Raw genomic sequence first — 144,179 nt, forward strand, 5'->3', positions numbered from 1 at the left:
GTTGAAGTCAGGGCTCTGCGCAGGCCAGTCAATTTCTTCCACACCGATCTCGACAAACCATTTCTGTATGGACCTCACTTTGTGCACGGGGACATTGTCATGCTGAAACAGGAAAGGGCTTCCCCAAACTGTTGCCACAAAGTTGGAAACAGAATTGTCTAGAATGTCATTGTATGCTGTAGCGTTAAGGTTTCCCTTCACTGTAACTAAGGGGCCTAACCCGAACCATTAAAAACAGCCCCAGATCATCATTCCTCCTCCACCAAACTTTACAGTTGGCACTATGCATTTGGGCAGTTAGCGTTCTCCTGGCATCCGCCAAACCCAGATTAGTCCGTCAGAATGCCAGATGGTGAAGCGTGATTCATCATTCCAGAGAATGCGTTTCCACTGCTCCAGAGTCCGATGGCGGAGAGTTTTACGCCACCCCAGCCTACGCTTGGCATTGCGCATGGTGATCTTAGGCTTGTGTGCGATAAGTAAGATGGCACCAACAGATATGGCAGCTCTGCTTCTAGCTCCTAAGCAACTTTGCAGTATTTCATTTTTTTGTGTGTTATAGCCAGAAATGACTTTTGGATATTAGAGCGGCGGTAACTCACCAGCATTACGACTAGGAATATGACTTTCCCGATTTGGATCCTTTGTTCATACCACCCAGGGCAATTTAACTTATTCCAGAAGCTGCTCCAAAACTCCGCCGGCGGAGAAGAGGTATTCGGAGTGGATTTCTAGGATTTCGCGCACACCATCCACCGCTTCCGAGTATATTACTCGCCAATGTTCAGTCTCTGGATAATAAAGTAGACAAGCTCAGGGCGACGATTTGCTTCCAGAGAGACATAAGGGATTGTAACATAGACTGTTTCACGTAGACATGGCTCTCTCGATATGCTGTCCCCGTCCATAAAGCCAGCTAGGTTCTCAGTGCATCGCGCAGAAAGGAATAAGGAACTCTCTGGGAAGAAGAAAGGCGGGTGTGTATGTTTCATGATTACCTACTCATGATCTACTCATGGTGTGATTGTGATAACATACAGAAACTCAAGTCCTTTTGTTCACCCAACCTAGAATACCTCACAAACAAATGCCGACCATATTACCTCCTGAGAGAATTTTCTTCGGTTATAGTCACAGCCGTGTATAAATCAAATCAAATAAAATTTTATTTGTCACATACACATGGTTAGCAGATGTTAATGTGAGTGTAGCGAAATGCTTATGCTTCTAGTTCCGACAATGCAGTAATATCCAGCGAGTAATCTAACCTAACAATTTCACAACAATTACCTTATACACACAAGTGTAAAGGAATGAATAAGAATATGTACATGAAAAAATATATGAATGAGTGATGGTATAGAATGGCATAGGCAAGATGCAGTAGATGGTATGGAGTACAGTATATACAGTGGGGCAAAAACGTATTTAGTCAACCACCAATTGTGCAAGTTTACCTTTATTTAACTAGGCAAGTCAGTTAAGAACAAATTCTTATTTTCAATGACAGCCTAGGAACAGCGGGTTAACTGCCTGTTCAGGGGCAGAACGACAGATTTGTACCTTGTCAGCTTGGGGGTTTGAACTTGCAACCTTTCGGTTATTAGTCCAACGCTCTAACCACTAGGCTACCCTGCCACCCCAACAACGATGAGACGGCCTACAGGGAGGAGGTGAGGGCCCTCGGATTGTGGTGTCAGGAAAATAACATCACACTCAACGTCAACAAAACAAAGGAGATGATCGTGGACTTCAGGAAACAGCAGAGGGAGCACCACCCTATGCACATCGACAGGACAGTTGTGGAGAGGGTAGTAAGTTAAGTTCCTCGGCGTACACATCCTGGACAAACTGAAATTGTCCAACCACACAGACAGCGTTGTGAAGAAGGCACAGCAGCGCCTCTTCAACCTCAGGAGGCTGAAGAAATTTGGCTTGTCACCTAAAACCCTCACAAACTTTTACAGATGCACAATTGAGGGCATCCTGTCGGGCTGTATCACTGCCTGGTACAGCAACTGCACCGCCCACAACCTCAGGGCTCTCCAGATGGTGGTGCGGTCTGCACAATGCATCACCGGGGGCAAACTACCTGCCCTCCAGGACACCTACAGCACCCGATGTCACAGGAAGGCCAAAAAGATAATCAAGGACAACAACCACCTGAGCCACTGCCTGTTCACCCCGCTACCACCCAGAAGGCAAAGTCAGTACAGGTGCATCAAAACAGGGACCGAGAGACTGAAAAAAAGCTTCTATCTCAAGGCCATCAGACTGTTAAACATACATACAGACTTGAAATCGTTGGCCAATCTAACAAATGGTTCACTCTCACTTTATTAATGCCACTTTAATAAGGATGTTTACATATCTTGCATTACTCATCTCGTAAGTATATATTGTATTTTGTACCATCTATTGCATCTTGCCTATGCTGGTCGGTCGTTGCTCATCCATATATTTATATGTACATATTCTTAATCCATCCCTTTACTTAAGTGTGTGTATTAGGTAGTTGTTGTGGAATTGTTAGATTACTAGTTAGATTTTACTGCACTGTTAGAAACTAGAAGCCAAGCATTTCGCTACACTGCAATAACATCTGCTAACCATGTGTATGTGACCAATAAAATTTTATTTGATTTGTGTGCCTTTCCAAATCATGTCCAATCAACTGAATTTACCACAGGTGGACTCCAATCAAGTTGTTGAACATCTCAATGATGATCAATGGAAAAAGGATGCACCTGAGGTATATTTAGAGTCTCATAGCAAAGGGCCTGAATAAGGTATTTCTGTTTTTTACATTTAATACATTTGCAACCATTCTAAAAACCTGTTTTCACTTTGTCATTATGGGGTATTATGTGTAGATTGATGAGCATTTTGTATTTATTTAATACATTTAGAATAAGGCTGTAAAGTAACAAAATATGGAAAAAGTCAAGGGGTCTGAATACTTTCCGAATACACTGTATTTGCAGTTGACATTTGGATATAGAATCAATGACTAAAAAATACATATTTTTACTGATATAAAATCCGAAAAATACATATTGACATGCGGAAAAGACCAAAAATACATATTTTCACCTTTCTTTACAGCACTTGATTTCAACGTCTATAAAATACTTTTTCTTAAGAACTGTAAAATACATATTCTCGACGTCCGGAAAAACATATTTTCACCTTTCATTCAGCACCTAAAATGCACCTGACTTCAACGTCTGGAAAATACGTTTTTTTTTTTTTTACTGAGGGTCTTCTCCCGCGCTCTGACAAACCGTAGAAGAGGATACTCATCTCACTCGCAGAACCGGGGGAGCGGGTGACTATCCTTACTCTGCAGTAGCCTTCTCCGGAGAGCAGATGAAGGAAGAGGATTGGAACAAACAGGCAGCAGACGTAGGAGCTAAAACTGCTGTGCACTCTTTCTCACCAAAAGAGAAACCCGACGGCGGGGACGCACGCGCACAGGTCTATCCTAACCTGACGAACCGACTAGTATATTTAAATAATGTTTCGTCTATCCACCAGCAGCAGGACGTGCATGTGCAGCGTCACCTTTCTGTCCGCGGTCATGATTTCCTACTGCCACTTGCTCCGCAGCTGTGGAGAGGTCCAGTGCGTCGAGGGCCAGCAGTGCTGCCCCTCTACTGTTACGGGCAACAGTAGCACGAGCTCCGCGGTGCGCTGCTGCAAGATCCCGCTGCATATATTCTTTGACAACGTGGGCTGGGTGACGCGCAAGCTATCGGGCATCCTGATCCTGCTGCTCCTCTTCGCTATGGGCTACTTCATTCAGCGCATCATCTGCCCGCGGCCGCGCGGTCACCTCCACCCCGAGGAGCCCTCCCTCTTCCACGGACACGCAACCGCGTCACAGGACACCCTACTGGACCGGTACCCCGAATACAGTTTTGGGGACTTCACCTCGCCAGTGCTGCTCCCTGCATATGACGAGGTGAAGTACCTGCCGACCTATGAGGAGACCATGCAGCAGGTGCACAGAGACCGGTCGGATGATCATTTACTGGTCAGATCGGAGGAGCCTGCTGCGGACGGAGGGGCGAGGGGAGGACCGATACCCAGAGAAGAGCAACAGGGCACTTCAGGACACAACACAAGCGCCTCACAGAATTCTGTCTGACAATGTGATGGACTATAAAATGAAATCATTTTTATTTTAGTATGAACTAAAGGAGAGACTTACATGCTATATAATAACTTAAGTGTAATTCCAATTTGTAGCAATTAATGCTGAAAATAATAGGAACTGGCAATTTGGTCAATGACGAGAGTTTTATACGATTGGGCAGATGATTCCCCTTTCGTATGCAAATTAAGACGTGTTATGAGAAAATTAGATAATAAAAAGGAGATGGCTGGTGAAATTTGCGCTCTTTTGTGTATTGACAGGCTGCACATTTGGCCGGTACAATCACTTGAAGTTTCGCTTCAAAGGTTCAATTTCCAAAGGCACCGTGAGACAGTTGGCTTTCTCCATCTTATTCTTTATTTAATTTTTTTTTTTAAATGAGATGAACAGGCAGAGAATGAGTTTTTGATTCTGCTGGGCCTGAAAGACTTCTATTCATTGTTATATCTACAGCCTAGAAATGTGCATAATGTCATAACAATAATAACTTGGTGGGTGCTTATACTTGTCCCATTTCACACATATACAACTGTGTATTATTAATATTCATGTGTGAATTTTCCCTTCATATCCTAATTCTCCCTGCGACACCCTAAGAGAGTGGGGTCATGGGCAGGGTCTAGGAGAATCACCTAGTGCCGTTTTCAGTGGCCTAGTGGGGATTCAAAAGTATTAGTCACACCATGGTATGAAAACAAACACTCTCTCCAACACACCTACACAGGCTATGCCTCACATTTTGTTACATCAGCAAGTTCTTTTATCCAATGTATCAGAGAGCTCAGCTCACACATACTGCAGCATGAACACATCTCACCCCTCCCTCCTCTCTGAGAGATGATGTCCCTAAACACTGGTCCAAGGTTGAGTTACCATGTAGTGATCAGTGAGCAGAGACCAGCTCTGATAGTTTGTCTTTGACGTAGCGGCCATTGATGAATGACAAAACTTCCGACATCATCATGTAAACAGGCAGGAAGATGACTGATAGACAATACAGAAGTATTGAATAGACAGCAGTAAATAAAGAGGCTGGCAGCTGGAGCTGCAGACTGAGATAGCCGATCCAGAGTAGGATGGGCGAGAATAAAGAGGCTGGCAGCTGGAGCTGCAGACTGAGATAGCCGATCCAGAGTAGGATGGGCGAGAATAAAGAGGCTGGCAGCTGGAGCTGCAGACTGAGATAGCCGATCCAGAGTAGGATGGGCGAGAATAAAGAGGCTGGCAGCTGGAGCTGCAGACTGAGATAGCCGATCCAGAGTAGGATGGGCGAGAACATTTATCATTAGTCTTTCTGTGGAACAGTGGGCCGTTGAGATGCACCAACCCTCCAAGAGCCCAATCACTTGAGCTAACTGGTTTATCTGAAGTGCATAAGAGTGGACAAGCAATGAGAAACTAAAGGATACTCGTTAGGAGTTTGGGTTACAGGAGCGATGTCAGCACACTTGTACTGTATGTTAAATACTGTATGCGCTTCAGCCAGACTTCCTTGTCTCAATAATTCCATCATTTTCAACAGGGATTCCTGGCCATGACCGTTATGGATCACCATAATGGGAAAGCTAGTTTGTCTGACTGTAGCGTAATCCTATACCGTCCAGACAGGGTCGGCCTATTGTGTTTTGGACACTGATGGATTTCCTTCAGAGGAAATTGGTGGATACACACAACAAAAAGCATTAAATCCACTGATGGATGGATGGAGGGAATGACACAAGATGCAGACACATTACACATCGCAGTACGTTTTAGTGACACAATACAGATATGGCATTACTGGAATTTGTGATTTAACAGTAGAGATCACATTTTTGGCTCTGAGGCACTCGCTCTCTCTCTGCAGTGGAGGCAGACTCTACAAGTCCTCTGCACTCAGGCTGTGGGTTCAGGGGCCAAGGGCACGCTCCAATCCTCTAGAAATTCCAGCATTAATGTTTAATCAGATGGAGTAAAACTCTAAAATCCTGCACTTTGAGGAGTCCCTCAATGGGGATCTGAATACAATAACGAGACAGGTTGCAGAGATGACTTGCTGCCACCATATTTAACTTAGTGGCACCAGAGCCCATGGGGTACTGGTTAGAGTACATTGCTCTGGCTTGAGGTAAAAGTATTGTGTAGTTGTGTCCACAATCATGACAAGACACCTCATAAGTATTGAAATGTTTGGGATGTTTTGGAAACCCAGACCATTGTTATGGGGTGTTTATAACAGCCCAACCTGAAAGTGAGAAAAGTAGACAATATACGGTAATTCTGGGTATCTAACAACAGATTATGCCAATGGAGCAGTTAATCAATGCCTTAGTGGGTAAAAAAAAAGCAGAGAAACCAAGGCCAGATCAATGTGCATTAAGCTCCTGATAAATCCTACATTATGCTCCGTCAGTGTCTGAGCTTTAGTAGTAGCAGCTTGGTTTGGACATGTCCGTGTGTATGACTGGGTGTGTGTTTTGGGTCTGTATGTATTTGTTGAAGTGTCTGTGTGTTTTACCTGTGTGCTGTGTGTCTGATCATACCTGTGTGCTGTGTGTCTGATCATACCTGTGTGCTGTGTGTCTGATCATACCTGTGTGCTGTGTGTCTGATCATACCTGTGTGCTGTGTGTCTGATCATACCTGTGTGCTGTGTGTCTGATCATACCTGTGTGCTGTGTGTCTGATCATACCTGTGTGCTGTGTGTCTGATCATACCTGTGTAAGAGTTCAGGGAACACGTGCGTTGAGGTGTGTGTTCTGGTGGTAACATGTGAAACCTGACTCCTGGCTGATACAGAGTGCTGCTCCTCTTGGGTCAGAGATGACTGGAGAGCTTCCACACTACCACTGGCATCATAGCTACCCGTCCCCCTCTAACTTTACTCTAGACAAGAACGGCCAGTTAACTGGGGAAGGATGGAGGGAGGTCATTCTAGCCTGTACTTCTGATAATACCTGAGTGACCAGGAGTTTATAGCATGGAAAAACATAGAGCAAGAGAGAACAAGAGGACATGAAGAGAAGGGGGTGTCAGATAGTCTGAACTTAATGATTCAGTCTTGCTCTGTAATCAAGAATCCATCCTGATGCTCCTGGCTTCCCTGCTGGGGCGGTGTTTGAGTGCGCGCGCGCTGGGGTAGAGTGTGTGTTGGGGTAGAGTGCGTGCGCTGGGGTAGAGTGTGTGCGCGCGCTGGGGTAGAGTGCGGGCGCTGGGGTAGAGTGCGGGCGCTGGGGTAGAGTGCGGGCGCTGGGGTAGAGAGCGTGCGCTGGGGCGCTGGGGTAGAGTGCGTGCGCTGGGGTAGAGTGCGTGCGCTGGGGTAGAGTGCGTGCGCTGGGGTAGAGTGCGTGTTGGGAGTGGAGTGGGTGTTGGGGGTAGAGTGCGTGTTGGGGTAGAGTGTGCGTTGGGGTAGAGTGCGCGCTGGGGTAGAGTGCGCGCTGGGGTAGAGTGCGCGCTGGGGTAGAGTGCGCGCTGGGGTAGAGTGCGCGCTGGGGTAGAGTGCACGCTGGGGTAGAGTGCGCGCTGGGGTAGCTGGGGTGCGCTGGGGTAGAGTGCGCGCTGGGGTAGAGTGCGCGCTGGGGTAGAGTGCGCGCTGGGGTAGAGTGCGCTGGGGTAGAGTGCGCTGGGGTAGAGTGCGCGCTGGGGTAGAGTGCGCGCTGGGGTAGAGTGCGCGCTGGGGTAGAGTGCGCGCTGGGGTAGAGTGTGCGCTGGGGTAGAGTGCGCGCTGGGGTAGAGCGCGCGCTGGGGTAGAGCGCGCGCTGGGAGTGGAGATTGATACGGTCTAATGATGGGCTGGACCTCTGTCAGGGGAGGAAGCTGCTTGACAAGCAGTTTCACACCGCCAGAGAATATTTGTTAAAGCTGTAATACTTAACACAAACACACACTAAACATCTATGATTACTGGTTAAAAATGGACTGGCCTGGGGCTGACTGCATTGAATTGAAATAGCAGTTGAGGAGATAGAAATATGTCAGGAGAGTTGACCGATCTGCTAAATATGTATTTATTAAACATCTACATATGTACATTCTCAGAGAATAAGGCATGTAAGTTAATTGAAGAAAAGAAATATCAATATAAAAAAACACAAACACAAAAATAACACTAACCATGTTTGATAAATGAACATTTGAAAATATTATGTACAATTGGTCCCTGGATGAAGTCAGAGGTGTAGGGTTGAGGCTCAGCGTCGGGAGGCCAGGCTGCTCCTGACAGAGGTGGTGGCAGCCTTCTCTCTCTCCTTAACCAGCTCCATCTCTACCTTTGCCTGGATCTTCTCCCAGTCCACCTCCACCTGATGGAGAGAGAGATTAGAGAAGTGGGTCAGTCTAATGAGGCATAGTATGACAGAAAGGGCACATTGCCTCTTGTAACAAAATACTGTCTGGGTTCGAAGAGAAGAAGTCTTTTCAACTACTGCTGCTCAGTGGTCACTATATCAAAAGCAATGACATATCCTACCCCGTCAGCATACTGCATGAACCTCTTGTTGGTCTCTTTCTTGCTAAAGTCCTGCAGGAACTTGAGTCTGTAGGCCAGCACTGTGTCCACATGGGTCTTATGTTTTACTGCCAGCTCCAACGCCCTGAGGGCAGATGACGCATATGTAACGCATATGTAAGTATACATAGACAGACGGGCAGAAAGACAAGTCAGACAGACAGACATTCAGAGACAAACAGACCTGTCCCAGTTGTAGAGGTTGATGTGGACCTGTATGGTTTGGTAGACCAGGCCAGCCTGTAGCAGAGTGGCCTCAGCCTCCTGGACATGACCACTGAACAGTAACATGTGGGCCACTGAAGATTCCTTAGATGGCATATCCTTTATAGAGTTAATATACTGCACCTTATCCACCTGGAGAGAGCGACAGAGGGGAGAGAAATATGGAAAAACAGAATTACATTTACTTCCATTCCTGTATACATGTGGAGGAGAAAAGGAAAGAGTGAGATTTGAGTGATTGATGGATTACCTCTCCAATGGCAGCGTAGGCCACCTCTGCTGTCGTCAACTCCCTATTGGCCATTGCCATGCCAGCGAGACACGCCCACAGTGACTGGTCCTATAGGAACGGAGACAGACATTAAGAAAATAGGAAATTACATTTGCCATACACACATTGTGTTAGCATAAATAAACACGAGCACACACACTAGCCTGGTAAAATAAGGGTTAAATATATTTTAAAAAGTGCCATAGAGCAAGGGTATATGGGGTGGTGGGGTGGAACTGCTGTTCAGCCTGACAGTCTGGTGGTGGCGCCGGGGCGTAGCGTGTGGCCCAGCCCTGACCACAGGCCCTGCATAGCGGGGCTAGTCTAGCCCTGCTCCCCTAGGTCATTAAAGGGACAGGGCACTGAGAGAGAAGAGGGCTGTGTGTTATTAGAGAGACGGGAGGGACATTGCACTGGCGTCTCTACAGGGACACTCTTCCCATTACCAGTCTGCTCATCCTCACAACACAGGCCTCGTTAGTGTCACAGAACACACTCACACACACCCTGTGATCTGACTTCCGTGTGTGATTCTGATATCATACTCATTCAGGCCACGCAGATGTACTTAGACGCACACAGACATAATGTTACTCCCATTCACTCTTACAGTCACACTCAACAGTATCGCTGAAAGCAAAGCCCAGAACAACATCCTCATGCATCCTGTCATCTCATCTGAATCCTTCATTAAGACAAACATTGGTCATAAAACCGTGAAGACAACAACAACGAAATCATCCTTTGCTAAAGCCACTAAATGCTGGTCAGAGAGAGATGGGACAGTTTCCTCCAATCAGAGGAGCGATGTGGTCCATTGTGGTGTTGGCTCACTGTTAGAGCCTGCCTTGGGATTTAGTCACACTGCTGGGCTGCCCATGTTTGTGTGACTGTGTACAGCATGGTTGTTTGTGTACAGGCCTATCAGCATGTGTGTATCTGTGTGTGTGTTTAAGCATGTGTGCATGCTTGTGTCAATCTTTACGCAAGTGTGTGTGTGTATACGCGTGTCTGTTAACAACAATTCAGTGCCATGAAAGTATCCACAACGGGCTAATCCTCCATACCTGGCTAACAGGATTTCCCCACAAAACTCCTCCCACTCCGGGAAAAACCACACGGCCACGAAAGACCAAACCCTTACCAGAAATGGGGGGAGGAAGGAGGAGGGGTGGCTATTAAAAGGGGTGACGCTCCTTCTTCCATACAGTGCCTTCAGGAAGTTTTCACACCCCTTGACTTTTTCCACATTTTGTTGTGTTACAACCTGAATTTAAAATGGATTACATTTGGATTTTGTGTCCCTGGCCTTCACACAATATCCCATAATGTCAAAGTGGAATTATGTTATTAGACATGTTTACAAATGTATAAAAAATGTCAAGTTGAAATGTCTTGAGTCAATAAGTATTCAACACTTTGTTAGGGCAACCCTAAATAAGTTCATGAGTAAAAATGTGCTGAACAAGTCACATAATAAGTTTCATGGACTCTGTGTGCAATAACAGTGTTTAACATGATTTCTGAATGACTACCTCATCTCCGTACCTCACACATACAGATAATTGTAAGGTCCCTCAGTCAAGCAGTGAATTTCAAACAGAGATTCAACCACAAAGACCAAGGACATTTTCCAATGCCTCGCAAAGGGCACCTATTGGTAGATGGGTAAAAATAAACAAAAAGCAGACATTAAATATCCCTTTGATCATGGTGAAGTTATTCATTACACTTTGGATGTTGTGTCAATACACCCAGTCACTACAAAGGTACAGGTGTCCTTCCTAACTCAGTTGCCAGAGAGGAAGGAAAACCCCTCAGGGATTTCACCATGAGGCCAATGGTGACTTTAAAACAGTTACAGAGTATAATAATGGCTGTGATAGGAGAGAACTGAGGATGGATCAACAATATTGTAGTTACTCCACAATACTAACCTAATTGACAGAGTGAAAATAAGGAAGCCTGTACAGAATAAAATATTTCAAAACATGCATCCCGTTTGCAACAAGGTAATAAATTAAAACTGCAAAAAATGTGACAAAGAAATGAACTTTAAGTTCTGAATACAAAGCGTTATTTGGGGCAAATTCAATACAACTCATCACTGAGTACCACTCTTCACATTTTAAGCATAGTGATGTTATGGGTTACGGCAAGGACTAGAGGTTTTTTTTTTAGGATAAAAGGAAACATAATAGAGCTAATCATAGACAAAATCCTAGAGGAAAACCTGGTTCTGTCTGCTTTCCATCAGATACTGGGAGACAAATTCACCTTTCAGCAGGACAATAACCTACAACACAAGGACAAATATACACTGGAGCTGCATACCAAGACAAAACAATGTTCCTGAGTGGGTTAGTTACAGTTGTCTTAAATCAGCATGAAAAGCTCAGGCAAGACTTGAAAATGGGTGACCAGCAACGATCAACAACCAACTTGACAGAATTGAAGAATTATTATTATTTTTTTTAAAATATTGTACAATCCAGAAGTGCAAAGCTCTAAGAGACTTACCCAGAGAGACTTTTCTTACCCAGAAAGACAAAGTTGATTGCAACATGTACTGGCTCAGTGGCGTGAATACTTATGTAAATGAGATATTTATGCTTTTCATTTTCAATACATTTGCACACAACAAAAAAACACTGCCATTCTGGGATATTGTGTGTAGATTGGTGAGAAAAACAAAACAATTACATACATTTTTAATACAGGATGTAACAACAAAATGTGGAATAAGTTAAGGGGTATGAATACTTTCTGAAGGTATTGCATTTACCCACTTCACCCCCCTCTCCCTTCCCCTGTCCCCTCAAGCCATCCTTCTCCAGGGTTGTGGTTATTGCATCATAACCCATGCAGCGCACACTGTGAAGGCTCTCACTGGGGTTGGGGTTCAGGGATTGGCTGCGTGTGTGTGTGTGTGTTGGGGAGGTTAAATACGGTAAATGGTGTCACCCAAGCTAATTAGAAACTAATTAAAAGCTGCTGGCCGTGTCTCGTTAAAAGCTCCACTCCAGTGGCTCCGTCATGGACCCTTCACCATGCCAAGGCCCAGGACACGTCATTTACATACACCATCTTACAGACAAACACACACCAACTAAAAAGTAAACACACATGGGCAGTGGGCACACACACTCATTCATGGCACGCACACAGACATCAACCCCAACCAACAAACACACACTGAAGGACTACGTTCTCTTGAAGTATCCAGTCAATATCTTCATGTGTGTATATGGTCCATACTGTATACGGTGGAGGAGTTAACAGATGAGGAGAGAAACCAGAACTAAAGTAAGGGATAGGAGGAAGAAGACAAGAGGAGATTGACAAAGACGAGAACAGGGGTAAAAGAGAGACGTGGAAAGATTTAAATGAACGAGAGAGAGACTCACCTCTTCCTCAGAGGTCTAGTACACAGAGACTCAGTGAGGGGGTGCGAGACACCAACAGAGGAACATCACGGACAAAGACATGAAACAATCAGACAGACATGAGTACAGAAATTTGACACACCGACACTGAGACAAGACATTGAGACAAATACACACACACACCTCACTGTCAAAGAGTGGCAGTGAGTCCCCATGCTGACTGTTGTTCCCACGCTATAGTGGGGGGAAGCCATAAGGTCTATCAGAACACAAGAACCCTGGAGGAATCCCATTCAATATTCCCTCAGGCCCCTAACCCCCCTATCACCAACCCCCCCAGGGCCCAGACCTGTGGCCCCTCTCGGGGTTGAGTGTTTCCCCTGGGACCCGGGCTCTGGTTCTCTGGTCCCTCTTGCCCTGCACTGCTCTGCTGCAGCCCACAATGTGCTAGCAATTACAGGCCGCTAATTACACCATTTATTCTAAATAACTGGCTTTAAGAGAAGGGCTCAGGGCACAGATCAGCCCCCTCTCCTGGGTAGGGTAGGAGCAGGGCCAGGGAGACAGCAGGCCTGGTGTTACACATTGCTTGACACTGGCATATTCCAGACAATTATTACATTGTCAGCATAATGTAAAGAGTTTTTTAAGATGTGTTTTGTACAAAATTTGGAGTTGAATATGATGTGTGCTCTGTGCTACATAGGACCAGGGAGTCACCAGGGAACATCCCCTATCAGTTGCCACTCCTGTCAGGTGTGTGTTACCTTGGCAAAGCGGCAGAGGCGCAGTGCGTCCTCCCAGCGAGAGGAGGCGCTGTACTCGTGCAGCAGGGCAGGGTAGGGAGACACGCTGCTGTACACCAACGAGCCGTCACAGCGACGCACTGTCACCTGGGTCCCCACGTAGTTCAGGATGTGGGGCGCACGGCTGAACTCACTGTGGAGGGGGACAGATAGACACATAAATACATTCTGTACAGACAGCCACTGAGCCTAAGGGCAGCCACTCAGGAATCTCTTCAGTGATTCATCAACGGCTTTTACACAACATGAACACATCTGACATGAAGACGATCCATGACCTTTTATTGCCGATAATGGGGAAGTGTTTTGTGTGTGCGTGTTTGCGTGCACGTTACCTGGCGTCCTTCATGTAGAGTGTTTTAGGCAGCAGGTCCTTGTCAGTGAAGACAGCACTGGGATAGTGCCACACGGTGAACTGTGTGTCCTGAATACCACACAGGATGTTAGCAGAGTCGTTCCAGGCCATAGTATGGACCATAGTGCCTATAGGACAGAATAGAGACAGACAACACCGTCTTTTTGACAACACTCAGAATAACTAACTATAACCTCTAACACATGGTGTGTAGACCATAGTGCATGTGGGTTATGGTAAGAAGGATGACGTTATCTATCTGGTAGGCTTTAGGTGCTTAACAACACTCAGAATAACTAACCATAACCTCTAACACATGGTGTGTAGACCATAGTGCATGTGGGTTATGGTAAGAAGGATGACGTTATCTATCTGGTAGGCTTTAGGTGCTTAACAACACTCAGAATAACTAACCATAACCTCTAACACATGGTGTGTAGACCATAGTGCATGTGGGTTATGGTAAGAAGGATGACGTTATCTATCTGGTAGGCTTTAGGTGCTTAACAACACTCAGAATAACTAACCATAACCTCTAACACATGGTGTGTAGACCATAGTGCATGTGGGTTATGGTAAGAAGGATGACGTTATCTATCTGGTAGGCTTTAGGTGCTTACAACACAAAGCAGCTTGAAATCTATCCCCCCCCCCTACCTATCTTGCAGATGTTGTGTTCTCTGTAGAGGCGATGGACAGCGGTCAGATACAGGTCACGGTTCTTGTCTATGACCGCAATCTTCCTATCGCTGGACGGGCCACACTGGTCCAGAGCTATCTCCACCACCTCCATCTGGAACACACACACACACACACAGTGAAATGGGAGGCAGAACGTTGTGTGGGAGAGACCTGGTTCACATTAACAGGGCTAACTGAACCACCAGTGTCAAACCCCACCAGTCCCCATAACACATACATTTACAATAGTGTCTTTTGATACACATCTCTTCTCAACACATGATCACCCAAATCACAGGCCCCCTCCTCTCCTCCTCCACACTCTCTAGTCCCCAGTACAGCCCTGAGTACACAGGAGGTCTAGGAGGGAACAATTGAGCCAAGATCAGAGGGAAGAGACTCGACTCAGAGGGAAGATGTGGAGGAAAGAGGTAAGAGGGAGAGAGGAGCCAGGAGGGAGAAATGGGGGAGGCAAGTGGGGGGGTGCCAGCAGTCTGACCCCACAGCTCCTGGCCCATACTCCCCAACAGGAGTGTGTGTGTGACTGTATGTGCGACTGTGTGTGTGTGTGTGTGTGTGTGTGTCAGAGCCAGCTGGCTTCAGTGCAGTGCTCCTCTGTCTTGGAGCTGTGGAGTGCTGGCAGAGACAGCCATGCTGACAAACAGTAACTACTGATCCTGGCTACTTCTCCTCCTTTTCTCCCTCTCTAATTCACTCCCTCTCTCTCTATCCCTTTCAATCCTATTCTCACTCCATAACCCTCCCCCTTTCTCTCCATCCTCCATCTCTTTCTCACACACATGCACTCACTCCAGTTTCCTCACAATCTGTACGTGTCCCTCTTAACTATCAAGTTTCTTGTTTTTTCCTCAACACCATTAATTCTTCTCTCTGCCTTCTCCCCTTGGCTCCCTGACCTTTTCACCCTGGCCTGTTGGTGTCGCTGGAACCCACCACACGTACTCTCACACTGTCCCACAGCTACCCTGAGGCACAGATCAAGGATCAGCTTACCCTCCCCCAATCCTAACAGGTTGCTCAATGTAACAGTGGGGATTAAGACGTAGACACGTCTCAGGTCGGTGTGTGCACACTAACAGGAGAGTGTAGTGTGTGCGGTGACTGACTGTTGGTGTGTGTTGGTTGGTGAATCACCCACCTTGTGAGTCAGGGGCTTCCCGTCACCCAGGGCTTTCCCCGTCAGGGCATCAAACAGAAAGATGACTGGAGGAAAAGAAAAGAGGCAGGGGAGGAAGGAGAGAGAGAGTCTGATTACAAACGGTCATTGTTCCAGTCATGCTCGAGTTATTTCTCCAGCGTTTTATCTCCTGGTGAAGTGTAATCCTCTTGTTGACAAAGTGCTCCTGATGTTTCAATGTGTTTAACAGCTGTAAATGTCATTTGAGGGAAGAGGCCAAGCGCAAATCTCTCCCCGCTGTGTGGACAATGAAGTTTGGTATTGTATTGTGGTAGTGAAGGGACAGCTCGACTGGCGTTCCACTCACCCTTCTCATCGCTCTTGTCCCGGATGGCGATGGTGTCGTTGCTAAGGGAAACGGACTGGGCGTTGAGGATGTCTGTTCTCATGCCGGGGAATCTGGGCGTGGAGATGAGACGGCCCTCGTAGGAGAACACATACACCCCCGTCCCATCCACCAACAGGAAGTGTCTGAGGAAGGAGCCAAAATAAAGAGGAGAAGGGGAGAGATGGAGAGATAAAGATGAGGGGGAGTGATAGAAAGCAGGGTTAGGGGCAGAGATGGAGAGGGGTGATAGAAAGCAGGGTTAGGGACAGAGATGGAGAGGGGTGATAGAAAGCAGGGTTAGGGGCAGAGATGGAGAGGGGTGATAGAAAGCAGGGTTAGGAACAGAGATGGAGAGGGGTGATAGAAAGCAGGGTTAGGGACAGAGATGGAGAGGGATGATAGAAAGCAGGGTTAGGGACAGAGATGGAGAGGGGTGATAGAAAGAAGGGTTAGGGACAGAGATGGAGAGGGGTGATAGAAAGAAGGGTTAGGGACAGAGATGGAGAGGGGTGATAGAAAGAAGGGTTAGGGACAGAGATGGAGAGGGGTGATAGAAAGAAGGGTTAGGGACAGAGATGGAGAGGGGTGATAGAAAGCAGGGTTAGGAACAGAGATGGAGAGGGGTGATAGAAAGCAGGGTTAGGGACAGAGATGGAGAGGGATGATAGAAAGCAGGGTTAGGGACAGAGATGGAGAGGGGTGATAGAAAGAAGGGTTAGGGACAGAGATGGAGAGGGATGATAGAAAGCAGGGTTAGGAACAGAGATGGAGAGGGGTGATAGAAAGCAGGGTTAGGAACAGAGATGGAGAGGGGTGATAGAAAGCAGGGTTAGGAACAGAGATGGAGAGGGGTGATAGAAAGCAGGGTTAGGAACAGAGATGGAGAGGGGTGATAGAAAGAAGGGTTAGGGACAGAGATGGAGAGGGGTGATAGAAAGCAGGGTTAGGGACAGAGATGGAGAGGGATGATAGAAAGCAGGGTTAGGGACAGAGATGGAGAGGGGTGATAGAAAGAAGGGTTAGGGACAGAGATGGAGAGGGATGATAGAAAGCAGGGTTAGGAACAGAGATGGAGAGGGGTGATAGAAAGCAGGGTTAGGAACAGAGATGGAGAGGGGTGATAGAAAGCAGGGTTAGGAACAGAGATGGAGAGGGGTGATAGAAAGCAGGGTTAGGAACAGAGATGGAGAGGGGTGATAGAAAGAAGGGTTAGGGACAGAGATGGAGAGGGGTGATAGAAAGAAGGGTTAGGGACAGAGATGGAGAGGGGTGATAGAAAGCAGGGTTAGGAACAGAGATGGAGAGGGGTGATAGAAAGAAGGGTTAGGGACAGAGATGGAGAGGGGTGATAGAAAGAAGGGTTAGGGACAGAGATGGAGAGGGGTGATAGAAAGAAGGGTTAGGGACAGAGATGGAGAGGGGTGATAGAAAGAAGGGTTAGGGACAGAGATGGAGAGGGGTGATAGAAAGAAGGGTTAGGGACAGAGATGGAGAGGGGTGATAGAAAGAAGGGTTAGGGACAGAGATGGAGAGGGGTGATAGAAAGAAGGGTTAGGGACAGAGATGGAGAGGGGTGATAGAAAGAAGGGTTAGGGACAGAGATGGAGAGGGGTGATAGAAAGAAGGGTTAGGGACAGAGATGGAGAGGGGTGATAGAAAGAAGGGTTAGGGACAGAGATGGAGAGGGGTGATAGAAAGAAGGGTTAGGGACAGAGATGGAGAGGGGTGATAGAAGCAGGAGGGAGCAACAAAGAGGAGAGTGGGAATGGTAGAGAGGAGAGCATAAACTGCAAGATGGAGCCAAGATAATACAAAATGCAATGACTAATTTCTCTGAACAGGGAACAAAAGCCACCACCAAATTCACTGGGAATACATTACATAGCATGAAGAAACATTACTCAGAGCCACATACTACTTGTCAGACATACAGAACAGATACTATATAGTTGTTGTTGGGGTGGGATTGGAGTAGGGTGTGTGGTGTGGGTGGTCCATGTGTGTCTTTTGACCATGTCTTTGTACTCCTCATGTCTTACTCATTGTTTGAAAAAAAGGTTTGGTCCAAATCGGATGTTAGGTACTATATTAATTTAATATTATATGAATCCTATAAATTAAAATGGCCAATTTGGGTGCAATAAATTATCTTAATTTCTCAGAGAGAGATACGCGCCACAGAGAGATACGCGTAACAGAGAGATACGCGTAACAGAGATATACGCGCAACAGAGAGATACGCGTAACAGAGAGATACGCGCTACAGAGAGATACGCGTAACAGAGAGATACGCGCTACAGAGAGATACGCGTAACAGAGAGATACGCGCTACAGAGAGATACGCGCTACAGAGAGATACGCGTAACAGAGAGATACGCGTAACAGAGAGATACGCGTAACAGAGATATACGCGCCACAGAGAGATACGCGCCACAGAGATATACGCGTAACAGAGATATACGCGTAACAGAGATATACGCGCCACAGAGAGATACGCGTAACAGAGAGATACGCGTAACAGAGAGATACGCGTAACAGAGATATACGCGTAACAGAGATATACGCGCCACAGAGAGATACGCGTAACAGAGAGATACGCGTAACAGAGATATACGCGCCACAGAGAGATACGCGTAACAGAGATATACGCGCCACAGAGAGATACGCGTAACAGAGAGATACGCGTAACAGAGATATACGCGCCACAGAGAGATACGCGCCACAGAGAGATACGCGTAACAGAAATATACGCGTAACAGAGATATACGCGCCACAGAGAGATACGCGTAACAGAGAGATACGCGTAACAGAGATATACGCGCCACAGAGAGATACGCGTAACAGAGAGATACGCGTAACAGAGATATACGCGCAACAGAGAGATACGCGTAACAGAGAGATACGCGCAACAGAGAGATACGCGTAACAGAGAGATACGCGCCACAGAGAGATACGCGTAACAGAGAGATACGCGTAACAGAGATATACGCGTAACAGAGAGATACGCGTAACAGAGATATACGCGCCACAGAGAGATACGCGTAACAGAGAGATACGCGTAACAGAGATATACGCGCCACAGAGAGATACGCGTAACAGAGATATACGCGCCACAGAGAGATACGCACAACAGAGAGATACGCGCCACAGAGAGATACGCGTAACAGAGATATACGCGCCACAGAGAGATACGCGTAACAGAGATATACGCGCCACAGAGAGATACGCGTAACAGAGAGATACGCGTAACAGAGATATACGCGCCACAGAGAGATACGCGTAACAGAGATATACGCGCAACAGAGAGATACGCGCAACAGAGAGATACGCGCAACAGAGAGATACGCGTAACAGAGAGATACGCGCAACAGAGAGATACGCGCAACAGAGAGATACGCACAACAGAGAGATACGCGTAACAGAGAGATACGCGCAACAGAGAGATACGCGCAACAGAGAGATACGCGCAACAGAGATATACGCGTAACAGAGATATACGCGTAACAGAGATATACGCGCAACAGAGAGATACGCGCAACAGAGAGATACGCGTAACAGAGAGATACGCGTAACAGAGATATACGCGCAACAGAGAGATACGCGCAACAGAGAGATACGCGCAACAGAGAGATACGCGCCACAGAGAGATACGCGTAACAGAGAGATACGCGTAACAGAGATATACGCGCAACAGAGAGATACGCGCAACAGAGAGATACGCGCCACAGAGAGATACGCGTAACAGAGAGATACGCGCAACAGAGAGATACGCACAACAGAGAGATACGCGCCACAGAGATACGCGTAACAGAGAGATACGCGTAACAGAGATATACGCGCAACAGAGAGATACGCGCAACAGAGAGATACGCGCAACAGAGAGATACGCGCAACAGAGAGATACGCGCAACAGAGAGATACGCGTAACAGAGAGATACGCGCAACAGAGAGATACGCGCAACAGAGAGATACGCGCAACAGAGAGATACGCGTAACAGAGAGATACGCGCAACAGAGAGATACGCGCAACAGAGAGATACGCGCCACAGAGAGATACGCGCAACAGAGAGATACGCGCCACAGAGAGATACGCGCAACAGAGAGATACGCGTAACAGAGATATACGCGCCACAGAGAGATACGCGTAACAGAGAGATACGCGTAACAGAGATATACGCGCAACAGAGAGATACGCGCAACAGAGAGATACGCGCAACAGAGAGATACGCGCAACAGAGAGATACGCGCAACAGAGAGATACGCACAACAGAGAGATACGCGTAACAGAGAGATACGCGCAACAGAGAGATACGCGCAACAGAGATATACGCGTAACAGAGATATACGCGTAACAGAGATATACGCGTAATAGAGAGATACGCACAACAGAGAGATACGCACAACAGAGAGATACGCGCAACAGAGAGATACGCGTAACAGAGATATACGCGCAACAGAGATATACGCACAACAGAGATATACGCACAACAGAGAGATACGCGTAACAGAGATATACGCGCAACAGAGATATACGCGTAACAGAGATATACGCGTAACAGAGAGATACGCACAACAGAGAGATACGCACAACAGAGAGATACGCACAACAGAGAGATACGCACAACAGAGAGATACGCGTAACTGAGATATACGCACAACAGAGATATACGCACAACAGAGATATACGCACAACAGAGAGATACGCGTAACAGAGATATACGCGCAACAGAGATATACGCGTAACAGAGATATACGCGTAACAGAGAGATACGCGCAACAGAGAGATACGCACAACAGAGAGATACGCGTAACAGAGAGATACGCGCAACAGAGATATACGCGCAACAGAGATATACGCACGTAACAGAGATATACGCACAACAGAGAGATACGCGTAACAGAGATATACGCGCAACAGAGATATACGCGTAACAGAGATATACGCGTAACAGAGAGATACGCGCAACAGAGAGATACGCACAACAGAGAGATACGCACAACAGAGATATACGCGTAACAGAGAGATACACGTAACAGAGAGATACACGTAACAGAGAGATACGCGTAACAGAGAGATACACGTAACAGAGAGATACACGTAACAGAGATATACGCACAACAGAGAGATACGCACAACAGAGAGATACGCGCAACAGAGAGATACGCGCAACAGAGATATACGCGTAACAGAGATATACGCGTAACAGAGATATACGCGCAACAGAGAGATACACGTAACAGAGATAGATGAGATGGGAAAAACTAAGAGAGGGAGGAGTGACATAACAAGAGCGAGACAGAAGGATAAAGAGAGACTTACTTCTCAGCCTGTACAATGAGGCTGACAGTCCCCTCCTTCAGGTCAAAGATGAGAGGGGTGTTCCAGTTCGTAGCACTGTAGACATAGCACTGGAGAGAGGTGGTGACCACTAGGTGACCGTGGGCCAGAGAGGCTTTGATGACCCGGTCCCTGAACTCCAGGACATCCCCCGCATCATTCACCACATTCCTCACCTGGGTGATGAATAGAGAGAGAGAGAGAGAGACAGAGGGACTGTTTAGGAACACAGACACAGACATACACACAAACATGCAGATGTAGCTCAGATCTTGACATGCATAAACAGATACAGACATTGAGTAACAAATCATTTGAAATACTAACAAACAAATTGTAACAAACAGACTATAGCATACACACACAGGACATGTTTTCTGAGACACTCATCGATGTATAGTAGGCATGGATGCACTCACGTAAACTCAAGAGAGTATTTACTTTTGATATATACAAGGAATCGGCCCATGTCTAAGCATAGGACAGGAGGGGACAGAAATGCCTGGTGTGTAAACATATGTGCCTTTCTACTTTTTTCACCTGTTAGGATAAACAAAATGTCTTCCACATTTCCCTGTGAGTGAGTGAGTGAGTGAGTGAGTGAGTGAGTGAGTGAATGAATGAATGAATGAATTGAATATGGTTTTCCACCAGCAGGTAAAAGGTGTGGTGGGTATTTATTTAAGGGTTTAAACATCATCCTTCTTTAACCCCCACTAACAACCCAAATTTACTCACCAAACAACCAGGAATAAAAATGTTTAACCGCGAGGTGGTAAATTTAGCCGCCTGATTCACAAACCATTGGCAGATGTGCACTTTTAAAAAAGAGAGGGAGAGAAAAAACTCTGTAAGGCTGAAAATAAATGGCTGAAGACACAGGTTTGTTTGGTTAACGCAAACATTGCTCAGTGAGGGTTGTCTATGGAGAGTGTGCACGTATGCGTTTAGCCACGTATGTGTGTGTGTCCGTTTCTGTGTGTGTGTGCGCGGGGGTGTGTCGACCGCGTGTAAACGCAACCTGGTGGTTTCTGAAGTTTAAACACACTCTGTGACGGAGGCTGCTATACAGGCTGGCCATTGTCACTGGTCCACACTGGGAGGCTTATATCATAATGTATAGACACAAGTACCCAGGCCTGGGGAATAGTCTGGCCCTTTAAAATAGCCTCACTAGCGTCTGCCTCTCACACCGGCCCATTCACCCTCGGTTAGCTGTCTCATTAATTCATTTAGGCTCGGGGACTGTTTGGCTTCTTAAGAGAAGAAAATATGAATACTTTTTCTGGAGGGCTAACCAAGCATATGGCAAAAGGAACCTGAAACACCTGCAAGGTCCTCCTCTTGGTGAGGGTGATCTGTGTGTTCTACCTGCATGGCCCTCCTCTTGGTGAGGGTGATCTGTGTGTTCTACCTGCATGGTCCTCCTCTTGGTGAGGGTGATCTGTGTGTTCTACCTGCATGGTCCTCCTCTTGGTGAGGGTGATCTGTGTGTTCTACCTGCATGGTCCTCCTCTTGGTGAGGGTGATCTGTGTGTTCTACCTGCATGGCCCTCCTCTTGGTGAGGGTTATCTGTGTGTTCTACCTGCATGGTCCTCCTCTTGGTGAGGGTGATCTGTATATTCTACCTGCATGGTCCTCCTCTTGGTGAGGGTGATCTGTATATTCTAGCTGCATGGTCCTCCTCTTGGTGAGGGTGATCTGTGTGTTCTACCTGCATGGCCCTCCTCTTGGTGAGGGTGATCTGTGTGTTCTACCTGCATGGTCCTCCTCTTGGTGAGGGTGATCTGTGTGTTCTACCTGCATGGTCCTCCTCTTGGTGAGGGTGATCTGTGTGTTCTACCTGCATGGCCCTCCTCTTGGTGAGGGTTATCTGTGTGTTCTACCTGCATGGTCCTCCTCTTGGTGAGGGTGATCTGTATATTCTACCTGCATGGTCCTCCTCTTGGTGAGGGTGATCTGTATATTCTAGCTGCATGGTCCTCCTCTTGGTGAGGGTGATCTGTGTGTTCTACCTGCATGGCCCTCCTCTTGGTGAGGGTGATCTGTATATTCTAGCTGCATGGTCCTCCTCTTGGTGAGGGTGATCTGTATATTCTAGCTGCATGGCCCTCCTCTTGGTGAGGGTGATCTGTGTGTTCTACCTGCATGGTCCTCCTCTTGGTGAGGGTGATCTGTATATTCTACCTGCATGGTCCTCCTCTTGGTGAGGGTGATCTGTATATTCTAGCTGCATGGTCCTCCTCTTGGTGAGGGTGATCTGTGTGTTCTACCTGCATGGTCCTCCTCTTGGTGAGGGTGATCTGTATATTCTAGCTGCATGGTCCTCCTCTTGGTGAGGGTGATCTGTGTGTTCTACCTGCATGGCCCTCCTCTTGGTGAGGGTGATCTGTGTGTTCTACCTGCATGGTCCTCCTCTTGGTGAGGGTGATCTGTATATTCTAGCTGCATGGTCCTCCTCTTGGTGAGGGTGATCTGTGTGTTCTACCTGCATGGTCCTCCTCTTGGTGAGGGTGATCTGTATATTCTAGCTGCATGGTCCTCCTCTTGGTGAGGGTGATCTGTGTGTTCTACCTGCATGGCCCTCCTCTTGGTGAGGGTGATCTGTGTGTTCTACCTGCATGGTCCTCCTCTTGGTGAGGGTGATCTGTATATTCTAGCTGCATGGTCCTCCTCTTGGTGAGGGTGATCTGTGTGTTCTACCTGCATGGTCCTCCTCTTGGTGAGGGTGATCTGTATATTCTAGCTGCATGGTCCTCCTCTTGGTGAGGGTGATCTGTGTGTTCTACCTGCATGGCCCTCCTCTTGGTGAGGGTGATCTGTGTGTTCTACCTGCATGGTCCTCCTCTTGGTGAGGGTGATCTGTATATTCTAGCTGCATGGTCCTCCTCTTGGTGAGGGTGATCTGTGTGTTCTACCTGCATGGTCCTCCTCTTGGTGAGGGTGATCTGTGTGTTCTACCTGCATGGTCCTCCTCTTGGTGAGGGTGATCTGTGTATTCTAGCTGCATGGTCCTCCTCTTGGTGAGGGTGATCTGTGTGTTCTACCTGCATGGTCCTCCTCTTGGTGAGGGTGATCTGTATATTCTAGCTGCATGGTCCTCCTCTTGGTGAGGGTGATCTGTGTGTTCTACCTGCATGGTCCTCCTCTTGGTGAGGGTGATCTGTGTGTTCTACCTGCATGGTCCTCCTCTTGGTGAGGGTGATCTGTGTGTTCTACCTGCATGGTCCTCCTCTTGGTGAGAGTGATCTGTGTGTTCTACCTGCATGGTCCTCCTCTTGGTGAGGGTGATCTGTGTGTTCTACCTGCATGGTCCTCCTCTTGGTGAGGGTGATCTGTGTGTTCTACCTGCATGGTCCTCCTCTTGGTGAGGGTGATCTCGAAGCTCCTCCACTCCCAGCGCTGCTCCACCACGTGGGCAAAGATGACGTGTCCGTTCCCACAAGCCCCCGCGAGCTGTGTCCCGTCTGCCGACCAGGCCAGGCTGAACACACTGCCAGTGTTAGGCTTCTCCAACGCATACGACCACTAGAGAGAGAGAGACAAAGAGAGAGAGCGCAAGACAGTGACAAAGAAAGAGAGAGAAAGCGAGAGAAAGACAGACAGAGAGACAGAGAAAGAAAGACAGACAGAGAGAGAGAGAGAGAGACAGATTGTTGAGTAAATGGCAACAATAAAAATATGGTAGGACTGTACTTAATGCGCAATTTCAAAGAATAAGACAGATACTGTGCAGCCACAAAGGGGTATACGAGGTAGGGGTACAGGGAGGTTGGGGTAGGGGTAAACCAGGGAGGTTGGGGATAGAGAGGGCTGGGGGTGAACAGGGATAGGTGTAGTATGGTGTAGTGGGGGGTTTGGTTGGGTGCATGACAGCCTCCCCCCCATGTAAACTGTGTGTAAGAGACACGGGTTGAGTCAGGGCCCAGTCACTGAGCTGTGATGAACTGTGAGACACTGAAGGAGCACTCAGGCCTGCCAAGTCCAGCACTCGCGCTCGTAAACATGCACTCTGCTATCCTCATCTATTACAACCAGCCAGAGTTATTGGGGGAGGGGGGGGTCGCATGAGCACACAACCAAGAGCCGAAGAGTGATTACCCCAAACTTTTCCTTCACTTTTAAAGTTCCATTTTCCTTTTCTGTTTTAGGGGAGGGAGGTGGTGGGGGGTTGTTGTGTGTGTGTGTGTCTTGGGGGTGTAGTGTTTTTTTCTGGTGTGTCGGTGGGAGTCAATGACACCCATCGAGACAGCTGAGAAGAGGCTGCAGCTCCTACCAATTCCCCAGCCTGCCGTTTGGAACACACCACCGCGACAACACAGGACGTTACTCACAAAGGCCACGAGAAAAACACTCCTCCGTGGCTTTTCCAATGTTCTCCCCCCTCTCTCTCTCCAAGATATCCCCCCGCTCTCTCTCTCCAAGATATCCCCCCGCTCTCTCTCTCCAAGATATCCCTTTGCTCTCTTTGCTTCTCTCACTGCTCTCTCTCTCCTCTCTCTTAGCATTCTGCAGAGTATCACACAAAGCCTATTCTGTTATTGGGCTTCTGGTTTAGAAATCCAGCCTGTCAGAGGGCTTATGATTGAGTTGAGATAGTTTGGGCTTACAGTTGTTTTCTCAACCTGTTGGGGTATGTGTGTGTGAGAGAGATCTCCGTGTTGATGGATGATTTGGGGCTTGACTAATGGAGAGGCCAGATTAGCAATGCCACACTTAAACAGTTTGCTACACAAGAACCAGGACTCGAGTGTGAAAGGGAACTCTCCTGCTTCCCCACTCAGTCTCGACCTTCGCTCTTTACCCTACTTTCTCCACCCTCTCTCTCTTTACCCCTCACTACCCTGTCTCTGTACCCCTATCTAACCCACCTCTTTTCACCCCTCCCCACTCTCCTCTCATTGTCCACAGTCTACATTAGAGATTCCTACATGGGCAGCCAAAGACAGTGATGACCTTCCCTTGATGACCTTTAACCCCTGACCCCTCTGCCTCAGCCCGTTCCAGTGTGCAGGTGGCTGGCAGGGCTCACCAGCTTTAACAGCCATCCCTATTTTCTATCTCACCCTTCTCCTCTGGTCTAGTATGTGACCCCTGATCTCTATGCCTCAGCTCTTTCCTGTGTGCAGGTGGCTGACAAGGCTGAGGCTGCTTACAGTGTGAGAAACGACTAACGCTAACATTATCCTAGCGCTGCCTGTTAGAGACTGGACGGTACGCCAAGTGCTGTGCTGCACAGAAAAGGTCTGTGTTGGCTTCACGTGCTGAGGTGTGGCTTTGTATACGGTCTCAGTCGGCAGGTTGGAGCCCACCCTGTTTGATCTCTCTCTCTCTCTCTCTCTCTCTCTCTCTCACACAGAACGGTCAACACAGAAGATTTCCTTGGTCAGCTTCCTCCCCTGTAATACTGTATCAGGACCCAAAATAGCCAAAGAAAAAAAAGCCCCTCTTTACCAATCTGGACAAGAGATTTCTTGTTAAACTCATATCAAAGGTGGCACTTTTACCTCTACTGCGCTCGGTCTCCTTCCTCTTAAATCCTGCGATAGAAATTACTTTCCTTATTTTTTGGGGTGTGTGTGTGTGCATATGCGTGTGTGCCACAAAGATAAACAGCGTCCGGCCGTATTAAGGCCGCTGCAGGGCTTTGAAGTGTACTTTTATATACCTTTCATCCAAACATCAGCACTATGATTGGACAGGCTCCACCGCCAACGAAAGCCTACACGCTTAAAATAATAATACCCCATCTACTCTTCAGTAAACATCCCGCTCCCTTTTAGAGCTCCCCTGGGGGAGAGGAGGTGGAGGTGGAGGGAGAGGAGGGGTGAGAGGAGGTGGAGGAGGGGGGAGAGGAGGGGTGAGAGGAGGTGGAGGAGGTGAGAGGAGGTGGGGGGGGTGGAGGGGGAGAGGAGGTGGAGGGAGAGGAGGTGAGAGGAGGTGAGGTGGAGAGGAGGTGGAGGAGAGGAGATGGAGGAGGAGGTGGAGGAGGTGGAGGAGAGGAGGTGAGAGGAGGTGGAAGGGGGAGGAGGTGGAGGAGAGGAGGTGAGAGGAGGTGGAGGAGGGGTGAGAGGAGGTGGAGGAGGGGTGAGAGGAGGTGGAGGAGGGGTGAGAGGAGGTGGAGGAGGGGAGGTGAGAGGAGGTGGAGGAGGGGTGAGAGGAGGTGGAGGAGGGGAGGTGAGAGGAGGTAGAGGAGAGGACGTGAGAGGAGGTGGAGGAGGGGGGAGAGGAGGTGGAGGAGAGGAGGTGGAGGAGAGGGGGACAGAGATGCAGCTGAAAGTATACACCACACTGTAATGAAGCAGGACACTTGATATCGGCCCGAGAAGCACTTTTGGATTTGTGCTTACCTAATGCTTTTAACACATTGGGCCATTTGACTCCTGCTGCAGCAAGCGTACATTTGTGTATGTTTGTGTGTGAGAAAGAGAGAACACGGGTGTAGATTTAAACGTGAATAAAACATGTGATGGGGTGTGTAAATGCAGAGTGTGAGTTTCTGAGTGCAGCTATGTGTGTGCCTAAAAGGTGAAAATCCCTGGGCTCTCAGTGTCAGGCAATGAGTAAGTATGGGACACTGGGGGGAGTCCTGTAGCTGTCCTGAGAGAAGAGGCTACTCTACCTCTTCCTACCTGCCTCCCCCACACCATGAAAAACCTCCCTTTCACTCTCCTCTCTCTAACTTTATCTTTCCCCAGAATTAAACCCACTATCTCTCTCTCTCTTTAATAACTCCCTCTCCCAAAAGGTGTCAGCATTAGGTAGTACTGTAGCAAGCGTTTCCCAAAAGCACAGTCCAATTATGGCCCTCTTTAAGATCCAGGGGTCCACTCCACAGCACAGCTCTGTCGACATACTGTCTCCAGACTGCAGGAGTAAATCAGGACCTGTCCAGACCTGGAGCAGTGCTGGTTCCCCTCTGGGCCACAGAGCTCCACTCCAGGACTCTCTGCTCTCAACCAGAGTTCAGTGTCAGGAAGGCCTCAGCCATAGACAGCCATAGAGACCTGCAGCCATAGACAACCATAGAGACCTGCAGCCATAGACAACCATAGAGACCTGCAGCCATAGACAACCATAGAGATATGCAGCCATAGACAACCATAGAGACCTGCAGCCATAGACAACCATAGGGAGCCTCATCCATATTCAACCGTCGAGCGCATCAGCCATTGACGACCAAAGGGAGCCATAGAAAACCATCAAGCACGTCAGCCATAGACGACCAAAGAGAGCTTCAGCCATAGACGACCAGAGAGAGCTTCAGCCATAGACGACCAAAGAGAGCTTCAGCCATAGACGACCAAAGAGAGCTTCAGCCATAGACGACCAAAGAGAGCTTCAGCCATAGACGACCAAAGAGAGCTTCAGCCATAGACGACCAAAGAGAGCTTCAGCCATAGACGACCAAAGAGAGCTTCAGCCATAGACGACCAAAGAGAGCTTCAGCCATAGACGACCAAAGAGAGCTTCAGCCATAGACAACCAGAGAGCTTCAGCCATAGACAACCAGAGAGCTTCAGTCATAGACAACCAGAGAGCTTCAGCCATAGGGAGATGAGTGAAAGGGGTGAGAGAGGGAAGAGAGGAGCGAGGGAAAGGGAGAGAAGGATGAGAGGAGGGATATAAGGGCTGAAAGGGGATGAGAGGAGCGATGGAGGCGGATCAGTCAGCAGCAGATTTGCTGACTAGTTTCATTGGAGCCAAAAGGGATGATCCTGGCGCTGCTCCAACCACTCTGCTCTCTCCTGGAGAACACTGGACCAGCTAGGACATATTCACAATCATACTGGAAACATAGGGGGGCAGCAGGAGAAGGGTAGAGCTCTGTGAAGGAGAGAGGCGGAGGGGTGCTGGTAAGGGTCTGCTCTGGTCACTGAGCCCTGTCTATAATGGGCAGCTTTGTGGCCAGAGGAAAGGTGACAGACATGACGTGAAGCTCTGCTGAGGTCTGGGGGGAAAGAGAGAGGTAGAGACCCCCTGGCTCTTACACACAGGCAGCATAACACTATACACACACACACACACTGCTCCATAGCACTATACACCATACACACACACTGCTAGATAGCACTATACACCCTACACACACACTGCTCCATAGCACTATACACCCTACACACACACTGCTCCATAGCACTATACACCTTACACACACACTGCTCCATAGCACTATACACACACACTGCTCCATAGCACTATACACCATACACACACACTGTTCCATAGCACTATACACCCTACACACACACACTGCTCCATAGCACTATACACCCTACACACACACACACTGCTCCATAGCACTACACACCCTACACACACACACTGCTCCATAGCACTATACACCATACACACACACACTGCTCCATAGCACTATACACACACACTGCTGCATAGCACTATACACACACTGCTCCATAGCACTACACACCCTACACACACACTGCTCCATAGCACTATACACCATACACACACACACACTGCTCCATAGCACTATACACACACTGCTCCATAGCACTATACACCATACACACACACACACTGCTCCATAGCACTACACACCATACACACACACTGCTCCATAGCACTATACACCATACACACACACACACTGCTCCATAGCACTATACACCCTACACACACACACTGCTCCATAGCACTATACACCCTACACACACACACACTGCTGCATAGCACTATACACCATACACACACACTGCTGCATAGCACTATACACACACACTGCTGCATAGCACTATACACACACTGCTCCATAGCACTATACACCATACACACACACTGCTGCATAGCACTATACACCATACACACACACTGCTCCATAGCACTATACACCATACACACACACTGCTGCATAGCACTATACACACACACTGCTGCATAGCACTATACACACACTGCTCCATAGCACTATACACTATACACACACACTGCTCCATAGCACTATACACCATACACACACACTGCTCCATAGCACTATACACCCTACACACACACTGCTCCATAGCACTATACACCATACACACACACTGCTGCATAGCACTATACACTATACACACACACTGCTGCATAGCACTATACACCATACACACACACTGCTCCATAGCACTATACACCATACACACACACTGCTCCATAGCACTATACACCATACCCACACACTGCTCCATAGCACTATACACACACTGCTCCATAGCACTATACACACACTGCTCCATAGCACTATACACCATACACACACACACTGCTCCATAGCACTATTCACCATACATACACACACTGCTCCAAAGCACTATACACCATACATACACACACTGCTCCATAGCACTATACACCCTACACACACACTGCTCCATAGCACTATACACCCTACACACACACTGCTCCATAGCACTATACACCCTACACACACACTGCTCCATAGCACTATACACCATACACACACACTGCTCCATAGCACTATACACCATACACACACACTGCTGCATAGCACTATACACCATTCACACACACTGCTCCATAGCATTATACACCATACACACACACTGCTCCATAGCACTATACACCATACACACACACTGCTCCATAGCACTATACACCCTACACACACTGCTCCATAGCACTATACACACACTGCTGCATAGCACTATACACCATTCACACACACTGCGCCATAGCACTATACACCTTACACACACACACTGCTCCATAGCACTATACACCCTACACACACACTGCTCCATAGCACTATACACCTTACACTGCTCCATAGCACTATACACCCTACACACACTGCTCCATAGCACTATACACCCAACACACACTGCTCCATAGCACTATACACACACTGCTCCATAGCACTATACACTATTCACACACACTGCGCCATAGCACTATACACCTTACACACACACACTGCTCCATAGCACTATACACCCTACACACACACTGCTCCATAGCACTATACACCATACACACACACTGCGCCATAGCACTATACACCTTACACACACACACTGCTCCATAGCACTATACACCCTACACACACTGCTCCATAGCACTATACACCCTACACACACACTGCTCCATAGCACTATACACCCTACACACACACTGCTCCATAGCACTATACACCATTCACACACACTGCTCCATAGCACTATACACCATACACACACACTGCTCCATAGCACTATACACCATACACACACACTGCTCCATAGCACCATACACCCAACACACACTGCTCCATAGCACTATACACCATACACACACTGCTCCATAGCACTATACACCATACACACACACTGCTCCATAGCACTATACACCATACACACACTGCTCCATAGCAATATACACCATACACACACACTGCTCCATAGCACTATACACACACACTGCTCCATAGCACTATACACCATACACACACTGATCCATAGCACTATACATCCTACACACACTGCTCCATAGCACTATACACCATACACACACACACACTGCTCCATAGCACTATACACCCTACACACACTGCTCCATAGCACTACACATCCTACACACACACTGATCCATAGTACTATACATCCTACACACACACTGATCCATAGTACTATACATCCTACACACACACTGCTGCATAGCACTATACACACACTGCTCCATAGCACTATACACCATACACACACACTGCTCCATAGCACTATACACCATACACACACACTGCTGCATAGCACTATACACACACACTGCTGCATAGCACTATACACCATACACACACACTGCTCCATAGCACTATACACCATACACACACACTGCTCCATAGCACTATACACCATACACACACACTGCTCCATAGCACTATACACACACACTGCTGCATAGCACTATACACACACTGCTCCATAGCACTATACACCATACACACACACTGCTCCATAGCACTATACACCATACACACACACTGCTCCATAGCACTATACACACACACTGCGGCATAGCACTATACACACACTGCTCCATAGCACTATACACCATACACACACACTGCTCCATAGCACTATACACACACACTGCTGCATAGCACTATACACACACTGCTCCATAGCACTATACACCATACACACACACTGCTCCATAGCACTATACACACACACTGCTGCATAGCACTATACACACACTGCTCCATAGCACTATACACCATACACACACACTGCTCCATAGCACTATACACCATACACACACACTGCTGCATAGCACTATACACACACACTGCTGCATAGCACTATACACACACTGCTCCATAGCACTATACACTATACACACACACTGCTCCATAGCACTATACACCATACAAACACACTGCTCCATAGCACTATACACACACACTGCTGCATAGCACTATACACCATACACACACACTGTTCCATAGCACTATACACACACACTGCTCCATAGCACTATACACCATACACACACACTGCTCCATAGCACTATACACACACTGCTCCATAGCACTATACACTATACACACACACTGCTCCATAGCACTATACACCCTACACACACACTGCTCCATAGCACTATACACCCTACACACACACTGCTCCATAGCACTATACACCCTACACACACTGCTCCATAGCACTATACACCCTACACACACTGCTCCATAGCACTATACACCATACACACACACTGCTCCATAGCACTATACACCATACACACACACTGCTCCATAGCACTATACACCATACACACACACTGCTCCATAGCACTATACACCATACACACACACTGCTCCATAGCACCATACACCCAACACACACTGCTCCATAGCACTATACACCATACACACACACTGCTCCATAGCACTATACACCATACACACACACTGCTCCATAGCACTATACACCATACACACACTGCTCCATAGCAATATACACCATACACACACACTGATCCATAGCACTATACACACACACTGCTCCATAGCACTATACACCATACACACACTGCTCCATAGCACTATACACCATACACACACTGCTCCATAGCACTATACACACACACTGCTGCATAGCACTATACACACACTGCTCCATAGCACTATACACCATACACACACACTGCTCCATAGCACTATACACCATACACACACACTGCTCCATAGCACTATACACCCTACACACACACTGCTCCATAGCACTATACACCATACACACACACTGCTCCATAGCACTATACACACACTGCTCCATAGCACTATACACACACTGCTCCATAGCACTATACACCATACACACACACACTGCTCCATAGCACTATTCACCATACATACACACACTGCTCCATAGCACTATACACCATACATACACACACTGCTCCATAGCACTATACACCCTACACACACACTGCTCCATAGCACTATACACCCTACACACACACTGCTCCATAGCACTATACACCCTACACACACACTGCTGCATAGCACTATACACCATTCACACACACTGCTCCATAGCACTATACACCATACACACACACTGCTCCATAGCACTATACACCATTCACACACACTGCTCCATAGCACTATACACCATACACACACACTGCTCCATAGCACTATACACCATACACACACACTGCTCCATAGCACTATACACCCTACACACACTGCTCCATAGCACTATACACACACTGCTGCATAGCACTATACACCATTCACACACACTGCGCCATAGCACTATACACCTTACACACACACACTGCTCCATAGCACTATACACCCTACACACACACTGCTCCATAGCACTATACACCTTACACTGCTCCATAGCACTATACACCCTACACACACTGCTCCATAGCACTATACACCCAACACACACTGCTCCATAGCACTATACACACACTGCTCCATAGCACTATACACCATTCACACACACTGCGCCATAGCACTATACACCTTACACACACACACTGCTCCATAGCACTATACACCCTACACACACACTGCTCCATAGCACTATACACCATACACACACACTGCGCCATAGCACTATACACCTTACACACACACACTGCTCCATAGCACGATACACCCTACACACACACTGCTCCATAGCACTATACACCATTCACACACACTGCTCCATAGCACTATACACCATACACACACACTGCTCCATAGCACTATACACCATACACACACACTGCTCCATAGCACTATACACCATACACACACACTGCTCCATAGCACCATACACCCAACACACACTGCTCCATAGCACTATACACCATACACACACACTGCTCCATAGCACTATACACCATACACACACACTGCTCCATAGCACTATACACCATACACACACTGATCCATAGCAATATACACCATACACACACACTGCTCCATAGCACTATACACACACACTGCTCCATAGCACTATACACCATACACACACTGATCCATAGCACTATACATCCTACACACACACTGCTCCATAGCACTATACACCATACACACACACACACTGCTCCATAGCACTATACACCCTACACACACTGCTCCATAGCACTACACATCCTACACACACACTGATCCATAGTACTATACATCCTACACACACACTGATCCATAGTACTATACATCCTACACACACACTGCTGCATAGCACTATACACACACTGCTCCATAGCACTATACACCATACACACACACTGCTCCATAGCACTATACACCATACACACACACTGCTGCATAGCACTATACACACACACTGCTGCATAGCACCATACACACACACTGCTGCATAGCACTATACACCATACACACACACTGCTCCATAGCACTATACACCATACACACACACTGCTCCATAGCACTATACACCATACACACACACTGCTCCATAGCACTATACACACACACTGCTGCATAGCACTATACACACACTGCTCCATAGCACTATACACCATACACACACACTGCTCCATAGCACTATACACCATACACACACACTGCTCCATAGCACTATACACACACACTGCTGCATAGCACTATACACACACTGCTCCATAGCACTATACACCATACACACACACTGCTCCATAGCACTATACACACACACTGCTGCATAGCACTATACACACACTGCTCCATAGCACTATACACTATACACACACACTGCTCCATAGCACTATACACCATACAAACACACTGCTCCATAGCACTATACACCATACACACACACTGCTCCATAGCACCATACACCCAACACACACTGCTCCATAGCACTATACACCATACACACACACTGCTCCATAGCACTATACACCATACACACACACTGCTCCATAGCACTATACACCATACACACACTGCTCCATAGCACTATACACCATACACACACTGCTCCATAGCACTATACACACACACTGCTGCATAGCACTATACACACACTGCTCCATAGCACTATACACCATACACACACACTGCTCCATAGCACTATACACCATACACACACACTGCTCCATAGCACTATACACCCTACACACACACTGCTCCATAGCACTATACACCTTACACACACACACTGCTCCATAGCACTATACACCCTACACACACACTGCTCCATAGCACTATACACCCTACACACACACTGCTCCATAGCACTATACACCATACACACACACTGCTCCATAGCACTATACACACACACTGCTGCATAGCACTATACACCATACACACACACACTGTTCCATAGCACTATACACACACACTGCTCCATAGCACTATACACCATACACACACACTGCTCCATAGCACTATACACACACTGCTCCATAGCACTATACACTATACACACACACTGCTCCATAGCACTATACACCATACACACACACTGCTCCATAGCACTATACACCATACACACACACTGCTCCATAGCACTATACACCATACACACACACTGCTCCATAGCACTATACACCCTACACACACACTGCTCCATAGCACTATACACCATACACACACACTGCTCCATAGCACTATACACCATACACACACACTGCTCCATAGCACTATACACCCTACACACACACTGCTCCATAGCACTATACACCATACACACACACACACTGCTCCATAGCACTATACACCCTACACACACACTGATCCATAGTACTATACACCATACACACACACTGCTCCATAGCACTATACACCCTACACACACACTGATCCATAGCACTATACACCATACACACACACTGCTGCATAGCACTATACACCATACACACACACTGCTGCATAGCACTATACACCATACACACACACACACTGCTCCATAGCACTATACACCATACACACACACTGCTCCATAGCACTATACACCATACACACATACTGCTGCATAGCACTATACACCATACACACACACACACTGCTCCATAGCACTATACACCATACACACACACTGCTGCATAGCACTATACACCATACACACACACTGCTGCATAGCACTATACACCATACACACACACTGCTGCATAGCACTATACATTATACACACACACTGCTGCATAGCACTATACACCATACACACACACTGCTGCATAGCACTATACACCATACACACACACTGCTCCATAGCACTATACACACACACTGCTCCATAGCACTATACACCCTACACATACTGCTCCATAGCACTATACACCCTACACACACACTGCTCCATAGCACTATACACCCTACACATACTGCTCCATAAAACTATACACCCTACACATACTGCTCCATAGCACTATACACCCTACACACACACATACTGCTCCATAGCACTATACACCATACACACACACACACTGCTCCATAGCACTATACACCATACACACACACTGCTCCATAGCACTATACACCATACCTACACACTGCTCCATAGCACTATACACACACACACACACACTGCTCCATAGCACTATACACCATACACACACACACACTGCTCCATAGCACTATACACCCTACACACACACACACTGCTCCATAGCACTATACACCCTACACACACACACACTGCTCCATAGCACTATACACCATACATACACACACACTGCTCCATAACACTATACACCATACATACATACATACACACTGCTCCATAGCACTATGCACCATACATACACACACTGCTCCATAGCACTATACACCCACACTGCTGCATAGAACTATACACCATACACACACTGCTCCATAGCACTATACACCATACACACACTGCTCCATAGCACTATACACACACTGCTCCATAGCACTATACACACACACTGCTGCATAGAACTATACACCATACACACACTGCTCCATAGCACTATACACCACACACACACTGCTGCATAGAACTATACACCATACACACACTGCTCCATAGCACTATACACCATACCTACACACTGCTCCATAGCACTATACACACACACACACACACACTGCTCCATAGCACTATACACCATACACACACACACACTGATCCATAGCACTATACACCCTACACACACACACTGATCCATAGCACTATACATCCTACACACACACTGATCCATAGCACTACACACCCTACATACATACACACTGCTCCATAACACTATACACCATACATACATACACACTGCTCCATAGCACTATACACCATACATACACACACACTGCTCCATAGCACTATACACCCGACACACACTACTGCATAGCACTATACACCCGACACACACACTGCTCCATAGCACTATACACCCTACACACACTGCTCCATAGCACTATACACCCTACACACACTGCTCCATAGCACTATACACACACACTGCTCCATAGCACTATACACACACACTGCTCCATAGCACTATACACCATACACACTAGAGGTCGACCGATTAATCGGAATTGCTGATTAATTAGGGCCGATTTCAAGTTTTCATAACAATCGGAAATCGATTTGCAGATTTTTATTTTATTTTAAATATACAAAAAAAAATGTATACCTTTATTTAACTAGGCAAGTCAGTTAAGAACACATTCTTATTTTCAATGACAGCCTAGGAACGGTGGGTTAACTGCATCGTTCAGGGGCAGAACGACAGATTTTCACCTTGTCAGCTCGGGGGATCCAATCTTGCAACCTTACAGTTAACTAGTCCAACGCAATAACGACCTGCCTCTTTCTCGTTGCACTCCACAAGGAGACTGCATGTTACGCGAATGCAGTAAGCCAAGGTAAGTTGTTAGCTAGCATTAAACTTACCTTATAAAAAACAATCAATCATAGTCACTAGTTAACTACACATGGTTGATGATATTACTAGATATTATCTAGCGTGTCCTGCATTACATATAATCTGACTGAGCATACAAGCATCTAAGTATCGGACTAAGCGGTGGTAGGCAGAAGCAGGCGGTAAACATTCATTCAAGCAGTATGGTGTATAGCACTGCTCCATAGCACTATACACACACACTGCTGAATAACACTATACACCCCACACACACTGCTATGTATACACATGTGGACCTGAGATATAGACAGAGCCTCCTACTGACCACACACACACAGGTGGCAACCCAATCTGATACACTTGATCATTCAGAGGAGTAAGGGATACACACCTGTCTAGAGATTTAACATGTGTGTGTTAAAATAAATCACACCCCCACACACTCTTCAGCCTCTTATGGTCATGGGTTAGCTGCACTGTAATGAGGAGAAAAGACTGTGGGATGGTGTTACTTCCAAGTACAATTTGTGAAAGTAACACAAACTATACGCAACAACCTACACACGCAGGCATACATACATACATACATACATACATACACTAACACAGACAAACAAGAAGATAAACTCAGTCACTCACTAAAACACAAGCCCTCTCTCTCTTCCACACACAGACAACAGACCAGTCAGACAACACCGCCACCCTCTTTAGGGAACATTTGCTCCCTCCCTCCCTCCCTGCCCCCCCTCCCCCGTCTCTCCCTCCCTCTCCGTTTCACTGCACATACGTTTGGCATTAAGATTGGCAGGTGTTGTGAGCCTGCTGCTTCTCCCAACTGCTGTAACGGGCTACAGCGAGCTGCAGGGAAAAAAATACTTCAAACTGATCTGAAAGGCAAGGAGGCGGTAACTCCTCAAACCCCCATCCTCACTACAGCAGCAGCCAGAGAGGCAAACTTCTCTCTCTCTCTCTTTCCTTCCCTCACACTCTCCCTCAGTTTTTTGGCGGGTTGGAGGAAAGGGGGATACCTAGAAAGGAAGAGACAAAGAGAAAAATCGAAAGAGAGAGACAGATTGGTCCTCCATTCACCCCTACCCTGTGTCCTCTCCACCTGGAGCAGTACTTGGGGCTGGGACTGCAGAGGGGACTGGGCTGGGGCCTGGAAGGGGTTAATGACACGTTTGGGCTAATGGCTCCCAGCGGAGCTATCTGCTGATTCAGCCCCATTACATCAGGCACATTAAATATGTCTGCACTGACTGCTGCAGACAGGTCTGCTTCTCCTCACAACACGCTTTCGGCAGGGTGGCATGTCCCCCATCTCCCAAGCCCACCCCCTCTGAAGCCCTCCCGCCCTCTGAAGAGAGAGAGAGAATAAAGGAGGGGGACAGAGTGAGAAAGAGGGAGAGAGCAAGTGCACGTGTGGTTTTTCTTTAAATCATAGTTTAAACCCGCTGTCTTTCTATGAAGATAATAAAGTCTAAGTTAAGCCAACACTAGACTATCATTAGCTTGGGTCTAACATTGCCAGAGTGGCTAATTCTATAAATCAACGTGGCTAGCATTTGGCTAACCTATAGCTATTAGCTACCCATTGTGGCTAGCCTATAGCTTGGCTAACATGATAAATCAGTGTGGCTACTGGCTAGCTGGCTGCTTGACGAGCCCAGCTGGCTTCAGTTAGCCTCAGTGTTCCTGAGAGACGACCTGGCAGGGCAGGTATGGGGTGTAAATCCCTACACACTCCCCCCACATCAACATACACATGGACAGACACACACGTGCACACACAAGCACGAACGTGCGTACGTGGACTTCAGGAAACAGCAGGGGGAGCACACCCCTATCCACATCGACGGGACCGCAGTGGAGAAGGTGAAAAGCTTAAAGTTCCTTGGTGTACACATCACGGACAAACTGAAATGGTCCTCCCACACAGACAGTGTGGTGAAGCAGGCGCAACAGCGCCTCTTCCACCTCAGGAGGCTGAAGAAATTCAGCTTGGCCCCTAAGACCCAAAACCTTTACAGATTCACAATTAAGAGCATCTTGTCGGGCTGAATCACCGCCTGGTACGACAACAGCACTGCCCGCAACTGCAGGGCTCTCCAGAGGGTGGTGAGGTCTGCCCAACACATCACCGGGGGCACACTGACTGCCCTTCAAGACACCTACAGCACCGATGTCACAGTAAGGCCAAAAAGATCATCAAGGACATCAACCACCCGAGCAACTGCCTGTTCACCCCGCTACAATCCAGAAGGTGAGGTCAGTACAGGTGCATCAAAGCTGGGACCGAGAGACTGAAAAACAGCTTCTATCTCAAGGCCATCAGACTGTTAAACAGCCATCACTAGCCGGATACCACCCGGTTACTCAAGCCTGCACCTTAGAGGCTGCTGCGCTACATAGATAGACATGGAACACTAGTCACTTTAATAACAGTTTGCTGCCCGCCCGACTAGCATCACTACTCTGGACGGTTCTGACAACAAATACCTAGGTGTCTGGCTAGACTGTAAACTCTCTTTCCAGAATCATATTAAACATCTCCAATCCAAAATTACATCTAGAATCGGGTTCCTATTTCGCAACAAAGCCTCCTTCATTCACGCCGCCAAACATACCCTCGTAAAACTGACTATCCTACCGATCCTCGACTTCGGCTTCCAATACTCTACTCAGCAAATGGATGCAGTCGATCACAGTGCCACCCGCTTTCACACAAAGCCCCTCATACCACCCACCACTGAGACCTGTATTCTCTAGTTGGCTGGCCTCGCTACATATTCGTCACCAGACCCACTTGCTCTAGGTCATCTATAAGTCTATGCCAGGTAAAGCGCCGCCTTATCTCAGCTCATTGGTCACAATAACAACACCCACCCGTAGCACGCACTCCAGCAGGTATATTTCACTGGTCGTCCCCAAAGCCAACACCCACTTTGGCCGCCTTTCCTTCCAGTTCTCTGCTGCCAATGACTGGAACGAATTGCAAAAAAATAAATGAATATTTTTTTTTTTTAAATCGCTGAAGCTGGAGACATATTTCCCTCACTAACTTTAAACATCAGCTATCTGAGTAGCTAACCGATCGCTGCAGCTGTACATAGCCCATCTGTAAATAGCCCACCCAATCTACCTACCGCATCCCCATATTGTTTTAATTTACTTTTCTGCTCTTTTGCACACCAGTATTTCTACTTGCACATCATCATCTGCTCATCTATCACTCCAGTGTTAATTTGCTAAACTGTAATTACTTAGCTACCATGGCCTAGTTATTGCCTTACCTCCTCACGCCATTTGCACACACTGTATACAGACTTTGTTTTTTTCTATTGTGTTATTGACTGTACGTTTGTTTATTCCATGTGTAACTCTGTGTTGTTATTTGTGCCGCACTGCTTTACTTTATCTTGGTCAGGTCGCAGTTGTAAATGACAACTTGTTCTCAACTAGCCTACCTGGTTAAATAAAGGTGAGATAAAAAATAATATGTTTACATACTCCTTTACTCATCTAATATGTATATACTGCATACTATTCTACTCTATTTTAGTCAATTATACATTAGGGAAAAGCAGATACCTCTTCAATACAACTGAACGTATTCAACTGAAATGTGTCTTCTGCATTTAACCCAACCCCTCTGAATCAGACAGGTGTGTGTGTGTGTGGGGGGCTGCCTTAAATCAACATCCACATCTTCTGCGCCCGGGGAACTGGGTTAACTGATCATGGGCAGAACGACAGATTTTTACTTTGTCAGCTCTCTCTTTACTTTATCTGCTAAATATGTGTGTGACCAATAAAATTAGATGAGATTTGACACACACACTCTTGATGGCATCATAACTCAAGCATATTTTGTCGATCCACTGGACAGGGTTGATGAGAGAGGTGGTTAATAAATAGCAGCATAGCATCTCCATCTGATTCACGCACTCTGAGGGAGTCGGACCATTAGAAGACCCATAGAGCATTTCCTGTACAGACTCTCTCTCTATTCCCCAAACTCTGCCAGTCGCAAGGAGCACCAAACAAACAGCAAGCACAATAAAGTGTGTGTGAAGACACAGACATCCGTGGAATCCAGCACTCATGCCCTGTTCTCTGCAGACATCCACAAACAAGGAGAAAGATGCTCACATTTTCCACTGTTATTATTACTGTATCTAGTGTCACAGCTGTGTCATTATTCTTGTAAGTAGTGTAATAGAAAGAGAGGCTAAAAGTAATCCATGTGTTGGGGAGGAGGAAGAGGGAGAGGTGGAGGGGGGCCCATCAATCTCTCAGCAGATTAGTAATAGTTGTAAACATCGTTCTGCAGTGATCCAGGCCCCCCTCACAGGGGGTTGGAGATGGGGCTGTAGTCATTGGGCTGTGTTGGGTTTTGTGATCTGGGTTGGTAGGTTGGACTGTGCTGGGCTGTGTTGAAATGGCATGGCTGAGCAGGGCAGGGCGTTCTGAGATGTACTTTGTCGTGCTGGGGGCGAGGAGGTAAGGAGCGGGGGATGAGGATCTAAGCTGGAACTCCCAGCTATGGAGAGGAGCCGTAGGGACGAGCTGACCCCGTTTAGAACACCTCGCCAAGGGGGAGTGGGCTGGGTGTTGACACCATACAGACCAACCCTCCCTTGGCCACCCATCTCCAAGGGCAATCCATCATACAAAACACACACATACAACAGTCTGCCAAACCTAAAACAATATCTGAAGATAAAACAATCTTTAAGAGGGAGTAGAAAAATGTCAAGGGCTCTTTGGGAGTAAAATGATGTACATCTCTTTATAATAAAGCCTGGCCCACTGCATTAAATTACACGCTATTAAACAGAACCAAGAGTCAGGCCCATTAAAGAGCTGCTTTGAAATGTCCCATGGCACCGCACAGTCTGAGCTTCCTTAATCACACTCACGCTCAGACCCTCTGTCTGCCCACTGTCTCAGAGAGCGAGAGAGACACACACACACACCCACACACACGCTTGCATGAATGCACATTCACACAAGCACACTGATCCACTTTTCACTGTTGTTTTGTGTAACCAGTCACCTGTGGGGAGAGTATCTCTGTGTGTAAAACTCAAGTGTCACCTTATTCTCAGCCCTTGGTAAAAACTAGTGCACTACATAAGGAATGGGTGTCTTTTAATACGCCGCTTCTGTCTTTTTACCCTGGCAATAGGAAACTATTCAGTAAGACAATAACCAAGACGGCGTAGCAGTCGGACGTGTGTTTTGTCTTTTCCCGTCCTGTCCCATGTAAAATATTGTTCTCTTTTTGTATACATTTTAATCTCACTTTCCATCTACGGACTCAATATACTCTCCTGCAACCCGCCTCACCCAATGTGGTACGGATCTGCTATTTTTTACGTTAGAACAGGAACCCCCATCAGCAGCAAGCCAGCTACTAGGTAGTAGTCAGTTAGCCACTGCTAGCGGTCTTCACCATTAACTCGGACTCTAGCCAGCCTCAGCTCGGTCAATACCTGCCAGTCTACACAGTGCGATATCAACCCAGAACATATCAGACTACTTTTTCTCTACCGCATCTCCGGATTCCTACAACAAGCTCTGAACCTTTACACTGGATCATCGCAGCTAGCTAGCTGCATTCCGACTGGCTACTCCTGGCTAACGTCTCTGTCCCGAAGCAAGCACCTGTTAGCCTTGAGCTAGGCCTATCTTCCGGCCAGCCGAAGAGGTCCACCAGCTAATTCTTGGGCTATAATACCTCTTTTGCCAATTGGCCTGGACCCTTTACTGCCGACATGGAGCTCCGCCGATCCATCACAACTGGCCCGCCGACGTAATCATCGGAGCTGGTTTCAACAGGCTCTTCCGTTGTCGAAGGCCCATCTGCTAGCCCCGGCCTGCTAGCTGTCTGAATCGCCATGTCTCCAGCTCGTCTAGCGTAGTAGCGACTACTGAATCGGCTCCCTGACTCACCTATTGCTACTCATTGGACCCTATGATCACTCGGCTACATACGTCTCTCCCTAATGTCAATATGCCTTGTCTATTGCTGTTTTGGTTAGTGACTATTGTCTTATTTCACTGTAGAGCATCCAGCCCTGCCCAACTCACATCGTACCATACCCTTGTCTGTACATTATGCCTTGAATATTCTTCCACGCCCAGAAATCTTACTCTCTGTTCCGAACGCACAAGACGACCAGTTTTTACAGCCTTTAACAGTAACTTTTCCTACTACTCCTCTGTTCCTCTGGTGATGTAGAGGTTAACCCAGGCCCTGCAGCCCACCGCACCACTCCCATTCCCCAGGCACTCTCATTTGTTGACTTCTGTAACCGTAAAAGCCTTGGTTTCATGCATTTTAACATCAGAAGCCTCCTCCCTAAGTTTGTTTTATTCACCGATTTAGCACACTCCGCCAACCCTGATGTCCTAGCCGTGTCTGAATCCTGGCTTAGGAAGGTCATCAAAAATCCTGAAATTTCCATCCCCAACTACAACATTTTCCAACAAGATAGAATTGCCAAAGGGGGTGGAGTTGCAATTTACTGCAGAGATCGCCTGCAGAGTTCTGTCATACAATCCAGGTCTGTGCCCAAACAATTCGAGCTTCTACTTTAAAAATCCACCTTTCTAGAAACAATTCTCTCACCGTTGCCGCTTGTTATAGACCCCCCTCAGCCCCCAGCTGTGCCCTGGACACCATATGTGAATTAATTGCCCCCCATCTATCTTCAGAGTTCGTACTGTTAGATGACCTAAACTGGGATATGCTTAACACCCCAGCCATCCTACAATCTAAGCTAGATGCCCTCAATCTCACACAAATGATCAAGGAACCTACCAGATACAACCTTAAATCCGTAACCATGTGCACCGTCTTAGATAAAGTCCTGACCAATTTGCCCTCTAAATACACCTCTGCTGTCTTCAACCAGGATCTCAGAAAAGACTGCCTCATTGCCCTTCCGTAATGGGTCCGCGGTCAAACGACCACCCCTCATCACTGTCAAACGCTCCCTAAAACACTTCAGCGAGCAGGCCTTTCTAATCAACCTGGCCCGGGTATCCTGGAAGGATATTGACCTCATCTCGTCAGTAGAGGATGCCTGGTTGCTCTTTAAAAGTGCTTTCCTCACCATCTTAAATAAGCATGCTCCATTCAAAAAATGTAGAACTAAGAACAGATATAGCCCATGGTTTGATTTGATTTTGATTTGGATCTCTTTTAGTCCCCATTTGGACTAATCTTCCAAGAGTCCTTAAACATTAAAATACAATTTATAATACAAACACACTTTCACATATAACACACTATTACAAACATACATAATACTAGCATAATGACCCAATAAATACTCAATCTAAAAAAATATTGATTCTTCATCTACTATAGTCCCACAACATTTCTATATACTACATTTAAATTGTTTTAAAATAATGTTTAAATTTATATTTTGAAAGGTTTCTAGTTTGCTCTGTTAATTTATTCCATTTCTGTATTGCTCTAAATCGAAATTGTTCTTTTTCCTATTCCTCTTTTCTGTCTGGATAACACAGATGGTGGACAATCTATTCCTAGTATTTACAGAATGTCTGTCTCTTACCAACTGAATACCGTTGTGAATAGAACTTGGCCGTTTTAAATGATGTATATTATAAAATAAGCACGTTTTTTTCAATTAACTTGTCGATTGATGACCAACCAAGAACACTGCGCATGACTGCAACAGAAGAACCATATCTTCACCTTAAAACAATCCTTGCTGCTTTATTCTGTGCATTCTGCAGTCTCCTAACTTCACTTGATGATGCATTTCCCCAGACCACCGAAAAGTAGATCACCTGACTCTCAATTAATGCTTGTGTTATTTGCTGACTAATTTTTCCTGGTAAATATTTAGCAATCCTTCTGATTATGCATGCTGTTTAAAAAAAAAAAAAATCATAGATTAGTTATTTGAGACGACCATGATAAGCAGTTGATTAACTGCACTCCCAATAGTTTGGTTTCTGCCACTTCTTCAATTTGTACTCCTCCCATACTTAATTGTATCCCATGCTGTTTTGGCCTTTTCCTAGTTGAACAGACCAACATAACTTTGGTTTTCTTGGTGTTTAAAAGAAGTTGTTTGTTTTGGCAAACCCACTTCCTGACATTTTCCAAATCTCCTTGTAAAGCCTGCTGTACCTGTTGAACCGATTGTCTTGCTGCATAAATTGTAGTATCACCTGCAAATATAGTAGATAGAGTTTCAACCAAGGCATAGGGAAGGTCGTTGGTATATATTAAATAAAGAAGTGGCCCAAGGCAGCTGCCCTGCGGTATTCCACAGTTTAACACATTAGGGGAAGAAAGTGAACCATAGATATAGGTGGACTGTTTCCTGTCAGTTAGATATGACTGTACCCAATTCAATGCTACCTCCTTAAAACCATAATGCATTAATTTTGTCAAAATTATTTAATGATCCACTAAATCAAATGCTGCACTGAAATCTAAAAATAGTACACCTACAAATTTGCCATTATCCATAGCATTGAGCCAGTGATCAGTCATGTCAACCAATGCAGTTCACCCCAGACTTGACTGCCCTTGACCAGCACAAAAACATCTGTGGCGTTCTACATTAGCATCGAATAGCCCCCGCGATATGCAACTTTTCAGGGAAGTCAGGAACCAATATACACAGTCGGTTAGGAAAGCTAAGGCTAGCTTTTGTAACCTCTTAGTGATCCCTTCACGCGCAAATCCCTTTAGCGGGATCGATTTGACAACATCCAGTGAAATTGCAGAGCGCCAAATTTAAACTACAGGAATATCAATATTCAACATTCACAAAATATAAGTGTTATACATCAAAATAAAGCTTAACTTCTTCTTAATCCAGCCGCTGTGTCAGATTTAAAAAATGCAGGGCTTTACGGCGAAAGCAGACCATGCGATTATCTGAGGACAGCACCCCGCATACAAACACATGATAATCATTTTTCAACCAGGCAGGTGCAACACAAAAGTCAGAAATAACAATATAATAAATGCCTTACCTTTGAAGATCATCTTCTTTTTGCAATCCCACGTCTCAGTGACACAATGAATGGTCGTTTTGTTCGATAAATTCCTTCTTTATATCCCCAAAATGTTCATTTATTTGGCGCGTTTGATTCAGAAATACACCGGTTCCAACTCGCCCAACATGACTACAAAGTATCTAATAAATTACCTGTAAACTTGGTCCAAACATTTCAAACAACGTTCCTTATCCAACCTCAGGTATCCTAAAATGTAAATAATCTATAAAATTTAAGATGGGATAATCTTAACACAGAGTGCGTTCCTGTTCACGCGCACCAAAATAGTCGGGACCTTCAGAGTGACACATGGAATGAATAGCACTACTTCTTCATTTCTCAAAAGAAAAACATAGACCAATTTCTAAAAACTGTTGACATCTAGTGGAAGCCATAGGAACTGCAACCAGGTTCCTCTTAAATAGGGTTTCCCATAGAAACCCATTGGGAAATCCTATGACCTCAATTATTTTTTTCCCTGGATGGTTTGTCCTAGGGTTTTCGCCTGCCAAATCAGTTCTGTTATACTCACAGACATTAATTTAACAGTTTTAAAACGTTATAGTGTTTTCTATTCAAATCTACCAATTATATGCATATCCTAGCTTCTGTGCCTGAGTAACAGGCAGTTTACTTTGGGCACGCTTTTCATCCGGACGTCAAAATACTGCCTAGCCTTAAGAAGTTTTAAACAGAAATGTGCATCCTGTAGCATTAATTCCAAAAGGTTTTTGGGACACTGTAAAGTCCATGGAGAATAAGAGCACCTCCACCCAGCTACCCACTGCACTGAGGCTAGGAAACATCATCTCCACCGATAAATCTACAATAATCGATTATTTCAATAAGCATTTTTCTACGGCTGGCCATGCTTTCCACCTGACTATAGCCCTTCTTAGATCAGCTGATATATCAAAGTTCTGTACAGAAACCCAGCCTAACACCCCAAACAGCGAGCAATGCAGGTATAGAAGCACAGTGGCTAGGAAAAACTCCCTAGATAGGCCAAAACCTAGGAAGAAACCTAGAGAGGAACCAGGCTATGAGGGGTGGCCAGTCCTCTTCTGCCTGTGCCGGGTGGAGATTATAACAGAATGCTAGTAAAACTAAATGCATGCTCTTCAACCGATTGCCGCCCGCCTGACTAGCATCACTACTCTGGACGGTTCTGACTTCGAATATGTGGACAACTAGAAATACCTAGGGTGTGTCTGGTTAGACTGTAAACTCTCCTTCCAGAATCACATTAAGCATCTCCAATCCAAAATTAAATCTAGAATCGGCTTCCTATTTCACAACAAAGCCTCCTTCACTCATGCTGCCAAACATACCCTCATAAAATTGACTATCCTACTGATATTCGACTATGGCGATGTCATTTCCAAAACAGCCTCCAACACTCTTACTCAGCAATTTGGATGTAGTCTATCACACTGCCATCCGTTTTGTTATCAAAGCCCCATATACTACCCCCCACTGTGACCTGTATGCTCTCGTTAGCTGGCTCTCGCTACATATTCGTCGCCAAACCCACTGGCTCCAGGTGATCTATAAGTCGTTGCTAGGTAAAGCCCCGTCTTATCTCAGTTCACTGGTCACCATAGCATTACCCAACCGTAGCATGCGCTCCAGCAGGTATATTTCACTGGTCATCCCCAAACCCAACACCCCCTTTGGCTGCCTTTCCTTCCAGTTCTCTGCTGCCAATGACTGGAATGAATTGCAAAAATCACTGAAGCTGGAGACTTATATCTCCCTCTCTAACTTTAAGCATGAGCTGTCAGAGCAGTTTACCGATCACTGTACCTGTACACAGCCCATCTGTAAATAGCCCACCCGACTACCTCATTCTCATATGATCTTCTTTCTCTTTTGCACCCCAGTATCTCTACTTGCACATCATCATCTGCACATCACTAGTGTTAACGCTAAATTGTAATTATTTCACTACTATGGCCTATTTATTGCCTTACCTTCCTAATCTTCTACATTTGCACACACACTGTACATATATTTTCCTATTGTGTTATTGACTACGTTTGTTTATTCCATGTGTAACTCTGTGTTGTTGTTTTTGTCACACTGCTTTGCTTTATCTTGGCCAGGTCGCAGTTGTAAATGAGAACTTGTTCTCAACTGGCCTACCTGGTTAAATAAAGGTGAATAATTTTTTAAAACTCAGACGAGAGGGCTCTGAAATCGGAGTAGATAGCCGGAGCGAATTTACGAACACCCCGAATTAGCAATGTCCATTGAGAACGCACAATGACTGTACCACGTAGCTAAGCTAAGAATGACGTGAATAATCAAGACAATAAACGTTGGGTAGTTAGTTAGATAGCATATAGTTCAATAAACAAAAGGGTAATAAAGAAGGACCTGTGTAAAATAAACTAGTAGTCAGGTTGGCAGAGTTCATCATCACTGGAAGAGGTCTCCACGGATCCCTTTCACATGACTTTCTCGCTGCCTCTCTTTGCTTTGGCACTTTATCGTCAAAGTGAGGGTATTCCGTGGTAAAAAAAATTCAGAAGCCCGGCTTGTGTGTGTGAGAAAGAGAGAGAGAGCGAGAGAAAAAGAAAGAAAGGAGAGAGCAAGTGTGTGTGATGCAGTGTATTCTAGAGGGAGCCAGGATTGCGTCCCCTCAGTGAAATTCAATGCCTTAATAGCACTGCATCCATAACACATCCCGACTAACGTTTCCGTCTGTCAAAAGAAATGACCCAATAAAGCCTCAAACTCCTGTGTACCTAGAGACCATCTCTCAGTCTCCCCTAAATGTGAAAAATTAAGCCATTCTTAGAAACGGTCTATAATAACACACAATAGTCTGTATATAGAAGTGAAAGCTGGAGATAAACATAGGCTGGTGAAAAGCAGGCCATCTCTCTGCATTGTAATATAGGCTTGGCTCCCAAAGACACAGAGCCTTGGCCTGGGGGTTGTATCGAGTGGCACAAGTCAGATATTTGGCAGGAAGGGAGAGGGTAATGATATACACATGGTTTCATGCTGGAGCCTCAACACAGTAACCATAGACACATGCTGGGGCCTCCTGGGACTCATCAGCAGGACACAGCTGTGTGCCCGCCAGCAGAATTCAATTAGCACCACTCGGCTAGGGACACTACACAGCTAGGGACACTACTCAGCTAGGGGCAGCATTACCGACTATGCATTTAGCAGTAGTCAGCTACAGTGCATTCGGAAAGTATTCAGACCCCTTGACTTTTTCAAAATTTTGTTACGGTACAGCCTAATTCTAAAATGAATCATTTTCATCAATCTACACAAAATACCCCATAATGACAAACCAAAATCAGTTTTACATTTTTTTTTGCACATTTATTAACCTCTCAGCGCATGGCCTAGTTTCCTGAATTTCCGCCTGTCTGACGTGCCCAAAGTAAACTGCCTGTTACTCAGGCCCAGAGGCTAGGATATGCATATAATTGGTTTAATTGGATAGAAAACCCTCTGAAGTTTCTAAAACTGTTAAAATAATGTCTTTCTGTATAACCGAACTGATATGGCAGGCAAAAACCCGAGGATAATCCATCCGGAATTCTTTTTTTTGGAGCTCCCAATGACTTCCAATGCAATGCTATTGAAAGATCTAATTTCTGCCTCCCAGACTGCGGTTCTTATGGCTTCCAGTAGAAGGACACACAGTTTGGACACACGTACTCATACAAGGGTTTTTCTTTATTTTTACTATTTTCTACATTGTAAAATAATAGTGAAGACATCACAACTTTGAAATAACACATATGGAATCATGTAGTAACCAAAAATGTATTAAACAAATCAAAATATATTTTATATTTGAGATTCTTCAATGTAGCCACCCTTTGCCTTGATGACAGCTTTGCACACTCTTGGCATTCTCCTCAACCAGCTTCACCTGGAATGCTTTCCCAACAGTCTTGAAGGAGTTGCCACATATGCTGAGCACTTGCCTGCATTTCCTTCACTCTGCGGTCCAACTCATCCCAAACCACCTCAATTGGGTTGAGGTCGGGTGATGGTTGAGGCCAGATCATCTGATGCAACACTCCATCTCTCTCCTTGGTCAAATAGCCCTTACACAGCCTGGAGGTGTAATATAATCTATATTTTTATTTGTTTAACACTTTTTTTGGTTACTACATAATTTCATGTGTCATTTCATAGTTTTGATGTCTTCGCTATTATTCTACAATGCAGAAAATAGTAAAAAGAAAATAAAAACCCTTGAATAAGTAGGTGTCCAAGCTTACCAAATAGGGCTATCTTCTGTATACCACCCCTACCTTGTCACAACAAAACTGATTGGCTCAATTCCACATATTAACATGACCTTTTAAAAAAGCACACCTGTTAATTGAAATGCATTCCAGGTGACTACCTCATGAAGCTGGTTGTGAGAATGCCAAGAGTGTGCAAAGCTGCCATCTAGGCAAAGTGTGACTACTTTGAAGAATCTCAAATATTTTGATTTGTTTAACACTTTCTTGGTTACTAAATGATTCCATATGTGATATCAGATTTTGACATTTAGAAAACCTGTTTTTGCTTTGTTATTATGGGGTAATTGTGTGTCAATTGAATAAGACTGTAGCGTAACAAAATGTGGAAAAAGTCAAGGGGTCTGAATACTTTCCGAATGCACTGTAGGGGCAGCATTACTGACTATACCTTTAGCAGCACTCAGCTAGGGGGAGCAGTAGTGACTATGCCTTTAGCAGCACTCAGCTAGGGGCAGCAGTACTGACTATACCTTTAGCAGCACTCAGCTAGGGGCAGCAGTACTGACTATACCTTTAGTAGCACTCAGCTAGGGGCAGCAGTACTGACTATACCTTTAGTAGCACTCAGCTAGGGGCAGCAGTACTGACTATACCTTTAGTAGCACTCAGCTACTGACTATGGGCAGCAGTACTGACTATACCTTTAGCAGTTCTGAACATACCTTTAGCAGCACTCAGCTAGGGGCAGCAGTACTGACTATACCTTTAGCAGTTCTGAATATACCTTTAGCAGCACTCAGCTAGGGGGAGCAGTTCTGACTATACCTTTAGCAGCACTCAGCTAGGGGGAGCAGTAGTGACTATGCCTTTAGCAGCACTCAGCTAGGGGGAGCAGTAGTGACTATGCCTTTAGCAGCACTCAGCTACGGGGAGCAGTAGTGACTATGCCTTTAGCAGCACTCAGCTACGGGGAGCAGTACTGACTATGCCTTTAGCAGCACTCAGCTAGGGGGAGCAGTACTGACTATGCCTTTAGCAGTACTGACTATACCTTTAGCAGCACTCAGCTACGGGGGGAGCAGTTCTGACTATACCTTTAGCAGCACTCAGCTAGGGGAGCAGTACTGACTATGCCTTTAGCAGTACTGACTATACCTTTAGCAGCACTCAGCTACGGGGAGCAGTACTGACTATACCTTTAGCAGCACTCAGCTACGGGGAGCAGTACTGACTATACCTTTAGCAGCACTCAGCTACAGGGAGCAGTACTGACTATGCCTTTAGCAGCACTCAGCTAGGGGGAGCAGTACTGACTATGCCTTTAGCAGTACTGACTATACCTGTAGCAGCACTCAGCTAGGGGCAGCAGTACTGACTATACCTTTAGCAGTTCTGAATATACCTGTAGCAGCACTCAGCTAGGGGCAGCAGTACTGACTATACCTTTAGCAGTTCTGAATATACCTGTAGCAGCACTCAGCTAGGGGCAGCAGTACTGACTATACCTTTAGCAGTTCTGAATATACCTGTAGCAGCACTCAGCTAGGGGCAGCAGTACTGACTATACCTTTAGCAGTTCTGAATATACCTGTAGCAGCACTCAGCTAGGGGCAGCAGTACTGACTATACCTTTAGCAGTTCTGAATATACCTGTAGCAGCACTCAGCTAGGGGCAGCAGTACTGACTATACCTTTAGCAGTTCTGAATATACCTGTAGCAGCACTCAGCTACAGGGAGCAGTACTGACTATGCATTTAGCAGCACTCAACTGAGTCTCCTGCGGCCAACAGTAACAGCAGTAGAGTGAGTTATGGCCAGTCATTGGAGAACTGGGGGGGTCAGAGGACAGAGGTGAGGTGATGAAACATCTCCCATAAGTGCAGAGTGTGTGTATTATGTTCGTGTGTGAAATACAGTGTGTGTGTGTAGTACTCCATCGATGAGTGTGTGAAAAGTGTGTATGTGTGTGTGTTGGGAGACTGTTGAGAGAGAGCAAGAGAGGTTATTAATTGTCCTGAGCAGCGGCACTCGTGGCAGTTTCTAATTAGATCCCCCATCTTAGGGTAGAGATGGGAGCCAACAGGCTGGTATTACCCCCGTAACACTGAGGTGTGTGTGTGTGTGTGTGTGTAGAAAGCAGCTGATAGCAGCCCTCTATGGAAATCAGTCCCAAACTGACCCTGGTTTAGTACATACACTATGTTTATATTGGGGAGCAGCTCAGGAGAGGACTTGGAGAAGCACTAACACTTTGCTATTTACTGCTGTCAAAGGATAAAATGTCTGGCTCTTACTTTTTTAACTAATACTTTTCCTGCACACACTAACAGGCATCCACATTAATAAATAGGACTGATGTAATTGAATAACCGTGTAACTGATGGCTGTGAATGAAGGCAATCATGAAAAAAATAAAAATGTTTAAATAGGCCAAGATTCATTTTAGGATTTTTAAATTTTATTAACCTTGTTTTTATGTAGATAAACTTTGGTATATGATATTTATTAGGATCCCCATTAGCCACTGCAAAAGTATCAGGTACTCTTCCTGGGGTCCACATGAAACAATACAGAACATTACTGGTCAATGACACAACTACATACATGTAAAACGTCACACATAGCTTACATATCAGTACATACACACAATATCTAGGTCTAATACATAGTACAGTATAAATTACAATACAAGACACATAAAATGGCTGTGTCTCTTCAGTCTCGTTTGACAGTAAGGTGTTTTTTTCCCCCTTCTGGTTTTAATAATACGTTTTAAAGGACAGGAGAAATATTTGTTTGTCTGACATACGCTGGTGGCTTTGATTGACGGGTGCTTAAACTGGGGTGTGCATTCGATGATGCCCTCTATGCCTATAGCCTAAGTCCATTCATAAACGTCCTAAAGTAGCCTGTCTGGACTCAATCTCTTTAATAAGATTCAAACACTTCTGTCATGATCTCATCTTGTAAAAGGCCTATTTTCAGTAGCTGAACCTACATTTTTAATCTCATTACGACGTTGTTACTTGCTACTGCCATCGAATGACTGCAGCATCTGGGTTTGTGACATTATGCGAACATTTCGGGAAATGTGAGAAAACAAATTAGACTTTGTTTGAATGGTTTTGTGCATCAAAATAGCTTCTGTATTAAAAACAATACGCAGAAAAGCCAATAGACAAGGTAGGCATATCTTTATTTTGACTCCGTTAATGTTGTGTCAATACGAAAATGTGACAGATCCTCTCCAACCTGGCATTTCTTAATTTGTGTATTAATAAGTAATAACCTGAATAATAATATGAAATGCCATGATAATAACGAAGTGTAATGGCTGGTTTATAATAGGTTTTATTAAAGAAACATATCCATGTAAACAAGTGTACAAACAGAATTGTTATGTCGGTAACCGTGTACATTGGCCTGGCAAATATACTATAACCTCACATTTCCAAACCCGTCACAGCCCTACTAATAAACACACATGCAAGTACAGGAGAGAAACATTGGGGAGGAGCCGAAATATTGACCCCCACTCCTACCCATTTCCTTACCTCACGCCTCCATCCCCCCCTGGCCTCTCCCCCTGGTCCCCAGTAATAGCTTGTTACGTCACTGAGCCTGGGCCATGTAAATAAGCGGGTGAAAATTAAGTGATACACCAATAAACAGTCGCCTTCAGCACACACACGGAAGCATGCACCAAATAATTACAACATCTCTCACACCCGTACACACCAAACCTTGGGAGAAATGTGGAGGCTGCTTTATGTGCTTTCAGGGTCAAGTTAATAATTCAGCTGAATGTAGGTCCTTTTATTGACATTAATAACACTTCTTAAATGTTTCTAATATATATATATATATATTAATAACACTTCTTAAATGTTTCTAATATATATATATATATATATATATATATATATACACACACACACACACACCTCGCTCACTTTCTCTTTGCATCTCCCAACTTTTTATACCTAATTTCTCTTTTAAAACATCTCACTCCTTCGAGTTATCCTCATCTTACCTCCCAGTACATCCCCTTTCCCTCTCTACCCACTCTCTCTGTGTGTGACATGTTTGCCTTGTGTGTGGAGGTAGTAATTTAGTGGTGTGGGGAGTGATGACTATCAGAGGGCCTGGCATGGCACTGTCTCAGTATGTCATACATCTCACCCTACATCAGAGAGGGGGAGGGGTGGGAGAAAGGAGAAAAGGGGGGTAACCACCATCGTTTATGGAGACCAATTCTCCCAGCCCCACTCTCCAGCCAACTTCACAGGATATATTGGACAGTTCCACACTACATTTGTCAAACCATCAGCTGCTCCCCCTCTTATTTTTACTATTTTTCAAGCTCTCTCTCTGTTCACTTTTCAACATGGCAAGCTTGATGCCAAACTCAAGAGATTAATACCATGTCAACAAGTGCCTCTCACTCTGACCGATCACACACACACACCGGAAGTGCAGTCAATCATCTGAAAAAAGATCCTGAAACACATACACTTTTCCATCAGCCGTGCCAACAAAAATCCAAGCACAGCAAACCAACACCTGGTAATGCCAGTCCCTCCACATCCTTACCTGAAGACACACGTGACCGAAGAGAGCTGTTATAAGAGAGAAAATAGGAGGCTGCTTTTTCATGGATGCGAGTTGATGTAGCATTCCACTGTCCTGCACTGCTCATTTAAGACCAGGACTTGAACCTGCCTGCAGTGCCAGCCTGTGTTATTACCACGCAAACTGAAGAGACATACATTTGATGGCTGTTTTAACTGGCTGAGAAGTAGTGGCTGTTCAAACCAGAATGTGTCCACTTGTTCAAAAACATTTCATAGGCAACCTCACCCAGACGTGTTAAAAGGAGAAGTAAAAAATATTTAAAAGAAAACAGAGAGAATGTGTGAAGGAAGAGAGTCTTGACTTAGTGGTAAAGATAGACCCAAAGTGCCAATTTCACTGCTTAAACTCTCCCTCTCTAAACTGCAGCTGGAGAGAGAGAGAGAGAGAGAGAGAGAGAGAGAGAGAGAACATGTAAAGTAGAGAGCTCATAAGGGGAAGAGAAAGGTAGAGAAAAAGTGTGTAGTGAGGGTAAGTTCACCTATTTTTCTGTTTCTCATTTAGTTCATTTGATAGTGATCTTAATACTTTATCTAATTAACTGTCTTTAACAAGATTGTTGTACCTGTAAACGCCATGGCAATAAAGCATATGACTTTTTGAAAGAGAGAGAGCAAGAGAAGAAGGAGATCGAGGAGACAAAGTAGGAGCATGTGGAGTGTGTCAGGCAGAAAGAGGGAGGGAGAGAGAGAGAGAGGAGGAGCCCAGCCCAGTTGCCTGGGGAGAAAACTGCTCTGCCGTTGCTGACTCAGGACTCTCTTTGTTTCACTGCTCTCTCTCTCCCTCTCTAGTGTGTAACCCCCTCCACATCTGCTGTTTTTCCACGCAGCTCTCCTCTCCCTTTCTTTCCCCCTGTCCAACTCGTGCAGCCTGCCCTCTCACTTTTACAGTGACATGTTCGCCATCTGCATTGCGCTAACCATCGTAGCTAATGTGATGAAAACAGATAAAGCAGAAAAGACTAATAAATCTACAATCGTTTTCTCTGCCCTTTTCATGCTCCACTAAGAGCGCTTCAGGACTCAAACCAGCGTTTAGTTCAGAGGCCTTTTATATCGCTCCAGCGGCAGGGAGCGTTTCCAGGCCAGCCGTTGGCCAGAGGCTGGCAGCCAAGCAGGGCACACTGGAGTGGTACAGCCTGGAGAATAGAAACTGATACTTTATAGAAAGGAAGGGAGACACACTGTGAAGGGACCTCACAGGGAACCTAAAGTCACATACAGTACGTTCCCTAGAGAGAATGAAGGACAAGATAGATAAAACTGAGGAAAAATTAGTGGTGGGATAAGAAGTCAGTTAGGAGAAAGACAGAGGCCATGGCAAATAGACAAGAGAAAAGAGAGCAACCCAGGGGTGGGAATGAGGAATCAAAAAACGTGGATTGATAGCAGCCTTATATCAAAACTGGAAAAGAGAGATGCTGCTTATAAACAGGGCAAGGTGACTGGGGGAAAAAATATGGTTAAACAGTACAAATACGACCTAAACATGTAAAGTGACAAAGTGGAGGAGCAATTCAGTGGGTTGGACACAAGGCGAATGTGGCAGAGGCTCCTAACTATCACAGATTACGAGAAGAAAAGCCAGCCATCACCAACGCCAACCTACAGGAGGAGTTAAACACCTTTTAGTCACGAATCGAGCACAATGACACTGAGCTGCCGAAGAGAGCCCCCAATGACAACGTGGGCTACACATGTAAGTCATTCAAACGTGTTAACCCTCAAGGTTGCCGCCCAGACAGCATCCCTAGCCGTGCCCTCAGAGCATGTGCAGACCAGTTGGCTGTTATGTTCTCTGACATTTTCAACCTCTCCCTAGCTCCGGTTGCTATGCCCACCTGGAGAAAGAAACTGAACGACTACTAAACAGTAGCACTCACTTCCGTCAACAAAGTGCTTTGAGAGGCTAATCAAACCCACCGCCCTGACAGATCCACAGACGATGCAATTGCAATTGCACTGCAAACTGCCCTTACCCACCTGGACAAAAGGAATGCATATGTGAGGATGCTGTTCATCGACTTCAGCTCGGCCTACAATAACATAGTGCCCTATAAACTCAATACAAAGCTCACGGCCCTGGGTCTGAATGTCTCCCTATGTAACTCGGTCCTGGACTTCCTGATGGGCCGCCCACAGGTTGTGACGGTACGTAACATTACCTCCTTGACACTGATTCTCAACAAGGGGGCCCCACAAGGGTGCATCCTTAGTCCCCTCCTGTATACCCACAATTGCGTGGCCTCACACAGTTCCAACTCCTTCATCAAGTTCGCTGACGACAGTAGTAGGTCTGATTACCAACAACAACAACGAGGCACTCTGATACCGTGGTGCCAGGTAAACAACCTCCCCCTTAATGTTAGCAAAACAAATATTGTGATTGTGGATATCAGGAGGAACCAGGCTGGACACCCCCATCCTCATCAACAGGGCCGCCGTGGAGACGGTCAATAACATCAAATTCCTCGACGTACACATCTCAGAGAAGATGAAATGGTCTAACCACACGGACAACGTGGTGAAGGCACGACAGCGATTCTCTTCACCCTCAGGATGCTGAAGAAATTTGGCCTGTCCCGAGGGCCCTCACAGTGTTCTACGGGAGCACCATCGAGAGCATACTGTCAGGCTGCATCACAGCCTGGTACGGAAACTTCACCACCACAGACCGCAAGGCTGTTCAGAGGGTGATACATGCAGCCAAACGCACCATTGGGTGCACACTGCCTGCCTTCACCTACAACAGCAGGTGTCTCAGGAAGGCAAAGAAGATCATCAGGGACTCCCAGCCACCCAAGCCCTGCCCTGTTCTCCCCGTTTCAATTACTCAGTTGTGGGCAGTACATGAGCATTATGGCAAAAACATTGTGCTCGAATATAATGTTTACATACCCTACATTATTCATCTCATATGTATATGTATATACTGTACTCTATTTCATCTACTGCATCTTTATGTAATACATGTATCACTAGCCACTTTAACTATGCCACTTTGTTTACATACTCATCTCATATGTATATACTGCACTCAATACCATCTACTGTATCTTGCCTATGCCGCTCTGTACCATCACTCATTCATATATCCTTATGTACATATTCTTTATCCCCTTACACTTGTGTCTATAAGGTAGTAGTTTTGGAAATTAGCTAGATTACTTGTTGGTTATTACTGCATTGTCGGAACTAGAAGCACAAGCATTTTGCTACACTCGCATTAACATCTGCTAACAGATGGTTAGCATCTGCTAACATAACCTACACATGGTATGTGACAAATAAAATTTGATTTGAAAAACAGCAAGACTTTCTACCCTCAGACCATCAAGCTGCTTCACTCCCCGCACCCTTTCAATGGTCATGCTGCTCCCTCTATGGACACTCCCCCACCCCCCAACAGTCTTTACTCTGCCTCCACCCCAAAGATATGTCTTTATTCATCACTGCTACAGTTATGATGTATGTAGTATTATTTATACTTCTATATATTGTTTTATTACCATTTACATCATTGTATTTCACTTAGTACTGCATGTTGGAGCCTAAGATGTTCACGGTACCCAGTAATCACACCTGCAACCCTGTACATGTGACTATTAAACACACACACACACACACACACACACACAACACACACACACACACACACACACACACACACACACAGACACACAGAGAGATAATGGGACACAGGTCAGACCAGACTGACCTCATAGGATTCTCCACATCATACCATGTTACACTAAAAACGCTCCTACAGTGTTTCCAAACGCTATCAGAACCCATTGTACGGTGTATTTTCTGTGTAGCTATGTGAGCCAACAGACCGACATTGTATCAGGCAGAAAAATCACAGCTGGAGACGATAAATCATTAAATCATCAATTGCATTGATTCGGGACATTTTACGTGTCGCGCAAAATAATATCTGCATTACACCAGATACCAGTGGTTTTACACTCCAAATCATGACCCACTCCCCTTCAGAACAACGCTGCAACTGTCAGCTATACATTTCACAATTTATGACGACTTATCTCCTATGGCTGTGTGAGTGGGGCAGGCAGATGTTATGGGAGTGGAGAGGGAGCCTCAGACTTTCCACTTCCAATGTGTGTGTGTCGGGTGGTAGGAAACCCAGCACAGATTTAGAACACATTTCTGACTTCATGTCATAGCGCTGTTTCAGATGAGGTCAAATAGATGGGCAAATAGCAGCTTTAAGAAGCCATCAGCCGCTCCTGATTGAGTACAGGCTTTCTGAAGCAGGACAGCCATTGCACATTGGTTTTGGCTAATTAGTGGAGTGAAGGGTTCCTGGTTCTCGGTTGCTGGACTGGGCCAGAGCTGGGCCACGTCTTCAGTCCCAACCACATCCTGGGAACAGCAGGTATTAATAGCCCAATGATTGTTCTGAACATTTCAATTAAGGCCTGAAACAAGACCCAACATGGGACAGAACACGCCGTCTGGCATGCGTTAGGTTATCAGTGAGCTGGAGTGGGGGTTTCTGTCTGGAAAAGTCTGCAGAGGTCTTCATGGTAGAGAGGAACGTTGAAGACAGAAAAACAATCTACCATCTTACCGTGATGTCATAGCATCCACAGGAGCGTCATCAGACTGTATTTGTTATTCTGACAAATTAGTCTAACACACACACACACTAACAGGGTCTATGATAGTGTCTGTGTACCGATCTGCAGACGAGAGAGAGAAAGGGGAAGAGAGAGAGAAAGGGGAAGAGAGAGAGAAATTTGAACATCTTGGCCATGTTCTGTTATAATCTCCACCCGGCACAGCCAGAAGAGGACTGGCCACCCCTCATAGCCTGGTTCCTCTCTAGGTTTCTTCCTAGGTTTTGCCTTTCTAGGGAGTTTTTTCTAGCCACCGTGCTTCTACACCTGCATTGCTTGCTGTTTGGGGTTTTAGGCTGGGTTTCTGTACAGCACTTTGAGATATCAGCTGATGTACGAAGGGCTATATAAATACATTTGATTTGATTTGAGAAAGGGGGGTGGGAAGGGAAGGCAAGAGAAAGACAGAGGGAAGGAGAGAGGGCACAATGAGTCACACTTGTTAGTGAGTGTCACAGTGTCAGGGATCGTGACAGAGTCCAGACGCTAGACACCAGCTGCAGTGCCTCGTAAATAGACTGTTGTCTCGCAGGCCCATTGGAGTGCATGCACGGATGCACGCACGCACGCAGGCACGCACACACACACACACACACACACACACTCACTTCTTGTGCTCAAATCCAGTAAAAAAAAGTGACAGTGTACTGCTTTGTGCTTAATAGAGAATCTAAGATCTGCCATGCCTAAAGAGGAGAGGGGCTGGGGACAAGACCCTAACAGTTGCTCCCTTATTCAAGTCAATAGAGAGACATATCAAGATAATCAACTATCCATAAAAATTAAAAACATGAGAAAAATTGATCAAGTTCAGTCCTGGGCTGACGTTGAGACTAGCCCCAACATGTGTGTGTCTGTATCTGTGCATCTTTGTTAATGTGTGCCTCAGTATCTGTGTGTGTGCTTGTAATGGGGTATCCCCCCTCCTCCCAGCCCTGTGATAATGAGGAGGGTAATGCACTTCATCTGTCCCATGGAGGGATAGAGAGAGTGAAAGAGAGAGTGAAAGAGAGCGAGATAGAGAGAAAGAAAAAAAGAAAAGGTGACAGAGAGATAGATCGAGAGGAGGAGAGAAGTCCTGCTGGAGGTTAGGGGTTAAACGTGCTTGGCCGTTCCTGCTGAGGCAGCGCTCTGTAAAGTGCAAGGTTTCATTGTACCAGATACAGAATGAAACTCCTGCCCATTAGTCACGGTAGTAACAGCAAAGATTCCTCACTGTGCTTAACTCCTTCTGCACCGCAGCCCAACTACAGCCCAGATACAGGCAGGGATGCAACAGTTACCCTGCACGTGCTGGAACACAGCCTACACACCAAATGTGCAGGAGACTGAAAGCAAGGGCCGCTGGGCCGACAGAACACGGGATCAGATTCATCAACTTATCAAGGAGCAGTTATGAAGTGACTTTTGAGTGGCCTTCTCTCTCTCTCTTTGTTTCTCTTCTTCCTCGGTCTTCTTCTCCTTGGTGTTGAGCAACCCTCCCACGGCGGGCCAGGGCCGGGCTACAGTATACACCACACTCTCACTCTGTGGCCTGGGAGGAGGTGAAGGCAAACAGACCCTTACTCCAGTTAGAGTTACTGTACGCATCATCAGAAAGAGAGAGAGCGCCACAGTCAAACCCACCACAAGACAGAGTGGCGCAATGACAAACAATGGAACAGACCCACAACGTAAACAAACTCACAACACAGAGACACGATTGTCATTGTGAAGAAAGGGGATTTAGGGTCATTATTCAACACAATTACACCCGCTCAGAGAGTTTGTGGTCTCACTAGTCCAAATAATCCTATTGGATTTGTGTACTCAATAAAAAAATAAAGCAATATTTACAGTGTGAAAAGAAGATAGTGCTTATTACTGTACTCTTGCTGCTAACTTTTTTCTGACTCGTAATCCCTAAAAGCTAGTAACAGGCTTGAATGGAACAGCGTCCTACTGAGGGTTCAACTCAGAAGAACAAGATGGCTTCCTTCCTCTCCACATCTACTTTCCTTCATCCACACTGATCTGCAACAACTAGACAAGTGAAAGCTAATACCCTTGAATACACACATGCATGCACAAACTAAAATACAGTGTTTACAAGCGCACACACACAACCTCTTTCATAACCTCGGTGTTGTGTAGACATCTGCGTTGGCTCAGAGTCTCTCTCCAGACCATTTGTTTTGGTGCAAAAAAAAAAAGCCATTTGATTCTAATTAGATCAAAATGTAGCATGAAATGAGTGGTGATCAGTGCAGAGGACCAGAGCCCTGTGCTGTTTGTTTTCATTAGGCCACGTCTCATAGAGCAATACACTGACATTTCTATTCTAACTAAACAAGGAATCCAGCTAAGATATATTGTTTCTGGCCATACGTTGAAGAATAATAAAACACATTTTTTTACCTTTATTTAACTAGTCAAGTCAGTTAAGAACAAATTCTTATTTTCAATGACGGCCTAGGAACAGTTGGTTAGTTGCCTTGTTCAGGGGCAGAACGACAGATTTTTAACTTGCCAGCTCAGGGATTCGATCTTGCAACTTTCTTACTAGTCCAACGCTCTAACCACTAGGCTACCTGCCATCCATCACTCGCTCACTACAAATCCACTTACCATCAACAGCACTATCAGCCCCAGATATTAATACTGACATGTGACAGAGACTAATGAGCTAAGTGTACAGAGAGAGACACCATGCATTCACCATCTACTTCCACACACTAGGGAAGAGATGGAGGACCTCTTACAGAACCAGGTTTGTCACACTGAAACACACACAGTGACAGTGCACAGAGGTGTGTGAGGGGTTGGCAGTGGACGTGTGGTGGGGTGAGGGGAGCCCTTACCCCGGTCTTGTCACAGAGGCGCAGGGTGTTGAAGGAGCCCACGGCGAACACCTCCCCATCCGGCGACCAGGACACTGAGGTCACAGGGTAGTCATGTGACGAGGACGTGTATAGCAGACGACCATAGCTGTCCCACACCTGAGAGGGGGAAGGAGGGAGATGACAGGAAGGAGGGGGAGAGAGAGAGAGAGAGAGAGAGAGAGAAGGAACAGGGTCAATTAGACAGTATTGCGACTGCATGATACACACGTTATAACACAGTTCATTTTTGGATCACGGGACACACTGGACCTTGTATTTACAGTCCTCTCCACTCGACAGTATCAGGTCATTCACAGAGTTCCAGTCCACCTTCAGAATGATCCCCTCATGGGCCTTCCACTGGGGAGAGAAAGGGAACGAGGGACAAGGAAAAGATGAGGGAGCAGAGAAAGAGCAGATGTTTATGCGAGAGCAGTGATATTCTCCATAACCAACCAATACATTCAGGATCACACCTCAGTTAACCAGTCCCAGGGAAGGAAAGAGAGGGAAGGAAAGAGAGGAAAGGAAAGAGAGGGGGGGCGCAGGTCCATATCGATATACTACACGCTGGGCTGAAGGCTAATATGACTCAGGTTTTCTTGTCAAGGACAAGCGGGAGAAGTCTGCAGGGAGACAAGACAAAGCAGATACAGGGAGGAGAGCGTTCTTATCAGAAGGAGCCTTAGTAGACAAGAAGAGAGAGAGAGAGAGAGAGCTATAGGTCGAGCGAGGTGCTCTCTCTGACAGCTTCCCAGTCTGCTCTGTGTTAATGTAATAGCTTGGACTTGGCTCTAATTGGAAACAGGGCAGAGCCTTCACAGGTCGCCACGGGTGCGAGATCACACACACGACCCCGTCAGAGACCCCATTACATCTCTGTAATACACACACACACACACACTAACTCACACACCCCAACATTAGCCAAGTGACTTTTACTGACACATCCTGATGTGCTGCTTATTGTTCAGCATACTGAATGGGACTGGGAAAAATCATCAGAATAGTTTCCCCTTCAAAAAAGTAAGGAAAGGTTGGACAGTCACACAGTGCATTCAGAAAGTATTCAGACCTGACTTCCTCCACATTGTTACGCTACAGCCTTATTCTAAAATTGATTAAATAATTTCCCCCCCTCCATCTACACAGTACCCCATAATGGCAAAGAGAAAACAGGTTGTCATTTTTGCAAATGTCTTAAAAATAAAAAACAGAAATACTTTATTTACACAAGTATTCAGATCCTTTGCTATGAGACTCGAAATTGAGCTCAGGTGCATCCTGTTTCCATTGATCATCCTTGAGATGTTTTTACAACTTGATTGGATTCCACCTGTGGTACATTCAATTGATTGAACATGATTTGGAAAGGCACACACCTGTCTATATAAGGTCCCACAGTTGACAGTGCATGTCAGATCAAAAACAAAGTCATGAGGTCGAAGGAATTTTCCGTAGAGCTCCAAGACAGGATTGTGTCGAGGCACAGACCTGAGGAAGGGTACCAAAAAATGTCTGCAGCATTGAAGTTCTTCATTATTCTTAAATGGAAGAAGTTTGGAACCACCAAGATTCTTCCTAGAGCTGGCTGCCCAGCCAAACTGAGCAATCGGGGGAGAAGGGCCTTGGTCAGGGAGGTGACCAGGAACACGATGGTCACTCTGACAGAGTTCCAGAGTTCCTCTGTGGAGATGGGAGAACCTTCTAGAAGGATAACCATCGCTGTATCACTCCACCAATCAGGCCTTTATGGTAGAGTGGCCAGACGGAAGCCACTCCTCAGTAAAAGGAACATGACAGCCCGCCTAAAGGACTCTGACCATGAGAAACAAGATTCTCTGGTCTGATGAAAACAAGATTGAACTCTTTGGCCTGAATGCCAAGTCTGGAAGAAACCTGGCACCATCCCTACGGTGAAACATGGTGGTGACAGCATCATGCTGTGGGGATGTTTTTCAGCGGCAAGGACTGGGAGACTAGTCAGGATAGAGGGAAGATGAACAGAACAGTGAATTTATTTTTTAAATACATTTTCAAAAAAACCTAAACACCTGTTTTTGCTTTTGTCATTATGGGGTATTGTGATGTCATTATGGGGTATTGTGATGTCATTATGGGGTATTGTGATGTCATTATGGGGTATTGTGTGTAGATTGATGAAAAAAAAAAAGAAATGTTAACTGACTTGCCAAGTTAAATAAAGGTAAGAACCAGTTCTTATTTACAATGACGGCCTAGGAACAGTGGGTTAACTGCCTTGTCCAGGGGCAGAACGAAAGATTTTTACCTCGTCAACTCGGGAATTCGATCCAGCAACCTTTCGGTAACTGGCCCAACGCTCTAACCACTAGGCAACCAGACGCCCCAATTTAATCCATTTTAGAATTAGAACGTAACAAAATGTGGAAAAAGTCAAAGGTCTGAATACTTTCCGAAGGCACTGTAGGTCAATACTCATGAGATGTATCGACCAACAGATAACCAGAGGCACGTGCCATAAAAGGAGGACGAGAGGAGGAGTCAACTCAGTCATGGTCTCCTTTCTCCTCCTGCCATGTGAAGGTTATCACTACAACTCCTGATCTCCACCCCCCCCCCAAACCCCTCTCTCTCCCACGACTCTGTCTCTCCCCAAAGGGAGCAGGGGGATGGATGGGGTGAGGGGGTTTGGGGGGGGTTGTAGGGCTCACAGAGTTGTGCAGGGGGTTTCTCCATACACTGCCAGCTGTTGCTCTGCTCAGAGGGAGGGAAGAGGTGGGGGAGGGGGGTGCACACTAAACCCTCTGGTGTTTACTCAGGGTCCCAGGCACAATTCAGTGCCAAAAACAATAAACAAATGTACATGAACAAGAAGAATACTCACCGGAGTGCGAGGTCTTCAAGCCCCCCACACACACCCACACACACACACACACACACACACAGTACCTGTAGGAGCTTGGCGCTAGGTTGCAGGGGCTTGATTATCAGCAGTCTGCCTGACGTGTACAGGATCCTATCAGAGTCCGGGCCCCAGGCCACCGAGTACACAGGAGACCCTGAGAAAGAAAGAGAAAGAGAGAGAGAGAGAGAGACACACACAGCAGGAGGTGAGTAATCACACTACTTAACAATGTCCATGTGCTTAAACAATAACTTTTATAATACTATTTTCATAACACATCCATTAACATCAGAAAATTATGACAAGGCCGTTTCACAGTTGCATCTCCTTCTCAGACAGCATGACATATAATAAAGTCATTCTGTCAGTAGAAGATCCACTAGTTAGTTGACTCTGGTTTCATCAGAGCATTGATTAGCTATCACACAGTTTACCTTGAGGCAGTCCTTATCAAAGAGGGAGAAGTGCTTGGTGTTCCTTACAAACACAGAGACACTGCAGCAGCTGGAGGAGATTGCATTTCTAATTTCCACACCACAGCAGTGTCATATTTACTCTTAAGGTTCACTTCGTGCAGCCTGTAGGAATGGGGTTTTGCGTGCAAAGCTTGCTGGAATCCTGCAGACCTGGCTGTGTATCACACCAAGACAGCTGAGCGTTAAGAGAAACCTGCCTAAACCGTGTGTGTGTGTGTGTGTGAGTGAGTGAGAAAGAGGCAGGCTGACATTTAACCCTGCTTGTGGTTTCTCAAATGCCAAGAGGTCACATGATCGCGGGCTGACAATGAGAGACGGCTGAGACGAGTTCCCTCTGCCCCCATCCTCCTCTTCTACACACGTCCTCTCCTCCCTCGCTCTTCCTCCCCCACACAAATGGGACACGGTTACATCATCGCACTCAAGACTCACAACAACGGCCCCCAGCTGTACCCGTGACTCCTGCAGTGTGTGTGTGCATAAGGGGGCGCAGCACCTGCACAGAAGCATCTGCAGTGTGGATGATGTGTCCACACCTGTTAGGAGACACCACCAGTTCCTCTATGCGCTCTACAAATCTGTACGTGCAACAGCGGCTGTGCAGCTCACTCCCTCTCAAGCCTGTCCAGTCAATGCCATGGTTCACAACAACACAGACAGACACATTAAATAGAGGACTGAGGGAGAATGTGCATCGTGTGGCGAAACTGCTCCTGCCTCTGCCCAGTTTTCTATGGAAGCAAAGAGCCCATTCATTCAGGAGAATGCATCCATGTCATCTGGATGGCCAGGTTTTACCATCAACGGCAACATTTTTTGGGGGCCACTTCTGAGAAGATATTTCAAAATGGCACAATGAATCAATTAATAAGTAAACCATCTGTATGCGAGTACTGGTTAGAGAAATGGATCATTAGGAGTCTTTTTTTATGGATTTTAATAAAACTCCACTCCAATAAACCTTTGAAACTTTACGGTGCCTTTAATAAAAATGGAACTGGAGCATTGGCTGCATTTTCAACTGTATCCAGCAGCATTACACCCTAATAGTTCCACACACACACACACACACACTTCTCTCTGTCTGCCAGATTGTCATCTTAAATCCTCCATGGTTGTCATCTTAAATCATCTGGCTGGACTAAACACTATTAACACAAAGGCCATCTTTCAGATCGTCGCACCGGCATCGTTTACAGCAGTTTTAAATACACACAGACAGACACACTGTACGCACACACACACAGACAGACACACTGTACGCACACACACACAGACAGACACACTGTACGCACACACACACAGACAGACACACTGTACGCACACACACACAGACAGACACACTGTACACACACACAGAAAGACACACACACACTGTAAAGACACTGTACACACACAAATCCCAACTGTGGAAGTAAATGTGAAAAAGCCTAAAAATTGTCAGAACATGAGGCATATCCTGTAGAGCTTCAAACTGTACTAGTCTTTCTATATGTACTGTGATGACATTATCTAGGTTACTATATAACCACCATTCTCAGAGCTGTATAATGGCAGCGCATCATGCCGCTTGTCCTCAACCAAAAGCTCAGTTTAAGTGGAGAAACTTTTCTGACACGGCACAGAGAATACACATGAACAGTATTGTACCGCTCTGTGACAAGCCTTTCTCTTTTCATCAAATCCCTTTCGCTATCTCTCTACATACCTCTCTCTCTCTTTCTTTCATCCAGTGAGGTGCCCTAAAAAGCAGAAGGGGCCTTAATGAACACAGCGGTCTGTGTGTGAGACTTTAATTGGTGGCTGTGTGTTGCCTTATGTTTACAAAATTTCCGCTAGCGCAGTCTCTCTCTCTGTAACTCACGTGGCTGTGTTCATGGGTTTGACCTCATTACAACTGTCCCTGGCCCGGCCCCAGCAGGTCCTCTGCCTGGGCACAGAGTGTGAGAGAGACCTACAGGCGGCTTGAAAAAGCACCAGGCTGACAGACTCACCCCCTATGATTAACACAGTGCATCCTCATTCACACATGGGTAGTGAATTTTTTTTCCTCGAGTCAAGCCGAAGTCGGTAGCCGAAGTCCACACCCCTTCGTTGATGATTGGTCAACAGTAGGGATTCTTCAATTATATGTTTGTTGTCATTCAACGAGAGACGACTCGTTTTCATGCACATTGTTTCACTTGAGATATACTGCCACAAACATCTTAGTTAGATGTAAAATTGTTCTTCTTGGCACCTACAGAACCAGTCAAAAGTTTGGACACATCTACTCATTTAACGGTTTTCCTTTATTTTGACTATTTTCTACATTGTAGAATAATAGTGAAGACATCAAAACTATGAAATAACACATATAGAATCATGTAGTAACCAACAAAAAAGTCTTAAACAAATCATAATACTTTTTGTATTTGCGATTCTTCAAAGTAGCCACCCTTTGCCTTGATGACAGCTTTGCACACTCCTGGCATTTGCTCAATCAGCTTCACCTGGAATGCTTTTCCAACAGTGAAAGAGTTCCCACATGTATTTTCATTTGTTTAACATTATTTTGGTTACTATATGATTCCATATGTGATATTTCATAGTTTTGATGTCTTCACTATTATTCCACAATGTAGAAAATAGTAAAATAAAGAAAAACCCTGGAATGAGTAGGTGTGTCCAATTTTTTTTACCTTTATTTAACTAGGCAAGTCAGTTAAGAACAAATTCTTATTTTCAATGACGGCCTAGGAACAGTGGGTTAACTGCCTGTTCAGGGGCAGAACGACAGATTTGTACCTTGTCAGCTCGGGGATTTGAACTTGCAACCTTTGACATCTCAAGAAGGACTAACAGAACTATTGCTGAATTTTGTAGTTTTTCAAGCGAAGGTCTTTTAAGGGAGTATACGAGCACACTTGATCAGTTCAGCTAAGCGCCAGTCTAACAGAAGCATGCTGACGACACTGGGCTGGAAGACTACAGCACACACACACTGACATACACCTCTTCACACAGAGAGAGTGCAATGTTGTCACTACACCGTGGAGCAACTGCACCACAAAAACTACAGGGCCCCATGCTGACAAAACAGGAAATTGTTAAAAAGGGACAATATTGGTGGCTGCATTTGTTTCAAAACAAAGTGTGGCTATGCACTGCGAGTCTGCTGCGCAAATTCATTTTCAAATACAGTAAGTGCTGAGCTGAGTGGTTGAAAGAATAGTTTGAAACATTTTACCTTGCTGGGCCAAGGTGGACCTCAGCATGCCACTCTTAGACCAGATCTTGATCTGTCCGTCCTCCCCAGCTGAGGAAACAACATCAACAATCTGAGTTACAACCAACGGCAGTTATAACAAACTTGTTACTGAGCAGCGTATTCCATTTTCTTGTGTGTGTTTATTACCCTGTGTCCCCCTCACCTGTGATGAGAGCAGTCCCGTCGTAGTTCCATCTCCCGGCTAATACAGCTCCTTTGTGGGCCTCCACACTCTTCTCAATACGGCCCATCTTAGAGGCCAGGTGGAACTTGCCTACAGACAGACAAAAGAACAGACAGGTTGAAGACGGGTACAGTCCATTAGATATGAAGGAAATATACTGTATAAACTGTCTCTCCAGTTCTAAATCTGACTTGAGAGGCAACAAACAGTCAAAACGCACGCTAAAAGCATAACACATGATGTCAGGAGAGTTCATAAATACAAAGAATATGGGCACTCGGCCACACACAGAAACAAACAAATAGATAAACATAAAGAACTGTAACCAATGGAGTCAGGTTCTCATACATAATGTATTTTGTTCCACTGTGCTGGTTGGTAGCAACCTTCTGAAGACACATTTCTTACACAAAACAGAAGAATGAAAGCGATGTCTCTCTGCTGCTTAAATGAAACAGTTTCCTATCTGCTAGAGACGGAGAGCGATCAGGCATGGAGACAGTTATCAAAGACACTAGCCTACCATATACTTTGTGGCGGTGCGTATTAAAAAATACAGAGTGTTCTATGAAATTTCTGGTTGCCTAAAACTGCAAATCAGCATGATGCTCCTCTCTCCAGTTTCTATATTTGGATGTCCTAACAAATGTGAATGTCGCAGACCCAGAAAAACAGGTAGTGTGTATACGACCATGGCTGCTGTATTAAAGGACGCTCAGAATTAAAATAGGCTTTTAAAAATGTCATTTCTATTAACGACCTGACTGTTAAACGCCACATTCAAACTGCTCACAGAATTTGCTCTGTCTGTCAGTACTACAAACCAAACCCATTTTTGACATATCGCCTCAGAGGCCCACGCAGCAAATGAGGTTGGAGAAAGCCACAAAAGTTACTATAGATTTTCCCCACACACACCAAAGCTATACATCTGTGGTTTCTATTTAACCATATCATAGCCATGTGAAATTTCACTGACATTAAAAACAGAAACCAGAAAAATGTGCCGTTACAAGCTGCAATGGACTATTGCGCAATCCCCCCCTCCCCTCCCCCAAAAATGTTGAAGTTGCTGTGCATTAAGATATAGGACTAGTACATTCAAAACATAAACACTGCCTCTCCATAAAGGAAACCAATGACTTGTTCTAAAAAGCAGTCAATTGTGATAATATTACCGATATGATGACTATAATCATTATGTACCAGAAAGACAGATGCAAACGTTTTCATGACTACATGATCTGCCAGGGAAAATTGCTGCTTCAGTTTGTGGGTGTGTTTATGCAACTCTACACTGCCATTAACATTGTGACCACACGTCGCCTGCCATCGCCGTACATCTCCACTCTGTGTGTTTAGAGCTGATATAGACACAGGAGAACAACAAGAGTCCTGTGCTCTGAATCAGCTTTGAGGAGTTAGCGAGGTAACTTCTGTCAACTTGAGTTCAACTCGGGATAACCGGTACCACGAAAGTGGCTCACCTTTTAGACTGGTAAATTTCTATGGCAACGAATCCTTCAGAACTATCCTGCTCCAGGCAGGCTAACTCCATTTACCCTGAATAATGTTTCTGAACATTGAATTGAAGACAAATTAAATCAGATACCATCCCGCTCAAAAAGATTGTGACGGCGTCCTCTTCATTTGAGGAAGACGACTGATTAAATGTTATTCATCCCCCCCTAAAAAAATGTATATTAACTGAAACTAAAGTACCTATCACGTTACACATTTAGTAGACCGCATTTGCCTTCCAAAATACTTTTTTTCACGTGATAGTTTGTGTTTCAAATGTCAAAATACTAACAGCCATTGCTAGTGTACCAATGACTTTAACAGTCAAATTCCCAGGGATAGAGGTTCCAAAACCTTTCTATGGATTATAAGAACACTGCTCAAAAAAATAAAGGGAACATTAAAATAACACATCCTAGATCTGAATGAATGAAATATTCTTATTAAATACTTTTTTCTTTACATAGTTGAATGTGCTGACAACAAAATCACACAAAAATTAGCAATGGAAATCAAATTTATCAACCCATGGAGGTCTGGATTTGGAGTCACACTCAAAATTGAAGTGGAAAACCACACTACAGTCTGATCCAACTTTGATGTAATGTCCTTAAAACAAGTCAAAATGAGGCTCAGTAGTGTGTGTTACTCCACGTGCCTGTATGACCTCCTTACAATTCCTGGGCATGCTCCTGATGAGGTGGCGGATGGTCTCCTGAGGGATCTCCTCCCAGACCTGGACTAAAGCATCCGCCAACTCCTGGACAGTCTGTGGTGGATGGAGCGAGACATGATGTCCCAGATGTGCTCAATTGGATTCAGGTCTGGGGAACGGGCAGGCCAGTCCATAGCATCAATGCCTTCCTCTTGCAGGAACTGCTGACACCCTCCAGCCACATGAGGTCTAGCATTGTCTTGCATTAGGAGGAACCCAGGGCCAACCGCACTAGCATATGGTCTCACAAGGGGTCTGAGGATCTCATCTCGGGACCTAATGGCAGTCAGGCTACCTCTGGCGAGCACATTGAGGGCTGTGCGGCCCCCCAAAGAAATGCCACCCCACACCATGACTGACCCACCGCCAAACCGGTCATGCTGGAGGATGTTGCAGGCAGCAGAACGTTCTCCACAGCTTCTCCAGACTCTGTCACGTCTGTCACATGGGCTCAGTGTGAACCCGCTTTCATCTGTGAAGAGCACAGGGCGTCAGTGGCAAATTTGCCAATCTTGGTGTTCTCTGGCAAATGCCAAACATCCTGCATGGTGTTGGGCTGTAAGCACAACCCCCACCTGTGGACGTCGGGCCCTCATACCACCCTCATGGAGTCTGTTTCTGACCGTTTGAGCAGACACATGCACATTTGTGGCCTGCTGGAGGTAATTTTGGAGGGCTCTGGCAGTGCTCCTCCTTGCACAAAGGCGGGGGTAGCGGTCCTGCTGCTGGGTTGTTGCCCTCCTACGGCCTCCTCCACGTCTCCTGATGTACTGGCCTGTCTCCTGGTAGCGCTTCCATGCTCTGGACACTACGCTGACAGACACAGCAAACCTTCTTGCCACAGCTCGCATTGATGTGCCATCCTGGATGAGCTGCACTACCTGAGCCACTTGTGTGGGTTGTAGACTCCGTCTCATGCTACCACTAGAGTGAAAGCACCGCCAGCATTCAAAAGTGACCAAAACATCAGCCAGGAAGCATAGGAACTGAGAAGTAGTCTGTGGTCACCACCTGCAGAACCACTCCTTTATTGGGGGTTTCTTGCTAATTGCCTATAATTTCCACCTGTTGTCTATTCCATTTGCACAACAGCATGTGAAATTTATTGTCAATCAGTCTTGCTTCCTAAGTGGACAGTTTGATTTCACAGAAGTGTGATTGACTTGGAGTTACATTGTGTTGTTTAAATGTTCCCTTTATTTTTTTGAGCAGTGTATATAGCCACAACACAACAAGCTGTTCCACAGACAGAAGGAGCGTCAGGAGTCGGAAAAAGGTGCTTGTTCATTGATAAGCACATCAAAGACAACATTTAACGATAAGTAATAAAATAAAGATGGCACTTCGAAAAGCCCATTTCACACCAAAGCCTGCTGGATTTGCAAGATACATTTTCTTTCATTTTGATTTCGGCACAACTGAAAATGTGGCACCGACTTGGCCATGGATTGATGTTTCAGCATTGCCTCAACGAAGAGCTCGGCGTTCAACGAGCCACGTGCAACAAGTTACACGCCTGCTAAGCAGGCAGACGGGCAATATCCACGGTTGTGGTACGAATGAAGCCTGACCTAGAATGTGCAGCTAACGGAAGCTTGCTTCGTAGTATACCACTCTGGTCAATGAGAGACATTTCAAACAGACCATGCAGTTATGTACCTTGGGACTCATATCCTCTATCACCTACCTAATTCAATATCAATCTATCTTGTTGAATAATGTGAGAAAGTACCATTGCTTTAAAATGCAACATTCATTTTCTATGTTAGCGGTGCCAAAAACGTGTTTCAGATAGCGCTTTTAGGTATGAAAGGTGCTTCATAAATAAAGTTATTGAAACAAATTATCAAAGCCTGTTACGAGAAAATCTCTTATTATTCCTCATCATTATTGGGCCCTTTGATGACTTGCCATCAGTGCTGGTAAGCACAAAGATCTCAGCCTGGGCCTGCTTCTTGCCTCCCACCGTCTTGGGGAACCAGTGCAGGTCGATGGGGAAGAGGTCCTCCTGCAGCTTCACCACCAGGCTGGTCTCACTGGTCAGCAGGTTCCATCTCAGGATCTGGTGGTCCTCACTGCATGAGTACAGCTCATCTGCAGTGGTCCAGCCCACACAGCTCACAAGCTCTTTATGTGTCCAGATGTTAAGGAGGACAATGGTTAGGTGGAAATATATCAGAGCTTGCTGCAAAATATCTAAATTACTTGAACCAGGTGTGTTAGTGTTAAACTGGAACAAACGTTCTCACACCCTGTAGCCTAACTCTCTGGGTCCAGGGTTGAAGACCGCAACAGACTCAACCACAGTGGTTGCTTTTCAGGTGAATTAATCAACACAGATCCTATATTAACCTTTCTTTGTATTTAGGTAGAGCAGATCCACACACAAGTCTGAGCAATTAGCATATAAAAACATTTTCACCTACATACAGGTTGCAATAAGCATGCCTTTAGAAAGGAGCCAGGCAGACCTGGGTTATCTGTGCTTGATTAACCATTCAAATGGACCATTCAAATAGTCCCAAAACTGCAAACCTAGCCCATCTGCCACTCCGGACAGACTAGAGCAAACACTCAAAATATTTAAACGTTTTCAAATAGTATTTGAACCCAGGTCTGGTGGTGCAAGGTGCACTGAATATCACATTTGTCTCAGGCAGCCTTGGCTTTGGTCCATGACGTTAGAGCGAGTTGGAGGAACTGACACACACCCCCTAGACCAGAGCAAAGGAGGCCAAGTATGTTAGAGGCACAACTTCATAACAGATTTTTTATTAATGATTGCTGACTGACCATATTTATTTTTCAATAGAAAAAACGAACAATCAGGTCAAAGCACTGTTGTATCGTTCTATCTTTCACAAAACTGAAAAGGATATGTTTTGGTTCCTTGAGTAATGATGTCTTTAATCTCATTGTGGTGGCTAATGTGAAGTCTTCAGAAAATAGGTACTAGGCACTCACTGTAAACAGAAGGGTTTGTCATCGATCATTCAAATTGGACATAAGTTAGTTACCAAACAGAATGTATTAGCTTGCTATACAATTAGCAAAGTGAGTAGCTAAGTAGCTAGCTATTCATAGCTAACAGTACTCAGTTTGCTAGTAACACTGGCTGATCAAAAAAACATTTAAACACAGTTGTCTAGTTAGCTAAGTTATGCCTGCATTTGTTTTATTTGGAGTGCAGAAGCCATATCGCTAGCACTGACCGTGTATAGCAACTACTAGGTAGTTGATAGGTACTTGAAAAGCTGCTACGCTAGCTAAATTAGCTACCTCTCTAGTCAAACAAGCGTCTGTCGTTGCTACGGTACCTTCACTGTAGCTAACGTGCTGAATCTTCACGGTTATCACAATTGATAGCAGACAACTAATCATGTCCAGTTGCCATAGTAGCTCCACCGCTAATAGTTAATGCATATAAGGTTATATATTCCTCAACAATTATACTAATCGACAAAACCAGAAAAATAGACTGATAGCAATGCAGCTAGCAAGCAATGGTCTGAAACGTAGGCAGAGATACTCATTTTCTAATTTCGCTGACGTACCAGGGCTGTGTAAATTACTATCGCGAGAGTTCCTTGGCAACAAACTCTAGAGATTCTAAGGCTTACGTTGCTAGGTCATGATGTCATGTTACAAAGGAATAATTTGTTCAACTATTGTTTAATACTTGTTTCTGATTAACTTGAAGGGCATTCTAGAGCGTATATTGTTCCCTGTAATGGACTGTATAATTCAATGGCTATGAAATGAATTCTTACATAGTCTACGGGTGCGTTCGTAAATTGCCTCTAGTGTGTCTGAGTGCGTTGTCAGATTGTCCGTTCGTAAATTCAAAGCGTTGGCGCAGGAGGAGGGTTGAGCGGAGAGTTCTGATTTCACAACGGCAGTCAGCGCCCAAGCCAACTGGCTAACGTTGGCTAGCTACTTCCAGACGCAAATGAGAGAACACCTCACGTTGGCCACATTACTCGACCGAGCAGGGCTAGTTAGTCTGTTTTCGTGTTATCTAGAGCGTTAGGGACTGTAACTGTGCTGCTAGCAACAATTTAATTCATTTTTTTGGCCAACATTTACAGACACCTGTCATATTCAACGGGTGTTGCACGTTCGTAAATTATCCAGTTATTCTGCGCTCTGACACACAAACGAGATTGCTCTGAAATCCGAGTAGATAGCCAAAATACATTTACGAATGTTTGAGCTGCTTTTAAAAGCAAAGTCGAATTGAAAAAATGATTGCCATTGTTTAATTCGATTTTCAAAATAGCAAGCTAGGACTGATGGTTTGGTTAACTGAACTAGCAAGTCTGTGTTAAATTATAGCCGTGGTATAATAAACTCGGGGCTTTAACTTTCTTATGGGTTCTCTGGAAAATAATGCAACTCCGTGGAAGGTTAGTGCCACTCCGCTAATGCTTCGTGGCACACACCTTCCACCTAGTGCATTTTCCATAGGACGCATAACCCCTTGTTTATTACCCCTTACATATTTTCGACTCTTCAACCAATACAATCAAAATACAAAACATGTACCAGTACCGTAAACAACACCCTTCCGTCGTCACTAGGCAACAGTGCCCAAACGTCACCGCGCGTTCTATTTTCAAAAATTATTTTATGAAAATATCCCAAATCATTACCAAAATATTACTTATATTCTTCACAATGTTAACTTGAATGCAAAAACCTGTTTTAAGTTTAATTTCATGGATGCTCAAAACTAGATTATTTTTGAATTTCTTGTTTTTTGACCAATGAGGATCCATGGTTCCTTGCATCAGTTTAACGAATTTTGGTTCGACAACAGAGTTTAGGCGCCATTTACGAGAGAGAGTTTGCAGCGAGCTAACGATTTGACACAGGGTTGACTTTTAATCACTTTATTTTTTAGCTTCGCGATATCGAGAACCGTTTTCCAATAACCTTTTGAAAATATTGGGTGATACAGAGAGAATTGTTACAACAAGAACTTCGTCCGCAAGGTAAAACTGACATTGTAACTGAACACGAAGGAGTTAGCTAAAAGACAGCTAGTAAGCTCGCTAGTTTATCAAACCATAACTAACGTTAACTAGCTACAGTAACTTGCCAGCAGGTTTGTGGGCACTTTTAGCCGGTTATGCATGTGGTTGTTGAGTTAGTTAGCTAATTGGATAACTTGAAGTGATCAGACGACAGCAAACATTAGTTAACTTTGCGAGCCAGTGCAAAGTAACGTTAGCTAACTAGCTATCTAACTTGTAAGCAAAGTACCGGTTTCCCCTATTCATCTGTGCTCTAGTTGTGTGTTGGCTATCTAGTAGTTAATTTGTTCGTGGCTAACAGTTGACGTGCAAATCATGGCTAACAAAGCCCAACTGGCTAGTTACAATTAACTAGTTAACCAATCACGAAGTGTTCTAACCCGACTAACGCTAGCTAGCTATTACCAGACATTAGTCTATAACGAGCTATAGTGTGTTAGCTAGCTAACGATACAGTAGATGGCTATTTCCACGTCTTCCCAGTTTAAGTAAACGTTCGCTAGATGAATATTTGCCATGTATAACGGTAACGTTAGCTAACTAGATTGCAAGTGGACAACTGAAGCACTAACGTTACCGAAACCCCCCCACAAGACTACTGTTAAGTCAGTTAAATGTTTTTATACACAGCAGGTGACATTTATTCACACAGTGACGTTAGTGATATTGCTATTTAGCGAGCCATATTGTAGCTACCTTATCATAGATTAGTAGTGACATAACTATCAATCTGTCAAATAAACTAAACATTACACTTTCAACTGAAGCTGGTCGTCTTGGACTACTGAGTGCAGCCTACATGGCGCTAATGATAAAGTAACTCTGACTCTGATTGGCTACTTCAGTGCTATGACTTTATTTTGCACATTTAACTCCATCTTTTGCTAACTAGTTCGCCGTACCGCTCCGTTGGCGTTACTGACAGCCTGTAACGTCACCATTTTTGTCTTTTAGTTACACGCACTTGACTTGTCCGGTAACTTATCAGTTCATTTCTCTATAACGAAGTGAAATTTGGTGAATGTTGTCAGTTTAGACTAATATAATCAAGCTATTTGACTAGAAGAGATTCGAGTTCGACAGCTCATTCATTTTTATTCGTCGGGGGGTTAAATTGCAGTTGTCAAATATTCTCTTTCCGATTAGAGAATCTGGTTGCATCTCTGACCCTCGTGTATATCCACTAATAACATTTGTTTAAAACGATACATATTTAGCAAAGAAACTAAAACAAACGATGTTAGATCTGGGGTCTTATCAGACAGCAGACTGGCCATTTATTTGCAACTTTATAATTGACGGTGTAACTCAGTATAGCAAAGAATATAGGGTGGCTCAAATGGCCGATTGTGATGGGGAAATGACGGAGGGGGGTAACGGGGTGCTTCACGTTGACTATCAATTGTGGAGAGGTGATTGACAAGAGAACACCTACTGGATTTAACTTTTACTCCTGTGATTTGAATTAGATCTTTAGATTCTAAATCATGCCAGCCAAAACGTCGAAAAGTTCAACTGCTTCCAAGTCTAGAGGGAAAGGGTCGCAGCCTCGGGATGACTCCGAAGACGAGTTGGACGTACCCCTTAAAGAAGCGAACTCCAATGGCCAAGAGGCACTGCCGACAAATTGTAAGTAACAAAGGGTGTTTTGGTGTCTGCATCTAAATAAGTTGCGCGTCTACTCAATGGCAACGTGTTTTGTTGAATGTTAGTGCGTGATGGTTGAGTCCAACTGGCACAGTTGTGTTATTCATAACACGAAGCTTGCTGGTTAGTTTTTCAAACGTAAGCAAGGCATTAATAAACGTCTCTTGTGATTTTTGAGATTATTATAATGGTAGCGTGTGTGCTTTTGTCTCCAGCCTGCGCAACTTGCAAGGTAATTTATTTTTGGATATTAATGCTTTTGAACGATTCTATGTTAGAAAATCATAACCATGATTCTATATCTTTCGGTTTATTTAACGTTGGTGAATGGTTTGTCAAGAGATCTTCGTCCGAAAACAATAACCATATTTGACATGTCTACTCTCGATTTAGCAAGTATTATGGTTGGTATGGTTATGGTCATATTTTACTGCTTATTTGTATTTTTTTTACTGAGCACAACAATGGACTTGAGACCAAGCGTTTTGTCATTGTGATATGGTACCGTAATCGGTGTGCATTTGTAGGAAAGCTAGATTTTTATTCATTTGTTTGGATTGGAAAGTAGGTTATGGTGTGGGGGAAACGACTTGGAATCAGATGTTCGAAATATTATGAGAATTATTTGTCGTTGGTGAGTGCATATTGTGTATTTACGTTTCAATGTGAGCGTTTGTGAAAGGGGTCACTTCAAGCCTTCGTTTATGATTCAGTTATTCTTGTTAGAATTTAGTTTTGTGACCAGAGATATTAAATGTGCGAGTTAGAATCCGATCTTCTGGAGACTTTATGCCTCCACTGTGACTAGCTCTATAATGCTTATGTTTGTTTGTTTTTTTGCTTCACTACCCCTCCCCCATACACCAGTGTCCCCACCTGAAATGAATCGCACTGTGGAATAAAAGTTCAACTCTTTGCCCTAGATCCGGCTCCCAGGGAGGGTGCCGATGCTGTTGATAATCGAAGTTTGGAGGAGATTCTTGGTAGCATCCCTCCACCCCCGCCCCCAGCAATGACCAATGAACCAGGCTCTCCTCGCTTGATGATAACACATATAGTTAATCAGAACTTCAAATCCTATGCTGGCGAGCAGATTCTGGGCCCTTTCCATAAGGTACGAAAAAAACATACCAACTCCCCGTTTTGGCTCTTTTACGACACTAGGAATTGTTTTTATTATGTTTAAATCATTGTATCAGTATGGGTTGTTGTCCATTTCCTCAACTTTTATTTGTATTTGTTTTATCTTCAGTGATAGTAGTACTTGGATAGTTGTAATTTAATTGATTATTTTTATTTGATCAGATTTACCAGATAAAGTTGTCTCCCTAGTTTGCAGCATCTCACACTCCATTTTGCTTTGTGCTTGTGTCTTTCACACTAGTGGTGATCTAGCTGTGTCTTGTCTGCTACAAATAGATTTTCTGCTAACTTCCCCTCCTAACAAATTGTATCTGATGGTTGCTCTCTTTATTGCATCATGGACACAGGTGCAGCAAAATAACATATTCTTAAATACACCCACTGAGGTTAGAGGGCCACCATTTTAATCCAGCAGCATTTTCTACATGGTCAAAGCGGTCTAAAATTGGATTGTGAATATGGTTTTAGTTTGATTTGAACCGATTGTGAATACATTTTTACCCCCACCCTCTTAATTTCTCTCTTTCTCTCCCTTCCCTAGCGCTTTTCCTGTATCATTGGTCCAAATGGCAGTGGGAAGTCCAACGTGATAGATTCAATGCTCTTTGTGTTCGGCTATAGGGCTCAAAAAATCAGATCCAAAAAACTCTCTGTGCTGATTCACAGCTCTGACCTACACAAGGATGTGCAGAGCTGCACTGTGGAAGTGCATTTTCAGAAAATTATTGACAAGGTAACACACACACACTTATGCTTGGTCAGCTGTACCAAAACGATTACATTTTATAAAGCGATTTGGGTAAAGGGGCAGAATTGTTTTGTCGTTGATAAAATAATCTGTTTTTTTAGGGTTTCGCTATAAATGTCTTGTATGCATTCGGCTTAGTGTTTTCACACTAATGACTGCAACAAAGACTCAGAATAGCCATTTGAAGTTAAAGCTGAAAGTCAAGTAAATTACAAACTTTGCCATCATTGTTTCTTTATTTGTGATTTTATGTTGATAAGAACTTCAAAGGGAAGGATGTTTTTTTTCTTTTTTTTTCGTTTAATGGTGGTTAAATTCATGTTGATGGACAATAGTTTCTACGTTTCTGTACAAACCTAGAATCCTGTATATATTAACATGCAGCGGTAGGAAAATACTTTTCCAGATTTTAAAAACATATTGTACTACCACAGGGGGTGTAGTAAGGTAATTAACTACATCATTGACATTTAATGTAAAATAATCTCTTTGCAGCCCAGCAGTTTTTTGAGCCCAGCCAATTCAATATAACAATCTCCTAACACTGCAGCTTTAAGCCTATACGCATAGTATTTATTTCTCTATTAAAAACGTGGGGGGGTTATAGCTATTCTGTTTTTGCCTCCCTTCATATCTTGACAACAATTTATTTTCTATTGTCTCAAAATTACTTGAAGTTAATAAACCACGTTAATAAACCACGTGAATCTTACGTTTTGATAAATGTGCAAGTTAAATACATCTTAAATTATTACTTGTTATCACCCCCATTATTTGTTAACGGCAACATTTCTGTGGTTGAGGCTTCACTTTCATATATGTGTGCGTTTTAGATGGATACTTACCTGTCTTTGGGGGAGGTTTTATTGCTAAGCATTTTTTGTCCTGAGTGTGTTCTGAAGACAGGGTCTAAGCTGATGTTTCTTGCCCCCCCGAGTCAGGAAGGAGATGACTACGAAGTCATCCCCAACAGCAAGTTCTATGTTTCAAGAACTGCCAGCAAAGACAATTCCTCATCCTACCACATCAATGGCAAGAAGGCCACTTTTAAAGATGTGGGAATGCTGCTGCGTAGCCATGGCATTGACCTGGACCACAACAGATTTCTGATTTTACAGGTAATTAAGTAGTTTATTTTATATTTCATTTTCAGTTTTCCTTTCAGCTTGTCTTTGATCCCTCCTGTGTCACACATCCCATCCTGTAAAAGCTTTGCTGCTCAGCCTTTCACTCAGGGGAAAGCAGGTATTATGCCTGAGTGATCTGTTAAAGCATGAAAAAGACTTGGACTGCTATAGCAGCGCATCATGGTTTGAAACAATGTTGAAAAGGTGCGAACCATCATTTGCTGCTTTAGTATTTTAAGAAAAATCAAACATTCCTGGATTTGTCTAGTAGAGACTCGGGTCAGTTTGGGCCCCCTTTACCTGCCACGCTATAGCAGCACGTAAATATTGGTGTGAGAATAGACCCCAATATTAGCTGTGCTGCTTCAGTGTGGCAGGATCAAGCATCCACTCTTCATTTCTATAATTTGAGTGCATGATTAGGTCTTCAGTTTGGGTTTTGTTGGAATTACCTTTCATGGAATGTAATGCCAATGTCAATGTGTATTTCAAAGACATTACATTTTATTGTTTGTGTTGGGTCATATTTGCTGCTTTTGTCTGTCATGGTCCAAACTAATACATTTTCAAATTTATATTTTTATTTATTAATACATTTTTGGAACATCCTGTGGTGTTCAGGGGTTGTTTGAAGAACAAGCCAGTCTACTTGTTGCACAATTTACTTTTGGTTTTCTAGTACCTATCAACTCTTGGCTCAATTAGATTACTCATTTTTATTGACTAGTGAGTATTGGGTAACCACTAGTTGTTGTGCTATATCTGATATCTATTTTGTGAGAAGATGTAGGTTCTGTCCTGTCTTGATTTGTGCTGTTTTCTTAATCTCTCTGCTGAAATGTTAAGTGATTTTGAGCTCATTGAATATGACAGGGTTGTTCTGACTTAGGCAAGAAGCTTTAGTTTGTTCTCCAAAGTCACTCAGGGGAAGCTGCCTATTTAGTGCACTGGTCAGCTTTTTTTCCCCATGTATAGTTTTTTTTGTGTTTAATTGTGTGTGGGGGGGGGGATCTCAACACACAACACAGGATTAAAACAAGATTGGTCAATCTTAATATGTAGGCCAGTATTTAGGCTTGTGTTTTTCAGAAATGTTTCAAGGACCGTTAAGTCAAGGACTACACCTTGTCTATGACATGGAAAGGAAATGAATAATGTTATTAAAACACAGGCACCGGTTACATTTGCCAGATGTATTTCTTTCTTGACCTCATAAAATGTAAAACTTTTATTGTAGTGGTTCCAATTGATGATGTTTTAAGTGATTGTTATTCCCTTTTTGCCTTGCATTATTTTGTCATGGATATGGACAAACATTTTATGTAGGCTAGTGGTTTGTCTGTGTTGTGGGTACAGTTATGTGCAGTGAAAGTTATTATTTGAGGCTCTGGTGTGTGTGGGTTGGGAAGGTGTGTGAGAAGTACAGTATACACAACTCCAAAATGTACTGCAAAAAGCCCAATATGACTGGCTGCCCATAAACTGTAGGGATATATTATCATAAAGGAGAGGTTGAAAAACAGTGTTTTTATGAGGGGCTATCATAACACCAGCAAAGTTTCCTCAATGCTTTAGTGAGCAGAGCAAGCATTTTATTTCAAATCATCAAGAACAAAATTGCTGTTTGACATTCACACAGAAGTTGCTCTCTTTCTGGTTTTAGCCCAGGTTAGTTTGAATTGCATTTTAACTCTCTTGCGGGGGGGTGTATTTTTCCCCTCATTGCTTTTCAAGGACAAACCACCCATCTACCCATGTCAATTCTAGGATGGGAATCGGGTGGTCTCGAACACGAAATTGATCCAAGGTGTGTGGTTGTTATAGCTTCTTCCCACCATAAATTCTACAGTATTATAATATACTGTGTGTCCTTGCTTGCGTCCCTCCCTCCCTGTGCATTGGTCAGGGTGAGGTGGAGCAGATAGCCATGATGAAGCCCAAGGGGCAGACGGAGCACGACGAGGGCATGCTGGAATACCTTGAGGACATCATTGGCTCCTGCCGTCTGAAGCAGCCCATCCACACCCTGAGCCGCCGCGTGGAGCTCCTCAACGAGCAGAGGGGAGAGAAGGTGAGAAACAACCCCAGTAACAAGACATTGGTCCATTTGTTGTATTTGGAAAAAAAAAAAAAAAAAAAAAAGCATACATTTTATACATGTTTTTACTTTAGGAAATTGATGGTTTCTGCTGTGGGTGTGTTAGGGGGCTGTTTCACTGTGAGGTATGCTGTGTCTTGGCCAAGCTGAATGCCCCTGGCCTGACACCTGCCTCTCCTTACAAGGCAGCAAATTATCCCTCCACCCCTCACTCACACACACACACACACACACACACAACCCTCTACTCAGAGATCGCTGTGTCTAGGCTAATCCCTCATGCTTGTTTGTTACATTTTTGATTGTTGTGCCAAAAACGATTGCAATGTAATCAGTCATTTAATTATTATTTTTAATAGGGGGGTGAGCAAAGAAATAAGAACAGGATGCAAGAGTGATAGTTTTTTTTTTTAAATAAGTTTTTTTTTAATCGAAGGCATTTGATGAACAGCCCTGAATTAGTTTTTTATTAGAAATGTGTTAATAATTATGTGAACAGGGGGTGAAGTTTGGCTGATAATTACCAGATTTTGTTAGTATATTTATTTGTATTGCAGTACTAGTGACATATTGTTATTTGTGTATGGTGTTGGAGCTACAGTGTGCCAGCCAGGTTAACAGGGTAGCAATTCATTTGAAGTGAAATACTGGATGTCGGTTGAAGCCAGCCGGTTCAGTAAATCTCTTGCAGGCTACACTAATATCACATCACTAATTAGGCCTGTTTGCAAAAAAAAAACATGTTTCTCCCTGTACTGTAATGTATTAACTAATTGATCAGTCTTGTGATTGTTTTTATTACTTGAACATATTTAATTATTTTCCATGGGTAACATGATTTAGACTTTTTGGTTCATGCAGCTTTACAGTTGTCAGAGCAGTGGTGTAAAAATACTTTAAAGTACTTAAGTTGTTTTGGGGGGCTATCTTCACTATTAATATTTTTGACAGTTATATTCCTAAAGAAAATTGTGCTTTTTACTCTACACTTTCCCTGACACCCAAAAGTACTCGTTCCATTTTGAATGCTTTGCAGGACAGAAAATGGTCCAATTCCCATAATTATGAAGAGGTCATCCCTACTGCCTCTGATCTTGCGGGCTCACTAAACACAAATGCTTTGTTTGTAAATTATGTCTGAGTGTTGGGAGTGTACCCCTGGCTATCTGTAAAAAATAAAAATGTGCCTAATGGTTTGCTTAATATAAGTAATTTAGAAATGAATCATACTTTTGATACTTAAGCACATTTTAGTAATTACATTTACTTTTGATACTTAAGTATATTTAAAAACATACTTTTACTCAAATGGTATTTTACTGGGTGTCTTTTACTTGAGTAATTTTCTATTAAGGTATCTTTACTTTTACTCAAGTATGACAATTGGGTACTTTGTCCACCACTGAGTCAGAGGTCTCTTTAGTATTCAGAAATCTGCATTTTCATAATGGAGACCATCAAAAAAAATCTGCATTTTTAAACCGTATCACCTGAAATTTTATATTGAAAGCCAGGTGCTTTTTGGGGGGGGTGCAACTAATAATTTTTCTTTACACAAAATACATTAGTGTAACACATTCAGCCGAAAATAGCTTTTTATTTTTTAGTGCAACGCTAACAGACAAGTAAATTACTTTACAATGGAAAAGCAAGGTGTTTTTTGCTAAAACAATGCATAGCCATCATTTCAGATGTTTATCATAAAAAGGATATAGCCATCTACATTTCCTAGTTAGTCTTGCATTTTAACTTGCTAAAACTACCAGAGAAAAGTACACATCACTCAGAGTGCTGTCTGGTGATCCAGTGTCGGTTTGTGAATGGTGGAATTTGATAGGGCAAGATGAGAGCAAAGATATTTCATCCAAGTGGTGAAGTGAAACTGAAGCCCAAATTTCTTCCTTTAATGCTCAGTCCTTTTACATTCATGATTTGGAACGAAGCAGAGCAGAATTTACAATAAGAAGCATTTTAGATCTGCGTTTCCAAACGCAGCAAGATAAATAAAATATGCGTTGCAGCTTTCCTTTTCTCTGTGAAAAACGTAGTATCCTTTGTTAACGCAACACCTGCAGTAGATATCACAGTAAAAAAATAATAATGGCAATACCACATACACAGGGTCAAATGCTGTGTTGAGGCATGACCAGTTTTGACTGTCCTCATCTTATTAAACTAAGGATGTCATTGTGCAGTTTAGGATTCTATCACACTACTGCCTTTATCCAAGTTATCTTTTCCTTTTACTCTGTATTTGTCCACATTTGACCAAATCACGTATGCCATTTGACTGAATAAAAAGGGGACAATTTTGGTACTGAAGCCAAATTAACCTTAGACTGGAGTAAAATTGTACTTGTTGGGAAAGCTCAGGATTTAGCTTTAATTTATCAACGAATGTCAGGCATGGTCAATCAGTACAAAACAAAATTCTAAGCACACCTGAGAAGGAATAAAAGTAAACTCCTATGCATTCAGGGATTGATCTTATGACAATTCAGCATGAATGTTTAAGTCAAAGTGCTATAGCCTCTGTCTTCCTGTTGTATCATTTACAGACTGTTTGTTTTCCAGCTAAACAGGGTCAAAATGGTGGAGAAGGAGAAGACTGCTCTGGAGGGAGAGAAGAACACCGCCGTGGAGTTCCTCACTCTGGAGAATGATATTTTCAAACAAAAGAGCCAGCTCTGCCAGTACTATGTGTGAGTATTACAACCACACAGAGGCTTGCTATATTTAGTGTTTTTTTACTAACAAGAAATCAGGTTTGAAAGAATCTGGGAGGAAGGTTTGCTATAGTTGGATGCAGTTAAAACAATCGTAACTTTTTAGAGTTCATATGTCCTGGTTGACCAGAGTGTGATTGTTTCTTTGTTGTCAGCCATGACCTCCAGAAGAGAGTGGCAAACAAAGAGGAGGAGAAGCAGAGGATCCAAGATGACACCAAGGAACTCACAGAGAAAAACAACAACATCGCTGAGGAAATGGAGAAGAAGAACCGAGACCTGAAAAACGTGGAGAAGTAGGCTTTGTATTTTTCATTTGTTATTCATGTTATTCATTTTGTTGCTTACATGGAAATTGATACCAAAAAGACAAATTGATGAACACAATATAGTCGTAAAGTGACAGTCTTCAGTGCAATAATGTTATGAAATGGAGAATGTTCATAGACCTGCTGGTGAACAGCAATACAGAAAAGCAAAATTAGCAGTAATTTGTTTGATTGCCATAATGTCCATGTTGTGTGATTTCTCTCAGGAAACAAGGCAAGCTAACCAAGTACATTGAGGGCCAGAAGGAGAAGTTTACCCAGCTGGACCTGCAGGATGTGGAGGTCCGAGAGAAACTGAAGCACACCAAGAGTAAGACCAAGAAACTACAGAAACAACTGGAGAAGGACAGGGAGAAGGTGTGCATGTGTCCCTTTTGCTATGAACATAACTCAGGTCTCTGTAATTGAGGCTTCAGTGATTCCATTTTTTTGGGGGGGGGGGTATTGTAACGTTTACCATTTATCATATTAGGCCATCTCTGTGTGTAGGTGTAGCTTATGGCGGCTCTCCAAATCGATACGTTAGGAGGCTGTGGTTGTGGCGAATGTGCTACATAACTTACAGGTCATACTCTTAAACAAACACAATGGTGCTCTGTCCTCTCAAGACAGGCCAGCACCAATGACCTGACACTTCACTTTTATTCTGTTTATTTTGTCACCTGGCCAAAGCGAAACACGGCCACTCGTAATACAATTTCCCTCCCTATACAAACACAAGGCCTGTTGTGCTGAGACCCGGAGAAGACATTGCGCAGGGATTTACAGATGACCTTATTAGTAATTGGCATATTGTGTAATTACACATTTTATTTTTACTTGCATCAATATCACAAAAACAAGCGTGTTCATTTTTATTCCAGTAACTTGTTTGGGATTGGCTCTGGGTGTGCATCACACTATTGAATAGATTTTTTTATTTTTTATTTAAAGATTTTCTGTCATGAGGTCCCCCTAGAAAAAAAATATTGTTACATTGCTGAGATTAAAATGGATTGATGAAGTTTCTGGTATACCTGATTTATTTAATAAGAGAAACTCCTCCAGTTGGCCACTAGGGGGTTGTGAACTCAAAACACAAAACCCTCCAAGGCATGACTGCTTGGCGCTCTGCTGCCTCTCTTGCTTTCTCCCATGCTCTTTTCTCTCCATGGGCTCCCTTTTTGCTCTTTTCTCTCCATGGGCTCCCTTTTTGCTCTCTCTCCACTCACACACTCAATATGCTCCAAGTCTGTCTTTTCTCTCCCCCTGTTCTGCAGCCTGTATGATACAGCACCAGTGGCTGTGATTTGGCAGTGTGGTGTTGGGTTGTGGAGGCCAGGTAGAGCAGAGCAGGTCTCTGGGGAGCTGTGTTCTGCAGTGTGGTAGTGAAGTATGGCCTTCTGTAACACTACCAGCAGCCACATTCACTCTTCACCAACAGTTAACCCTGCTAGCTTGGCCTCCTACTCCCGCTCAACACCCTGCCCACTGGAGAGGGGTGCGGGTCAGACTGCCTTCCAGTCTGATGGAGGTGCTCCTAACTGTTTCCTAGTTGTATATTTTGGTCTTTCCTGGCTTAAGGTTGTATCTCACCTAGCATCTCATCTTTCCTCTCGGTCAGCTGGAGGAGGTGCGTAACGTGCCGGCCAGCAGTGAGAAGACCATCTCTGAGGCGTCTGCGCGCAGGGAGGAGTTGGAGAAACAGAAGGGGAAGGAGGAGGAGAAACTGAAGGAAGTGATGGCGAGTCTGAAGGAGGAGACCAGCGGCCTGCAGCAGGAGAAGGAGGTGGGTGTCTTTCATGATCAGGAATTGCTTACTCATTTGAAGTAGGAAACACTATTCCTGATTAATTGGATTTGACTGATATCCCTTTCCCCCTGGTATTCTATGATTTCTGATCACATAAGAGTGGCTATTATTCCTCTGACTCTGTCCCCAGATTAAGGAAAAAGAGCTGATGGAGCTGAGTAAGGCTGTGAATGAGACACGCTCCTGTCAGGATGTGGCCCAGTCTGAGCTGGACATCTACCTGAGTCGCCACAACACCGCTGTGACCCAGCTAAACACGGCCAAGCAGTCCCTGCAGACCACCACCGACACGCTGCGAGACCGCCGCACCGCCATCAAAGAGCTGCAGGTCAATATACCCCAGTGTGAGCAGGAGCTCAAGAAGGTACGTTGGTATGTTTGTGGGAGGGTCTCGAGCGTTGAGTGGGTTCATAAGGTTAGGGGTGGACTATGGGATTTGTCGCAGTAAGATGTATGCATTTCAGGTTTCTGGATAACCGTGTGCTACCAGTGTTGACCATATATTTCTGTCTGTTCCAGGATGAGGCGGAGCTGGAGCAGCTGCTGCAAGCAGACGGACAGGCCAGGGAGCTGGTGAGGGACTTGAGGCAGAAGGTGGAAGAAGCCAAGAGCTCCCTGTCCTCTAACCGCAGCCGGGGGAAGGTGCTGGACGCCCTCATGCAGCAGAAGAGGAGCGGCAAGATCTCCGGCATCCTGGGACGACTAGTGAGGACCATGTGCATGTATAGACTACACCAGCGGTGTCAACCTCATTCCATAATGTTTGCTGTGTTTTTTTTTTTTTTTTACATTCAATTAAGACCTAGACCAGTGGTTCTCAAACTGTGGGTCATATCCCCTAGTGGGGGGTATGCAATTTTGAAATTGGGTAGTGCATCAGCAGTTTTCCTCTTGTTATTGCAGACCGTAGCACTATTTATACTGTAACTTGTCCGAAATGTCCAGATCAACTAGCTCATGTCAGCTAAAGCTTTTTGGCTAGATGTTTTAGCCCATAGATTTTGTTGTAATGTTTGTCACTCAAATATCACATGACTTAACATTAGACATGGCAACATTTTATAGAATTGCACGAAAATGTGCTTTAAAACGGACACATTTTCTCTGCACCGCATGACAATGTGTGGTATTGCATGAAATAAGCTTTAAACCTGCAAAAAGTTCACTCGGCCAACAAGAGGGGCGTGAACAGTTTGTGTCATGAGAAGTGCTCATAGAAATAGACGTGGCGTGCCGGGGTGGATTTTCCCAAATGCTGGAGGGGGGGGCCTGAGTAAAAAAGTTTGGGAACCTCTGACATAGACAACCAGGTGAGGGGAGTTCCTTACTAATCAGTGACCTTAATTCATCAATCAAGTACAAGGGAGGGGCAAAAACTGGCAGACACTAGGCACTCTGTGGAATGAGTTTGACACATGGGCTACACATGTGGCAGCTGAGAGATGCACACAATCTTCTATACACTCAGTGAGACTGTTCTTGTCCCTTCAGGGTGACCTTGGGGCCATCGATGAGAAGTATGACATCGCCATCTCATCCAGCTGTGGCTCTCTGGACAACATCCTGGTGGACAGCATCGACACGGCCCAGAAATGTGTCAACTTCCTCAAGGCCCAGAATATCGGTGTGGCCACCTTTATCGGCCTGGACAAGGTGAGGACAACTCAAACACCTGGGCCCTCCTTTATCAATATTGCGTAGAAACTATTCTAAAATACTACTTACGAACGGAATTTAGAATGTTCGTACGCATAGAAAGTGTGATTTATCAAACAATCCTACAAGCATCATATGCACACCGATAGGAGAGAACCACTGATAAATACCAATTGTTCTCAGTAATTGTGCACAACCTTGGCTATTTGCATTTCGAAAAGCCCGTAATTAACCATATATGGTCAAAATCATCCCTTTAATGCCTGTGGGGAATGTACAATGTCGTACCTTAAAATACAACAGCGCAACCAATAAAAAACAGTTTAGATTTTTATTTTTGAGACTGGAATGGAGGTGCTAGTGTCAGAGTACAACAAAAAAGCTTTCTTTGGCTCGTTCAGTTTAACCAGTAAAAATGAAGACGTGGCTATAAAGGACCATTACGACAATGAAGTTGCTTTGGCAATGGCAAATATAGGTAATACTCACCAATATGCCATCCATCATCATCAGCTCCCTCCTGGAAGTGTTTAGACCAACATTTCTGTTCTGCAGAATGAACGAGACGTGCGTTCCACCTGGCCGCAGCAGCTTCTGCACATCACGTAACCTATTACCTGCCCTTTAAGTGTCGAAACCTTCTGTTCACATAGGTGAAATCCTCTTGGGATGGTTTATTTTTATGCCCATGTGGGCCATCTACTGCTCTGTTCGTATTTGGGAACCCATTGATGGCATCATGTCAAAGAAACCCCTCTTGACTTCAACCTCTGGTGCGATGGTGTGTTTTGCTGACGATTGCATCCAAAACATGGGCTCATCCAGGGCTGTGATGCCGATTGGCAAGCTCCCGTTGCCAAAACCCTGAGGGTGGATAGTGCTTAGATCTGCACCGGAATGGCATGCGTTTTCCTTTTTAAAGCAGGTCTCAAATCCTCGCAAAAAATGTGGTTTTGGGAAATGAGATCTGATAAGCCAATCTGGACTGTCAATTTGTTTTTATTTTTAAATCCCACCTATCTCTAAAAATGCGCTCTGCGGAGTGCAGCGTGTGACAAATTTTCTAACCGAGCAATATCAGCCTTCTCTCATTCAATTTCCTGTTATCTCAGTCTTCTATAGTATTTCAACAATGGTGTCACTTTCACACATGCCTGTAACTTCACTTTATATGGATTTATTATCTTAACAAATACACTGTGGTCATATTATGATTATAGCTAGCCTGTCAAAATATGTTGCATGAATTCACAATAGAAATACAATGAAATTGAACAATTATTGAATTATTACTCACATTTTCAACATTTTCCCTGTTCAATGTTTGACCCTTTTTCCATCACTTGGCGTACAGATGGTCATGGCTGTGCATCAATTAACACACACACTGTCAAGCAAACATTCATATTGTGTGGAAATGATCCCACGCATGGTTTACTCATAGATTTGTGCTAATGCATGGTTGATAAAGGAGGTTTTTCACTCTGTCAGTTCAATTCTTCAGGACAATGATCTGGCTCAATTTGAGCTTTGCTCCAGTGAACCCCAGTTTGACTCCACCAGGCATTCTCTGTCATTGGTTTGCTGCAGAGACAACTGATACAAAGCCTTTACACTCAAATGTAACACCCTACAATAGTTTTTTTTTTTTTTTGCCCCAAGAGTTTTGTATGTCCCACATTGTAGCTAACACTTGGACCATCCAATCTCTTCCTGTCTCAGATGAAGGTGTGGGAGAATAAGATGGGGCCCATCTCCACCCCAGAGAACATCCCCCGTCTGTTTGACATGGTGCGGGTGCAGGATGAGAGTATGAAGCCAGCCTTCTACTTTGCCCTGAGGGACACCCTGGTGGCCAAGGACCTGGAGCAGGCAACACGGCTTGCCTTCCAGAAGGACAAGCGCTGGAGGGTGGTCACCATGCAGGGACAGATCATAGAGATGGCTGGTGGGTAGACCGAGTGAGCTGGAGCTCATCTCTTCTCAGTGTTTCTCTATAGATGGTCTATATGGGTGACATGTCTGACACTATGCTCTGTCCCGTCTCAGGCACCATGACTGGAGGTGGAGGGAGAGTGATGCGGGGCAGGATGGGCTCCTCCATCGGCACTGAGGTCACCCAGCAGGAGGTGGGCGATCTTCTGGACACTCTTCTAGAGCTTTCTTTGGCCTCCAATCACTGCTATGGCTCACTTTAAGCTCTGTTGTGGTTAATGACCTACTGTCTTTTTGTGTCAGCTGGACCGTATGGAGAGCAAGCTGAATGAGAAGGTGGTGCAGCTGCAGGGCTGCCAGGAGAGGAAGCTGCAGCTGGAGGAGAAAGTCCAGCGACTCAGACAGCAGCTCAGAGACATGAAGAACACCCTGGAGAAATACACCAACAGCATGCAGGTTATACACACAATACAGATATGAAATGTATTCGACGTTGGTGTAATTCTTGTTCATCAGACTTGTTTAGGTAAAACTGAATGTATGTAAGGCTGGCAGTGTTGTAGTCGAGCAACTAAACGCCTGAGTCGAGTCACGGGTCCCTATGGCTGAAGTCATTTTTAATAAATATTTACTTTGCAGTTAGTTCCCGTCTTTATTTTTCTCTTACATATTTGACATTGTGCCACTCACTGCGCTATCTGCAGGGAAACTTTGGAAAGCAAAACTAGTGATTTGGACGTATTTGGTATTTTGGTTACGGAGTTTGTTCTTTGGGCTGGCTCGATGCTCGTCTTGCCAGATGAGCCCCTCTTGATTTGGTAGAAGAAATGTGCCCAGCAACAACTATTGGCGGAAGATTTTAATGTGAGAATGGAAGTAATGCAAAGATTTCTCCTGTTGCCTAATGGTCATAATTGCCTGCCATATGCAATAGTCTATGAAACCCAGAAGTCCTTCATACACATTTTATTTGATTTTAGGCCTAATGTTCAATAGTTATGTCAAATCAGTAATGTTTTGATGGGGTAAATGTTCTCTAGATGGAATTGGCTATTGCTCCTGTCAGATTGACCCGATTATTATTTGCAATAATTGTAACAGGCGCTCAGGTACTTTTTGTAATTGACTGATATTTGTGTAGTTTCTTTTCTTTTTTTTAGAGTGAAAAGTGAAGGGAGACTTATCAGAACCTGGCCATGGGATGCAGGGGAAAGACTGTTTTACTTTTAAACTCAATGCTTTGGTTTTCATTTTCGTAAAGCAGTTTATTTCTTAACCAGGCAAAGCTAAATAGTAGGCTGGTGACTAGTGGTTACAGGGAAGCAATAGTCTCTTGCGCGATGTGTAGCTTATGATTGGAGGTGGAGCCTGCCTGTTGCCCCCACTCATCGCTTGCTCCCTTCGCCTAGACAACCAAACCCTCACTGCTCTGTGCACCCAATGCTGCTAATATTCTGCTTATCATAGTAGCCTATCGAGTCCACGTGCAAATACATGTCACGGGAAGGCGAGTCCACATCAACAGTCATGAAAATCAGGACTTGAGTTGAGAGTACTACAACACTGGAGGCTGGTGATTGCAGGTGAGGCTGTGGTTGACCGTGTGTGTTTCTTTGCTCAGAGCTTGGCAGAGCAGGAGGTTCACCTGAAGCCTCAGATTAAAGAGCTGGAGGCCAATGTCCAGGCAGCTGCCCCTGACAAGAAACAACAGAAACAGTTGGAGAAGCGCCTGAAGGACTTCCAGAAAGGTGAGAACTTTGAAACCCAACTAACTTTATGAAGTTGAAGTTAGAAATTGCAGGCTACACTCTGGAACTGACAGTCTTCAGGACAATGATCTGGCTCAATTTGAGCTTTGCTACAGTGAACCCCAGTCGGACTCCACTAGGCATTCTCTCTCATGGGTTTGCTGCGGAGACAACTGGTACATACAACTAGGGGTGTGCACATCTCATCATACTTGTATCCGTTTTATCACACTTGATACTCGTAATCGGAAAACCCGGACTTGCACTTTAAATGCCGGTAAAGCCTTTACCCCAAGTACTCTTTACTGCGCTATCACTCAGTGCACCGCTATACTCCTTCACTCATTGACACGTTGTTCAAATCAATTATCCCAACTGCTGAAAATGCACATGATTTACTAACTTAGTCCTATTAAATAATGCATGGCTGGCTACTGCTGCCTGCATTTATTCCAGACAGATTTAGGGTATTTGCTTGCCCCCCTGTATTGTTTTGCTCTTTTCGAAGGTGAAACCTTTCTCTCCTGACACTGCTCAACCTACACCCCACAGACTTCTTTAGACAGCCGAACTCGCCAATAGAGTTATGTATCTGCAGGAATGCCCCTCTCAAGCATCCCATTGGTTCCTTCATGTACACCCTGTCCCTGCCTGTTGTGTACCAGTAGACAAGGTCCTTCGCTCCCGCCTGCTGGACACCTGCCCTCACTGTTGATAACAGAACTGTGGGAAAGGTGGGGGTGAAGGACACAGCCCTACCTGTGTCTACTCCGGGACACAGCCCTACCTGTGTCTACTCCGGGACACAGCCCTACCTGTGTCTACTCCGGTACACAGCCCTACCTGTGTCTACTCCGGTACACAGCCCTACCTGTGTCTACTCCGGTACACAGCCCTACCTGTGTCTACTCCGGTACACAGCCCTACCTGTGTCTACTCCGGTACACAGCCGGTGGGGGTGACGCTGTGCTAGCTAGCTTGCTTGTTAGCCATCTAGCACAGTGACGTTCCCGCTTGCTGTGTACTGGAGTCCTCCTTTTGGACTAGCTGGCAGTGTCCTTCGCACACGCCTACCAAACTGTACTGGAGCGCCACTGTCTCCCGCCTATGTACTGGAGTCATAGTTTAAAAATGAATTAGTTATATAAATTTGTTATTTCCCGCCTCTCTCCCACTTTCCCTCTGCCCCTCCTCTCAGACTTTGAGGCAGCCTCAAGTAAGGCAGGGAAGGTGGAGGCTGAGGTGAAGAGGCTCCACACCCTCATTGTGGACATCAACAGCCACAAGCTTAAGGCCCAGCAGGACAAACTGGACAAGGTCAACAAGGAGCTGGACGATTGCTCCTCAGCCATCACCAAGGCCCAGGTGGCCATCAAGACCGCAGGGCGGTAAGTGTTTATACACGTGTGCACGCACATTCAGCTCCCATCAGGCAAAGGCTTCTGGTTGTGACTCTGCTACTGGGACTTATCTGAGCTTTTCCCTAATGGCTGCTGCTCCCCTCCCTCCCCACAGTAACCTGAAGAAGTGTGAAGAGGGTGTAAGTCGTCTGGAGGGGGAGCTGGTGGAAAATGAGAAGAGCCTGGTAGACCTGACGGAGCATCTGACGAGGCTGGAGGAGGAGGCTGGGGAGATCATGAAAGCCTGCCAGGAGGCTGAGGCGGCACTGCCGGAGGTGCAGGAGCAGCACCAAGTGGTGGTGAGGGAGATCAAGGTCCTGCAGGAGCAAGAGCACGCTCTGCAGGAGGAGTCCCTCGGCGTCCGCCTCCGAGTGGAGCAGATAGACACCTCCATCACCGAACACACCAACAAGATCAAACACTGGCAGAGAGAGGTGGGTGGCAGGGCCTTGTGTTTTGTGTGCATGTGAGATTCACGCTTGGTTTGGTGTCTAGAGGTCTACCAACCATCCTGCTAGTTGCATTACCTGGTATCATCTGACAGACAGACCCATATTTTTTCCTCTTCTGCTATTTATATTTTAGTCATTTAGATGTTCTTATCCAGGGTGACTTAGTTGGTCCATTCATCTTAAGATAGCTAGGTGGGACAGCCACATATCAGTCATAGTAAGTACATTTTTCATCAAGTAGCTATCGGCAAATTCAGAGCTAGGACTGACCATCCGTGTCCTGTCCTCCCCAGGCCTCTAAGCTTTCCCTTCATGCCATTGAGGACAAACCAGCGGAGGCGCTGCCCGCACTGACCCCTGCTGACCTGGCGGCCATCAAGGGGCCTGACGTCATCACCAACCAGATCTCCCTAATGGAGGCCCGCTGTGCCCAGATGAAGCCCAACCTGGGAGCCATCGCAGAGTACAAGAAGAAGGTACACACCCAGCTCTCGGTCAATCAATCAAATGTATTTATAAAGCCCTTTTTACATCAGCTGATGTCAAAGTGCTGTACAGAAACCCAGCCTAAAACCCCAAACCGCAAGCAATGCAGATGTAGGTCTAACCAAGCACCTTGCCACCATGTTTTTACTCGTCTGCTCAAGTTTCTTTCCCTCTAAGAGAAAAGTAATCATTGTGAGTCATATAGATGCCTACTGGAGAACTTTTATTTGTATTGCTTTGAATCTTTTTAATGAATTTACCTTATTAACACTTTGTTCTAGCTAGCTATTTGTGTAGGTAGTTATCAAGTAAACACAATGATGTACCAGTACAAATGAAATGAAAATAACTGTTTAAAATCTTCTGTAGGAGGAACTGTACCTGAAGCGTGTGGCTGAGTTGGATGAGATCACTACAGAGAGAGACAACTTCAAGCGTGGCTGTGAGGACCTGCGCAAGCAGAGACTCAACGAGTTCATGGCTGGCTTCAACATCATCACCAACAAGCTGAAGGAGAACTACCAGATGCTGACGCTAGGGGGTGACGCTGAGCTGGAGCTAGTCGACAGCCTGGACCCCTTCTCTGAGGGCATCATGTTCAGGTCAGCAGACACTGGCCCATCCTGTTGTTTCTAACATTTGTATCCATGCTATATGAAATTGACCTATTTCCAACCTGGTTTCCCCTTTCTCCTAATTTTGTTGTATTCATTAAATGTATGAATGACCCTTGCTCATCTTCTTGTCTCTGTCCATGGCCACAGTGTGCGTCCCCCTAAGAAGAGCTGGAAGAAGATTTTCAACCTGTCTGGAGGAGAGAAGACCCTGAGCTCTCTGGCCCTGGTGTTTGCGCTGCACCACTTCAAGCCCACGCCTCTCTACTTCATGGATGAGATTGATGCAGCCCTGGACTTCAAGAACGTCTCCATCGTGGCCTGTTACATTTATGTGAGTATTTCACATGCAACAGCTTTGAATAGTAATTGCCATTCTACTCCTAGTTGACTCAGTGAGGGACATGGGGTCAGCCCATCTATGTTAATCATTAGTGTTGTGTAATGGGAGATTGAAGGAGCTGTGCTAAGGTGTACAGCCTATTGTGACAAATCCCCTGTTTTGCAAAGCCCTCTGTTGGCAGCATGTTTGTCCATTGTTTTGTTTTTTCTGTCTAGGCGGTTGGTGGTTAATTCTTCCCAGGCCACTTTTTTAAAAGAGCTTGACTCACATAACCACAGGAAAAACATGATACTTGAGATTTACAGCCTTTGATTTATCATTTGATGATTGAATGTTAATTTATGTCCCTACTCCCTCTCTCCAGGAGCAAACCAAGAACGCTCAGTTTATCATCATCTCCCTGAGGAACAACATGTTTGAGATTGCTGACCGTCTGATCGGCATCTACAAAACCCACAACACCACCAAAAGCGTGGGAATCAACCCTAAAACCATTGTCTTCAAAGAGCCAATCTCAGTTTAGAACAGCAGTGACTCTGGTTTCTCCCTTAGCCACTCCTAGTAAGATGTATAAACATGCATTTCTCTTTCCGGTTTACTGTTCTTTCACACCATGTATATAAAACCATGGCTTTAATCTATCACACTGCTGTCTTTTTTTTACTGATGAAGCTAATAAATCTTTTCTAACCAGTCTTTGAATACTATAACTTGACTCATTAATGAAATATTCTGTAACCCTAAATGGGACATGTTGCACTGGAAGACTTGAGGGGAAGTACTATCACAATGAGCTATAGGTCTTCCATCTTGAAAACATGAAGACTGGCTATATGGTCAACAGCAAGGTGCTGAGAGAGAAATATGAATTTCGCACCTCGTTGACAATTCTTGCAAGCACTGGTTATGCAACGAACCTACTGAACCACTTCCTCACAAGCGCTAATGCACTACAATTGGTATCTGGAGCAACACTCAATCCACTCATCCCGTCCTCCCACTTTTATTTAATTCTAACAGGTATCACGATTATTGTAGTTCACTTACAGAAAACCAGTACTTGATTTAACAGAAGGATATTCTGGTGAAGGTTAAATAGCTGGAGTAAAATGTAAGTCCTGTAGTTATTACAGTAAACTTCATGTAGAGCTATAGAATGTCTTAAAAGCTGTGCATAAGGTTACATTTGTTAAGGCATATTGACTTAAGTATTTTTAAGGCTCGTGGTTATACACTGCTCAAAAAAAAAAAGGGAACTAAAATAACATCCTAGATCCGAATGAATGATTCTTATTAAATACTTTTCTTTACATAGTTGAATGTGCTGACAACAATCTCACAAATTATCAATGGAAATCAAATTGATCAACCCATGGAGGTCTGGATTTGGAGTCACTCAAAATTAAAGTGGAAAACCACACTACATCAAAGTTGGATCAGCCTGTAATGTCCTTCAAACAAGTCAAAATGAGGCTCAGTAGTGTGTGCGGCCTCCACGTGCCTGTATGACCTCCCTACAACGCCTGGGCATGCTCCTGATGAGGTGGCGGATGGTCTCCTGAGGGATCTCCTCCCAGACCTGGACTAAAGCATCTGCCAACTCCTGGACAGTCTGTGGCGTTGGTGGGTGGAGCGAGACATGATGTCCCAGATGTGCTCAATTGGATTCAGGTCTGGGGAACGGGCAGGCCAGTCCATAGCATCAATGCCTTCCTCTTGCAGGAACTGCTGACACACTCCAGCCACATGATGTCTTGCATTAGGAGGAACCTAGGGCCAACCGCACCAGCATATGGTCTCACGAGGGGTCTGAGGATCTCATCTCGGTACCTAATGGCAGTCAGGCTACCTCTGGCGAGCACATGGAGGGCTGTGCGGCCCCACAAAGAAATGCCACCCCACACCATGACTGACCCACCGCCTAACCGGTCATGCTGGAGGATGTTGCAGGCAGCAGAATATTCTCCACGGCGTCTCCAGACTGTCACATGTGCTCAGTGTGAACCTGCTTTAATCTGTGAAGAGCACAGGGCGCCAGTGGCGAATTTGCCTATCTTCTCTGGCAAATGCCAAATGTCCTGCACGATGTTGGGCTGTAAGCACAACCCCCACCTGTGGACGTTGGGCCCTCATACCACCCTCATGGAGTCTGTTTCTGACCGTTTGAGCAGACACATGCACATTTGTGGCCTGCTGGAGGTCATTTTGCAGGGCTCTGGCAGTGCTCTTCCTGCTCCTCCTTGCACAAAGGCGGAGGTAGCGGTCCTGCTGCTGGGTTGTTGCCCTCCTCCACGTCTCCTGGTAGCGCCTTCATGCTCTGGACACTACGCTGACAGACACAGCAAACCTTCTTGCCACATCTCTCATTGATGTGCCATCCTGGATGAGCTGCACTACCTGAGCCACTTGTGTGGATTGTAGACTCCGTCTCATGCTACCACTACAGTGAAAGCACCACCAACATTTAAAAGTGACCAAAACATCAGCCAGGAAGCATAGGAACTGAGAAGTGGTCTGTGGTCCCCACCTGCAGAACCACTCCTTTATTGGGGGTGTCTTGCTAAATGCCTATAATTTCCAACTGTTGTCTATTCCATTTGCACAACAGCATGTGAAATTTATTGTCAATCAGTGTTGCTTCTTAAGTGGACAGTTTGATTTCACAGAAGTGTGATTGACTTGGAGTTACATTGTGTTGTTTAAATGTTCCCTATATTTTTTTGAGCAGTGTATATGAACATGGCACTTGCAATGCCAGGGTTGTGGATTCAATTCCCATGGGGGACCAGAACCAATCAAAATGTAAATAACTGTTTTCAATCTTCTGAATGCATATCATGGTTTTTCATTTTCTGGTACATGAGGCAGTATCTTCCTGTGATAAGCTTTAGCTGGGGTCAGGGTTAGTCCCAGAAGTAATGCCTGTGTTTTCTGTCAACTATCCTGCCGCATCAGGAAAGTTCCAATCGCTAGGCACAGTTGGTGTCAATTCCCAACCAAAGGAGTGTAACAGGTGACATTAAGACCTTATGTCACAAGGAGCTGGGATCCATCCTGAAGTGAAGAGTCAGGAGCTGAGGGTCTTGTAGAGGGATGCCAGCTGCTGGTAGGTGTTCTCCCCCAGTGTGGAGAGGGCAGAGCTGTACCTCCACACTACCTCCCCTGTCTGTGCATACAGGAAGCCTGTTGTCTCCCATAGTGAGGTGGTCAGTTCGCTACTCAGGCCGTGCACCATCTGACTGAGCTGGGACAGCAAGGAGAATCCCAGAGATGCTCCGCCAACAGGATTCACCCACACTGCCGCCAGGAGCAGCAGCATCCCCAGGAGCACCACTGGGAGAGTGGGATGGAGCTGCTGCCACAGATCATGGACCCAGCCTCCAGGTTGACTCCCTGTCTCTGTCCTAAGAACCATCTCCAGAATGGTGGGCTTGGCACAGCAGCAGACCCGAGGCACCGGCCCTTCCTCCAGCCCTCCGATGGTCACTCCCACCCAGTGCTGCTCCAGGTACTCAGCAGCACGGGGGGTGATAGCGAGGGATGTGACTTCGGGCAGGGTGGCATTTACCAGTGCCTCCACCCTCTCCCGGAACAGATACACCTTCTCCAGGAACACCAGGGGGGAGTCTTCATCCTCCACAGCTGAGCCCAGGGACAACAAGTCCAGCTGCTCCTCCTGTGGGGAAGGGTGGCACCATAATAGAAAATCAAAGGTGAGGAAGTGATGTCATGACAACACCCAACCCCAGGCTATACTTACCTGCAGCTCCTTCAGCCTCTGGATGAGTGGATTGTAGGCCAGCGACACCTCCATGCTTGCGGTGTCCAGGGCCCCCATGAATGCCTCTTTCTTCCTGGCAAGCACCAGCTCCAGCCCCTGGAAGTACTGTTCCACGGCCTGCCGGTCCTGCCTCACTAGGCCCTCGCAGCTGGCCTTCTCCTGCTCCAACTGCTCCCCCAGCTCACACACCTTCAGGAAATAACACTTTAGGTTACCTACCCAGAAATGGTCATTTGCTCAAATGCATTAAATCCATTATTACTGACAAATCACCTCTGCCCAGCGGTGGTCTGAGAGCCTCCCCAGTAGGTGAGCGGGTGCCTGCCTTTCCCGGATGAAGGCTGCCTGCAGGTCATCGATGGGGTGTCCCTGGTGCTGGCCCACTGTTAGGCAGAAGCCACAGATGAGCTGGCGGTCCTGGACACAGTAGATGTTGAGGGGCTGTCGGTGGTGCTCAGGGCAGGAGGGGGGCTGTGGTTGGCTGTCCTTCTGGAACTGACAGGTAACGATGGGATTAAAATAAATGATATACCCCTTCATTATACTGTACCCTATTAAGATATGCCCCGATTGTGACTGTCCCCTAACATCAAAACGTATTAAACAAATGGTTACCTTCTCAATGATGGCGCGGAGGGAGACATTTATGGGCAATGCATCAACACCTGTTGGCGGGAGCTCTACCACACTGCGGCAGTTGGGGCACTTGAGTGGGAGCCGCAGTGGACGCCAGATTGAATAGACGGCAGAGACTTGGAGTACGTTGTCCAGGCAGGACTTACAGAAGGTGTGGGAGCAGGGCAGGACCCGAGGATCAGCAAAGAGGGAATAGCACACAGAACATGTCAGGTCCTCTTCTAGGTTATCCATGGTGGGGTGATGGGACAATGAGGCTCTGTGTACCTGGCTTGTTGCTGCCCTTGTCATTTAATGCATCGTTTAGCCTGTAATTGGAAGAGAGGAAAACACTTGAGTGTTCTAAATCAAAGGTTTGATTTGTCCTGACAAAGACTCCAAACCCACTTGGTTTAATATTTGCAATCTAATTGCTGGTGATGAGTATTAAGTTCATCATAATGATTCATCAACAGTTACACACGCGTGGAGTCACTTCCTGACAACCTGCAAAGTTTAGTGGTCGATACTTATGTGGCCTTCTAGCATATTTACACAAGAGTGCCAAAACAGTACCTTCAAACCTGGACAGCAGTGGATTACGACTTCACACCGGATGACTCCCACCTCACCGCTAGAAGCTATTTCAATCTGACCGGATGATCAGCAGTTTCTACTCAGTCTAACCCATGTATAGGTTTGTAGGGCACTACAATTATTGCCACTTGCACATTGCTCTGCTGCATACATCACATAATGAATAACGCTGGTTGACTGAGATGAACAACATTGAGAGCCACATGAGAATTGTTTCAGAACAATAATTCATTCAAATGGTGATGCAATATGGTTAGTGTAATAGTGTTATATACAGGGCCGGCTCTAGCCTTTTGGGGGTCCTAAGCAAGATTTTGTTGGGAGGCCCTGACCAAGTGGGCAAAAATAAGTGTCCTCCCCTATTTATAGCAGAGAAACATTTACATTTTTAAGGTAATTTCCTGCAATTCTACACATTTTGCCATTGGGGCTGAGAGAAAACTGACCAATTTTCTAACAAATGTCATGCAATTCTATTTGGTTTGCAATGGGGCAGAGATATTTTTGCAGTTTTAAGCAATTTCCTGCAATTCTACACATTTTTCCATGACATATGCCATAATATCTGAGTGAGAGGGACTAGCTAAATCAATGGGGGCCCCCTGCAGGTCAGCGGCCCTGGGCATGTGCCCTGTGTGCCCGGTCAATATTCGGCCATGATTATTACAAGTTCAGATTACTGGCTAGGCTAATTTACTCATCTAAAAATTGTTAGCTGTTTGGCTTATTGAATGACTGACAAAACAATTAAACTGCAGATTCAAAACCACATTTCAAACATGCACATTGTGTATTCTACTATTCTAACTCTCAACAGTAAATTGCCAACCAGACAGTTCCTAAAAAAAAGCGGCTGAGGGCCCTAAGCAACCGCTTATGTTGAAAGCCAGCCCTGGTTACATAATGACTAGAGTGGTTTTCCTGGGACAGGTTGCCCAACTACAGTATAATACAGTCGGTTTGGCTAGTGTAGTGCAATTGCCTGAAATGTAACATAAGTATTGGAAACACTAACAGCTCCACCTACCAGAGGTCAAGACTACTAGTAATGTATTACATTGATAATGTGGGGGCTTGCAAGAGCCCACTCATTTTGGTGGCAGGCTGCACTAAACTGTAACTGTACAAGACCAGGCACTTCAGGTTAGATTGCAGACAGGTAGATGCTCACGTGATCCTCCCAAACACCTGAGTGACACTATTCTTGCTGAAATAATAACGTGATAATGACAGCTGTCTGTCCAGAACGATATTTCGCCTAAAGGTGTTTTGAGATTAATTTGGATTTATCACAATTTAGGCTACACGTGTTTTTTTACCTTCCTGTTTGTGCGGCACTGTTGACAATGTACAACAATAGACATAGCCTATAATATGGACTTCGGGCACACTCAATTCTTCCATGAATAATATCTTAAACAAAACAAAAGCCCGAAGACACTGTAAAAATGCTGTTGGAAGTGTTTACGTTTGAAAGAAAACAACCGTGATACCAGTCTGCCTGACAGATGGTTAGCCGGGCTGCATTTCAGCAAGGCTACTGCGCTTGTTATTTCTAAATCAAAAACTCAATGTTGCAAACTTTATGATAGACACGATTGATAAAGCATAGCTTTTTAATTTCACAAAGTACAGTATGTGTTTTATTTTCAAAACGCTCACCGATGCCCGGACTTCGAAAATACGTGCCGAAGATCCTCCTCTTGCTCGCGTCCTGTCCTCGGTCTGGTCCCGGACTACAGTATCCCAGTGCGCATGCGATTTACAGCCTTTTTCCTATCATGTGCCTCAAATTTAAATCAAGTGCACCGTTACTTTGTAACTGACGATGGGGGTGTTGCGAGACACCCAATGGATGGACGATTCCCTTCTCATCACGCAGCTTGGAGACAAAAAGGGATGGGGGCGTGAGCATGCGGGTCTGGGTAGATGAGATGTAGGTAGTCATTGTTTGTATTATATATTTTTTTGAAAGTCCATATCAAAGCAATACTTCTTTCACCATAGCACAGCATCAAAAGAAGAATGAAATGCTGCAAATGACAGAACATCCTCAATGAAACTGCAGAGGCAACAGGCATAAGCCTACTACAGTATACATGAACCATTAAAAGACAAGAAAAACAGACCATACCTGTGGGTTTCACTATTTATTTTCTTGAAGACAATCTAGCCTGTAGATCCAACTCAACAGGTTAACCACCATTTCATTTTAATTTTTTTGAAACCACATATTTGCTAACAAGGAATGCTGAAAAAAAAAAAAAAAAAAAAAAAAAACTATGTTCAACGGAAGGTTATGATGACCACAAAGTGTAATCAATTTCTACAGTCTTTTTAAAAATTAACACAAAGAAAAATGGGGGAAAATTGGGCACCTAAATGGAAAACGGGGCAGGAGCAAGGGGTTGGGAGGTACAGCAAACTTGTTCATGAGTTCTCTTAGGTCAAGGAATAAGGCTCAACATGTATCATTGAGACACCCTGTCGAGGCTAGGGGGTCCAATCACCGATACTTACCTTTCCCCAATTCAGGGGTGCCTCAGGCAGAATAATTATTACCCCTACTAAAAAATAATAAATAAATAAAAAGTTTTCCTCCAAATTCCCTAAAAATGTCTCAACGTGAGTTGATTATGGCTACTACTGAATATAAAACAAAGCTTGTGGTTGGATGATGCATATTGTTGAAAGTGTTAGGTTTGATGAGTCTAACCACACCTTTTGAACAACTTCAGGCCTCTCACTCTGCAGTACATGTGCAAAACTGTTCAGATTGATCTTCAAATCAGAAACTTAAGTCAGTAGGGGGAGACAGGTAACATTTAAACCGCACAGTTTACGAAAAAAAAAAAAAAATTACACTGTGTACACAGCCTAAAGAAACTAAAAAACCTTCAAATAAACTGTGCTATAGCTTAGTACATGCAAAGGTTATGAATCAAAGTTACATAAAATGGCAATTTTTAATTTCCCCTTGTGATAAGTCAAAGCTATGGCAACAATACCGCAAAAGCAGTGATTTTTGCTTCAAGAGAAAGAAAAAAACATTAAATCATGCTAGGGGAGTACACAAGTCATTTGGTTGACAATAATGATGATGTCAGAATTTCACAGCATCAAACCCAGATCTGGTGCAAAGGTATGGTTAATGTGGGGAGGTGGAATTATGATCCTTATTAATCACCTCACATAAGCAATGAAAGTAAAAGCAGAAAATAAAAATTGTACACACTGGATGCAAAAAGAAAAGCCACCAAATGCATCTTACTACAATGCACCCGCTGCTCCACCTAGCGTTGTCCAGTGTCAATTAATACTAATTAAAAACAACAAAACAAAACCCTTGTGATTACATGTTTTTTCATTTCCAAAGTTCTTCCTTTCAGGGATTTGTATCTGCCTCATTAGAAGGCAGAATTTCTTCTCGTATTTTCCTTCGTTTGCGCTTCTCGGTTTTGTTACTCTTATGTTGTATGTATTTTGTTTCTCTCTGCATGCGTTCACATCCAGTCTTCTTGCACACTCCAGACACGCACACACGGCACTCGTCCATTCTCTTGCACACGCCCGCTGGACTCTAGCCCTGCCCACCGCCGCGGGAGGGGGGGGGAGATGCCCCATCGAGGGCCTCTGGTTGGAGGAGATGAACCTGGCTCCTCAGCACTGAGTCCAGACATTCATACACAATGGGTCCATTCACACACACGTCTGATGGCGTGGCCGATTGGGGGATGGGCGCACAGGAGGTGGCGCCCCCTCCGGTCGGAGGACCGCAGAATTGTCATATGGTTCATCTTACGCTTGTTTTGTTGGTTTTCCTTTTGTGTTTGTTGCCTCAATGTCTTGATTTTGAAGTATTTGATTCTCCCCGGGCTGACATCGCGTTTTTGTCGTCATTGTAGTAGTTTTCCGTTTTAGTCGACAGCTCCAATAACATGGAAGTTACTTGGCGTCTCAACGCATTCGATGTAGATGTTTGTTTTTTGCAACATGTAGCCACTCACTCACACCCACTCGCCATCTCAAACTTCATTTGGGCTGGTTCCCCTGGAATGCCAAACGAAATCAACACATTTTCTCTCAGATAAGATGCAGCCACGGATCCCACGAGCCAAGCACAATGGATCTAATTTCTCTCACACTCTTTCGCTCTCTTTCTCTCCTAATTTGTTTTATGTTGAACAGAGTGCTGCATCGCAAACAAAACTCCAGACTCCCGAGATGCCTTCTAGAACTGGAACCCCTCTGTTGGCACATTGGTGGAGGAATTGAAGCCGTATGTTCCCCCCTGGATCGCCTCCGGAACCAGGCTGGAGTCTTCATCAATCTGAACATGAGACAATAACACAATCCATACCAATAAGACATCCCCCACAATGTAGTATGCAGTACCTTCCCCAACCAAGACATGGCCATATTAGAGCTCTGACTTACATCATCAGATGAGAAGAACTGATCAATAATTTCATAGGCCAGTTTATAGATGTCTTCATTCTCATGATTCTGGAGCTGCTCCACCTTCTCCAGACCTGAGGGGCAGGGAAGAGAGATGGTTCAAGCAGTCAAATCTACACAGCCACGGAGATACAAACACTATACTTCAACATAAACAGTTGGGAAGAACACTTGAGGGGTAACTGAGTGGGCTGGGCTCTGACCTCCACACTCCTCGATGAGGTTGGCGATGGTCTCGGCCTCGTCGTCAGCCATCTTGAGGATGTTGCTGAGGCCGTCCAGGACCACCTGCACCACCTGAGCATCCTTCACTGTCAGCAGGTTACAGAAGGGAGGGATCACCTGCTGCTGGATCAGGTACGCCACCTACAGGACCGGAGGAGAAGGGTCAGCTTGGGGCTTTACAAAATACATGATATATTATTATTTGAGTGTATGGATGTCAGGTGAGGTGTATGTGGTAAAGTGGGTAGGCCTCAGTTGAGCTCACCTGGTCCTTCCTCCCGCTAATTGTCAGATTGCTGATGGCCCAGGCTGCTTCTTTCTGTGTTCCAAAGTCTCCCTGCAAAAACATTTGAATGAATATTTCCCCAATATGACTCATCACTGCTTCATTTTGTGTGAGAAAAAGCTCTGATGAAGAGATGAATGAAGCAGTGAAAGTGATAAAACAGACCTTGTCCAGAAGGTGGATGATCATGGGTACCAGGTTGGCATCAATGACAGCCTGCACCTGCTGCTGGTTGCCTGCTGTGATGTTGGACAGGAACCACACTGCCTCCTGCATGATGGGAGAAGAAACAGCAGCACCCAGTGTGACTACTCCTTCTACTCACTACTCCAGTGTGACTACTCTCACACACAAGTGTAGTGTGCGAGAGACAGGGCTTACAGAGACTGAATAAGCAGTCAGTGTGTGCGCTAGAGTACATGCATGCGTGTCAGGAGGACTGCAGATATGGTGAGGAGTTCAAAGGTGTGTGGACTGAGCTAGATCAGACTCCAGGGGCCTGCTCAGAGCTGTGGCCCCTGGTCGAGATGGGGTGCTGGGGACAGGGTAGGGGCGGTCGTGAGGCCCTAATCATTGGCTCAGTCACGGAGGGAGGGGCCTCTGTTTGAGTGACAGGCCTCAGATGCACTCCGATATCAGCAGAGACCCATGGGTCTTCTGCGCCCACTACCCTTCACCCACAAATACTACACACACACACAAACGCACTCACATCTCACACTCTACCCACCGTCCCAGACCACCCCAAAATCTACTCAAACTGCAATTTCCATCAGCTTCTTGAAGTCTCCTTGATCCGGCTCTTCCATGATGCGAGTACCTAACTAATAGTTATATCCATTCACTGTCATTCATATAGCATTCACACTAGCACCAGGTCTCTGATTTCATCACTTCTAGCATGATCTGTCACACTGACACAGCTGCTGTGCTGTGGCAAGGTGAAGCGGTGCAGAGTGTATGTATTATGGTGTGTTTGTTACCTTATTGATCTTCTCCTTGGGGTGTGTAAGGAGAGAGGGGAAGTGTCCCAGGGCGTCACAGTTGAGCACCACCTGGGTCTGTTCATCTGTTCCAGTCACTATGTTGCCCACCGCCCGCAGTGCAGCAGTCTAGAGAGAAACACACAATCAAGTTCCACATAGCAGTCAATACAAACAACTCCAAGCATCAACAAACATTCATGCAAATAACTAAAGTAAGCAAACCAACCACCACCCAAAGAATGTTTAGAGTATGAATATCAGCACAGTAACCACCAGACAAGGCATCAGGGCCAGGAGTAAGACCCATTCAAGTCCTGAGCAGTATGATCTCTAGGGTCAGCTAGGGCTGGGCGGTATACCGCATTTTACGATATACTGGTATTGATGCACGGACTGGGTTTTCACGATATTTGAATGTTTTTGTTTGTTTAATGTGATACGCCGCGTTTAACGTCCATTTTTATAGTTTACTTCGCTATTTGAGTCATCCCAATTGGCGCCACTTTCCAAAAAGTTGAGTCAGAGCAAACGTAATTAGCTATACAGCCTGACATTACTAGTGACCGAGTAGACCTAAATCATCATGTTTGTGCAACAGTATCTTCTAAATCAAGAAAGAATACGCAAAGCATGAAGACGCTAAGCGAAAACATTCAACATAGCTAAAGATTATAGGGTCCCCTAGGAAACAAAACACTTTGGTTCCTACCCTGTCATAATAACTCCTCCCTGGCAATTTAATTCGATGTCACGTCAAATACTGTATTTAAAGTGTCCACTATTAATATTCTAATTAGAATAATCTATTTCCATGATTCCAACTTGTTTCTCTAAATCGAAAGTCAAATCACAATTGCAACATTTGGTTAAAAATAAGGCCTAGATTGTTTGCCCATATTGTGCAGCATGGAAATTATGAGTGCAGGTAATACAGAAAACCTTGAAATGATGTTGAATTGAACAGTATAAAACAATCAGAATGGAGAAAGACCCATTGAAATCACTTAGAATATATGTGTTGCCACCCTAGGATCACGCACTACTCATAAAGCACCCTAGTAACTGACTTACAGACGCCCAACGGACCCACCCGGCCAGACAGGAACCCATCTCAGATCAAAACACTGCAGCTCAGGACAAGAGCTCTTCTCCAAACCCTAACCACCGCAGTGCACAGGTCTCCAAGTACCTGACTGAAAACAACCCCCTGCCCCACCCCCTTCAGTGTTTGCAGACCTGAAGGTAACTGATATGGGTAAGTGATGTGGTGATGGCTCTACCTATCCTTCTAATGAGCATAGAGAAGTCACCGCCATATTGCTTACACACCTATCTGATTCAATCACATCTGCAAACACAGCTATGGTCTGGCACGGCTCATTCCTTACAAAAGCAACCATTCCATTTGGTTGGCGTCTGTCTTCCTGAGCCCCACTGAGTTGAATGGAGCTGATCCTAGACGGTGATCTACGGACAGTTCTCGTTGAAGATGAGACTTGGGGGGCTAAGCTGATCCTAGATCTGTTTCTCCACAGGCATCTCTGTGTCTCCGTACCTGGACTTTGACCTCCTGGTGGCTAAGCAGGGGCACCAGGTTGGGCACAATGCCTGAGTCGATGACCATCTGAATCTGCTCGTTGCCTGCGTCTGTCAGGTAGGACAGAGCCCACACCGTGTCCACCAGGATCTACAGGGGCCAACACACAGGGTCACAGGTCCAAAAACAAAACATTCACTAATTCAGCAACATACAGATCATGCATTAATATCTGCTTGTGGTTATTAAAAAGGGGCAAATCAATGTAAACTTTTACTAAATCGGGTTGTCTTTCTGAATACAATCAGTGATTGAGGAACTCACATTAACATCAGTGTGGTGGATCAGCACACAGAGAGCTGGAAGAATCTGAGAGAGAAAATAGGGAGAGCAAGAGAGTCGGTGAGAGAGATGACAACAAAATGACAGGAATAGGATATTCCCACTGGAGATGTGTCAAATGGACAATATTTATGTTTAAACAGCCATTTGGTGGGGGGTGTCTGTTAAAATATGAAAAATTCATGAAAAAGTCGAGCTGAGTTGTTGCGGAAATTGACCTACTATGCCGTTACCTTTCTGCATCGGAGTTTGAGGTCATTTTATCTTTACAGGGACAGTGCACATTAATCAACGTTTCAGTAAAAGTGACGGTTTTAGCCAGCCGGCTAATTTTCAATCGCAGTCCCTGGGCAGGTTATTAAAAACAATTACAATACAGACTATCATTGAGCAGTGAGCACACGCAGAGCAACATAGGACAAGCAAGACATAGCATACAGCCAGAGCAACATAGAACAAAAAAGCAGCAAGACAAAATTCATAAAAGCAACAAAGTGTTTCCACACCTCACAAGCTACAGACAACATGGAAAGCGGCAATACACAGCTAGGAATTATGATCACAAATCTGATTGACCTTTAGCCATGTCTTCATGCATTTTGTGTAAGTGTGATAGGTGGTGCAGTTGTGTGTGTCTGATGGCAGTGTATTCCAGACATGGGAAGCTATCACAGAGAAAATGGATTTACTAAAGGTGCTTTTCCTTAAGGGAACTATACAGTCACCTCTCATGGCAGACCTTGTGGATCTGCTGCCATATGTTTGGGTTTTCTGTTTAACAAAAATACTGAGTGGAGGGGGAGCCAGGCCATTTAGGTTCTTGAATACAAGACATGCGTCGGTGTATTGCACAAGATTTTCCCAACGCAGGAGCTCATGCTTTCTGAGGATGTAACAGCGATGGCTATTGGGCTTCCTATCAAGCACTTTGAGAGCATGTTTGTAGACTGACAGAATAGGTTTTAATGTTGTACAGCAAGCTTGGGCCCAACTAGTCAAGCAGTATGTTAAGTGGGAGAGTATCATAGATTTGAAGTACAGTTTTGCTACCTCTGTAGTCAAACAATTTCATATAAATCGGAAATTAGCTAGGTTGAATTTGGTTATCTGAATGACCTTTTTCACATGCTTTTTAAAAAGAGAGGTTGGAATCAAGTATGATGCCAAGGTACTTAAAATCAGATACCACCTGGAGCTTCTCCCCTGACACATAGACATCTGGTTCAGTAGCATCTGTTGCCCTCTTTGTGAAGAACATGCAAACAGTTTTTTCACATTGAGATGCAAACATGAGTCACTGATTCACTTTGTAACCTGGACCATTACAGTAGTGAGTTCTTGTGCAGCTTGTTGTTTGCTCTTTGCATGCACATATATCACTGTATCATCTGCATACATTTGAACTTCAGACCCAGTACAGACAGAAGGCAGATCATTAATGTACAGGCTGAACAGGAGGTGCCCCAGTATTGACCCTTGTGGCACGCCCACATCATAGCTAAGAGTGGGCGACAGCTCATTGCTCACTCTGACACACCGAGTTCTGCCTTCAAGGTATGATTCCATCCATCTCAAGGCATCGGGGGGGAAAAGTTGAACTTGGATAATTTTGTGATGAGAATCTCATGGTTAACCATATCAAAAGCCTTCCTTAGGTAGGAATTGAAGGATATTGCTATGTCGACTGCATCCTGTGTTAGATTGTTATTCACCATGATTTCTAGTCTTTTTGCAGTGTTACTCTGGTTTTTCTGTTAACCTTTTTAGATTCTCCCAGATCAGTTTAGAATTTCCCTTTGCTTCACCAATTATGTTAATAAAAAAGTTTGCCTTGGCCTGTCTGATTTCTTTCATCACCTTATTTCTCAACATGGTAAACCTACGTTTGTCATGCTCTAATTTGGATTGTAGGTCTGTTTTTAGAGCATAATCTCGTTCTTTCATCAATTTCTCAGCTTGTTACTGAGTCTACCTTTAATAATTACACAACTTTATTCATTCAACTTATATAGCGTAATTCATTATATAAAGAAATCGCAAAGGGATGTAAGGCAACAACTAAAAACAAATAATCATCATCATGAGTTGATCAACAGTCAAGAGACTGAAGGATGAGAAAGTTCTCTTACCTCCTGGATGGTCTCCATGGGTGGCGGTGGGTCCTTGTGGCGGCAGAGGTTGACCATGACCCAGGTGACGTTACGGAGGAAGGTGATGGGGATAGAGGGGCTGATGAAGGAGAGCAGGGGCTTCACCACGCCCAGACTGATCACATAGTCCCTGCACTGGGGGCCGTCGCCTAGGAACAGAGATTGTTTGTGAAACGCTCACCGATGATGCCTTGAGACAAAAAGAGAATCCCTGAGCCATTCCCACAATCAGCCGCTATTGTTAGAGGGTCTCAGACACACATAGAAGGATCCAGACTCACCTATGATGTTTCCCAGGGCCCAGACCGCCTGCTCACACACATTCTGGTGAGGAGAGTGCAGCAGCCTCAGGAACAGTGGAACAGCATCTGCAGGAGAAGAAATGCTGTAATTAATATTTAATAGCTAACTCCATCACCAAAGACTACAAATAATCTGTCATTCAGGGGCACAAACTACAAATCCAACATCTGGTAGGCATGATGATAGAAAATCCCACTTAGCCCCCAGAATGTACTGGCAGTGGTGGCGCTGATATTGTAAGCTGGTACTTACTGGACTGGACCACTGCCTGGGTCTGCTCTGAGGTTCCTGATGCAATGTTGGTCAAAGCCCAGGCAGCTTCAAACTGTAGAGATGGACTGGAGACAGAGGCAGATGTGAAATGAGATGGAGGAGGTAGAAAGAGAAAGGGTGGAGAGAGGGGAGGGATAGAGAGAGGGGGAAAATGAGTGCGATGGAAAGGGTTCTTATTCCATCTGTCAGTGGTTCTGACAATCCTCACATCTGTTTATGAAAACATTTGCATTGCAACATACTTTCATCATCATCAAAAGAGATCCAATCTCAGTGGAGTGACGCTTAGCTTATATTCACTGCAGCACTGCTTAGGTCACAACCACTTCTATTATATAACACACAGAGTAATTATAACACAAAGTAAAGCCCTGCTTACTTGTCATCTCTGTCCAGACAGTGCACCAGAATGGGGAGAATGCCTGACTTGATCAGGTCATCTATGGGAGGGTTACGGTCACTAGACAACAGCTTCCTGCAGGGTGAAAATGTCCATTATTCACACATACTTGCACGTAAGACACAGCAAAACATAAAATAAAGGAATGTGAAATGTAAACATCTGAGTTGTTGCACAACGCTGCTGACTCCAGGCATGACAACGCAATCTCACAATGATTACACAAGACCAGCGACAATGCCACAGAACTAAGTCTAGCATGTTCGCCGGAAACCATGAAATAATTTGAAGGCTTTGCTCCAGAACATGAAACGCCACAACATTCTAGAGATTGGTTTTGGAACCATGTTTGAGTGTGAATCACCATGGCAACCAGCAGAGCCGGGTGTAGGAGGATAGAGTTCCTACCTTGCAGCCTGCACAGCACTCAGCTGAACTCCCTGGTTATCACTTGTGGCATTCTGCAACAACAGCACACAGGGAATCACATACTGTGGAAGCAAATCCATGTCTAAGAAATTTTTCAAAATTGGAAGTGCACTTACTTGTACTATTGCTTCAAGAGAAGTGTTTTGCTGCAAGATAAAAGGAGGTACATGGTAAGGGAACAATTTATTTTGCCTATGTCAAACACGGCCAGTGGAAACAGAATGGTTTGTTTGCATTGTGGCCACACCTCGGGGTGATTAGTCAGGCAGTGCCTGGAGACACTAATCAGTCCGAGAGGAATGTCAACACGGCCAAACATTGTACATTACAAATCCTAAAAAAAAAATACTATAAAAGAATACAGTACAGTTAATAGTCCTCCTATTTTATTGAAACAAGAGGTCCCCTCCCATTTGTTTTGGATTGCATGTGGATATCTTTTTAGCTAACAGTTCTAGGAACTCGGTCTTCACCATATATCTAAATCACCTGTTAATCCCTATCACACCAGTGATTACTTCAAGGAAGGAAAGCCATGCTCTCTGGAGGATCACAGAGGAAAATGACAGAGGGCCAATCAGAACGTACCGATCTGAAGTCTCCGTCGGCATCAGAGTCTTCGCAGGTGTCCTCGTGGGGCACGTTTCGCCTCTTCAGCAGGTGTTCGTCCCTTTTGTTCTGCATAGAGCAGGGCAAGAAAGCGGACTCTTAATGTACATGCATCAGCATGACAACAGGCTCAATTAAACAAGCATTTAAAGGGATACTTCGAGATGTTAGCAGATACCCATAGACTTCCAATCATTGCGCTAACACTACTTAGCATTGGCTTCAAACTACCATCAGACAGGACAGAAATAAAAATGGTCCCCACAAGTTCATCTGACTCTGGGTAAGTAGATAAAGGGCATTATTGCCAAAATCCCGAAGTATCCCTTTAAACTCATCTTTGATACCCTGATTGAAATGCATTTGTATCTCGTCTGACATAGATTAAAGGAAAGAAGTTGAACAATTACCTTGCGGAGTTCCACCACCACCTCTGTCCTCTGTCTTCTCATCGTCTATAGCGGAGAAAACCCATACATTAGCCTAGCACAAATATACACTGCATGTATGCCTGATTATTTGTTGATACTTCCACAATCCACATGCAAAACATAAATGAGATGTTTATCCTCCCAATATGATGAGATGACGGCATCATGTGTATTTGTGAGAGCTGTTCAGTGTCAGATTGTTCATCCACAGCTTTGATGGCACAGTGATAGAACAAGCCTGCCATACCACTGCTTGAAATCACCAGCTCACACTCACATAACACGGACCTCATTTACATAGACTGACTTAACACAGATCTCAACTACTGGTGTTTTGTATGTAAGGGCTCATGTTAATAATGGGTGGTATTACGAGGGACCATTTTCAAGCACCTGATTGACAGACATTACATTTCTTATAAGGACAAATTAAGTAATTTGCTGTCATAAAATACTGGCCTTTAGCCATTTGTCATGATTAGATGATATAGTGAAAGTACAAGGTTAAATTCTTCCTTCTGCCTAGAAGGGCCATACCCATTTCCTTCTTATACTCCCACTCCACAGTGAAGTGGCAGACAGTGCATCACTCAAATATGATCAGCACTTCTATCATCATGTGGTGGTGTGATATAGCCTAGTTATGCATGTTAGTTGTTATGCAAGCAATATTCTTGTTTACACTGCAAACAATGCCCCTGCCATATTACATCATAGTTAAAAAGAGGCAGGCACTTCTTCTCATCTAGCTTAAACATAATACTAGCTAGTATATGTGTTCCTCTATCATCTGTTCCGGTTGCCTATAATAATTTAGCTTCCACTAGTTTGAACTGAAAATGTAGTTAAGTTGAAGAAGCGTTGGGTGTTGGTGTGGTGCCCTTGCACCCAGTCCGGAACGGTCTGGGGGGGAAATAGCTTTGGGACAACATCGGGAGTCTGTATATTGGTTAGACTCCCCGAGTTGTGCATCATTCTGATGTAAAATAACCCTACCACAATATAGCGGGCTTCACCAAAAAAAAAAACGTTTCCTGTCAACAAAGGCATGTGTATAATCTCTAGGAACTCTACATATTGTGGTAGGTTTATTTTCCGTCGCCACCCATCAGAAGGATTCACAACTCTGGGAGTCCAACCAAACACAGCCCCCCGACGTTGTGTTCCAAAGCTAGGGAAAACACTGATTAGTATAATGTAATGTTAACGTCTACCTCACAATGGCTATAACTTTCGTTATGGGTCTGCCAAGGCCTGCAAAGGGACCCTGACCAGCTACATTCCGCCATTGTTTTGATGAGCTACGCTAGCAGGTTAGCTAGTAACCTAGCTAGCTACCAACAGCGGGTACTGGCTAACTAAACATAATTCAATATTTGTAGTTAAAGAAGCTGCCAACTAGTAAGCGGCTAACATTCACCATTACATTTGACACTTGGAACAACTAACTACGAAGCTAAAGTTAAATTGACAAACTCAGTTGGGTGGCTAACGTTAACTAGATCAACTTAGCTAGCTATCGTTAGCTAGTATAGTTGAGTTTTTTACTGCGTATTTTTTTATTTGAGGTCATTTGTTAGCTAGCCAACGGTAGGTACCAGTTTTAAAAATCTTACGGGCTACAAGGATATATACCATCTGATATTTGCGTGTAAATTGGTTGGCTAGCTAACTACATTACATATCTAGCAAGCTGTAGCCGGGGATGAGTGGTACATTATAGCTGGCTAGCTAACTACATACTTAGCTAGCTAACGTTAGCTAATCCAAACCACGGAGGTGGCTGACTAGCGCAGTCGTTCGAAGGGGATACGAATCTCGTTTAGAGAACCACATTATCCCCTCGAAAACATGTGGTTAAGTATGTCAACTCCAAATTGGATGGGTTGTCTGAGACAGCTACCTAACTACATTTCAGATGACTGTCGAATAGCAAATATAGCTAGCTAGAACAGCGTGTTTGTTAGTGTACCATTGCTATCACGGCCTGTAAAGACTAGCTAGCTACCAGTTCAGCTTAGATGGAACTGGGAGTCGTTTCACGTGCTGTGGATTACTTTTATTCTGGTTCAGAAAATCGGATGGATTGATAGAAAGGCCTTGGTCTATTTGACAATCAGATAAGGCCTGGTTTGGTCTGGGTGCAAAGTTCCAGACCATGAAAATTACGAACGACGTCACACAGCGCAGCCCCAAAATAGCGCATATGAAAAGGGACCCCTCGACGGAATCAGATACTTCACCTCCAAGTCGCGACCCTTGTTCTTGAAATTCTTCAGTCGCTGGTTGTCTAGTTTCTCGTTGTCAGACATGTTAGCAATCTTAGCTACGTTTTAACACCGTTTGAAATGAATCAGGTAGCCGCTACTCCTTTCGAGTTCTTTTTCTCAGGCCTTTCAGTTACCGGACTATTTTTTGTTGGTCTGTCCGCGGTGCATACTGGGAATGCCGGTGGTAGAGACACAGCCTCGCTCTGGCTGGAAGGGCGGGGAATTCCCGTTATTGCTCACTCGTTGGTCTCGCGAAACAGGTTATTATTCCTCACGAGGTCGCTCTGTGGTTCGCAGCTAGTTCAGACCACCACACTGTTATGATCTGTCAATCAGTGCATTTTGGTAACGTGTTAGTAGGCCTAAACAGTTACTAGTCATATACTGATATATTTATCTATATCGGGGCTGTCCATCATTAATAAATAACCAGTTGTGTTGCCTTCTGGACCCTGAAACTATCTACAGTAGTCACTATGACAACAATCAGAAATGTAGCTAGGTACCAACTGCCGAAGTCAGGTGTCAAAACTGTTATTTAACTTATTTAAATAATACATTAACGATGCCCAGAATAGTTTCCCCTCTCAAATAGTCTGTAAGCACATAGCTAGTAACGTTAAAACAGTAAGTCAACGTTGGTTGTTAACGTTAGCTATGACTGTTACAATTGGCGAAAGTAAGATAGACACCATCAAATATGTTATTTTTAATGTTGTGCATTATAGTGAGCTTCATTGTGTATAGGCATACATACCTCGAGGTCCATTTAGTTAACACTTAATATTTCCAGGGCAATACTAAGTTGTCTAAAGTGCAAAGTTCTCAAGTTTCATCTACAAATTTGTTGTGTCCCTTAAATAACACTCACTGCCTTAGATTCTATAATGTGGAACATGGAACTAAAATTTAATTTGATGTTACAGAGTCAATTCCAATTGAACTCTACCTTTTTTAATGGAATATTTGGGACATGCTTTCATTATTGGAAGCACTGTTTTGGGACCTGTTTACATTCTAATCCACAGATATCACACACTCTTTTGAGATCTCTCAATCAGTGTATTTGGTATAAGCCTGTGTCTAAACTTGTAATTTCTAAACCAAAGAAGTCTGTAAATGTTGTATATTGCTCTCTCATTAGGGGTTTGTGATTTGAATACTTGCATGATTCCCATTTGCTCCAGATAAATTAGTCTACAAAATAACTGTGCGGGCAAAATGCATTGCATCTGATTCTGGTCATGACTATGTAAAATATTCAATAGTTTATATTTCTGCCTTAAAAAGTAACATCTTCAATATCAATGAGTCGTTTTTAATTTATAATAAAAAATTCACAAGGAAATGCAGAAATTCACATTGTTCAAAAGTGTTTTTGATACAACAAACGTGCAAAATGATAGCTTTCAGCGTTAGATATGTTGGGATCTCAAGTTTGTTCTGGAGAGTCTTGTTCCCATATTCAAGAATGAGTGGGTCAGAATGATCCAACACAGGGCGTTCTAAATCAGGTACTCTGCTCAAAATAATCCAGAAGAAGAATACAAAATAATCCAAGGGAGATTATTACACCCATCGATAGGGTTTTATAATCAATGGTCTTAGCTGCAGCCCAGGCCTTGTGTCTTGGTCATCATCGTAATGGCTTTGGGTTTCAGTTGTTTTACTGTGTTCTTTATATCCGCCTTAGTCTGCTTTAGTGAAGTCTTCAACATATAGGCAACCCTTCTGAAGCCTTCCTCCAGGTCCACACCAGTCCTCCCAGAGCACGGCTGGACAAACCAATCCCTATTTCCACATACCCTTCTCAGGTCCAACCTGTGGGTGATCTCCTGTGGGCTTGCTGCCCCGGGGAGGTCCTGCTTATTGGCCAGCACCACCAGAGGAAGGCTTTTTAGACTCCCGCTCCTCAGCACCTGTTGTGTGATGTAAAAGATCAGTATACACATTATTATACCCCATAACAACATGGCCTAATATGACAAGAAATAGATCTGGATATGACCTGTAATTTATTGACATTCATGCATCAGGATAAGGCTGAATTGTATAAAACGTTTTTTTTAATGAATAAATAATGACCTGATGAAGCTCTTTCTTTGCCTCATCCAAACGCCTGCGGTCCCAGCTGTCCACCACAAACACCAGGGCCTCCGTGCCTGGGTAGTGGTGCTTCCAGTGGGGCCTCATCCTCTGCTGGCCTCCCACGTCCCACACGGTCAACCCCGGACCCCTCGCCTCCGTCTCCAGCATCTCCACGTTGAAGCCCACGGTGGGCACGGTGATGACAGACTCGTTGTACTTGAGCTTGTAGAGCAGGGTGGACTTCCCCGAGCCGTCCAGGCCCAGCATCACAATCTGAGCCTGATGAGGGTGTTTAGACCCATGCAGTCCCATGCTCAACCCAAACACAGGTCCTGTTGTCTGGAGAAGAAGGCTGGCTTGTGTTGTGGTTGCTGCCTCAGCTCTGTGCAGCAATGCCCTGCCCCAAGTTACTTTGTGCTCTGCTCTGTAAGCTCTGTCTTTTTCTGAGCTCAGGCTGTGATGAATCCCCTCTTATAAAGGCAGGGTGCAAATCAGAATGGCTTATGTACACCGAGGAGGCAGCAAGACCACTCCCCCTGTTGTTGTAAGATGCCCAAGTCATTACACAGCTTTCGGTAAAGCTTTTTATGTCTCTGGTGATGGTTCAGGTTAGAGCCTCTGTGACTTATATTACTATTGCACTGCTGAAAGAGTCACCTGCTTCAGACCATCACACTTAGCAGGAAGTCCTTTTTAGGGTGTAGGGGGGTTTGTGTTCCTTCCTGAGTGACTGTCTCCTGGAAATGGCGTCAGAGTGACAGTTTTAGACCAGTAGGTCATGGGTACTTATCTGGCCTGTAAGGTTAGTTGATTACATCATACAGTTATCTTTGAAGCCACAACATGCCAGACCAGCACTCCATCACAACAAAACCATTTGGGAAAGTTGGCTGAGGGTGTAGATTCCAGGCACCATAGCATGAGATAACTTTCATAGTTCCCCATATAAATAGGCCAGTCTATTGTTCAAACATAAACATCATTATTAGTATCACCAGTATAAATCATATAATAAATCATATATATTTTCGGCTTAGGCTACACCCATTTACAAATCTAATTTTATTTGTCACATACACATGGTTAGCAGATGTTAATGCGAGTGTAGCGAAATGCTTGTGCTTCTAGTTCCGACAATGCAGTAATGACCAAAGAGTAATCTAACCTAACAATTTCACAACAGCTATCTTATACACACAAGTGTAAAGGGATGAAGAATATGTACATAAATATATATGAATGAGTAATGGTACAGAACAGCATTGGCAAGATGTAGTAGATGGTATTGAGTACAGTACATACATATGATATGAGTAATGTAGGGTATGTAAACATTATATTAAGTGGCATTGTTTAAAGTGGCTAGTGATAAATTTTTTACATGTATGGCAGCAGCCACTCAATGTTAGTGGTGGCTGTTTAACAGTCTGATGGCCTTGAGATAGAAGCTGTTTATCAGTCTCTTGGTCCCTGCTTTGATGCACCTGTACTGACCTCGCCTTCTGGATGATAGCGGGGTGAACAGGCAGTGGCTCGGATGGTTGTTGTCCTTGACAATCTTTATGGCCTTCCTGTGACATCGGGTGGTGTAGGTGTCCTGGAGGGCAGGTAGTTTGCCCCCGGTAATGCGTTGTGCAGACCTCACTACCCTCTGGAGAGCCTTACGGTTGTGGGTCGGAGCAGCTGCCGTACCAGGCGGTGATACAGCCCGACAGGATGCTCTCGATTGTGCATCTGTAGAGGTTTGTGACTGCTTTTGGTGACAAGCCAAATTTCTTCAGCCTCCTGAGATTGAAGAGGAGCTGCTGCGCCTTCTTCACCACGCTGTCTGTGTGGGTGGACCAATTCAGTTTATCTGTGATGTGTACGCCGAGGAACTTAAAGCTTTCTACCCTTTCCACTACTGTCCCGTCGATGTGGATAGGGGGGTGCTCCCTCTGCTGTTTTCTGAAGTCCACGATCATCTCCTTTGTTTTGTTGATGTTGAGTGTGAGGGTATTTTCCTGACACCACACACCGAGGGCCCTCACATCCTCCCTGTAGGCCGTCTCTTCGTTGTTGGTAATCAAGCCTACCACTGTAGTGTCGTCTGCAAACTTGATGATTGAGTTGGAGGTGTGCATGGCCACGCAGTCGTGGGTGAACAGGAAGTACAGGAGAGGGCTCAGAACGCACTGTTTTGGGGCCCCAGTGTTGAGGATCAGCGGAGTGGAGATGTTGTTACCTACCCTCACCACCTGGGGGCGGCCCGACAGGAAGTCCAGTACCCAGGGCGGGGTCGAGATCCAGGGTCTCAAGCTTGATGACGAGTTTGGAGGGTACTATGGTGTTAAATGGTGAGCTGTAGTCGATGAACAGCATTCTCACATAGGTATTCCTCTTGTCCAGATGGGTTAGGGCAGTGTGCAGTGTGGTTGCAATTGCGTCGTCTGTGGACCTATTGGGGCGGTAAGCAAATTGGAGTGGGTCTAGGGTGTCAGGTAGGGTGGAGGTGATATGGTCCTTGACTAGTCTCTCAAAGCACTTTATGATGACTGAAGTGAGTGCTACAGGGCGGTAGTCGTTTCGCTCAGTTACTTTAGCTTTCTTGGGAACAGGATCAATGGTGGCTCTCATGAAGCATGTGGGAACAGCAGACTGGGATAAGGAGTGATTGAATATGACCGTAAACACACCAGCCAGCTGGTCTGCGCATGCTATGAGGACGTGGCTGGGGATGCCGTCTGGGCCTGCAGCCTTGAGAGGGTTCACGTTTAAATATTTTACTCATGGCGGCTGCAGTGAAGGAGAGCCCGCAGGTTTTGGTAGCGGGCCGTGTCAGTGGCACTGCATTGTCCTCAAAGCGAGCAAAGAAGTTGTTTAATATGTCTGGGAGCAAGACATCCTGGTCCGCGATGGGGCTGGTTTTCTTTTTGTAATCCGTGATTGACTGTAGACCCTGCCACATACCTCTTGTGTCTGAGCTGTTGAATTGCGACTCTACTTTGTCTCTATACTGACGCTTAGCTTGTTTGATTGCCTTGCGGAGGGAATAGCTACACTGTTTGTATTCGGTCATGTTTCCGGTCACCTTGCCCTGGTTAAAAGCAGTGGTTCGCTTTCAGTTTCGCGGGAATGCTGCCATCCACGACTTCTGGTTTGGGAATAATAAATCATATATATTTTCGGTTTAGGCTACACCCATTTATCTACACTGAACAAAAATATAAACACAACGTGTAAAGTGCTGGTCCCATGTTTCATGAGCCGAAATAAAAGATCACCAAAATTTTCCATAAGCTTATTCCCCTCAAATTTTGCGCACAAATTTGTTTACATACATGTTGGTGAGGATTTTAAGCTTTGTCAAGATAATCCATCCACCTGATAGGCATGTCATATCAAGAAGCTGATTAAACAGTGTCATTTTAAACAATAAAAGGACATTCTAAAATGTGCAGTTTTGTCACACAACACAATGCCACAGATGTCTCAAGTTAAAGGAGTTTGCAAATGGCATGCTGACTGCAGGAACGTCCACCAGAGCTGTTGCCAGATAATTAAAAAAAATATATATTTTTTATTTTTATTTTACCTTTATTTAACCAGGTAAGGCTAGTTGAGAACATGTTCTCATTTACAACTGCGACCTGGCCAAGATAAAGCATAGCAGTGTGAACAGACAACACAGAGTTACACATGGAGTAAACAATTAACAAGTCAATAACACAGTAGAAAAAAATAATATATATACACCTATATACATTGTGTGCAAAAGGCATGGGGAGGTAGGCGAATAATTACAATTTTGCAGATTAACACTGGAGTGATACATGATCAGATGGTCATGTACAGGTAGAGATACTGGTGTGCAAAAGAGCAGAAAAGTAAATCAATATAAACAGTATGGGGATGAGGTAGGTAAATTGGGTGGACTATTTACCGATAGACTATGTACAGCTGCAGTGATCGGTTAGCTGCTCAGATAGCAGATGTTTGAAGTTGGTGAGGGAGATGGAGACTTCTAACTTCAGCGATTTTTGCAATTCGTTCCAGTCACAGGCAGCAGAGAACTGGAACGAAAGGCGGCTAAATGAGGTGTTGGCTTTAGGTATAAGGTGCTTTAGTAACAAAACGGATGGCACTGTGATAAACTGCATCCAGTTTGCTGAGTCGAGTATTGGAAGCTATTTTGTAGATGACATCGCCGAAGTTCGAGGATCGGTAGAAGAGTCAGTTTTACTAGGGTAAGTTTGGCGGCGTGAGTGAAGGAGGCTTTGTTGCGGAATAGAAAGCAGACTCTAGATTTGATTTTAGATTGGATATGTTTGATATGAGTTCATTTCTCTACCATAAGCAAACTCCAATATCGTTTTAGATCATTTGGCATTACGTCCAACCGGCCTCACAACCACAGACCACATGTAACCACTCCAGCCCAGGACCTCAACATCTGGCTTTTTCACCTGCAGGACGTCAAAGTGGGGGTGGTTTGCAGAAGAATATTTCTGTCTATAATAAAGCCCTTTTGTTGGGAAAACTCATTCTGGTTGGCTGGGCCTTGCTCCCAAGTGGGTGGGCCTATGCCCTCCCAGGCCCATCCATGGCTGCTCCCCTGCCCAGTCATATGAAATCCATAGATTAGGGCCTAATTTATTTATTTCAATTGACCGATTTCCTTACATGAACTGTAACTCAGCAAAATCTTTGAAATTGTTGCGTTTTTATTTTTGTTTAAATATAGATAATGCAGTTCGAAGTGCTGAAAACAGGGCACGTGACTTGTTAGAATACATAAATTAGTTTTTTTAATCTAACAGTTTATTAGATTAATAAAACAAATAATTAAGTTCATAAACTACTTACTTACCATTATAAATCAATTTAAGTATACCTTAACGTAAAGTGTAACCTGGATTTACCCAGTCAACATCTACCACCATGTAACCCATTTACTGTACAAATTCAGAACAATAATACTGTACAAAACAAGTGCTATTGACAAACCAATCATTCTTTAGGCCACTCACCAGCACGGTCGTTGAAATATACCATATCTGCAGATCTCTCAAACTAATCAAATATATTTTATCAACATCATTTTTTTCTCTCCCATGAATGAAGACCAATAAAGACAGTGCTATGATCATTAATCCTTTTATTGTTATCGGTTTGATTTTATATATATTTTTTACAGTTTCTTAAATTCAACAAAAACAAATACAAACTCCACATAAACATTTGGTAACATACAGTGGGGAGAACAAGTATTTGATAACCTGCAAAATCGGCAGTGTTTCTTACTTACAAAGCATGTGGAGATCTGTATTTTTTTTATCATAGGTACACTTCAACTGTGAGAGACGGAATCTAAAACAAAAATCCAGAAAATCAGTGTATGATTAAGTAATTAATTTGCATTTTTTTGCATGGCATAAGTATTTGATCACCTACCAACCAGTTTTCTGATGTATCAAATACTTATGCTATGCAATAAAATGCAAATTAATTACTTAAAAATCATACAATGTGATTTTCTGGATTTTTGTTTTAGATTCAGTCTCTCACCGTTGAAGTGTACCTATGATAAAAATTACAGACCTCTACATGCTTTGTAAGTAGGAAAACCTGCAAAATCGGCAGTGTATCAAATACTTGTTCTCCCCACTGTACATTATTTCGAAACTGAAAAAGCACAAACATACTAATCTAGTAAAATACCTCTTTTGTTAATAAACCAAAGAGTTGGTGCATTGCTTTCTTCATTGCAAATGTGGAGGAAGAGGATAACATGGGAGCAGTACAGTGCCTTCAAAAAGTATTCAGACCCCTTGACTAGTTCCACTTTTTTTTAGGTTAGACTCATTCTAAAATTACATTGTCCCCCCCCCCAAATATACTCACAATACCCCATAATGACAAAGCAAAAAAAGTTTATAAAAAATACATTTAAAAAAAGTGCTAATTTATTAAAAATTAAAAACTGAATTTTTATGTAAGTATTCAGACCCTATACTCAGTACTTTGTTGAAGCACCTTTGGCAGCGATTACAGCACTGAGTCTTCTTAGGTAAGACCCTACAAGATTGGCATACCTGTATTTGGAGTTTCTCCCATTCTTCTCTACAGATCCTCTCAAGCTCTCAGGTTGGATGGGGAGTGTTACTGCACAGCTATTTTCAGGTCCCTCCAGAGATGTTTGATCGGGTTCAAGTCCGGGCTCTGGCTGGGCCACTCAAGGACATTCAGAGACTTGTCCTGAAGCCACTCCTGCACTGTCTTGGCTGTGTTCTTAGGGTTGTTGTCCTGTTGGAAGGCGAACCAGTGACCTAAGTGTCAGTGACCTGAGGGTTCTTGGTCACCTCCTTGACCAAGGCCCTTCTCCCCCGATCGCACAGTTTGGCCTGGCCGTCAGTTCTAGGAAGAGTCTTGGTGGTTCCAAACTTCTTCCATTTAAGAATGTTGAAAGCCACTGTGTTCTTGGGGACATTCAATGCTGCAGACATTTTTTTGGTACCCTTCTCCAGATCTGTGCCTTGACACAATCCTGTCTCGGAGCTCTACGGACAGTTCCTTTGACCTCATTGCTTGTTTTTTGCTCTGACAACTGTGTGACCTTATATTGACAGGTGTGTGCCTTTCCAAATCATGTCCAATCAATTGAATTTACCACAGGAGGACTCCAATCAAGTTGTTGAAACATCAAGGATGATCAATGTTAACAGGATGCACCCGAGCTCAATTTCGAGTCTCATAGCAAAGGGTCTGAATACTTGTGTAAATAAGGTATTTCTGTTTTTGCTTTGTCATTATGGGGTATTGTGTGAGGAATTTTATTTGTTTAATCAATTTTAGAATAAAGCTGTACCGTAACAATTTGTAGAAAAAGTCAAGGAGTCTGAATACTTTCCAAAGGCACTGTATGTACATTCATGTCACACTTCCTTGTCTCACGGAGACATCTGTGATGGTATTCTACACGTGAGATATATCTACATGTGATGTGCATGTTTAACGAACATTACAAACCAAGGAGTTAGTTTTGGCAACAAATTCATGAGGAAATGTATATTAAAAAAAATAAGGCAACAGGTAAATATTTCATTCAAAGGCTTCATATTACGTTTTGAGTCTGTCAGTTTACAGAAATAAACTTAAAGTAAGCTGTACTATATGACAGACAGTGACAGTCCCTGATGTCGAGGGAGCATGAGTCCATAGAACTAAACCCAACTTCAGAAAGACAATCGGCTGCCAATGATCAGAATAAAGACGTGTCGGGTATTCAAACAGTAGAATGCCACCACGCATGTGAAAATCAATTTGTATAATTAATGAAAAAAGACTGGCATAACAATAATAACAGCATGGTGCAAACATTTGTGCAACTAGTGTCAAAGTGATTCCTAGATCAGGGTTAACATGGGATTAGACTTAAAGAAATGTATTCTGGGCAGACAGATGACCACAGATCGTTGTCGACAGACAGGCATAGATGACATCATTAGTAGTCTGCATGAATGAGGAACGATATCTATTATATTTAGTACCAATAAACTACAGAACTTCAAAATACAGTTGCAATTCTCAGTGCAGTCATTTGGGGGTACTCAACTGCAAGTCAAAAATCAACATGGCGCTAGGGAGCTGACAGGTTTAAATGTCTATGGAGCCGACGGACAAGATGGCCAATGTTTAGAACGACAGATCAACGTTAGAAATCAAGGGGTGACAGTGAAGAATCAAACTGAATGTGATTTGACATGATACACTCATGCAGGCAACAGGCCGTTGTTGAGGACCGCAGAGCATGCATCTCCTAATGCCATCTTAATCAAATCAGTCACTGTCTGTTTGAGTCCCCCCCCCCCAAACAAATAGGCCATGCCAGACTAAACAGAAGAGAACACAGTTACGTTTGTCTAGTCTGAGCTGTCTTTAAACAGAAACTATTTAGCCCCTCCGGCTAACCAAACAGGTGTTCAGTTACAGGTGCTCTGATGTATGTAAGCACCAAATCAGATGACATCTGCTGATAAAGGTTTTCTCAGAGATGTACAAATCACTGCAACTTGGTCTCGACTTCAAATTATGTTGATATCTTGGTGTACCTCTCCTGCAAAATAGTAACACAGTGTAGGGCCTGGAGGATGACTGCTTAAAAAACAACTAATAAACATTCATGATACGTTATGTGGATTGAAGAAAAAAATGAAACAAGTGACTGTTCGAGAGTGTGAGTGAATTTGTATGTGTACATTTTAGTGTTTGCATCATGGTGGCGAATGGCTCATTTCTGTAAATATCTTCAATAGAAACAGTTCTCACTCCAAAAACTGCCAGCTTGTTTTCTCTTTTCTTTTAAACCTACACACACATATATATTCATATATAATATAGATCTCTCCTTTGGCTGTATCAGTAGGTCTACTGCTCTGCGGCCTTGCCACCGGCACCTTTGAACTTGACCACCATGACGGTTATGTTGTCCGGGCACCCGCGGTAGAAAGACTGCAGGACGATGCTCTTGGCGCCAAAGTGGGGTTCGTCGAGGCGCTCTTTGATGAAGCGTACGGCCTCCTCGTTGCTGAACGCGTCCCACAGCCCGTCCGACGCCAGGATCATAAACTCTGGCTGCAGCTTATCTAGGTCAAAGGTCATGATGTCAGGGTTGGGGATGACAACATTCAGGTTCTTCAGAGGGTAGTCGCCCAGCGAACGAGACATTGCCAGGACGCCCTGAACACGCCACGAACCGTTGAAACTGATGAAGCCACCTGGAGGGGGGAGGATGGGGAGAGAAGAAACCAATGGCTTTTAGTTACAGCAGATGAAGAGATAAAACACATTTTTTGTGTTCCTAAGACCATGAGCAGATCCATGAATCTTTATCAACTACAGTATGAAGCCATTCAAGTGAAGGGGGGAATAAATGGATCAGCGCACGAAATGTATTTTCTTTGGTTTCAGATCTTTTCACTGACACAATGGTTTATATTGGACACAGTTCACATACAGTACTGAAGTTCAAAGGTAAAGCAGAAAAATAAACAGTATTCAGGAGAGGTCTGCGCTGCCCTGTATGTTTGCATTCTCTCCCACTGCCAGAGCCCCGAGCCAGGTTACTAGAGAATTACACATGAAGAGGAATCAGAGTAACTGGATGAAAGGCTTTACTTGGAAGCCATAATAAACGGGAGGGAAACACAGGGTTACCCTCAACTTGAACCCTGCATCATAATAGCTATATAAAAACTGTCATAATATTTTATTTGATCTTTATTTAACTAGGCAAGTCAGTTAAGAACAAATTCTTATTTACAATGACAGCCTACCCCGGCCAAACCCTAACGACGCTGGGTCAATTGTGCGCTGCCCTATGGGACTCCCAATCACGGCTGGTTGTGATACAGCCTGGAATCGAACCAGGGTCTACAATGACGCCTGTAGCACTGAGATGCAGTGACAGACCGCTGCACCACATGGGAGACCCAAGTAATAATAATGACAGAGCAGATGTTGTAAACAGTCATGAAAGCTGGTGTGAACTTATGACCACTGATTTTACACTTACTTACACATAGTTACTTAGGTCAGTTACTGGAAACTGCTCGCCAACTAGCTTACCCAGTTTGTGTGTCATTTGCGGTCATGACTTATTTGCAGCTCCACTACCAACCTGTAGATGGTGATGGTGAGCTATGGACAGCCACAAATAACAATAGTGTGTCCTACTTGATTTGTTACTCATTTGACTAAAGGCTCAATTCCATCAAAATCACTTTCACATGAAGGAGAACATGAAACAGTATAAAATTATAATTACATCACAGGCCAATGGGCTCTGTAGACGTTTTTTGGGGTTCTCTTGAGGAGTGCATTCCATTCCTCACTTACTGGCCCCCCTGATCTATATAAAGCTATGATGTCATCAAGGAAACGTTTAGATAATAATCGGAGATCAAGGTGGTGGGAGTAGTCATGGATACTGCTCCTGATATATATATTTGTAATTTCATTTGGCAGAGGCATGGTTTACCCCTCAGTATAGCTACACTATAACAGCTGAACCAGGGATAGTTGTGTAGTTTCCTCTACAGTTAAAACTCGTTTTTCAAACACTCAGATTTCTTGTTACAGGACACCTACTTTGTGCATGACAAGTAATTTTTCCAACAATTGTTTACAGACAGATTATTTCACATATAATTCACTGTATCACAATTCTAGTGGGTCAAAAGTTTACATACACCAAGTTGACTGTGCCTTTAAACAGCTTGGAAAATTCTGATAGGCTAATTGACATCATTTGAGTCAATTGGAGGTGTACCTGTGGATGTATTTCAAGGCCTACCTTCCAACTCAGTGCATCTTTGCTTGACGTCATGGGAAAATCAAAAGAAATCATGAACCAGACCTCCACAAGTCTGGTTCATCCTTGGGAGCAATTTCCAAACGCCTGAAGGTACCACGTTCATCTGTACAAACAATAGTACGCAAGTATAAACACAAGGGGACCACGCAGCCGTCATACCGCTTAGGAAGGAGACGCGTTCTGTCTCCTAGAGATTAACGTACTTTGGTGCGAAAAGTGCAAATCAATCCCAGAACATCAGCAAAGGACCTTGTGAAGATGCTGGAGGAAACATGTACAAAAGTATCTATATCCACAGTAAAATGAGTCCTATATCTCCATAACCTGAAAGGCCACTCAGCAAGGAAGAAGCCACTGCTCCAAAACCGCCATAAAAAAGCCAAACTGCGGTTTGCAACTGCACATGGGGACAAAGATCGTCCTTTTTGGAGAAATGTCCTCTGGTCTGATGAAACAAAAATAGAACTGTTTGGGCCACAATGACCATCGTTATGTTTGGAGGAAAAAGGGGGATGCTTGCAAGCCGAAGAACACCATCTCAACCGTGAAGCACGGGGGTGGCAGCATCATGTTGGGTGCTTTGCTGCAGGAGGGACTGGTGCACTTCACAAAATAGATGGCATCATGAGGGAAGACAATTATGTGGGTATATTGAAGCAACATCTCAAGACATCAGTCAGGAAGTTAATGCTTGGTCGCAAATGGGTCTTCCAAATGGACAATTACCCCAAACATACTTCCAAAGTTGTTGCAAAATGGCTTAAGGACAAAGTCAAGGTATTAGAGTGGCCATCACAAAGCCCTGACCTCCATCCTATAGAAAATGTGAGGGCAGAACTGAAAAAGCATGTGCGAGCAAGGAGGCCCACAACCCTGACTCAGTTACACCAGCTGTCATGAGGAATGGGCCAACATTCACCCAACTTATTGTGGGAAGCTTTTGGAAGGCTACCCGAAACATTTGATCCAAGTTGAACAATTTAAAGGCAATGTTACCAAATACTAATTGAGTGTATGTAAACTTCTGACCCACTGGGAATGTGATGAAAGAAATAAAAGCTGAAATAAATCAAATCATTCTCTCTTCTATTCTGACATTTCACATTCTTAAAATAAAGTGGTGATCCTACCTGACCTAAGACAGGGAATTTTTACTAAGACTAAATGTCAGGAATTGTGAGAAACTGAGTTTAAATGTATTTGGCTAAAGGTGTATGTAAACTTCCAACTTCAACTGTATAAATGTTTAAGATTAGGGCTAGTGGTGGAGAGAACTGATCCTAAACCAGTTCTTAAGGCATATCCTTTTGCTCACCAGCCTTCTTGATCCTCTTGCGTTCTTTGAGCTGGTAGGGCTTGTGATCATGTGACAGGGCGATGGCGTTGCCATCTTTGTCACAGAGGACTCCACGCGAGTCGCCAACGTTCGCCACCGTCAACTCTTTATCAGACAGCAGGGCCACCAGACATGTGGTACCTGAGAGAGGGAGGACGGGGAGGAAAAAGATGAATAGAACCATGTTAGTCTTGAATAGAACTTGAACATCCTATTGCCAAATTCACTGTATAGTAGGGGAGGTAGTTCTGCTCTAAATCAGTGACTTTAGTTCAACAATCAAATACAAGGGAGGAGCGAAAACTCGCAGACACTTAGCCCTCCGTGGAATGACTTTGACACATGCGCTATAGCGTCAGATTGCACAAACAAACCCTCTCCAACAATACACAGCCACAGCCCTTTGAAAACAGCACTTCAAAAAGTTGTCCTCTTTGGGTTGTTTTCTTCTCCCTTTCCCTTCTTTGTTTGGTTTCCCAGTCTCTGGGCTGAGACTGAAGCCCATTGTCTGAGATCCAAAGCCCTGCAGTGAGAACATACCAGTCTGTTTGACCATCTGTCTGTTTGCACACCACACAACCCAGAACAGGGCATAGGGGTATGGGAACATCTGACTTGACCACCCCAAGGAGGAGAGATGCTTTGGGACTGGCAGGTAGAGGGAGTGAGGGGAGGTCCATTTCATTGAATGAACCTGCCTTCAGTTTCAACCCTGCGCCTACATTGCATGTCTACACTTGTGATGTGATTGTGATTTTCCATTGCAGGAATTGGGTTATACTCTGCTGTTTCAGGGCTTAGTGAGGAAATTAAACAGGTTCAGCTCCCTGGTGATGTGTTTTTCCATTCCCTTCAATCATTTAGAGGCAAAGACCCTCCGAGCCGCCTGAAACTGATCAAGAAATAATGTAGGAAGAGAGAAAAATGGGGGGAGTGAGAGATGTAGAGCACGAGATTGTGAATAAAAAAGGGGAAAGAGGAGGAGAGAAGTCGAGGGCGAGTGAAGGGAAAATTAGATTACTTCTCAGCAGGACTGTGATTTTATTATTCCCATTTATAGCTTTGGATGAGGGAAAAAAATGACAAAACAAACAGAAAACGGAGCCAGAATGAAAGAGGCAAGAGGGGAGAAAGAGGATGAGGCAGACAGCAGGAAAGTGGGGGTAGAGAAAGAGAGGGTGGGGCAGACAGCAGGAAAGTGGGGGTAGAGAAAGAGAGCATGGGGCAGACAGCAGGAAAGTGGGGGTAAAGAGAAAGAGAGGATTGGGCAGACAGCGGGAAAGTGGGGGTAAAGAGAAAGAGAGGATTGGGCAGACAGCAGGAAAGTGGGGGGAAAGAGAGGATTGGGCAGACAGCGGGAAAGTGGGGGTAGAGAAAGAGAGGATTGGGCAGACAGCAGGAAAGTGGGGGTAGAGAAAGAGAGGATGGGGCAGACAGCAGGAAAGTGGGGGTAAAGGGAAAGAGAGGATGGGGCAGACAGCAGGAAAGTGGGGGTAAAGAGAAAGAGAGGATGGGGCAGACAGCGGGAAAGTGGGGGTAAAGAGAAAGAGAGGATGGGGCAGACAGCGGGAAAGTGGGGGTAGAGAGAAAGAGAGCATGGGGCAGACAGCAGGAAAGTGGCAGTAGAGAGAAAGAGAGCATGGGGCAGACAGCAGGAAAGTGGGGGTAGAGAAAGAGGATTGGGCAGACAGCGGGAAAGTGGGGGTAGAGAAAGAGAGCATGGGGCAGACGGCGGGAAAGTGGGGGTAGAGAAAGAGAGAATTGGGCAGACAGCAGGAAAGTGGGGGTAGAGAAAGAGAGGATGGGGCAGACAGCGGGAAAGTGGGGGTAAAGAGAAAGAGAGGATGGGGCAGACAGCGGGAAAGTGGGGGTAGAGAAAGAGAGGATTGGGCAGACAGCAGGAAAGTGGGTGTAGAGAGAAAGAGAGCATGGGGCAGACAGCAGGAAAGTGGGGGTAGAGAGAAAGAGAGCATGGGGCAGACAGCGGGAAAGTGGGGGTAAAGAGAAAGAGAGGATTGGGCAGACAGCGGGAAAGTGGGGGTAGAGAGAAAGAGAGGATGGGGCAGACAGCAGGAAAGTGGGGGTAGAGAAAGAGAGGATGGGGCAGACAGCGGAAAGTGGGGGTAGAGAAAGAGAGGATGGGGCAGACGGCGGGAAAGTGGGGGTAGAGAAAGAGAGCATGGGGCAGACAGCAGGAAAGTGGGGGTAGAGAGAAAGAGAGGATGGGGCAGACAGCAGGAAAGTGGGGGTAAAGAGAAAGAGAGGATTGGGCAGACAGCGGGAAAGTGGGGGTAGAGAAAGAGAGGATTGGGCAGACAGCAGGAAAGTGGGGGTAGAGAAAGAGAGGATGGGGCAGACAGCAGGAAAGTGGGGGTAAAGAGAAAGAGAGGATGGGGCAGACAGCGGGAAAGTGGGGGTAGAGAGAAAGAGAGCATGGGGCAGACAGTGGGAAAGTGGCAGTAGAGAGAAAGAGAGCATGGGGCAGACAGCAGGAAAGTGGGGGTAGAGAAAGAGGATTGGGCAGACAGCGGGAAAGTGGGGGTAGAGAAAGAGAGCATGGGGCAGACAGCAGGAAAGTGGGGGTAGAGAAAGAGAGAATTGGGCAGACAGCAGGAAAAGTGGGGGTAGAGAAAGAGAGGATGGGGCAGACAGCGGGAAAGTGGGGGTAAAGAGAAAGAGGATGGGGCAGACAGCGGGAAAGTGGGGGTAGAGAAAGAGAGGATTGGGCAGACAGCAGGAAAGTGGGGGTAAAGAGAAAGAGAGGATTGGGCAGACAGCGGGAAAGTGGGGGTAGAGAAAGAGAGGATGGGGCAGACGGCGGGAAAGTGGGGGTAGAGAAAGAGAGGATGGGGCAGACGGCGGGAAAGTGGGGGTAGAGAAAGAGAGGATGGGGCAGACAGCAGGAAAGTGGAGGTAGAGAGAAAGTGGAAACAAGGTGGGAGATAGGAGAGTGAACACCAAAGTTAGCCATTCTATCTTTTCATCTCTCTGTGTGTGTCTAATCCTCTCCTGCTCTGGTCGACAACTGGCACCTCTGTACCATGCCGTTCAGCTAATTATTTCTTAATCGGGCTCCCGTTGTGATGGAGAAAATGGGCTGTACTGCCCTGCAAGCGCACCCTTCCCCAATTAGTTTCACAGAGCCGCACACACACATACCTCTCCTTTTCCAATTAAACCATCATCCTAGCACAAACATACCACTATCTGATTAGCTCAACGTTGCCCCGTGCACATCCACAAATCCAATTAAACCTAGCATACCTACATAGACTGACTTCTCCAAATTAGCCTAGCATACCTGAGCTAGTTCACTCCTTCAATTAGCCAAGGATACCTACAGATTGACTTCTCCAATTAGCCTAGCATATCTACGTTAGTTCACGTTTTTAATTAACGTAACATTCTGTACCTAGGCTAACTCTCTTCTTCAATTAGCTAGGCTCTACCCTGTTCCGCTCTCTTTTCTCTGAGCATTAGGCATGGCCTGGGCATGTCAAATTCTCCAATTAGCCTACTTTAGTGTGTGCACATAACTATGTCCATGCCATTGTCTACCCACTTTCTAAAAAATAAAAAACAGAACGAACATCTACTACCCAGTCCAAAAGAAAATGCTTCCCCATATTTCCTGTGCAGGTCTAGATATCAGCTTTTCCCTATTAACCCCAGGTCCTGACTATAAAGAGAGCAGTGGTCCTCTTAGACATACCAGGCCAAAGAAATGTTAAATAAATAACTCACTGTAATAAAAGACGGTTTGAATAGACTTAGCTCTTGGCCATTTCATCAGGGGCCTCTCACTCACTTTTCTCTTTTTCCTTCTATTGTTCCCAGAGAAACAATGGATGGCTGGATGAAAAGAGCGAGGGATACATCTGATAGGTTGCCCTGGGGACTCTGTTCGCCCTGATAACAACAAAAGCTCAACACTTCAGTCCCTAAATGAGCTACCCGCTCAATCAGATATAAGGACAACAATCAAAAACAATTACCAGTCCAACTGATCCCCCCCCAAAAAAAAAAAAAAAAAAGACTCAGGGAGGCAGTTGGACTGAAAACTCAGAGCCATTTCAATACATGGCTGACTAATGCTTTGCAACACAAAAGCAGGACTTTAAAAAAAAAAAGTAGGGTAGCTTTATGGTAAGATTATCTTTGGGCTCAAACTTAAATCATTCTTCCTGTCGTCCAAACAAAGGGATGAGTGAAATACAGGAGGATAATGAACATAATGGGGCTAGGAGGGGGACGGTTGAAACCTCAGTCTGGGAATCAACAGGGCATCTTGCTTTGGAGGGAAAGGAGGGATGGGAGGGAGGGAGAGAGGAAGGGGTGGAGGGGTGGGAGAGATGGAGGAATGGATGGGAGAGGGGTGGGAGAGAGGAAGGGATGGAGGGGTGGAAGGGATGGGAGAGAGGGAGGAATGGATGGGAGAGAGGGAGGAATGGATGGGAGAGATGGAGGAATGGATGGGAGAGGGGTGGGAGAGAGGAAGGGATGGAGGGGTGGAAGGGATGGGAGAGAGGGAGGAATGGATGGGAGAGAGGGAGGAATGGATGGGAGAGAGGGAGGAATGGATGGGAGAGGGGTGGGAGAGAGGACAGGATGGGAGGGAGTGAGGGGTAGAGGTGTGGGAGGAATGGGAGAGAGGGAGGAATGGATGGGAGAGGGGTGGGAGAGAAGAAGGGGTGGAGGGGTGGGAGAGAGGAAGGGGTGGAGGGGTGGGAGAGAGGGAGGGGTGGAGGGGTGGGAGAGAGGGAGGGGTGGAGGGGTGGGAGAGAGGGAGGGGTGGATGGGAGAGGGGTGGGAGAGAAGAAGGGGTGGAGGGGTGGGAGAGAGGAAGGGGTGGAGGGGTGGGAGAGATGGAGGGGTGGAGGGGTGGGAGAGAGGGAGGGGTGGGAGAGATGGCTGAGCAGAAGGAAGATGGGACTTGTGGGTAGGCTAGTTTAGCCTTTTCCACTAGACTGAGTGACGCAGATCACACAATCGATTTCTATCAGCATCTGGGATTTCTGCAGAGAGGAGGTCAAAAGGGAGGTGAGTGGTCCCGTGTGGCTCAGTTGGTAGAGCATGGCGCTTGCAATGCCAAGGTTGTGGGTTTGATTCCCACAGGGGACCAATATGATAATGTATGTAGTCACTACTGTAAGTGGCTCTGGAGAAGAGCGTCTGCTAAATGACTAACATGTAAATGACAAACAGAGGTAGTGCCTTCACTAAGTGGGCACGTCGCAGGAGGAGAAACCCAAAAGTCAAGCACGGGAGTTAGCTTGTTATGGTCTCGGGTACAACACTGGTTCTACTTTTACAATCATGGTGTCACATGACCTCTAGTAGAATGTGACTGACACAGCCTGACCGCTTGAAAGGCCTTTTCATACCAGCCACGCATTCAATTACACACTCATCCGAGTCACGAGGTTCTGTGCTGTGAATAAACTACTATAGTGAACTGTACACTCTATAGTGTATATATATATATATATATATATACATACTCCATCACTCTCTCTCCCCCAACTCCCACTCAGAATAATAAGTTACATGCAAAGAATTATATTCCGTAGAACACCCTCTCTGAATTCTCACTAGTTCGTTCTCTTCCTCTCGGACGCTCTCCCTCTTTCTCCACCTCCCACTCCGAACATTAAGTTATGTCAGGATCCCAAATCCCCGGAGAGAGGCAGAGACATTACGTGTGCTGCATTCCTAAAATCGCAGTGTGTGAAGCGAGTCTTTACCACCAGCTCATCATTAATATTTTAGCTCTCTCTTCCCTACATTCTGAATATACCATCATTGGATCTGTTGTGACAACTTCGCTCCCCCTCTCCCCCCCTCTGGTCCTGTGGGTGCTAAACGAGTACGGGTGGCGGTGAAGATGGATGGCGCTCCATCTCCCTCGCTCTATGAGTTCAGGACGACACTCTTCCCCTTTCAGTATCACCTTCTGTCATCTTTATCATATCACCATCCCTATTTTTGTCCCTTGGCTTACTCTCGTTCCCTCTTCCATACACTGGCCCTTTGTCTCTGTCCAACCCTTTTCTCTCTCTTTTGTCCTCCTTCCCCGTTCTTTCTATTCCCCTTATCATGTAACTCTAAACCCTCTCGCCCTACACACAGGGCATTCAGAAAGTATTCAGACCTTTTCACGTCCTCCACATTGTTAGAGCTTTATTCTAAAACTGATTAAATATTGTCCCTCATCAATCTACACAAAATACCCCATAACGACAAAGCAAAAACAGGTTAAGATGTTTTTTTGCTAATTTTTTATTTTTATTTTTAAAAGACGGAAATATCACATTTACATAAGTAACCAGAACCTTTACTCAGTACTTTGTTGAAAGCGATTACAGCACCGAGTCTTCTTGGGTATTGACTATACAAGCTTGGCACACCTGTATTTGGAGAGTTTCTTCTCTGCAGATCCTGTCAAGCTCTGTCAGGGTGGTTGGGGAACGTCACTGCACAGCTATTTTCAGGTCTCTCCAAGATGTTCAGAGTTTCATCAAGGATCTCTGTACTTTGCTCTGTTCATCCTTCCCTCAATCCTGACTAGTCTCCTAGTCCCTGCAAAAAAAGTTTGGTACTCTTCAGCAGATCTGTGCCTCGACACAATCCTGTCTCTGAGCTCTGTGGACAATTCCTTGGACCTCATGGCTTGGTTTTTGCTCTTACATGCACTGTCAACTGTGGGACCTTATATAAGAACAGGTGTGTGCCTTTACAAATCATGTCCAATCAGTTTAATTTACCATAGGTGGACTCCAATCAAGTTGTAGAAACATCAAGGATGATCAACGGAAACAGGATGCAACTGAGCTCAATTGAGTCTCATAGCAAAGGTTCTACTTATGTAAATAAGGTATGTTTTTTTTTAGTTGTAATAAATGTGCAAACATTTCTAAAAACCTGTTTTAACTTTGTCATTATGGCATATTGTGTGTAGATTGAGTGGGGGGGGGGATTATTTAATCCACTTTAGAATAAGACTGTAACAAAATATGGAAAAAGTAGAGGGGTCTGAATACTTTCCGAATGCTCTGTACAGTGCCTTCAGAAATGATTGACACCCCTAGACTTTTTCCGCATTTTGTTGTGTTACAGCATGAATTCAAAATTGATGAAATTGAGATTGTGTGTCACTGGCCTACACACAATACCCCATAATATCAAAGTGGAAATATGTGTTTAGACATTTTTACAAATGATTTTAAAATGAAAAGCCTAAATAAGTCCAGGAATACAAATTTGCTTAATAAGTTGCATGGACTCACTCTGTGAGCAATAGTGTTTAACATGATTTCTGATTGACTACCTCATCTCTGTACCCCACACATATGATTAACTGTAAGGTCCCGCAGTTGAGCAGTGAATTTCAAAACAGATTCAACAAAGATGAGGGAGGTTTTCCAATGCCTCGCAAAGAAGGGCACCTATAGGTAGATATTTAAAAAGCAGAGTATCCCTTTAAGCATGGTGAAGTTATTAATTACACTTCGGATGGTGCATCAATACACCCAGTCACTACAAAGATCCCGGCAACGGAGTTAGGAAGGACGCCTGTGAGGAAGGAAACCGCTCAGGGGATTTCACCATGAGGCCAACAGTGACTTTAATACAGTTAGATTTAAATGGCTGTGATGGATCAACAACATTGTAGTTACTCCACAATACTAAGCTAATTGACAGAGTGAAAAGAAGGAAGTCTGTACAGAATAATATTCTAAAACATTCATCCTGTTTGCAAAAACACACTAAAGTAAAACTGCAAAAAAAAATGTGGCAAAGCAATTCACTTTTTGTCCTGAATACAACATATTACTGAGTACCACTCCATATTTTCATGTATAGTGGTGGCTGCATCATGTTATCAAATCACATTTTACTTGTTGTATTCGGCGCATGTCACAGGTATAGAACTAGGTGAAATGCTTACTTACAAGCCCTCAACCAACAATTCAGTTACGAAAACTGTGTTAAGAAAGTATTTATTAAAATAAACTGAAGTAAAAAAATAAATACATAAGAACCTTTTTTTTTTAAATAACAAAATTAAAGATTAACAATAAAATAACAATAGCGAGGCTATATACAAGGGGTACCGGTACAGAGTCAATGTGCGGGGTCACAGAGGTAAAGTGGCTATGCATAGATAATAAAACAGAGACTAGCAGCAGCGTAAAATGCAAATAGCCCGGGTAGCCATTTGATTAGCTGTTCAGGAGTCTTATGACTTGGGGATAGAAGCTGTGAAGAAGCCTTTCGGACCTAGACTTGGCGCTTCGGTTCCGCTTGCCATGCGGTAGCAGAGAGAACAGTCTATGACTGGGGAGGCTGGAGCCTTTGACCATTTTTAGGGCCTTCCTCTGACACTATAGGCTGTCTCATCGTTGTCAGTGATTAGGCTGTTGTGTCATTGCAAACTTAATGATGGTGTTGGAGTCGTGCTTGGCCATGCAGTCATGAGTACAGGAGGGGACTGAGCCCCTGAGGGGCCCCCGTGTTGAGGATCAGCGTGGCGGATGTGTGGCTACCTACCCTTACCACCTGGGGTCGGCCCGTCAGGAAGTCCAGGATCCAGAGGGAGGTGTTTAGTCCCAGGGTACTTAGCTTAGTGATGAGCTTTGAGGGTACTATGGTGTTGAACTCTGAGCTGTAGTCAATGAACAGCATTCTCACATAGGTGTTCCTTTTGTCCAGGTGGGAAAGGGCAGTGTGGAGTGCAATAGAGATTGCATCACCTGTGGACCTGTTGCGGCGGTATGCAAATTGGAGTGAGTTTAGGGTTTCTGGGATAATGGTGTTGATGTGAGCCATGACCAGCCTTTCAAAGCACTTCATGGCTACAGACGTGAGTGCTACGGGTCAGTAGTCATTTAGGCAGGTTACCTTGGTGTTCTTGGGCACAGGGACCATTGTGGTCTGCTTGAAACATGTTGGTATTACCGACTCCGTCAGGGACAGGTTGAAAAAGTCAGTGAAGACACTTGCCAGTTGGTCAACACATGCTCAGAGTACATGTCCTGGTAATCCATCTGCGGCCTTGTGAATGTTGACCTGTTTAAAGTTCTTATATCAGCTACAGAGAGCGTTCTTTCACCAGAACTCTGGGTTCCCCCATGCATGCTTCAGTGTTGCTTGCCTCGAAGCGAGCATCGAAGTAATTTAGCTCATCTGGTAGGCTTGGGTCACTGGGCAGCTTGCAGCTGTGCTTCCCTTTGTAGTCCATAATAGTTTGGGTATATTTGTAATCATTAAGGACTGGGGACTTTTTCAGGATAAAACAGAAAGAATGGAGCTAAGCACTGGCAACATCCTAGAGGAAAACCTGCCTCAGTCTGCTTTCCACCAGACACTGGGTGATGAATTCACCTTTCAGCAGGACAATAACCTAAAACAAGTCCAAATCTACACTGGAGTTACTTACCAAGAAAACAGTGAATGTTGCTGAGTGGCTGAGTTATACGTTTGACTTAAATCAACTTGAAAATGTATGGCAAGACCTAAAAATGTTTGTGTAGCAACAATCAACCACCAATTTGACGGAGTTGAAGAATTTTGAAAACAATAAATGGGCAATTGTTGCACAATCCAGGTGTGGAAAACTTTGAGATGTACCCAAAAAGATACACAGCTGTAATTGCTGTCAATGTGCTCCTACAAAGTAATGAATCAGGATTGTGAATACTTATGTAAATGACATATTTCTGCTTTTCATTTCCAATAAATATGCAAAAATGTCTAAAAACATGTTTTCACTTTGTCATTATGGGATATTGTGTGTAGATGGGTGAGAGAAAAAAATCTATGTAATCAATTTTGAATTCAGGCTGTAACAACACAATGTGGAATAAGTCAAGGGGTATGAACACTTTCTGAAAGCGCCATCTGTCAAGCCACCCTGAGGAGAGGCAGCTGAGCACTTTCTCTCCCTCTTTCTCCCTTGTTACTGCTACGTCTATGTCTGATGAAGATAAAGCTATATTTCAACAGCTGAATAAGCAGCACGGCCGGAGCCTAAGCCCAAAGTCAGAAATACTTTGCAAGCAGCAATTTAGGGCTCCTAGAAAAACAAGTGTAGGAATGAGCAAACCAATGTGAGCAAACATCACAATAGTAATGGGCTCCTTCCTTAGAAGAGTCCAGGAGAAGTGCATGCCTGCCCCTAGCCAACCCCACTCATGTACACAAAACAAGCTCATACACCCCCCTCGAACCACAGCTATTTTTACAAGCTTCATTTCCCCTAGCTCTCTCTATCAAAAACACCACAGCTATTTCAACAAGCTTCATTTCCCCTAGCTCTCTCTATCAAAAACACCACAGCTATTTCAACAAGCTTCATTTCCCCTAGCTCTCTCTATCAAAAACACCACAGCTATTTCTACAAGCTTCATTTCCCTAGCTCTCTCTATCAAAAACACCACAGCTATTTCAACAAGCTTCATTTCCCCTAGCTCTCTCTATCAAAAACACCACAGCTATTTCAACAAGCTTCATTTCCCCTAGCTCTCTCTATCAAAAACACCACAGCTATTTCAACAAGCTTCATTTCCCCTAGCTCTCTCTATCAAAAACACCACAGCTATTTCAACAAACTCTTCGCTCTGTCCCCAAACAAACTATAGCCATCATTTGAGAATTTCTCAGACAACAGTGTTTGAGCATGCAGAAATTAGTGCAATCAATCCAAAACAAAGAATTGTGGTCACGGTACAACACGGATCACAAGACTGGGGCATCCAACTAACCGTGAAGTCAGCACTACACATTATAGCCTATTCATTTTTTTTCGTAGGCAATGGTACATATTTTCCCTCTAATGGTTATATTCAGGATTAAGGTATAAACTGTTGTTAGATTAGTGGAACATGTCTGCCCACAGAGGGGTGCCTGTGACCTTTAACCCCTGGCTGCCCTGCCCTCTGACCTGCTTCGTTGTAGACGGCTGACAGCTTGTCCAGCATGTCCCTGTCCAGAGCCAGGATCTGCTGCTCCAGAATGGAGGAATAGGACAGACCACCGCTGCTCTCATTCTTCTCCTTCTCCCGGTCGTAGCTCAGGAGCTGTTGACGCAACGCCTCCGACAGATGGGCCTTGGCAAAGTCAGCCGCCGCCTGGGACAAGAAGGAGGAGGGAGAGAGAGCTACAGTGAGCTGGCTATACTGAAGTCAAGAGTTATACATGGTGTAAACTGTAAGAAATTGTAAACTAAGTGATGTTCACAGCTCTGCCACACAGCATCAAACAATGTGGGTGAGCCCGCACTGTAGTCAGACACACACACACACACACACACACACACACACACACACACACACACACACATGGGGGAGAAGACAGGCTACAGTAGCGGTGACCTGGCTGTCCTCAGTTCCTTGCTGAAACCCAGATAAAGCAGGAGATAAATAGCCATAGGTAAGGAGAGGGAGAAACTGCACCACTAGCTAAACACGCTTCCCCTCCCGCCGTGCTGTGGAATACAGCTGAGCAAGAGAAACTCTATCCTCGGCTGTTCATTTCAGCCATGCGATAACGGCACACCCTTTGACAGACAGATATGCAACGCTTCACAACAAAAGAGAACGGCTCGTTTTTCTCCTCCTTCCCTGAATCATGGCCAGAGATTCAAGCCTAGCCAAGCTGAGCCAAAAGAGAAAGATAGTGTAAAATAATTAGACGCTTTTGACTAACAGGGGGCTTAGCGCTTATATGCGAGGTCAGGGGCCCCAGACAGAGCATGATCTTCTGCCTTATCACTCAGAAACTGTTTCTGCCTAACATTTCAACTCGCTTCACTTTCTGACTCTCCCTCACAATATTTCTCTGGCTCTCTCGCTCCCGCTCGCTCTGCGACTGTCCCTTGCTCTCTGTATCCGACCCCTTCCCCTCTGCCTGCGGTTCCCACAACCCCTCTGTGCTCGCTTTGGGAGCGAGGCCTCTTTCTCTGGCCTCTCTCTCTGAGCTTGCGTGGGGACGTATCTCAGACATTCCTTCCCTCCTGTGGTTACCATAGTGACCGCAGGGATCATAAGGAGGTCAGAGGTCTTTTGTCTGGAGGAACTACATGGGACAGTAGTGACCACATTAATAGCTGCTTTAGTGCACTGTTATTGTGAAGTACAAGGCCTTTCTGGGTTAACAAAGACGATTTATCCTTTCAGACATCCAAAGAGCAGATGTGTGTGTGTGTGTGTGTTTATATGTGAGTGAACACACAGTCATTAAGCCTGGATAAGCAAAGAAAACAGGATAACAAGTCTTAGTTATCCTGTTAAGTGACAGGGTGGATGATCGGACACCTGTAAAGAGCTCAGCCCTGCTCTACTCTGACCCGTCCTAGTCCCACTGATCAACTGTGATCAGCACCACCCTACTCAACTACTTTAGACCTACCGGGACACCAACATGTCTACTATTACCCAGATATTATTAGTCGCCTGA

The 144,179-nt window shown here is 44.8% G+C and overlaps 6 protein-coding genes across 9 annotated transcripts in view; 1 reads left to right on the top strand and 5 right to left on the bottom strand.

Annotated features, from left to right (window-relative positions):
• Window positions 1-8,128: 8,128 nt before the first annotated feature.
• ift80 (intraflagellar transport 80 homolog (Chlamydomonas)) lies at window positions 8,129-76,521 on the bottom strand. 2 transcript variants are annotated; one of them, XM_042296087.1, is made up of 19 exons: window positions 76,291-76,521; window positions 75,853-75,936; window positions 74,885-75,106; window positions 70,717-70,827; window positions 70,533-70,601; window positions 66,872-66,981; window positions 64,211-64,300; window positions 63,920-64,057; window positions 24,584-24,763; window positions 21,217-21,410; window positions 15,876-16,039; window positions 15,530-15,594; window positions 14,347-14,482; window positions 13,670-13,817; window positions 13,296-13,467; window positions 9,122-9,211; window positions 8,831-9,003; window positions 8,608-8,731; window positions 8,129-8,440 (listed from the first exon to the last, which is right to left on the bottom strand). In XM_042296087.1, the coding sequence occupies exons 2-19, from the start codon at window positions 75,887-75,889 to the stop codon at window positions 8,330-8,332; spliced, it is 2,334 nt and encodes a 777-aa protein (XP_042152021.1). In that variant the 5' UTR covers window positions 75,890-75,936; window positions 76,291-76,521; the 3' UTR covers window positions 8,129-8,329. The 2 variants fall into 2 exon arrangements, with proteins under 2 accessions (XP_042152021.1, XP_042152022.1); XM_042296088.1 differs by lacking the exon at window positions 64,211-64,300.
• Window positions 76,522-77,780: 1,259 nt separating this feature from the next.
• Window positions 77,781-98,960, top strand: smc4 (structural maintenance of chromosomes 4). Of its 3 annotated transcripts, none has more exons than XM_042296084.1 (23): window positions 77,781-77,967; window positions 79,479-79,638; window positions 80,580-80,770; window positions 81,341-81,532; window positions 82,489-82,665; window positions 84,581-84,745; window positions 87,347-87,474; window positions 87,654-87,794; window positions 88,034-88,184; window positions 89,431-89,595; window positions 89,750-89,983; window positions 90,139-90,324; window positions 91,111-91,272; window positions 92,998-93,223; window positions 93,325-93,404; window positions 93,514-93,666; window positions 94,832-94,958; window positions 96,157-96,346; window positions 96,474-96,792; window positions 97,104-97,286; window positions 97,666-97,898; window positions 98,061-98,244; window positions 98,618-98,960. In XM_042296084.1, the coding sequence occupies exons 2-23, from the start codon at window positions 79,497-79,499 to the stop codon at window positions 98,774-98,776; spliced, it is 3,888 nt and encodes a 1,295-aa protein (XP_042152018.1). In that variant the 5' UTR covers window positions 77,781-77,967; window positions 79,479-79,496; the 3' UTR covers window positions 98,777-98,960. The 3 variants fall into 3 exon arrangements, with proteins under 3 accessions (XP_042152018.1, XP_042152019.1, XP_042152020.1); XM_042296085.1 differs by lacking the exon at window positions 77,781-77,967 and adding an exon at window positions 78,919-78,985; XM_042296086.1 differs by lacking the exons at window positions 77,781-77,967; window positions 79,479-79,638 and adding an exon at window positions 79,747-79,888.
• Window positions 98,961-100,940: 1,980 nt separating this feature from the next.
• Window positions 100,941-105,313, bottom strand: trim59 (tripartite motif containing 59). Its single transcript, XM_024443235.2, has 5 exons — window positions 104,909-105,313; window positions 102,650-102,978; window positions 102,308-102,529; window positions 102,014-102,223; window positions 100,941-101,929 (listed from the first exon to the last, which is right to left on the bottom strand). Exons 2-5 carry the CDS (start codon window positions 102,959-102,961, stop codon window positions 101,321-101,323), a joined length of 1,353 nt encoding a protein of 450 aa, XP_024299003.1. The 5' UTR covers window positions 102,962-102,978; window positions 104,909-105,313; the 3' UTR covers window positions 100,941-101,320.
• Window positions 105,314-105,383: 70 nt separating this feature from the next.
• Window positions 105,384-118,166, bottom strand: LOC112265687 (importin subunit alpha-3). The gene is made up of 17 exons (XM_024443234.2): window positions 117,919-118,166; window positions 115,655-115,699; window positions 115,224-115,313; window positions 114,752-114,781; window positions 114,615-114,667; window positions 114,186-114,281; window positions 113,786-113,871; window positions 113,512-113,598; window positions 113,210-113,379; window positions 111,063-111,107; window positions 110,757-110,888; window positions 109,199-109,327; window positions 108,381-108,485; window positions 108,195-108,266; window positions 107,908-108,070; window positions 107,684-107,778; window positions 105,384-107,576 (listed from the first exon to the last, which is right to left on the bottom strand). Exons 1-17 carry the CDS (start codon window positions 117,985-117,987, stop codon window positions 107,478-107,480), a joined length of 1,566 nt encoding a protein of 521 aa, XP_024299002.1. The 5' UTR covers window positions 117,988-118,166; the 3' UTR covers window positions 105,384-107,477.
• Window positions 118,167-119,247: 1,081 nt separating this feature from the next.
• On the bottom strand, window positions 119,248-120,600 carry LOC112265691 (ADP-ribosylation factor-like protein 14). Its single transcript, XM_024443239.2, has 2 exons — window positions 120,031-120,600; window positions 119,248-119,864 (listed from the first exon to the last, which is right to left on the bottom strand). Exons 1-2 carry the CDS (start codon window positions 120,343-120,345, stop codon window positions 119,550-119,552), a joined length of 630 nt encoding a protein of 209 aa, XP_024299007.1. The 5' UTR covers window positions 120,346-120,600; the 3' UTR covers window positions 119,248-119,549.
• Window positions 120,601-126,834: 6,234 nt separating this feature from the next.
• Window positions 126,835-144,179, bottom strand: part of LOC112266168 (protein phosphatase 1L) — a 95,457-nt gene continuing 78,112 nt past the window's right edge. The window contains exons 2-4 of the mRNA XM_042296089.1: window positions 142,666-142,852; window positions 131,703-131,864; window positions 126,835-128,789 (exon numbers count right to left, since the gene is read on the bottom strand). Coding sequence (XP_042152023.1) covers window positions 128,440-128,789; window positions 131,703-131,864; window positions 142,666-142,852 — 699 coding nt within the window. The 3' untranslated portion in view covers window positions 126,835-128,439. The remainder of the gene's footprint in view (window positions 128,790-131,702; window positions 131,865-142,665; window positions 142,853-144,179) is intronic.

Source organism: Oncorhynchus tshawytscha, linkage group LG13 (genome assembly GCF_018296145.1).
Source record: "Oncorhynchus tshawytscha isolate Ot180627B linkage group LG13, Otsh_v2.0, whole genome shotgun sequence".
Lineage (NCBI taxonomy): Eukaryota > Metazoa > Chordata > Actinopteri > Salmoniformes > Salmonidae > Oncorhynchus > Oncorhynchus tshawytscha.

What these genes read in the sequence shown, in the direction of transcription:
- ift80 (XM_042296087.1), bottom strand. Translation starts at nt 75,889, where the DNA reads ATGAGATTAAAGACATCATTACTCAAGGAACCAAAAC. An exon ending in GGACAAGAGCGATGAGAAGG is followed by an intron (nt 15,595 to 15,875) that starts GTGAGTGGAACG and finishes CTTTTCCTCCAG; the next exon opens with TCATCTTTCTGTTTGATGCC. An exon ending in GGAAGCCCCTGACTCACAAG is followed by an intron (nt 14,483 to 15,529) that starts GTGGGTGATTCA and finishes TGTGTGTTCCAG; the next exon opens with ATGGAGGTGGTGGAGATAGC.
- smc4 (XM_042296084.1), top strand. Translation starts at nt 79,497, where the DNA reads ATGCCAGCCAAAACGTCGAAAAGTTCAACTGCTTCCAAGTCTAGAGGG. An exon ending in TTCTGGGCCCTTTCCATAAG is followed by an intron (nt 80,771 to 81,340) that starts GTACGAAAAAAA and finishes TCCCTTCCCTAG; the next exon opens with CGCTTTTCCTGTATCATTGG. An exon ending in CTGAGGTCACCCAGCAGGAG is followed by an intron (nt 93,405 to 93,513) that starts GTGGGCGATCTT and finishes TTTTTGTGTCAG; the next exon opens with CTGGACCGTATGGAGAGCAA.
- trim59 (XM_024443235.2), bottom strand. Translation starts at nt 102,961, where the DNA reads ATGACAAGGGCAGCAACAAGCCAGGTACACAGAGCCTCATTGTCCCAT. An exon ending in CAGACCACCGCTGGGCAGAG is followed by an intron (nt 102,224 to 102,307) that starts GTGATTTGTCAG and finishes TATTTCCTGAAG; the next exon opens with GTGTGTGAGCTGGGGGAGCA. An exon ending in AGAGGCTGAAGGAGCTGCAG is followed by an intron (nt 101,930 to 102,013) that starts GTAAGTATAGCC and finishes CCTTCCCCACAG; the next exon opens with GAGGAGCAGCTGGACTTGTT.
- LOC112265687 (XM_024443234.2), bottom strand. Translation starts at nt 117,987, where the DNA reads ATGTCTGACAACGAGAAACTAGACAACCAGCGACTGAAGAATTTCAAG. An exon ending in TCCACCACACTGATGTTAAT is followed by an intron (nt 110,889 to 111,062) that starts GTGAGTTCCTCA and finishes TGGCCCCTGTAG; the next exon opens with ATCCTGGTGGACACGGTGTG. An exon ending in CCAAGGAGAAGATCAATAAG is followed by an intron (nt 108,486 to 109,198) that starts GTAACAAACACA and finishes CCCATCATGCAG; the next exon opens with GAGGCAGTGTGGTTCCTGTC.
- LOC112265691 (XM_024443239.2), bottom strand. Translation starts at nt 120,345, where the DNA reads ATGGGACTGCATGGGTCTAAACACCCTCATCAGGCTCAGATTGTGATG. An exon ending in CAAAGAAAGAGCTTCATCAG is followed by an intron (nt 119,865 to 120,030) that starts GTCATTATTTAT and finishes ATCACACAACAG; the next exon opens with GTGCTGAGGAGCGGGAGTCT.